This window comes from Mchenga conophoros, linkage group LG2 (assembly GCF_057382185.1).
Source record: "Mchenga conophoros isolate Kocher_MC1m ecotype Shallow Benthic linkage group LG2, M_conophoros_male_GT1.1, whole genome shotgun sequence".
NCBI classification, from domain to species: Eukaryota; Metazoa; Chordata; class Actinopteri; order Cichliformes; family Cichlidae; genus Mchenga; species Mchenga conophoros.
This window is the reverse complement of record NC_140527.1, coordinates 28,942,001-29,063,896: the sequence shown is the minus strand read 5'-3', so window position 1 is coordinate 29,063,896 and position 121,896 is coordinate 28,942,001. Positions and strand designations below refer to the sequence as shown.

General features: G+C 41.0%; 9 protein-coding genes, 1 long non-coding RNA gene and 1 pseudogene across 17 annotated transcripts; 8 read left to right on the top strand and 3 right to left on the bottom strand.

Annotated features, from left to right (window-relative positions):
- Nucleotides 1–1,383: 1,383 nt before the first annotated feature.
- On the top strand, nt 1,384–5,288 carry rack1 (receptor for activated C kinase 1). The gene is made up of 8 exons (XM_085292739.1): nt 1,384–1,599; nt 2,067–2,238; nt 3,323–3,470; nt 3,841–3,936; nt 4,114–4,224; nt 4,494–4,634; nt 4,854–4,964; nt 5,176–5,288. Exons 1-8 carry the CDS (start codon nt 1,491–1,493, stop codon nt 5,239–5,241), a joined length of 954 nt encoding a protein of 317 aa, XP_085148865.1. The 5' UTR covers nt 1,384–1,490; the 3' UTR covers nt 5,242–5,288.
- Nucleotides 5,289–6,594: 1,306 nt separating this feature from the next.
- On the top strand, nt 6,595–9,285 carry nme5 (NME/NM23 family member 5). Its single transcript, XM_085292751.1, has 6 exons — nt 6,595–6,643; nt 6,807–6,945; nt 8,038–8,243; nt 8,673–8,773; nt 8,881–8,999; nt 9,087–9,285. Exons 2-6 carry the CDS (start codon nt 6,820–6,822, stop codon nt 9,168–9,170), a joined length of 636 nt encoding a protein of 211 aa, XP_085148877.1. The 5' UTR covers nt 6,595–6,643; nt 6,807–6,819; the 3' UTR covers nt 9,171–9,285.
- A 2,940-nt stretch (nt 9,286–12,225) lies between these two features.
- On the top strand, nt 12,226–16,083 carry hnrnpaba (heterogeneous nuclear ribonucleoprotein A/Ba). Its single transcript, XM_085292726.1, has 9 exons — nt 12,226–12,374; nt 12,898–13,136; nt 13,576–13,744; nt 13,832–13,990; nt 14,080–14,211; nt 14,308–14,398; nt 14,504–14,659; nt 14,769–14,854; nt 15,312–16,083. Exons 2-8 carry the CDS (start codon nt 12,913–12,915, stop codon nt 14,837–14,839), a joined length of 1,002 nt encoding a protein of 333 aa, XP_085148852.1. The 5' UTR covers nt 12,226–12,374; nt 12,898–12,912; the 3' UTR covers nt 14,840–14,854; nt 15,312–16,083.
- Nucleotides 15,462–20,437, bottom strand: phykpl (5-phosphohydroxy-L-lysine phospho-lyase). Its single transcript, XM_085292671.1, has 13 exons — nt 19,827–20,437; nt 19,613–19,731; nt 19,319–19,478; nt 19,165–19,239; nt 18,993–19,080; nt 18,784–18,900; nt 18,582–18,664; nt 18,267–18,492; nt 17,868–18,022; nt 17,355–17,444; nt 17,103–17,236; nt 16,961–17,005; nt 15,462–16,617 (listed from the first exon to the last, which is right to left on the bottom strand). The coding sequence occupies exons 1-12, from the start codon at nt 19,883–19,885 to the stop codon at nt 16,962–16,964; spliced, it is 1,350 nt and encodes a 449-aa protein (XP_085148797.1). The 5' UTR covers nt 19,886–20,437; the 3' UTR covers nt 15,462–16,617; nt 16,961.
- Nucleotides 20,418–25,318, top strand: LOC146582187 (protein FAM53C-like). Of its 2 annotated transcripts, none has more exons than XM_085292705.1 (5): nt 20,418–20,510; nt 22,307–22,555; nt 22,668–22,728; nt 22,807–23,633; nt 23,918–25,318. In XM_085292705.1, exons 2-5 carry the CDS (start codon nt 22,472–22,474, stop codon nt 24,152–24,154), a joined length of 1,209 nt encoding a protein of 402 aa, XP_085148831.1. In that variant the 5' UTR covers nt 20,418–20,510; nt 22,307–22,471; the 3' UTR covers nt 24,155–25,318. The 2 variants fall into 2 exon arrangements, with proteins under 2 accessions (XP_085148831.1, XP_085148841.1); XM_085292715.1 differs by lacking the exon at nt 20,418–20,510 and adding an exon at nt 20,517–20,850.
- Nucleotides 25,319–25,732: 414 nt separating this feature from the next.
- On the top strand, nt 25,733–39,471 carry ctbp1l (C-terminal binding protein 1-like). 3 transcript variants are annotated; one of them, XM_085292679.1, is made up of 11 exons: nt 25,733–25,909; nt 26,956–27,004; nt 27,380–27,526; nt 31,244–31,398; nt 32,281–32,425; nt 32,542–32,748; nt 32,867–33,081; nt 33,750–33,880; nt 33,985–34,112; nt 35,332–35,449; nt 35,533–39,471. In XM_085292679.1, exons 3-11 carry the CDS (start codon nt 27,466–27,468, stop codon nt 35,717–35,719), a joined length of 1,347 nt encoding a protein of 448 aa, XP_085148805.1. In that variant the 5' UTR covers nt 25,733–25,909; nt 26,956–27,004; nt 27,380–27,465; the 3' UTR covers nt 35,720–39,471. The 3 variants fall into 3 exon arrangements, with proteins under 3 accessions (XP_085148805.1, XP_085148813.1, XP_085148820.1); XM_085292687.1 differs by lacking the exon at nt 25,733–25,909 and adding an exon at nt 26,124–26,226; XM_085292694.1 differs by lacking the exons at nt 25,733–25,909; nt 26,956–27,004; nt 27,380–27,526 and adding an exon at nt 28,234–28,365.
- A 6,104-nt stretch (nt 39,472–45,575) lies between these two features.
- spon2a (spondin 2a, extracellular matrix protein) lies at nt 45,576–59,054 on the top strand. Of its 2 annotated transcripts, none has more exons than XM_085248214.1 (6): nt 45,576–45,637; nt 50,246–50,474; nt 52,424–52,644; nt 57,059–57,250; nt 57,585–57,756; nt 58,127–59,054. In XM_085248214.1, the coding sequence occupies exons 2-6, from the start codon at nt 50,246–50,248 to the stop codon at nt 58,312–58,314; spliced, it is 1,002 nt and encodes a 333-aa protein (XP_085104340.1). In that variant the 5' UTR covers nt 45,576–45,637; the 3' UTR covers nt 58,315–59,054. The 2 variants fall into 2 exon arrangements, with proteins under 2 accessions (XP_085104340.1, XP_085104333.1); XM_085248207.1 differs by having other exon boundaries at nt 45,597–45,682.
- A 974-nt stretch (nt 59,055–60,028) lies between these two features.
- On the top strand, nt 60,029–87,006 carry kdm3b (lysine (K)-specific demethylase 3B). Of its 3 annotated transcripts, none has more exons than XM_085292658.1 (25): nt 60,029–60,559; nt 69,906–70,064; nt 73,120–73,233; nt 73,546–73,651; nt 74,431–74,555; nt 74,653–74,712; nt 74,834–75,529; nt 75,644–76,841; nt 76,924–77,140; nt 77,254–77,468; nt 77,562–77,714; nt 77,830–77,937; nt 78,049–78,176; nt 78,276–78,573; nt 78,683–78,936; nt 79,305–79,577; nt 79,740–79,911; nt 80,047–80,137; nt 80,335–80,465; nt 80,567–80,686; nt 81,501–81,524; nt 83,958–84,097; nt 84,332–84,508; nt 84,631–84,765; nt 86,039–87,006. In XM_085292658.1, the coding sequence occupies exons 1-25, from the start codon at nt 60,353–60,355 to the stop codon at nt 86,144–86,146; spliced, it is 5,409 nt and encodes a 1,802-aa protein (XP_085148784.1). In that variant the 5' UTR covers nt 60,029–60,352; the 3' UTR covers nt 86,147–87,006. The 3 variants fall into 3 exon arrangements, with proteins under 3 accessions (XP_085148784.1, XP_085148791.1, XP_085148776.1); XM_085292650.1 differs by having other exon boundaries at nt 60,030–60,559; nt 78,273–78,573; XM_085292665.1 differs by lacking the exon at nt 81,501–81,524 and having other exon boundaries at nt 78,273–78,573.
- A 1,156-nt stretch (nt 87,007–88,162) lies between these two features.
- Nucleotides 88,163–100,276, top strand: reep2 (receptor accessory protein 2). The gene is made up of 8 exons (XM_085292638.1): nt 88,163–88,427; nt 90,348–90,420; nt 93,543–93,619; nt 93,882–94,002; nt 94,106–94,219; nt 95,439–95,619; nt 96,843–97,003; nt 98,344–100,276. Exons 1-8 carry the CDS (start codon nt 88,396–88,398, stop codon nt 98,413–98,415), a joined length of 831 nt encoding a protein of 276 aa, XP_085148764.1. The 5' UTR covers nt 88,163–88,395; the 3' UTR covers nt 98,416–100,276.
- A 798-nt stretch (nt 100,277–101,074) lies between these two features.
- LOC146582182 (uncharacterized) lies at nt 101,075–103,823 on the bottom strand (annotated as a pseudogene). The gene is made up of 5 exons (XR_014888479.1): nt 103,625–103,823; nt 103,356–103,384; nt 102,667–102,762; nt 102,197–102,482; nt 101,075–102,025 (listed from the first exon to the last, which is right to left on the bottom strand). The product of XR_014888479.1 is annotated as an uncharacterized LOC146582182 (transcript).
- Nucleotides 103,824–115,647: 11,824 nt separating this feature from the next.
- LOC146582181 (uncharacterized) lies at nt 115,648–118,114 on the bottom strand. The gene is made up of 4 exons (XR_014894444.1): nt 118,008–118,114; nt 117,046–117,204; nt 116,911–116,967; nt 115,648–116,478 (listed from the first exon to the last, which is right to left on the bottom strand). It is a non-coding gene; the product is annotated as an uncharacterized LOC146582181 (long non-coding RNA).
- Nucleotides 118,115–121,896: the final 3,782 nt, after the last annotated feature.

The following is a 121,896-nucleotide window of genomic DNA, read 5'->3' as shown; positions in this document are numbered from 1 at the left end:
TTTAAGCATGGAAAGATGTGATATTGTTATTTCTATGTCAAATCATCTAAGACTACAATTATTTCATTTTTAAATATTTTCTGAGATGCTGTAATGGAGCAGAACCATTAGATCATTCGTTGTGATTACACCAATGTTTACATATGGTACAGTTCACTGATTACTGAGCTCTTGCTGTCTACACTCTTTGACAGCAGGCACTTTGATATGAAATTTGAGTATCAAAGAAGTGTTTCTGAGGAGCTCTGTCTTTTGGTAAAATAAACAGTTTAAAAAAACGTCTTTGATTAGGTCTGTCATGAGCATCTGACATATACACAATCACTCGGGATTAAATACCCGCGCCTGTGACAAAGCATTTCGCCCCTAGAGGGTGCTATAATTAAAAGCAAAGCTTCGCACACGTCTGAACAATTATAAAAAAAACCCTCAACGGGTGTAAAAAAAAAAATTCTGAATGACAATATAAGGTGAAGAAGTGAAGAAGAAAAATACAGATTAGAATCCAGATCAAAATGAAATAATCCATAATTCAATCACTGAAGTGGAAGAATTCACACACTGTATGCAAAAAGAATGAATTCTGCTGCTCATAGTTTCATACCATGAAAAATATACAACACAGACCTGGCTAATACAAAAACTAAACTAAAAAGAGTTAATTGTTTTAAAAAAAAGGTTTGTTTTTATTTGAATACCTGTAGTGAATTGCCTAAACCTTGCATCTGGCATATGTCCTCCATACAACAAGAGACTAAAACTAAATCTATTAAAAACTAAACTAAACATTTGGAAGCAATAAACAAAACCTGAAACTAAACTGAATTAAAAACAATACGTCAATATGAAATAAAAATGAAAACTAATTAGGAAATACATAACTATATTAAGTATTGAAAGCATTTAGAGCCAGGCAACAATTCCTTTTCTTCTTCTTCTTCTTTGATGAGCAATAAAATAGGTTGTACGTAAATACAAGTATTAGACGTTACATGAATTAAGCTCAATTTCTATTTGGGTAGAGAGCATTAACAAAAATGACTATAACTGCGTTTTGTGTTTTATTTATTATTATTATTATTATTGTTATTATTATTATTATTATGAAAAATGTACCTTGATACATTTTTATGATTGTTGTTTTACATGTTTGTTTGTTTGTTTTCGGGGCTTTTTGAGGACCATTTTTATCAAAACTTTTACTAAATATGACGCACATAGAGAGCATGAATTTAACATAATCTGTAGCACATACTAGAGGTAGTAATAGAGGTTTTGTTTTCGTTTCTTTTTACACACGTCGCTGTGTAATGGGCTGAAGTTCACATATCCCAGAATCCTCCGCGGGCCTCTCACCCCCTCTTAGTTTTTGCATCCGGGTCTGAACTTCCTTTTCCTCTGTGCCTAGATGCGATGAGGACCTAGGTTTTCCCGGACCTCTGAAAAATCCGAATCCATCCTTGCAAAAGGCACCACCGAACCTCGCCAAAATGACCGAGCAGATGACAGTGAGGGGGACCCTGAAGGGGCACAGTGGATGGGTCACCCAGATCGCCACTACGCCCCAGTACCCCGATATGATCCTGTCGGCGTCCCGAGGTGAGGCTTCCCCCGCCGGTTGCGCCAACATGGCTCAGATAGCATTATTAAGCTAGCTGCTGCCGCTGTAATGTGAGGCAGATACTTAAACTGGTGTGTAAGGAGCAGATAAAACATGAGTAACCACGTAATATTAGATAAAGAGGGCTCAAACTTTTACATAAAAAAGGTCCTAACTAGCTGGAAAGAAGCAGGTTAGCTAAGCTCACTAGCGCTATCTGTCGTCATCTGTAACAGACCCGTTGATGTCCATACTTGTTAGGAGGGTTATAGCACGTTTAGTTACCTGAATAAATGTAATTATTTAGCAACAAAACCCTCCTAACCTTCGTAGACTGAGCCCGTGGATCCGAAGTTTAACAGGTGTGCATGTAGTGCTAGCAATCGATGCATGCTGATGCTTAAATTATTCGTTTCCTGAATGAATATTGGACGTTGAGACATGAAAACGTGTTGCTTTTTTTCAGACAAGTCCATCATCATGTGGAAACTGACCCGTGATGAAACCAACTACGGTATCCCCCAGCGTTCCCTGAAGGGTCACTCTCACTTTGTGAGTGATGTTGTGATCTCCTCTGATGGACAGTTTGCCCTGTCCGGAGCCTGGGACGGGACCCTCCGCCTGTGGGATCTCACCACGTAAGTGCAGGGAGTCTTTACCCCTGGGCAGATGTTTAGAAGTACAGGTGAAAAGCCAAGTCTTCTAAATGACATTTGATTTTTTATGAATCACTTGAGTTTGAAGAGGCCTAGTTTCTCAGATCTGTTATATGCCAAAAATAGTCTTACAAATGAAGTGTTTTCTTAGTTAGTTTCAGAATATCAAATTGTTCTCTATGCCATCAGTACATGAGATCTGATACCAACAAAGCCTAAGTTGTCTAGATCAGGTCACACTGACTTTTCAGCAGTCTGATCGACCTCACGCAGACAGAACCACCACAAAGGTAATGGGGTGAAGGTCTGTACTCAGACAGGCACAGGTTCTGTCAAACCCATCACCTACCCTCTACCCTTAGTATGAGCTCAGAAAATCACACATCCATCAGCTGCTGTTACTGTATTTGCACACTGGACTCACAAAATCAAGGGGAAATGGAAGTTTGAACATAATTTAGCTGATTTTTGTTACTGTGTGGGAGCAAAGTCAGAAAACGAGAGGGTTTTTTTGCTTAACTGATTAAGGGCAAGTAGTATGGAAGAAACTGTAAGTGTAGCTGCATTCTTTGGTGATTTCACAGACTACTTGTGAACCCAAACCACATAGTTTGTCCTTTTCTTCACCTCTGGCCGTTGTGTTTTCCTTGATTTTTTTCATTTCTTTTATCACTGAAAACTCAGTTGAGCAGCAACATTGGTGTTTCTTGAATGGCCTCAAATAGCTGGCTTTTGGGTGTGTGCACCATTTCACTGCCTAAGATCTATGCTGAAAACAGTGATGGTAATAAATGTGCAGATGGGCCAGTTTTGCTGGATTGTGCATCCACAGCTTTAAAATCTTGAGTTGTATTTTTTATTTTTCAGTGTCAGTGTTCGCATTGTAAAACAAAGACACAAGAAAAACTGGTGTAGTAATTTTTTTTTCTGGCTCTTAAATTAATGTCTAGGCCTTGGACTCGTCAGTAGTATTTGGATGCAGTGGCAGCAGGCATGCATTGATTGGTTATGCTAAGGTGTGCAGTAATTTAGTTGATCTGAAATGCCTGCATATTTTTCTTCCTAGTGGTCTCACCACCCGCCGATTCGTTGGACACACAAAGGATGTTTTGAGCGTGGCTTTCTCTGCTGATAACCGCCAGATCGTGTCTGGCTCCCGGGACAAGACCATCAAGCTGTGGAACACTCTTGGAGTCTGCAAGTACACCATCCAGGTGAACTTCCATCTAATGCTCTCCTGCAGCTATCAGCCACTTCTTAATGCCTTAATATTATTTTGAACGAGACACTTAACAGTTAAAGATGCTAGCTTTAATGTAAAGCAACTAGATGGCACTTTATTGTTGACATCTACATTTTCCCCACATTGTTTGCCTGATTGTGATAAAATGATCTGGCAGATAATAAAACTTTGTTATATGGTTTGTCTGCTCGATGATTATTACAAATTTTGCATGTATTACCTGATCTCGTTGATGAGTACTATTGATGAGGGCACAAACCAAATAGCATCACGTGACGTTTTTAATACCAGCATAACTCATAATCTGGCTTTGAGAATTCACAAAGCTCTTTATTTTGCAGGATGAGGGCCACACTGAGTGGGTGTCTTGTGTTCGCTTCTCCCCCAACAGCAGCAACCCCATCATCGTCTCCTGTGGCTGGGACAAGATGGTTAAGGTATGTTACCTTTGTGGAAACTTTGTGTTGTGTGGTTTGCTCAGTGATTTAAAAACTTTTCGCATGGCTTAACTGAACTCAGTGATGAGAATTATTTATGAGAGCAAAGCTCAGATAGGCTGACACGATGGCGCTTATAACAGTGGAGGCCTAACATAGTGTGCCCCTTGCTCATAGGTGTGGAACCTGGCCAACTGCAAGCTGAAGACCAACCACATTGGTCACACTGGCTACCTGAACACAGTGACCGTGTCTCCTGATGGCTCCCTGTGTGCATCTGGTGGAAAGGTAAGGCAGAGTTTAACTGAATGTCTTTTTTTTTTTAAATCATTTTTACTCCACTTAATAGGAGTAAATTAAAGCCTGCAGGTTTCAACTATGATGTATTCTTTACATGCATCTGTTTTAATATTGATGACACCAGAGGCTGTTACTGAGTGATTCCTGCACCTTAAAGAGATCATCATTAGTGCTGAAGATTTTTAAAAGTGACTGTTTGCTTTAAATGTTACACAAAGATGTTTGAACTGAAGGATGTCTTCTGTCTTCCACATTAGGATGGCCAGGCCATGCTGTGGGACCTGAATGAAGGCAAGCACCTCTACACCCTGGACAGCGGTGATGTGATCAACGCCCTTTGCTTCAGCCCCAACCGTTACTGGCTCTGTGCTGCCACTGGACCCAGCATTAAGATCTGGGTAAGGCTTCACACTCTGGTCTGTGTGTTTAAAAATTAAAGTTGTAAAGGGCAGTGATGTAACCTAACATGCCAGCTGTATTCTATGATGAAAACCAGAGGCTGTTTCTGAGCTCTAACCTCGTTTGTTAGTTTAATAATAAATTTTGGTGCTCAACTTCAGTCACTGTTTTATACCTGTTAGTGATCACACCACCTCTTGGTTCTTCTTTTCTTGTAGGATCTGGAGGGCAAGATCATTGTGGACGAGCTGAGACAGGAAGTGATCAGCACAAACAGCAAGGCCGAACCCCCACAGTGTACTTCCCTGGCATGGTCTGCTGATGGACAGGTAAGAAAAACATATATTAAGCATGTCTGTCAGAAGAGGTGATTTTAGTGTTTAACCCCCTTGATTATTCCCATTCACTTTTACCTCTGATGTCCACTGGTGACAGTCCTGCAAATATGAGGGGCACTAAAAACAGTTATCTGAATATGATCGGACTATAAAACGGCAGAAATTGATGAGCGTTGACTTTATGTTCTCGGTTTCTTTACAGACCCTGTTTGCTGGCTACACTGACAACCTGATCAGAGTGTGGCAGGTCACCATTGGAACTCGATAAGAAATCCTCATTGAAGCAACTTTAAATAAAAGACTGTTTGGAAAGAATGTGTCCCGTCTTGCTCTGAACATTGTATAATATTGGTGGTTCTCATATAAGTTGGTTAATGTAAAATTTATTCATATAGCACATTTAAAACAACTGTTGATCAAAGGGCTGTACATTTAAGATGATCAAAGGAGATGAAATTGACAAAATTTAAGAAAAGAAGCATAAAATGAGAAAATTTGAGTAAGAAATAAAACAAAATGGAATTCATTCTGGTTTAAAAGCCAACGAATAAAAGTGGGTTTTTAAACTGGTTATGAAAGTGTCTAATGTTGGGGAGGTCCTGATGTGAAGAGGGAGTTTGTTGCACATTTCAGGAGCAATCACAGCAAAGGCCAATCTCCTCTGTGCTTTAATCTGGACATATGGACAGCTAGGAGCATTTGGTCCCCAGACCTCAATGATCTTGAAGGAATTTACCAGTTGAAAAGATAAAAAAGGTACAAGGGTGCTGACCTGTGCAATCCCTTGAAAAGTTAATAGTATTAAGTCTGATTTAAGAAGGAAAAATTAGATCTAGTATAATATTTAAGTGCAAGTTTGTGGATCTCAGATCTTGTACCTTTTACTCAATTGATATCTTTAGTTAATGGTTACTTTTCAGATCATGTTACAGATGCTCCCTGAATGATAAAAGCCTCTTATCTCTGTATCTGTTTTACGAATAAGATTTCAAATATATGAAGGGTCAGGTCTACTGTTCCTACTCCCTGAGTCAAGAGAGAGAAGCAGGTCACAGAGCAGCAATGCTACAGAGTATGAAGGTTTGATGTGATCTGTATACAAAGAGGCTCAACTTTAAATATGTGCAGTAAAAGTCCTCAAATAGTCAATTAAATGCCCTTTGAAAAGCATTAATGTCTACTTTAGTAATATTTAAGTGTTGCTTTAAAGTATTTTCACTGTCATCCTGGTAGTTAAACCAGGGTGGTAAGGTGCCCCCTTATACTGTGTACCCCAATGTGACAGTCCTCCATATTTAAATTACTTTGGTTTGCAAAATCTTCGAGTCACGAAAAAAGTCTGATTATCAGATCTGCTGCTGGAATAACACTGTTAATAGTTATTGCCACGCAAAAAGGGGGCATACAAGTACAGCTATCCACGAAAAGGTTTCTTCACTGAGCTATAACATAATCTCCCACATCATGTTTATTGTGATTCTTACTATACCCTGAGATATTTGGCAAGATTTTATGTAACTAAACAGATTTAAGAGAAGCTGATACATTTTTGACGAAGGGGGACAAATATTTATTGAACCTTTGAATTCGCGAGTTTTTACATCGTAAGAATTGTCCTGCATGCGGTGCCGTACACGTGCATCCTAGCAACAGACATACACATCCAGAAGGTGGGTCAGTGGTTTAATTGAACGAGTAATCGCAGTTTCGCTTTAAAAAAAAAATTTTTTATAATGAGGCTACTCAAACTCTTCATTGCCAGCTGTTATTAATATTAAGTAAATTAATATCATAAAGATAAACGTTACAAGCGTCTGTCTGATTTGATGTTAGCGAGCGAGAGGAGATGGATGAAAGTTCACCTCTTCGTATTTATGTGGAAAGAACACTGGCCATTATTAAACCAGATGCCATCGACAAAGCTGCGGAGATAGAGAATATTATCCTCAAGTCGGGCTTCACCATCCTGCAGGTATGTTAAAGTTTCTTACGTTGGTAAATTACAAGATGAGAACTGTGGGGTGCACTTTGTTGTGTCAGGGACGAGGCTATCCAGCTGAGGATTTTTGAGGAAATAATTTATCTATTTTCTATTATAAGAAGTGTGATATCTTCGTTCATATAAATGCCCCTTTTAAAAGTAATAGATTTTCTTCCTTTGCAGATATCAGTAGCGCAAAGGTTTTCCACTAAAGGGCGTTAATATCCAATGCAATTCAATTTTATACAGCGTCAAATCTCAACAGCAGTAACCTCAAGGTGTTATATTCTCTATGGTAAAGACCCTACAATCAAACGTCCTTCTTTGAGCAAGCATTTGGCAACAGTGGGAGGGAAAACTACCTTTTAACAGGAAGAAGCCTGTAGCAGAATCAGACTCAGGCAGGGGTAGACATCTGATGCAACTGGCTGGGGGTGATGGGACGAAGACAATAACTTAACAACAATAATAACAAACAATAGTTGATAATACAATCACTGGGCACTTTATTTCTAGTAAACCTGGATCCCCTTTTCCCTCAGAACCACCTGAATGTTTCATAGCATGGTTGTCGGAAACATTCCAGTTTGAGATGATTTTAGCTTTGTGACATGGCGCGTTGTCTTGCTGGAAGCAGCCATCAGAAGATGGGTATACTGTGTCATAAATCGATCGTACATCTGGTACCTGAAGTGTGCCAAGAAAATGTACCCCACACTATTACACCACCACCACCATCCTGAACCATAGATACAAAGCAGGATGGATCCATGCTTTCGTGTTGTTTATGCCAAATTATGATGCTCAGTTTATACTTCAGAAGATCTATGACTATGCATACATGCCTAAATGCATTGAGCTGCTGTGACGTGATTGGCTGATTAAATATGACAGGACAAACTATTTTTGCACATGGTAAAAGCAATTGAAGTATGCATATGCAAATAGCAAATAGCCTCAGAATACCAGCCTACTGAAATTAAACTGATCTACTGTATCTGATGTGGTTAGAGATAAATCATGACTGTGTTCACCACCATATGTGCTTTCTCTGTCATATCCAATATTTAATCCCTGCATTAGAAGCGGAAGCTGCTGCTAAGTCCAGAGCAATGCAGTGATTTCTACGCAGAGGAGTATGGAAAGCATTTCTTCCCCAGCTTGACGGCCTTCATGAGCTCTGGCCCCATCGTTGCCTTGATGCTAGCATGCGACAATGCTATCGCCCACTGGAAGTCCATCATAGGACCTGTCAACAGTGCCAAGGCCAGAGAAACCCATCCAGAGTGGTCAGTGTCATTGCTTGGGATAATGAAAAGTGGGGTGTAATTAGATTTTGAATAGAATAGAAGAAAATCAAAGACTGACATTATTACACAATATACAGTATACTGTGCAGCATGCTCACACTTTGGTGTAAAAGCACTTGAATATTTCTCTGCAAACCTGCCCCATCCTTGGACTCAGACAAATGAATAACAGTAATAATGTGTATTATTTACATGGCATTTTTTTAATATAAATTTGACTTGTATATAACTTACAGTGTTTGATTGTAATTCTGGATCTCAGCCTCAGAATTTTAGTTCACCGTGTCCTTTGACTGACCCATCATCAAGGCTTGGTATATTACTTTTATCAAAGGTATGGGTTAAAGGTCAGCTCTGTTAAAACTCATACGCAGATGTACAAATAAAGAATGCTGTACTTTTCTTCAGCCTTAGAGCAAAATATGGCACTTCTGAGCTACAAAATGCCCTTCATGGAAGCGATTCATTTCAAGCAGCTGTAAGGGAGATCAAATTCATGTTCCCAAACTGTAAGTAATTTGCACACCCACACATAATCTTCTATACATAGAGATCTTGTGCATATGCAAGTGTTTTGAATGCTTTTCATTCTTTGACCTGTGTGTTTTTTATGCAGCTATAATTGAACCCTTACCCTCAAGAGAAGAAAATGAAGAATACCTGAGCAGGTATATAAACCCAGTTCTGCTACGCGGGCTCACTGAGCTCTGCATGAACAAGCCACTCAACCCCATTGTAAGTATTAGAAGCTATACGTGTTCAGTCATTAGCCAGCTGTTTAGAGCTTTGTGAACATGGGGATTGTATGTTTGCTCCTGATAGATTTGGCTTGCAGACTGGCTCATCCAAAACAACCCAGACCAACCTCAAATATGTGAAGCAGTCGTTGTGGAAGAGGAGCAATGAGAGGCAAACAGTGGGGAAAAAGGAGCAATGAGCACAGAGTTTAATGTCTTTCTTTTTGACTGAGAAATGAATCTGTTCAACGCTATAATGAAATAAATCATATTTTCAGTCGTAAGCATCTGTTTGCTTTCTGGCATAAATCAGCAATAGACTGGTGATCTGACTAGGTTGTACTTCACCTCTTACCTAAGCCCCAGAATTTGGGTTAGAAAAATGGATGGATGGATGAAAGTTAAAAGTCTTCTTATCACTTAAATATAGACACAACTTCTTAACCTTTAACTAAATGCATCAAAAATGGCTGTGGCTCAGGAGGTAGAGTAGGTTATTTTCTCATTAAAGGCAAACAAAAGTGTTTGGTTGAATTAAGCTTTCATAAAAGAAAGAAAGCACTTTCTTACTGCTTGTAGTAAGGTTTGAACTCTCAAAGCACTTTCTAAGCATTAAGAACAATTCAATGTAAAGTTGTGTTAGTTTGTCCATTTACCTTTGAGCCTCTGAAAATGGGGGACTGCGTGTACAATTGGCTGTCATTCCTGAAGGGTCATGCAACACTTTTGCCTAACTCCCTGAAATAAAGTTGCACTGTAATTTGAATCTTGTGTGTCTGTGTTTTTAAATCTATGGTGGCGATTACTTATGAACCTAACTTTATCACGCTGGGATGAAAGGTCTGGAAATATTCTCTGTAATTTAATCTTTGAATAATTTGATTTGGGCAGCTCCTTAAACTATTTTACAGCAGGTTTGGCACTAATTGAACATACAGTGTTGTGACAAAGTATATTTTTCAAACTTATGTCCCATATATCCTCTGATAATTGTTAACCTAGGTCTACTTCCCATTGAGTTGCAGTGGTTTTAGCCCTAGCTGGGAAAATACGTGTGTCTGGTGCTGCACTTTCAAAGTCACTCGTGTGTGATCTTATGTCATTTTTTACCTTGAGATATTTAAAGAAGTCTCATTGTGAGTGAACTTGACTTTGTTGGAAGGATATGAAAGTTACTTTTAGGTAAAAGTGGCCATGTTAAATATTTCTTTTATCCTCCGTACAAAACAGTGCACCATCTGACTTGGAAGGGGGAAAGAAAGTATTCAGTATTATTGGCAATAATACTATTGGTGACTGTTTAATGTCGAAGAGCCACTCCATCTCCAACCCAGCAGGTAACACTGCTGGTCGACAAGGCAGTAGACAGCAGAGTAAATATTTGGCAGCACCAAATAACAGGACAAACAATTTTATAGGGTCTGCAAATGACGCTGTTTAAAAAGAGTGCATTTTGAAGTAGTGAACATGGTTGCACTGAATCCATCCGATAACCTGGGTCGACTGTATGAACCCAGCTGAGATCAGAATGTTACTTGTTGACAAAACACTCAATAACTTTATTTGATTTTGATGATGATGAGATGAGATAACCTTTATTTGTCAGTTGCAGGTCTTTTGCTCACAACCGAGATGACAGACCTTGCCGACCGTACATACAATACAAACATCACATTGGGGAGACAGGTCAGGCTAGGTAGCGAAGAAAAAAACATCGAAATGTGCAACACAAAAGGATAATACAGGAATGCACAGGTATCAACACACCATAACACAATAAACACAGTCAAGCAATATTTGATTTTGAGTCAGTTCTGTTGCTGTTGCTCCACTCAGATTGATTCACTATTAGTGAAAATAATAACTTATTTGTGCATTTGGGTCTGCTTATTCAGTAAGAGGGTACTTCCAATACCATTTCCTACATTTATATGCTAAGATTGTTGGAAACGGATGATTGCAGTTACCCAGCTGTGAACATTTTGTTCTGCAGTGTGTGACTCTGTTTGTTCCTAACTCACCAGGTATACAGAAAGCTGCTTATACTGTAAACACAAGTGCTTATGACTAGCTCAGGATATATTTTTTTCTTAAATAAATGGACTGAAGCATTATAACCCAAGTGTATATCCTTTTATCACACACATATTTCTGGTAAAAGGATTTAGAAAAAGAATGACAGAAAATTATGAGTTCTGTCAACACACTTCAATGCTTTTGTATCTGATTATACATATACAATTGTGTGTATTACAACCTCAAGCCAATCAATTAGCTTTTACTGTGCACTGAAGACATTTGAGTGTGAAACCAAAAGATGAATTTGAGAAGAGAGATCAGTTTCATTTTTTTTTATTGCCGTTACTGGCATCTAAATGTGTTTTTTTTAAAACATAGAATATATATAACTACATCAATTCTATGACCCATAGACTTCATCATATTTCTTATTTCTTCATTAGTTCATTAGTAGTCTCTTCATTAGTTATGTCTCTCCAGGGTTCTTTTTCAGCACCTTTTTCAGGGTTTGTCCTTTCAGTCTTTTCTTCATGAGTTGAAATGTTCAGCTGGGTAAAGATCTGGTGATGGCCAAAACCTCTCATGCCACAACCGCCACTGTGCTTCACAGATAAGCAGATCCCTTCTTTCTCCGTATATTGGGCTTTCCATCACTCCGGTGGAGGTTAATCCTTCTCTCATCATCAAACTGTTTAAGAACAGCGGTGGTTCATCTTTTTACTTTTCTTTTAACTTCAGTTTGACCTTCTAATTTTTTACCGCTGGTCAGTGGTTTGGATTTTGTAGTTTGGGCCCTGTTGTGTTTTCTAAGCCTCCTTCACAAGTCTTCACAGGTGAGAGCAAAAGAATTAAACTGAGTGAAGGTTCAGGGCTACTTCCCTATTTAAATAATCAATAAGGAAAAAATAGATTATTAATGGATTACTGTGCCAGTGTGTTTTGTTACTTTATCTGAGCTGTTTTACCTATATCTCGCACTCTATGAATATGGATATAACTTGATGACGTCACTTTATGATTTTTTTTTTTTATTAATAATGAAAACTTCACTGGTAATTTTCAGACCAAGTTCCTTGAGTGGAGCTGAAATTACCGAGCAGTGAACACACCATTCTGAAAGTACTCTGAGTTCCTTCCTGAGTTCTCGAGGCGTGAACATCTTTTGTAGAAAAACAGAAAAAAACTGTCTTACATGCCATTGGTCGGTGCCGTGAATGGCAGCAGAGATTTTCCAATCAGAGGGCTTCTGCGCAAAAAGGTCGTTTTTTTCTCCTGCTGGTTCTAGAAAACCAACCACGAGTTGCCGTCGTGTGGGAGAATCCATCTTGAAGAGAGCTCTCCGGTTGTGTGATTAGTAAGTACGTTTCTGTATTTCATTAGCCTGATTAGTTTTTTTCTCATTATATTGTCACGTAAGTAATGCGATTCTTGTAATCTATCTATTTTTTAAACAGTTGTTTTTTGGGGTACGTGCAGGTAATTTTTGTAGTTATTAAAACTGTAGACTGATATTGCGGCCGTATCGGCCTCGGCATTACGTAACTGCGAATTTGAGTTGCATAGTCCCGGCTCGGTTTATCAGCGCGATACATATGTGTACAACTTTTCTAATATTTGCCCTTGGCAGTAATGCGCTAAAGATGCAGTTTGGTTACTGTGATGTGTAAGTGAACGTAACTCTGTGGCCATTTCCCGGCACTCGGTAATAAGCGGGGCTCTCTGAATGCAGGGAACGCGATCGCGCCGGCCAAAATGGTGGGAAAAGCACGTATTGGCACCATGGAAATGGCGAGGCATGCACGGCATGACACATTATATAACCCCCACAACTGTATCACTAATTCCTTACTCTATCTTGTTTGTGTTGGGGGACTTAGGTATAATTGTGCAAAATGTCTGAGTCAGAGCAACAGTACATGGAAACATCGGAAAACGGCCACGAAGTCGACGATGATTTTAACGGAGCCGGCCTCACTGAGGAGGGGAACGACGACGACGACGGCGCCGCCGCGAATGACTGCGGAGAGGACGCAGGGCCCGAGGACGACGACAATTCGCAAAACGGCGGCACGGAAGGAGGCCAGATCGACGCCAGCAAGGGCGAGGAGGATGCCGGGTGAGTTTAAGAGGCCTGCTGTGAATCTGTGAAGGAAGCAGGCGTCCCTAATGAGCGCTAGCGGTTTGCCACGGCTCTTTGTTCAACCGGCCTTTTGTTGGCGCCATGTGCAGCGCGGAGAGGGGGGGGATGGGCGCCACTGTAAAGATTAAATCTAATATATAGTTGCTTAGAAAAGCAGCAGATACGGGGTGGGTGCTGTGCCTCTACCATGGGGATTTCTCACTTTATTAAACCGGCCTTGAAAGATGGCTAACGGCTAAAAGCTAAAGCAAGTGCTACCTACCTACCCCCCTACATTACTGGGTCACCAGATGTTTTGGGACAGCCTGTATATCTACACCCCTGGTTCTACCCACTACCACTACTGTGTGAAGCTTGTTAGTGGGGGGGTGCCTGCAGCTGCTGCTGCTAACAGTGTCCCTTCTCCTGTGCTCAGGAAAATGTTTGTTGGCGGTCTCAGCTGGGACACAAGCAAGAAGGATCTTAAAGACTACTTCTCTAAATTTGGCGAAGTGACAGACTGCACCATCAAAATGGACCAGCAGACAGGCCGGTCAAGAGGCTTTGGTTTCATTCTGTTTAAAGACGCAGCCAGCGTAGAAAAGGTAAGTTATGTAATTATGTGGACACGTGAGGCATATTTTCACAATGTGGGCAATTTTACATGTGTTTGTTTTTTCTTTGTCTAATAGGTTCTTGAACAGAAGGAGCACAGGCTAGATGGGAGACAGATTGACCCCAAGAAAGCCATGGCCATGAAGAAGGATCCAGTAAAGAAAATCTTTGTGGGCGGACTCAACCCTGATACTTCAAAGGAGGTCATTGAGGAGTACTTTGGGACCTTTGGAGAGGTACATTAGAAGCACCTGTCAGCATCTAATGGAATTAAGTGGGTATATTGGAGGTGGCTGCTACAAAACTCTGATTTCTTTGTTTGTAGATTGACACCATAGAGCTTCCGCAGGACCCAAAGACAGAGAAGAGGAGGGGATTCGTATTCATCACGTACAAAGAAGAGGCTTCGGTGAAGAAAGTCATGGAGAAGAAGTACCACAATGTCGGTGGTAGCAAGGTAATGGCACAGCAAGCTTGCCGGCTGAAATTTAGTTAGCCAGATTTATAAGTCTTTGCAAACGTTTAACACGATGCTCTTTGTGTGACATTGTAGTGTGAAATTAAAATCGCGCAGCCCAAAGAGGTCTACCTGCAGCAGCAGTACGGTGCCCGTGGATACGGTGGACGTGGGCGAGGACGTGGAGGTAAGCACGAAATCTGTGTGCACTTCAGAAGACTCTTGATTTCAATCATGGCCTAAATTTGTTTCTGGAGACTTGTGACAAAAGCTTTCTACTTGTTATTTCTAGGCCAGGGCCAGAACTGGAATCAAGGCTACAACAACTACTGGAACCAGGGATACAACCAGGGCTATGGTTATGGACAGCAAGGCTACGGATATGGTGGCTATGGTGGCTATGACTACTCTGCTGGTTATTACGGCTATGGGGGTGGCTACGATTACAGTAAGCGATAAGTGGCCCCAGGGAAAAGAAACAGAATGAGAGAAACTTTATTTTCTTGGTCCTCCTTTTTGTACAGAAGAACTCAGTCCCTTTTTCTCTTGTCCTCCAGACCAGGGCAATACAAGCTATGGGAAAACTCCAAGACGTGGAGGGCACCAGAGTAGCTACAAGCCATACTGATCACACATAGTGCAGGTATGCATTTCTGCATCATCCGTGGTAGTATGAGAACATAGCTGTAACCATTAGTGCCTTCTGACCCCAGAGATCTCCATCTACTCTAAGTCCATTCCAGCATTGTTGTGGGGTTAGGGTAGGCCGCCTTGTGGGGTCTGTGATCATTAGAGATGGATTCATTCCACCTGTCGGCCATCTTTAGATGAACCTGTACTGCGACTGTTTGATCAGTACGCGTCGAGTTTGTGGTGGTTGAAAGCGGGAATAAAGGACTGTTTCACCTTTCACCAAAGTGCTAGGTGTAACAGCTAGAGGTCGTGTCCCCCTCCCTTCCCAGCCCCTGCCCCCGTCCAAAAAGTGTGTCTGTCCATCACTGACCAGTCAAACTCATTCATGCACCTGTCTGTCTTTGTGTAACTGCATGCCGCATTTGGTTTATTCTCAGTAACGTTAAGCACCGTGTTTTTCTCTCAAGGTCTAAAGTAAATAAGAAAAAGAGATCCATGGTCTGACTACAGCGAACATGGGCTCTGGCTTTTCCTTTGGAGTTGGCAGAAAATTTGGACTCATGCTCCATTTGTACAGATCAAGTGAGGAACTGGGGAAGCAAATGTCACTTTTCCACTTTTTATTTTATATTGTTTTTTGTTTTGTTTTTTTTTGTGTCCATTTACATTTCCAGTGATGGAAGTGTTATTTTTACTGTACTTTTTGGTACCTTTTTGAATCTAATGTATTGTATGGTTGTATTTTTACATGTCTACTGGATTTACAGATGAGCAAGAGCTTTTAAAGCTCGCGAATAAAACAATTTTTTTTTTTTTTTTTTTTTGTTTCTTCATTTTGTTTTGGTGTTTATAGATTTTGTTGTTCTCCCATGCTGAGTGTTGGATGTGAGTTGCATGGCTTCAGATGTGGGGTGAGGTTTAAAAAAAAAAAAAGGGATTTATACTAATCAAAGGGTTCTTTGTAAGAGTGTCAAATAAATATTTGCAGAAGGCCTTGTAGACAAAGACAACCAGCAATTATTTGGTTTTGTTTTTTTTTTGTTGTTGTTGTTTTTGTTATTTTGGCTTTTAAGGAGATTCTTCCCCCATCATGTCTGCAATTTTTAAGTGGCTTTACTAGTGTTATTCAACTGAACGCAAGCCTGTTAAATGTAAGAGGGTATTCCCTCTCTCACTGGAAATTCATTCCTCTAGTGTCTTTGGCAAATTGGTAGAAATAAACTTTTGGTTTATATTACACATGGATCTTTCTGTTATTATTTGTAAAGTTAACGTTAAATGTTTTTGTACTGTTAACTGGCTTGCTTGTTTCGTCTCAAGTAATGTTAACATCTCCATGGGAAGCTGTGGGAGAGGGCTTCACTACCTGCAGGATAACTTGCTGAGTGTAACACCCACCCCACTAGATGTTAAACTGCAATACTTGAGCAATTTTTGTGAATGTGTCCGGGAGTTATAGTTGTCTGGTAAGTGCTTCACTCTACCATGCTGTGTATTAAGAACATGTTGCCAATCAGTGTTAAGTCACAGCTGATTATGTGAACTGCTGTCAGCAGAAAAATGATACAAGAACCAGGATTACAGTTAAAAAAAAAAAAAAAAAAAAAAGTTGTCAATATTTTCTTTAATTTATTTATTTTGTATTATAAAAGTGTGGAATTTCAAAATGTCATCTTCTGGTAGACTACATTTCCCAGGTGGCAATGATATGTTGTGGCTTGTAGTGTTTACCTCCAGTCTGTGGGGTGTCATCAGAGAGGTGACTGGTATGATCTGTTGAAAATGAGAATGACTAAAACATTTGCATTGATATTTCACTTTAAATGGGCATAGTTTGAAACGAATGACGACGCTGATCCAGCAGTACCGTTATTTAAAATTCACTGTCACCGCTTTGATATTCTCTGAATTATTAATTTCCAGATAGAAGTCCAACTTCTCTAAAGTGAACCCCCACAGTAGTCTGTGTTGAGTGGAAGAGGCAACATGTTCTGTGAAGCTGTTTGGTCTACTGGAGCCTCAAGAACAGATTTTAATCTCTACCTCTAAATATTATGAATGTGACCACCTGACTCTGTCTGATGCAATTAAAATGTTTTCTACAGGTTTGACAAACCTTAGATGTCTTCCTTTTCCAGTTTGAGGTCACTGGCTTTCATGTCTGAAAAAAATGAAATGGTTATATTTTGGTGTTGAGGTTTTTATGGACTGAGTAGATAGCATGCATATAACCTTGTTTACAATGTTAGTCAGCTAACCTGTAAGGATGCGATCAATACATTGCACCACCAGCTCTGCATTCTCCATGCCGAAGCACATGGGAGGCTTAAACTTCAAGACGTTCTCCCATGGGCCATCAGTACTGACACATATTTGATCCTCCTCCTTCAACCTGATATAAAGAGGACAAACTCCAATCACAGAACAGCACTGGGGAGTAAGCTTTTTTTTAAAAAACATAAAATGTAAAAACTAACTGATAACTAATATGTTGCACTGCAGTCCCTCACCTCTTGACCACATGCGCTGCAGCTTCTGTGGCAGGAGTCTTCTTCTCTCTGTCAATCACCAACTCAATTCCCAAAAATAGTCCAACACCTCTACAGAAATAAAGACATGGCCTTTTATTGGAATTATGAAAGAATTAGCATACTTGTCAAATATATTTACATGTTAAGTATTCACGTTAGCAGCGGTTTGCAGTCCATGTCTGAAAATCTGAGATTTTTGTCATTCATATCTAGCTTTTTATACTGCAAAGGGTAAACACTACCAAATATATGTATAATAGGGTATGGAGGACAATTTCTATACATTTGAATAATTGAACATTTTTAGATTAAGTAAGATCAAAACACCACACCTGCAAATAAAAGTGAGATGTCAACGAGGCACTGTAAACATGGACATGTCTGTAGGCAAGCTTTAATTAGTAGAGTCACTGGACTTCATTATACGGCAGCTCAATTAGTTATTTTTTAAGTGCTATGAACTGCAGGATACCGCTGACATAGCATCCTTACCTGACATCTCCAATTATTTCATGTCGTGCTTTCAGTTTTGTGAGCAAATCTTTTAGGTGGGCTCCGACCCTCACAGCATTTCCTCTTAAGTCTTCCTCCACGATCACATCAAGGACTGCTAGGCCAACTGCACATGAAACTGGAGTCCCGCCGAACTGCATGAAGTTGGAGAGTAAAATGAGTGATTTATCTTTAGAATATGCATAAAAGCATTATATTTAAAAGTAACACAGGAACTGTGAGTGAAATGTACGTTTTAAGTCTTAAAATGACATTTCTCTCTTAATGTCATTTTAATATTAATGGTAAAATGGTAAAATAGCTATTATTATCAAATACCTGGTTGTGTGTGGAGATCGGGCATTAATTTATGCTACATTAAGGTTTCTGTATAGTCACCGTATTGAAGTACTCCACTCCGTTGGCTGTAAAAGCTCCAGCTATCTCTGCAGTGGTTGCTACGCATGCCAGGGGATGCCCATTGCCCATCGGTTTGCCCATGGTCACAATGTCTGGGCAGAAATCGTCTCCCTGAAGCTGAAAAGCCCAGAAATGATGTCCCACACGCCCAAAACCTGTCTGGACTTCATCTGCCACAAACACGCCACCAGCTGAGCGCACATATCTGTGGAGAATACGACGAGGAGGCACCACACTTTCATTGTTGTACAACCAGCTGAGCAAAAACAACCAGATAACTGAAGAATTACTCACTCTGCAACTTTAGGAAAGTATCCTTGGGGCAAGATTATTTGTCCACCAACACTGGGCAGGGATTCAGCAAAGAAGGCTGAGATCTAAAGAAAAACAGATAATAAATATGCACTATAAGTGTAATGTGCTTATTATTAGCACTGTTCTGAGCGTGTGTAGTAGAGATTTTATTGAGCCTGCATGGAACTGGGTTATAGTGTACCTTACGGCCTTTTTTGTGAACATCCTCTATAAGGTCTTTTACTGTATCAGCATATGCTTGGCCTGGGTTGGGGTGATCTTCTCTGTATATGCCTCTGTAAGTGTCTGGTAGAGGTGCCTGGGAGGATGAAAGAACATGTTCTTTGAGATCAGCAGGAGTCTATTGCTGGGTAGCAGTTTTTGTGATAATAGGTTTCTAAATTTACACACCACATGAACCCATTCTTTCTGTCCCGCCAGTTTCCGGAACTTGTAAGGGCTAATGTCGATGAGAGACATTAGATGCCCATGGTATGCACTAGTGTAGAAGGAGAGCTCATTATAACTGAAAAGCATGTGTAATTGCAGGGGTGAAAGGGCTGCAATGGAGCAAAATACTTACTGGTCAAGAACTACGACATCTTCATGTTGGGTGTACTGACGTGCCAAGCGTAGGGCAAGATCATTGGCCTCTGAACTATCAGGAAAAAAAAGATGTAATTGTACTTTAGAGAATGCTTTTTTTAAGGAGTATGAGCGTGCAACAGAATACTCACCCAGAGTTAACAAAGTAGAAGACACACAGTTTCTGGGGGAGGGTAGCAGCCAGGCGGTCAGCATACAGGACTATGTTGTCATGCAGGAATCTTGAATTTGTGTTCAGGACGTCCATTTGAGCTGCTGCAGCCTTTGTGATGGCGGGGTGACAATGACCCACTTAGAAAAACATACATACAACATGTCAGTAAGGGCGTTAAAACGTCCTGCCACTAGGTGGCAGAAGTGTAATACACTGTATTTTTTTAATTGGTTAGAAAAAACGGACTTGAGACTGGATGATAATGTTTTACCATGTTGGACGTTACTGATACAGTCCAAATAGCGTTTGCCATTTTCGTCAAATAGATACTGTCCTCGTGCTCTTACTATTTTCACCGGGTCTTCTGAATAAAACAGTTTACATGACTGTCTGTAATCAAAGAAATCAATACGTGTCATTTGCACTATATGCACAATAAGCCTGTGAGCAAGCACCAAGAAAACACCAAGTTTCATCTTACATACCCGATTAGCCTATTCCTCATTGCAAGAGTTTCTTCTTTCCGAAGTTCTTCTTGCGCCATGACAACTTAATCTCTGGCTCTTTTAATTTCACGTATACCAAATACAGATACAAATACAATGCCATAAACTATAACAGCTATTGACTAGAAACTTATGGAAAACTGTTTCGCTAACTGACCCAATACGCATGCGTCGGTGGCAGAGCTGAGTTCACTTCCCACTAAGTTCAAACACTTTGTAGTTTTAACTTTTCTTTTCCCCTGTCACAGGTAAGGTAGGGTATCTAAATTTAATAAATATTTTATTATTCGACCTATATTATAAAATACATTTGCCTTTATTGTTAGACAGGAAGATTTGAAATTACGCTCTCGCTTTAACCAGAACGGTGTCACTGTGGGACGGTCAAAGTGACAGAAGCTCGTAAAATAATTGCAATGTGTTTTGCTGTGAGTTCAGTTTAATTTCCTCCAAAACAACAGAAAAAAACAATAGTAAACGTTATACATTTCTGGTATGTCTAAACCTCATTTAAGCATCTCTTGAATCACCAGTTGTAAAGGCATGTGACAAAAACACCCTCTCAATTGGTATCGTCCAGAAGCTATAAATACTCAGTTAATCTGCTCGCCACCCGGTGCACTCGCTGCGCAGCTTTGGTTGCTTAGGAACGCCTGAAAGCAGGTAATACATCAAGACAGCTGTAGCATGCTAGCTTGCAACCAAGCTGCCTGACCAAGCTAACGCTACAAGTGATTTAGACATAGACTGTTGGGTTAGCGTTAAATTTAGGAACGCAAATTTTCATACTGGCCTTACAAAACGTAGCTATAACCGACTGGAATGACAAGCCTCTAACCGGTCGCAATCAGATCTATTGTAATAAACTGACGCTAGTAATTTTAGTGCATTTATCCTATGAGCTAGCTGACAACTTGGTGCTTCACTGGCTGCATCGTGTTCGTGAGCTAGCTTACCACATACCACCTTGCTCACCGGCTATAATCGGAATCCTATCGATCCTGTAAGTTTAGCATTATTTTAATGTGTTACATTGTAACGAACAACAGCTGGATTGCAGTTCATGAATTTTAGCTGATGGGCAGAAACGTGGTTTGAGTAAGCTGCGCAACACTGTGTTAAACTCGCTTGTTTTCCATTTTTTAAATATTTTTTTTTAATTTTGTTTTTTTAAATACAGTGTCCTTAAGTCAAAGCTATTTTATCAAGGTGGCTGTGCTAGAGGTTTCTTGTCATTTCGACAGCGTCCTATATTTTTTTTCTTATGCTGATCGAATGTATGTTTGCTAGTCACACTGAAAAGTGATGCTAAAGTTTTATACTAGTTACTTGACAGCTCTTGATTGTGTTCAGGACATGACAGTGGAAAAAGCTTGGTCTTGTGCCCCTTAAATAATGTCTTGTGGCATGTGGAACTAGGCTAGCAAATGCACTGTTTGCCACAAGGAGGAGGAAGGCCCTGGAGGCCACATCTTGACTCAACAGTGATTGAACGAAAGTCTCTTAAGTGAGCTGAAATATAAATGCCATCAAAGGGCCTCAAAGTTGCTAGATTAATATTTGGTTTTTTTGAAGGGGGGTTTTCCACCCTACATGTGCTCTACACATTCTTTTAAACAGAAGTCCAAAGGCTAATGGGTCATGTTACATTTTAATGCAACGGTCATTCTGTGTCTTTTACTTTCAATTTGAGATGTACAGCACTGAGTAATAGACTTCCTGGGATTCCATACATGGGCTACTGCAGGGGAATCTTCAGGTGTTTGTGCATTCAGTAACTAATGTTTTTGTTTTTTTTTGTTTTTTAAGTTTTTGATTACAAGTAGAGTAGTTCAGGACTGTATTTGGTTTGGCCTCAAGTAAGTCCTTGAGACCTGGTCACTATTCTTTTGTCCCCTTTACAAAGATACTATGGTATGCTTCCAGCCCCTGTCCCATTCATTTTTCACACACTTCCCCCTCCATCCTTTCCCTTTTAGTCTTTCCCTCCCCCTTCCATTCTTTACTACTCACAACTTTTGTCATTTCAGTTTATTGGACCCTACTGACTTGATTGCAAAAGTTTTCACTTGAGTTGTAGTCTGCATCTCCTTCGAAATAAAATTTTCTTTGGAGTCCCATTTGGAATGACAATATGAACTTAATTTGATGAAATGTGACGTGCTGCTTTGTTCAGGGTCACCTCATGTCCATGTGTGATTCTCGCCTTAGTGAGCATAAACTTCTGCTCCTGCATGAATGAAAGGGCAACTTATAAGCCCTAGCTTGGTTCACATAGACCTGTGGTCAGTGTTTGGTGTGCAGCTTTTCTGTTCCTCTTGCTGTGGGCTTTCCCAAACAGAAAAACAAACATTAGAAAGTACCCTCTGCCCCACAATGACTAAACTAGTTTGATTTCTCTGCAGTTTGTCTAACCACTTATTTAATTTGTTTCAATCTATTCTCACCTGCCTCTCTAGGTTGCATAAAGATGTTGGTGGCAAAGTGAGGAACCTGGTCAGTCTGGCTGGTTGAGGTGTAGAGGGGACGCCACAAACCACGCCAGAACTCTGACTAATGACACTTTCACTGCCCTTGGTAAATCTCCTCATCTCCATGTCTCTCCCTGGATCATAGCTACAAATATGGTGACTCTTATAACAGAGCAACTTCGTAAGCAGAGTTTAGAAGAACCCTATCACAAGGCCTTCTCATTCAGTGTGAATGTGGTGAGTTGGATGGTTTAGATGGAACAAAGTCTTGTCCTTCAAACTGATTTTGTTTCATTGACTTGGTTTTCTCACTTCTGATTTTGAAAACAAGTCATTCTGTTTGTTACAGTCATTACCTACAGTGGGCTCCAGTCCCACTGTCTCGTGGAGTGCTCATAAAACAACACAAGGCAAGTTTAGTGAGTTAAGAGCAACATTTGTGACCAGTGGGGAAATTGGCCTCATGTTTATCTTTTTGGCATTTTCAGAGAGCTACACCTCAACTACACATCCATCATCTGTTGCCAGTGTTTTGGATGACTCCTGTGGACTTGATTCACTATGGCCTACTTCTCAATCTGGAGAATCACTCCAGAGACCAGAACGTCCCTTCAAGGCTTTCCAAAGTTCACCTCCGCCACCTCCAAAACGCCACTGCCGGTCCCTCTCTGTTCCAGAGGATCTGTCTCAGTGCCGCACCACCTGGCATCCCAGCGCATCAAGGGTTTGGACCCCGGTGAAACGTAGCTGTCACAGTGGTGGAGCATCTAGTTCAGGCTCTGGAGCCAGCTCTTTGCCACTTTGTGGTCCTAGTTCCTCCTTCCCCTCTTCCTCCGTACACTCATCTGCTAGTCCTACCTTCTTTAGCTTAGCGCTATCGTCTGACTCCCTGATATCATGGGGCTTCCCATGGGACCCCTGCGATACACTGAAAGGAGCGTGTTCTGCATCCTTTGCTACGCCTTCTTCGTGCTCTTCTTCACCGGCCCCGCTGACCTCACACTATGTGCTGCAGCGTCGCTTCTCCCTCTCCCCTGTACACATTCAGAAATCTCCTACGGTGCCCTTGCCCCCCCAACCCTGTGCAGGTTCAGCCTTGAAATATGGCCGTTCTGACTTGGAGCACCCAGCGCTGTCTCCGTCTCCTACTTCAGCCTGCAGCACACCATCCTCATCTAGGCGTGGCCTCCACCCTGCTTTGCCACGTTGCCACTCGCAGCCCTGTGACATGCGCAAACCTCGCTTAAAGAGGCGCCATGACCCAGATGTTCTGCCCTACCCAAGGCCAGTCCTCGACTTCAGCAAGATGACACAGGTGAGCAAGGAAGGTGGTCCATCAGTGTTACAGTACCTCTGTGACGGAGGCTAATAGTATTGGTGAGCAATCAAGTTCACTACTTTCCTTAAATGTAGCCTTCTCTTTGAGACCTTTTGTGATCTTTTTTTTTTTTTTCTTTTTTTGCTTTTATCTCATCACTTATGTTTTACCACTTTATCTTTATCACTTATTATTTGATGCAAGGACGCAAGACAGTAATTATTTTTGTCTATAAAAATAGTAACATGATGATCATGATGCACATGGTTTTTCCTGCTTAGATTGGTAATCGTGAGAGCCCTGCATATGGACCAGGTAGCGGTTTGATTCCAGTGACCTCACAGGTGGAACGACGTTCGGCTTTCTCTCCGGCAGAGTTTCTGGGAAGAGCCAGCATCGGGCCGCTCAGTGAAAGTGAGGAAGAGGAAGACGAAAGGAGGCCTGCAGATGGAGGACAAAAGATTGTTTTTGAAAGAGACTGTACAGAATTGGATCTGAACCTTATAGAAGAAAACTGATCGCTCCTTGGTGCTCTCAGTGTTATAACTGCATCAATATCCATGTTAAGCACACCTGCAGGCTTATATTTTCTTTTTAATATAACGTGCTCTTCTGGCAGTTGGTGGAAACCTGCTGCCCTCTCTATACAAATGTCCAGAGTTTAAAAGTAAGATCCAAGGACCCCATGTGGGAGGCTAATATCCAATGACATTGCTGCGATCATAACACTTGAGCTTGCTCACTATTCAAAATTGCACAAATTTTGTTAGCGCTGGCCTGTTGAAGCACTCCTTAAGGAAATGTGCATGAGCGAATAAGCAAGATTTAATGCGCACAGATTTTTGACTAATATTTGATATTAAGACAAGTCTTAATTAGCATAAGCCACTGGTTTGCATCTTGATGGCCTTACATATCCTTATCAAAGAACTTTATTGCCAGAGGTTGACAGAATGTTTCTATTACATGACGCACACTAAATGCCAGTAACTGAATGAGACCGATTGTTGTTCAGTGCTGCTTCTGATACTCGAGTAGACTACTTTTGTATTTGGCTGACTGAATTAAATGTGAGCTGTTTAACAGTAGCTAAAATGTTGCTGTGTGTAAGATTAAAAAAAAAAAAGCCCATACAATAAGTATCCATATTTAATTGTTCTGTGTATTTAACAGGATACATTCCACTTTTTAAAAATCTCGCCTAAAGCCTCTTCACTTTTACTGCTGTTCTAACTTTTCAGATATATTCTGCTTTTCTTCTGGCACAAACGACATAACACACCCTCTACGTTACATTATCTTTTTGGAGTTTGTGTAATTGCTTTGACATTGACACATCTTGTTAACAGTGACACGGCTTACATAAACTGACCATGCCTTAAGCTTAAAATACAGAGTTCTTGGTGCTGTGCTCTTGTTTTTCACAGCCAGGCTCCTGTTTGCACTGATTGAGATATTTCTGAATTCGAGGCACATACACTTCAGTGGTCAGTCGTATGAGTGCTGCAGCTGGTCTTCACAGGGCACAATGTAACGGGCTGTACAGTGGTTTGAGTGAGTACATGCGTCCAGCCATTTCTGAGAGTGTATGTAACGAAAGAGTGAGGCTTTTAAGAAATGATTTCTTTGGCTGGAAATATACTTGTTGCACAATTTATGTACAAATAAATTTAATAGAATTATTTTTTTTTTCCCAAAAAGTGTCTTGTCCTTCTTTTCTTCTTCTTAAATGAATATGAATGTTGTTTCATGCTTGGACCCAACATAAAGGAAGTCAGGGGGCAGTAGATAATTGGATTATTGTGACACCTAGTGGCTGATCTCAGTATAATAGTCGTGCTGTATGGATATACTGTATAGTCCAGTTTGGGTTAGTTAACATAGATATTGACACACATACACCTACATTTCGCGCTCGGGGAGAAAATGTTTTTCTTGTAAACTATATTGTAGCTAGCTGTAACCGAATTACAAATTGAGCAGAATCGGGTCTGCGGGTGTATGTGTAAGAACGCTGCACACGAAGTTAAAGTTTAAGCAGAAAGTTTTGATAGCTGCCTGCAGACTTGTTGCACTAGAGTTTGCGCGTCTTTGTCGTTCCGCCTTGAAAGGTGAGGGCGCTCCTTCCAGTCCAAGGATGCTTTCTCGCACACTGTCTGACCCCCACATCGACAAGCCACTTCCTCTTTGTCTAATTTCATGGCGATCGGGAGAGAGGGAACACCGCCGACGCACGCACACTGTCTGAGCACTCCTCAAAGAGTTTATTCGGGGTAAATAATTATCATTTCTCCTCACAAGATTCGCTTTTTAGTTCACAAAGTAGATGTGGTTCAAATCAAGCATACGGGCGATTGTTCCTTCCCCGAAGAATTAATGATTTTAAAGCTTCTGGGTCAGATATTTCACATTGTAGCGCTCTTCGCTGATAACAGATCGGACGAAATGGGCTCCCCCTCCGTTCTCATCTCCCACACACTCAGCTGCACGCTAGTTATCGGCGATAGCTAGCTAACGTTAGCAACGCTTCAAACGCCTCATGTAATTGTGGACGTGGGTTGTAGCAACACTATTCACGAGTTAATGAGAAGTAAATAACATCAAAAACAACGTGTACTCGAAAGTTGGCGGGAGTTTGAACTTGCCACTAAAATGTTAGAGAGTCCTCAAGTGTTTGTGTTTGGGTTAGCTAGCCACCGTCGCGCAGCTAGCTGCTGTGCTATGTGTTTAGTTAGCGATAGCTCGGATTGCGATTCAAAAGTTAATGCTAGCTGAACTAACTCGGAGTGGACTTTAGTGAATGTCATCTGCGTATATGAGTCAATAAATGTAACGTTTGCATTTAACGGATGAATGTTATCCTTCATTGTAAGCGTTCCGGTGTTTCTGGATAGAGTAGAAACGAGTGAGCTAGCACTGTAAGCTAACTAGTTCATTAACGGTAATTTGGGAGCTAACCGTTGGGGATATTATAACCAAAAAGTTATCAAGAGTGTCCTTTCGTACTGTTTATTCGTACTGTGTGCCTAGGTTGTTGTAGTAAAGTTAAGGAGAAAGTTGGGGAACACGAACGAGTGTAACTGTGAAAAAGAAGGGGGGGAAAAAACTATGCGAGTTGTACAGCGCAAGTTACTTCTCTCAAAATACTTTTGCCACTAGATGATGGCCATATCATTTTAATTGCTGTGCATGCGATGTTATAAGTGTCGAGTTTTATTCAGTTATTATTATTATTTTTATTATTTTAATGAGCCACCTGCAGCGTCACTGTTTCGCATTATTATCACCTAAAGTAATTTTATCTCTGCTTTGTTTACAGTGTAAACTAAGTTGTGAAGCTGACTGGTGCAACAGACGCTATTCTCCAGGTGAGTGTCTGTCTAAACCCTGCAGCTGTACTAATAAATCCTTATAATAAGTTTCTGGGGGTAAATATACAGTATATTTCCCCCAACGCCCCCAAAACCGTAGTCCTGTAACTTTTTAGCTTTAGTTATCACTTGATCTTGTGAAAAAAAAAGTTTCACTTGAGAGTGTTTTCATTCCTGGCAAGTTTGATTATGGCTAACTTCTAATACTCCAAATTCTATGTGTTTAAAAAGAAAGTGACTCTTTTTTTGAATTCTAAAATCCTCATTACTTTTCATTTGCAAGTTGGGTTTAATGCAGGTGTCAACATAAGGATGCATTTAAAATTTCAATTTTTTTCATCTTTTCATTTTTGGCTGGATTCTTGTACGCAGGTGAAAATACGTGGACGTCATTAAAGGGACCCTGCCACCACTTGGATCTGTTCTTTCTGTGTCCCTGGGTATAGACTGCTTGGTGTATGGCTCTGATGGACAAGCACAAACAAATCAAGCGGCAGAGACTCGACCGCATTTGTGAGGGTGAGACTATAAGCATTACAGTCATATATATGTAGGATTCTCAAAAAAAAAATATATATATATATATAAGTGTTTTGAGGAAGTATAATAACATTTGTTTGTAATGTTCCTGTGCCATTGCACATAATGATAGTTTCTTATGAAATAATCTTTAATACTTGGTTGCAGAAGAGATTTACTACATGCTGTGTCCTCATGAGAAAACCACCTTTTAAGCCACAACTCACAAGGGTTTTAACTCCGAAGGCGGACAGTAGTAAAGAATTTGAAATATCCATCAGAATGGGCAGATGCACACAGTCACGGTGAAATTAATTGTTTCGATTTTTAGGTGAGAAAAATAGGTGAACTTGGATCTTTTTAGCAAAATGCATTTGAAGATGTTGCACTGCAGATTTCTAGAGATACAGTGGTTGGAGAGTGGAGAGTTGATGATAGTGATGAGACATAACGGTGCGCTAAAATGGAGGGAAGCGTCTGGAAGAGTCTCAGGAGACGGGTGAAAGGGAGAGAGGACAAGGTGAAGGGTCGTGGCCGCAGCTACAGGGAAACGGGCCAGCTGTCTCTTTAAAAAACGACAACAGCCCCCCAAACCGCTCTCAGCCTCAGCTTGGGCTATGCTAATGAGGTTAGTGCTGGTTGGCTGGCTCTCAATAGAGTCGCCCGGTGATTGGAGGCAGGCTGTGGGGGAGGGGCTGGGCGTGGATGACAGCTGGGATCCAGTCAGCCAAGAGCAGGCTAACAGAGAGAGAGGGAGGAAAAAAAAAACGAGCAATAGAGGGAGAGCAAGGCGAGGGTAGAGAGAGAGGAAGACAGGCTGACAGACTTCATAATGCAAGGTTAGCCCCGGTGCTCATGTGTTTTCTATATCGGCATGTGTTTTTGAAATTTGTGAACTGTGGAAGGGGGGAAGGGATCTAGGCTCTGGGTGTGGTGCCGGCTATGTGTGTGCAGTTTCCCTTTTTTCTTTTTTTTCCTTTTTTGTCTTTAGTGTGTGTTGGTGTCGCAGGCGTAAGAAGGAACTGAATAATCGCATGTGTGTGTATGTGGGTCTCACTGTGTCTGGGTGGAGTACTGCTGCTTGCTGCATTATCATCGCTTGCTGCCCCTCCCCCCTCACCTCTTACTCTAACTACAGAAGGGGGGGGGGGGGGGGAGGAGGAGGAGGGAGTAAGGGGAAAGAAAGGGAGAGGGAGGGAGAATGAATGAATCACTGAATGAATTGCATTGTGTGTGCGGCCATGCTCGCTGGTTGTAGGCCTCGGGTATACCGATGTCCTTTGCTCAGATTGCTCTCTGTGTAGGCCTACTTGGATATATATTTTTACACAGGGAGTCTTTGTGACGCACCCATTTGGGTTTTTCTGCATAGTAAGAGTCTTTGTTTTTTGTCTTTTTTTTTCTCTAGCCTGTTTGCAGTCAGCATGACGGCATTCTTGAACCTTCTGCCGCAAATGTGAATCACACTGCTAAATGGTGTGCATCAGATTGAGTGTACCAGGCTTTATAAATACCTTTTTCCCCTCAGCTTGTGTGCATTTTATTCATGAATTGAGATATGCTCAGGCGTCAGAGGAAGCTTTTGCAAATATTTGTTTTCCACCCCCCTTCCAGCTACCAGCGCCTTTTCTTCCTCAACAGTCTCACCATTACGTCCTGTCTTCTGTCCAAGTAAATGTTCCTGCTTGTCACACTCCCCACCATGGGGGCAGGCGCACACACACCTGTCACCCAACAGGACTGAGATAGTGAGTGCTGGCGCATGTGTGGAGTCAGTCCAAGCCTGAAGACGTTAAAGTCGCCTTCACGCGTCCCTAGAGATTATTTGGGCAGGTTATCCAGCTCTCAATCCAGGTGTTAAGTGGACTTTAGCTGGCTTAAATGCAGCAAAATGTGTGAGTAGCACAGGTAATTGTCTAGAGAATCCACAGCGAGTGAGTGGGCGTCATGTGTCCTGCCTCCAGCAGGCTCTACCCAAGTGGACAGTCTCCTGTTGTCTTCTAGTCCTGAGAAATAAGTGTTGGATCTGATTCTCCTGAAAGATTTATCCAGATTTCATGTGAGAAAACTACAGTGAGCAAGAGTAAAACACACTTTACTGATGTAGCTGTTTTTGCAAAGATGTGGCGTTTATAATTTAATTGAATAGTCTGTACCAGTAAAAATATGATTTTTATATACCAAAAACAAAAATATTATCCAACATACTTAAATGTTGTGTTAAAACACTGACATGGCAGATCATTTATTTAAGATGTTAATATTATAATTTCTTTTTTGAGAAGACACAGACTGAAGTGTTAGGGTGTTTGCTGAGTGGCTTACTAATGTTACAGTTACATTATGTTGGCATAAGCATTTAGTGTTAGCCACTGCAAACATTTCAGCCTATAAAACAAAGTTAATTTCACAACAGCAGTGCCAGCTGTCTCAAACAAAACGCTAACGTGTATTTCAGGATAACCTAAGAAGGACCATACTTTGTTTGCTGATACTATGAAGTGAAACCCACTCAACTTGAATTCCGTGAACCGATCTGGATGCTGGTCTTTCAGGTGCTTTGCTCAACTGGAAGTATTTCCTCCCTTTCTCTAAAAAATATCATTTAATTTGCAGGGGGCATGTTGCACTTATCATCCCTTGCTTGCCCACCTTTGAATGCAAAGTACTTCCTGTTTTTCTTAGCTACCATATCGGTTCTCGCGGCATCCCTATTGATCCCTCTGATTTGTGGTAATCGTGCAATATTGACCGTAGTGCACATGAGCCAGTTGTGCAGATGTTTGCTGCTGAGGTGTTTGTGAGTGTGCGATTGGGGAAATAAAAGGGTACAACAGGAAAAATAAGAAGTAGGGACTCTTCCAGACGGGAGAATTTAGGTCATGACTCAGGCCCCCCCTCCTCTCCAATCCCCACAACCTCCTCCCAGAGACCCCACAGTTTTCTCCGCCCCTCCCCCAGTCATCATACACCCATCACCTCACCCCCGTTGTCCCTACCCCCACCCGTCTGCTCATACAGTAGGCAGGCCAAGTTCCCAGAATTAACACTTAACTAAAAGCCTCTCTTTCATTAACCAGTGTCCGAGCTTCCCCTTTATGAGTAGTAGATTTGAACAGGACGCGATGGATCTGTGAAGTCTTGACGGTGTATAATGGTTACATGCCATCCTAAACAGAGCTGGAGTTCAATGCCAACTAGGCCAGATGGCTGGACACTGTCCATGCCCCATCATAGATATGGTTACACATTGCTTTTGTAACCTTAAAACACTTGGTATAAACACACACACACTTAAACACACCATTTTGATAGTTCCCTTAAGGTTCTGGTGTAAGTGTTGGAAAAATACAGTCATAAAAGTCTTGAGTTATTATTGTCTAGCTCTGTTTAGCCATGTGCGCAGGGTTTTTTTTGTGAGGGTATGATGACTTGTATCACGTCGGATAGTCCAGACATGGGAAATGCAGACTGTTGAGTCACAAACCTTCAGCTGAAATTTACTGGTTCTGAAATGCAAGTAGCTGGTAGCTCTTTACGTCAAACGTCATGTGGAAGCTACATTTGAAAGGGGGCAAAAAAGCAGAAAGGCTGTGTAACAAAATCTGTTTGAAAACAAGTGCTCACATGCGTCTGTGGCAATTTGATACTTTTACCTGGTTCTTGCTTCAGATTGATTTGATGCACATTTGTCCCTTTTCTCCCCGGCGGACTCAGGTATCCGACCCCCAATCCTGAATGGGCCAATGCACCCTCGGCCTCTGGTGGCCCTGCTGGACGGGCGTGACTGCACTGTGGAGATGCCCATCCTGAAAGATGTGGCCACAGTGGCTTTCTGTGATGCCCAGTCTACACAAGAGATTCATGAAAAGGTAGAGGAGACACAAGCACACACGTTAAAAAGGCACGACATTCTGATGTCACATGAAACATTCTTCTAAAACCTTCTAAATGTCAAAAAAGGCTGCATTCCCTTTTCCTAGAGCTGTAAACTTCAGACAGCGTCTAAGCTGTCTACACAAAAGAAACCTGCGGAGAAAAAAATTCCCCCCCACACAGATTTGGCTGTGACAGATGGCTCAGACATATTAACAAGCACATTTTATGTTATGTTATGTTACATAGTCTCTCAGAGAGAACCCTCTCACTTCTTTTTTTCCTTACTTAGAAGGCTCAGTTACTAACTATCTCTGACCTTCCTGTCTCATGTTTTTCTTGCTGGCTGCCTTGCTGGCCAGGATGCTATTGTAGCGGTCCTCACTATCATTCACCTGCTTCCTAAGAGAGGATCTGTCCCATGGTTGGAAAGATTCCATCTACACCATCCTGGGCTGCAGCTGGAGATTGTTAGTCCTTGCTTTGCTTTGAAACTCCATTATGAGCTGGAGAATCGCTCTTAACAGAACCTGCAGCAGATGGAAAAGTGTTTCATGTACAAACAACGTGAAGTCACTCAGGATTAGCACCGCTAGCTGCAGCCCAAGACAGTGGAGATGAATGCAGTTGATTAGTTTAGTTTATTATTTCTTTCTTTATTTCCTCACTTCATTATTCATTTATCATAATGCACTTAGCAATAGATTTGTAAAGAAGCAGCTGTATTATTTGATGATTTATTTAAGAGAGCATGCATGCACCTCCTTCACAAGTGGAATCGAAATCTGTGCACAACACTGCAGCCTTGTAACAGAATGATAAGTGCAGTCCACTGAGATGAACACCGAGGTGTTAAAATTTCCATCCGTCTCCAACAGGTGCTAAACGAGGCAGTGGCCGCTCTGCTGTACCACACTATCACTCTATCCAGAGATGACTTGGAAAAGTTTAAAGGCCTACGAGTAATTGTCAGGATCGGCTCCGGCTTCGACAACGTTGATGTCAAAGCAGCCGCTGAGCTGGGTGAGAGGATCAAATTTGTACTGTATTTTCAGAGACTTGTACAGCCATGCTGTGACACACAGTAAAACAGAACGGTTTAGTTAGTGTTTCTTTCTTCTTTTCTACCTGTTATTTAGGCATCGCTGTCTGTAACGTGCCAGCAGCCTCAGTGGAAGAGACAGCGGACACTTCGCTATGTCTGATTCTCAACCTGTACAGGCGAGTAACCTGGATGCACCAAGCTCTAAGGGAGGGGACCCGTGCTTCTAGCGTGGAGCAGATCAGAGAGGTGGCTGGTGGCGCCGCTCGTATCCGGGGGGAAACGCTGGGCATTATTGGTCTAGGTGAGTAAAAAGCGTAGTGAGGGGTGGCATCAAAGTAAGGAAATGTGACGAATTTTAAAATAAGCCTGTGCACCACTAATGGCTTCTTATACCCCTAACCTCCCCTTCCTCCTTCCAGGACGTGTTGGTCAAGCAGTAGCTCTGCGGGCAAAGGCCTTTGGTTTTGGCGTGATCTTTTATGACCCTTACCTGCCCGATGGCGTGGAGCGCTCACTCGGCCTGCAGAGAATGGCCACTCTGCAGGACTTGCTAATCCACTCTGACTGTGTGTCCCTGCACTGCAGCCTCAATGAGCACAACCACCATCTCATTAATGACTTCACCATCAAACAGGTGTGTGAACATACTCCAAATATCCAAAACAATGTTGGTTTCAGAAAGGGTAGCATTACTTCCACCTCAGCTATGTTTTGTTTAGAATAGATTGTCTAGTGACAACATACCTCTGCTATCTGTTTAAACCCTGTGAGTAGCTTGCGTTGTTTATTTTAGATGAGATTAGATACGACTGCATTCTGCCGTACTACTCTAAATATTATCTTGCATCAGCTGATAATTTGGTTCAGTTAGGTTATTAATTTTAGATGTATTTGTCACATCCATATGATTAGAAGTTTATTATCAAAATGACTTCAGTAACATCTGAGGACTCGTTCCTGCCTAATTCTGCCTTATTGCTCTTTGTGAGGATGAAAAATATTTTTCTGCATTAATTGTAGTTTTTTGGTGGGATTAATTCAACATAATCATTATCTAGAATCAGCTAAGTAAATAATCGACAGGACTTTAAATGAGAGTGACAATTTCTATGTGCCAGACATTTCAAACATTTGCAGCTTTTCCTGAGCCAAACCTTGTAATTGTGTGACTGTGTGTGTTAATCAGAGTTTAATAGTGCTCATTTGTTTCAGTTTGTACTGCATTTCGCTGGAAATTGAAATTCTTAGCCTTTCCTCGCAAGCTCTCATCCACATTGTTGAATGATATTGTTAATGACACAGATGCGCCAAGGAGCCTTCCTGGTGAACACATCTAGAGGCGGTCTGGTGGATGAGAAAGCACTGGCTCAGGCCCTAAAGGAAGGCCGGATACGAGGTGCCGCCCTGGACGTCCATGAGACAGAACCCTTCAGGTAACCCTAGTGAATTGGGCTCTAACTGGCCCGCTACATTCATACATAAGTGTGGTGCAAACCCTCAGTGCTCTCTCTGTATCAGCCTGTACTTTCTTCTCCAGTTTTTCAACAGGCCCTCTGAAGGATGCCCCCAACCTGATCTGTACCCCGCACACATCTTGGTACAGTGAGCAGGCATCTGTCGAGGCTCGTGAAGAGGCAGCCAGAGAGGTGCGCCGGGCCATCACTGGTAAGACGTGTACACTCATGAGATCAAGCCATTTCTTTCGCTGCAGTGAACGCATTATCATGTGACACTCCTCACTTTTTGGCAACTATCACTTTTCTAATGGCAGTTTGGGTTCTGTGAATCGCCCAGTGTTTGTATCTCTAAGCATGCATACAGGTTTTTTGTGGTTAGGACAAGTGCAGAATTAGTGGATCAGAGCTGGAGTCTGACTAATTCTGGATTTTCTTAAGATGCGTGATAGAGTTTTAGAGTGCTACCAGGAGTACCCCTTGTTTCTCTTTTTTGAACTGAGCAGTTACTGTCATATTTCAGACCGGCTTTCAGGACAAAGTTACTCAGTTTGGATCAGATGTTAGTGAAGGGGAACTCTGCCTTTACACTTTACTAGCACTACCCTTGGAAAAACCTAGAAACTCTTCTAATGATCATAAAACCAAGTTTTTATTACCGAGGTCTCAAAACTCATTAAGGGTCCATGGGATGTCCTCAAATATTGTCTTTATGGGAGAAGAGGTTAAAGAGTAAAATTCCAAAAACACAAATTTTTAAATTCTTGATTATATTTCCACACATAAAAATTTAAAATGAAATGCCTACCACCAAACACAGAGCATGTATGATGAATCAATCAATCAAAGCTTTATTCGCGACATGCAGGTTGCCCTGCAGTGAAATGGGACCCCCCCAACCCCCCCAACCTTACAGACACAACACAGACATTACATGGGGATACAAGTCGAAGATCGGTAGCGTTACAGAAAAACACTGAAATATACACAACAATGGGAAAGTACAAGAGGGAAAAAAGAGACCTCTACTCATGCTGTGCTTCCATGGTAGGACAGCATGAGAACAAGAAACAGAAAAACTCCTCTGCACAAAAAGCACATAAATGTCCACATCACACTTTGTGAAAGACATGACAAGCCACAGGATTGGGTGGGGGGTGAGGAGTAATACGAAGCGAACACAGCAGCCGCCCTGCACAGCGCTACCATTCCAGCGCGGCACATAGACCTGCTGTGTTCCCCCGCAGGAAACAAGCATCGAAGGCGTTTGGAATACACAGGCTTCATTGGAGTAACGTGTTCCCTGTTGCCATGCTGAGACTGTTTTGACTCATATTGCTAGAACATTAAACCAGAAATGTATCCGGTAGCTGAATAAGGAGGTTGTCGGTCATATCTGACAGCGAAACTTTGTGGTTTGTTTACTGCAGGGCGTATCCCCGACAGTCTGAAGAACTGTGTTAATAAGGAGTATCTGATGGCAGCCTCTCAGTGGCCCGGCATTGAGGCCGCTACTGTTCACCCAGAACTAAATGGAGCCGCCTACAGGTGAGCGGAGAATTGACCGAGATTGCCTCATTGGTGATAAGGTTGAATTTAACCTGATCTGATTTTGTTTGGCTCTGTGTCAGATTTCCTCCGGGGCTGATCAACGTTGCAGCAGCAGGCGGTCTCCCAGGAGCTGCCGCAGGCGTTGAAAGTTTGGTTCCAGGAACCCTGGCACATGGCATCGCCCCCGTCTCCCACCCCCCTCACGCCCCATCCCCAGGGCAACCTACTAAGGCCGAAGCCGACAGAGACATCCCTTCCGACCAATAGCCCCCCCCCACCGCCGTCAGCACATTCCGTCATCTCTGGAAACCAACCCCCACCTCCCAGGATCAGACACAACCCTACCCTCCAGTACATCGGCAGCACTAGTTTGACCTGACGTGGCTCTACAGTCTTTTCTCAGATCACATAACCAGCCCAGGAGTGACCTGTCCACACCACAACAATCCACCCCCCCAACCACCACCACCCAGAATACACCCTTGCCTCCATCATCCACCTGCTCACCCACCATCCCCTCATCTCCTTCACTCCCCCACTACGTCAGCAATAACTGTGTTCTCAAGGATTCAGTGATTGGATTGGTTTATTTCCTTAGTTGGTTGTTGTTTTAATGAAAAGTTGATCTGCTCTGGTTCTAGATGTTAATGTTTGTTTGTTTAAAAAAGAAGAAAACAAGAAAAAAAGCATTTCTGACACGAGGCTTTACAGTCTGCCTCCTGCAGTCCTCCTCTGACCACTAGAGGCACAGACACAGAATGGTTGAAGCCCCACTTTTGTACATTAATGGCTCATGTTACTGCTCTCTTCCTCTTTTCTTTTTCTTACCCTTTCCATCTTTCTCATGATGGGGGGTGAAGTTTGTACTGAAGTAAAAGAAGAAAACAGGACAGAATCACAAACAGTACATCCTCTTCTCCCTGCCAAGTATCTAGCTAACCCTTTAGCCCACTTTGGCCCTTGTCTCTCCTCTGCGCTGTCATCAGTTTGCTCAGCAGAGGGATCCATAATGCTGTCAGTGTGGAGCTCTCTGACTGTCACAGTGTGTTTTTTATCTGCTAAACTCGTCTGTGAGTATTAAACCCATTATTCTTTGTCAACTTTCACTGCTGCGATTGTCTAGTTTTAGGACAGTCATCCCTGTATTTACACACGCTTTTCCCCTTTTGGATTGTGATGTCATGAGATAAAAGCTCTGAGCGTCATATCAGAGATGTACCTGCATGTCCTGGTATGAATTTCTATCTCTTGCCAGCAGTCTTGAGTGATGTGCGTTTGAGTGTGCGAGTGAGCGTGTGAGGTCCTGTGCACCTGGTGCCCACAGGGACTCGATTGCAGCAGCTTTTCTGTTTTTCATTTTCTTCCCAGTTGGAAACCCAGCAGCATTTCAGCAGAGGGCGCTGTCTGGCTGCTCAGAGCAGAGGAAGCTGCCTGCAGCTTCTCTCAGTCACAGTTACAGGTAACCTTTAGTGACGAAGAACACGATGACACACTGCCGACGTTCAAACCACAGGAGGGGTGACCAGGGATAGATTACCGCCTTATTGTTAAGCTCGCGCCACAACCACCAACACACCCACTCTGTCACCCACCCTCCACTATTCTCCCACTGTGATGCTCCAACCCTATACATCTGCTCATGAATCCATCAATTCCTTCAAAGTGCGAGGGGACGATAGAGATTAGATTCTCCGTAGGAGCAAATGGGACGGTGTTCTTGCATGCTGGCTCATTAATGACCGTGGCATGCGTGTGTGTGTGCGCGTGATAGTGTGGGTTTGCGTGCGAGTGTGTGTTTGTATGTTCCCTCACCCTTATAACAAGCTGTTGTCGTTCCAAAGGAATAGCCCCTAGGAGTAACTCTTAAACGCTGTTGCCCTGGTGTCATGGGAACACCACTTCTAGTACCTCAGTAACAGATATTGAATGTACCGTGCATACCCTTTTATTTTTTTGTACAGATTTTCTAGATGCATCTTTACTATTCTTTACTAGAAGGGTTGTAAAATGGTAGCAGTAATGATACAATTTAAAAACAAAAAAAAGCCCCATAAAATAATTTGACAATATCTTTGTAGGTTCGATAAGATCAATGAATACTCAGGCATTAAATCCAATGCGTATCTGTTTGCCTTTACCTTTTTATTTCCTCATAGTGTAAGAATTCGGCACAGATTCAGACTGTAGTCGATGTGTTTCAGTCCCAATCTTACTGGCTGATGGAAAAATGAGAGGAAAAAAAGGAGGAAAAAAACAAAACAAAAGGCGATCGTTGTGATCTGCTAGTTTTCTTTTACTAGAACAGTAGTAGTAGTAGTAGGTGCTGTTTTGTTATTCATTTAATCCACCTTCGTCAAGCTGCTCTATCTATAGTGCATGTGAGGTCATTTTTAAGGGGAAATACTATTGCCCCCCCCCCACTCCCTCCTACCAGACCCCACCGAGTGTTTCCAACCCGAGTTGCCATGTTTGTCGTGGTCAGTTTCCAGTGATGTACAGTTTCCCCCCTCAGAGTCTATGACAGACGTGGAGCGCGTCTGTCCTGAGATGTTAGGCTCCTCTGTCATGTGATGAGTATATATTTTTAATAAATAACCCCCATAGTTTGGATTATGAGCATAATAGTAATCTTAAAATTTTTTTTTTTGCTGTTGTTGATGATGATGATGATGATTATATATATATATTTTTTTCAGTTCATCAGTGCACTGTTATGAAAACCGATCTGTTTTATTTTAATGGATATGCTGTCTGTGTTCTACATGTTGTACTGAAACATTTCAGAGATCAAGAGTTCCCTCTTTCCCCCGCAGCCCCAATTTTTATTTTTTTTCTTCTTAAAAGAAATTTGTCTGATCCCACCACCTTTTCTCTCCAACTGATATCCTGTGGGCCTTACTTACTCTCTCCCCATAATAGTAGCTGTTAGTGAAATTTGCCATGGAACCACTCACTGCCTTAATACAGTTGACCACAGCAGGTGAAGTCAGGAGACACACACCCAGCCAAAAGGAAAAAAGAAGATTGGGCCACATTCAAGGCCTCTCCGCAAAAAGCTCCTCACACCCCAGCAGGCCTAAATCTACCGCACCTTGTTTCTTTATCAGTGACGAACCACATTTAGCCTTGTGTGAACTCTTTTAGCTCATTCTGCAGCACATCAATCCTGTGCTGTACAGCGTTATTTTAAATGTCTTTTTCATTACTCCCTGGTTTAATAGTTCAAATCAGCCGGGCAGAGAGTATATGTGTGTTGGCTAACAGATAAGCACAGTGTGAGTATGCTCATAGCTGATATTTCACTCTTGGGTGTGAGACTGCCCCGCCACCGTTACCATCACCGCTCTGCTGCTCTTAAAAGTCTCCGAGCCGGAGCCACAGGGGTGACTGGTAGGGGGAGGACAAAGCGGACTCTGGTGTGGTCTGTTGGCAAAAAGCAAAAGGAGAAAATTATGGTGAGAGCTGGTCACTTTTTCTCTCTCAGGGTTCAAAATGCACACATATCCTCCAGCAGTCGCCCTCTGTCTCTTGTCCCTCATCCCAAGTTTTCCGCCCTGACAATGTAGAACAGCCTCCTGCATTTTTTTTTTCTTTCTTGTTTTTGGAAACCGCTCTCCCCTTCGATCCGTTTGTGCACAGGTCTGAACTTTTTCCTTTACTCTTTCATTTTTGCTTTCTTTTAGCACTGACATCTAACCATCTAACAAGGAATGAATGAATGAATGCTTGGAAGTGACTGTGTGTAATGTTAAAATTGGGAAATGTATTTTTACAACATGTGAACATTTTTTTTTTTTCCACACACTCTCATTGTGAATTGATTTTTGTTTTGTTTTTTTGTTTTTTCTTTCACCAGACTGCAAAAACAAAACAAATTAAAAAAAATTCTCCTGTAACTAGACTCTTAAGCTTTATTTTTTTGTTTTGTTTACTTTTTTATTAGAAACAATCATGTTTGTGATGGTAACTTCCAATGGTAAACTCCACACCGTATTTTAATAAAATCTTAAAAAATGAAATTTCTCTCACTTCTTTCTTTGCGTTTGTAAGCTGGTACCAGGCGTCCTGCTGTGTACTGAACCTTTAACACTGCCTTTGGTAATTTCTTCGGGGGGAAAAAAGGGGGTCTGTGCTTCATTATTAGTGGTTAGTTAGATGGTGACAGTTAATTGCCAGCTGTGATATGTTGACAGTCAGCATGTTGAGAACATGGAGCTGTGTTTACAGAACGTCTGCCATAAACAAAATTGTTTACTAGCAGGCTTAAGCTGCTCTTTTATACGCCAACTGTAGCTTAGGCACTGCCAGCATGACCACAGGTTTACAAGTGGGCAAAGTAGGTGGGGAATACAAGGAAGGGGGGCTCAGGAGGGTGGAGGGATTATTGGCTCCAAAATTGCTTCCACATGCACACAACCAGGAACTTTTAAAATGGAGCAGAGATCGCTCTTGACCCTGTTTTCATTTTACTGTACTGTGCACAAGTCTAGAGCCACCCCTCATTTCTCTGCATTTGATTTCAAAGGAGCCAGACCTTGTATCTTTTTTTTTTTTTTTTTTTAAATGGTCTTGAGCACTAGTTCTCCAGGCTTTCTAAAGGTCTTTCAAAGTCTTTCTCTGGATATTTTGTTTCACTCATCTCAGCCCAGTGCTTGTACCTGGCTGTTTTAGATGAATATATCTTTTTGTTAAGCCACGTAATGCTGACTTGTGAAACACTTATTCAAGTAAAAGAATGGCATCTAATTCAAGGGATGAAGCAGAGTTGCCTACATATAACGACTCAAAAAAAGAACCAGTTTTAAATTGGATTTAAAACTAGGATAGAGACTGTAACTACCAGCCTGTCACAAAACCACATCATTTGTTCCCATTTTTTCAGCTGAATGTGTGAACAGTTCAAACGATAACAGTTTGACAGGAATAAGGTAGTATTTTTTTTGCACCAACAAGGTGGTTCCTAAAGAGCTAGTAGCTCTTCCCATGGTGTGCAGTATGCCCTGAACAAATTTGAGGAAACTGGACAAGTAGAGGACAAAAAATGCAGGTAAAACTACAGCAGATTAACACTACCTAGAAGTCTTGTCCATAAGAAATAGGAAAAATTGCAATATAGATCTGACATATGACATGAAAGATTCATTTGGCCCTTCAGCTGATCCATCTACTGTTCACAGAAGGAAAATAAGCAGGGAGAAAAGGCTGAGCTGTGCCGAATTACACAAGAACTGCACTAAAAATCAGTGCCAACAGGTCTTGTGGAGTAATGAATCCAGATTTAAAATTCTTGGTTCACTGTCAGAGGATGCCAAAAAAGAGGCGCACCAGTGAGTGTCAACAGCCATCTTGAAAACGTGGTGGAGGCACAGAGGTTTAGAGCTGCATTTCAGCCAATAGCATTGGAGAACGTTAAAATAAACACATAAAATTACGGTCATATTTGATCCACTATGCAATGCCATCTGGCAAGCATCAGACTGTTAACAGCTTCATTTTTTAGCAATGATCACAGATACTCTGCCGATGCAATTAAAACATACTTAGATGGAAAAACAGTGAAACACCGTCAGTCATGGACTGGCCTCCCCAGAGCCCGGGTCTCAACATTATTGAGCACTATGGGTTCATCTCGACAGAAAACAGAGCAAAAGGCAGTCAATATCCAAAAAAGAGAAGAGCTGGAGAGCTTCGAAGCAGCCTAAAAAATTTCAGACTGTATTGAAGAATTAAGTCACCAAATACTGACTTTGAGTGTTCAAACTGCACAAACTCTGTGTTTGTCTTACATACTGATGTATTTCCATGTAAGTTTACACATATTTTAATAACTGCATGCATTTTCCTGGCACCCACACTACCAACAAAGCAGCTACTATGCTAGTAGCGGCTAATGTAGCTCTGAGCATCTTGCCTCAATAATCAAAAGTGACTCAATTTCAGCTGTTTATGTGCTTTTTAGAATTGTTTTACTGTATAGCTATGTTGGGTCTTGGCTTTTTTTTCTTAAAAGGTTAGTTTTCAAGGTTTAATAGTAACCATATGTACCACTTTAGCTCAATAATGGTATTGAGGTATATGCTAGCAGCTATACCTGAATGTTGTTGTGTTTGGAAGATAGATGTATAAAGAAAAAGAGATTTTAGTCTATTTTCTAAAATTTCTTGGTTAAATTATGGTTCAAATAAAATTAACCAAATTTAATTGCAGTTCATACAAACTACAAAATTATTATCAGTCATCAGAGGTAGTATCAGCCCTACTTACTGTTTTTGTTTAAGAGAGTGACAAGCATATACTGTGTTATGTAACCATGTGTGCAGATGAAGCAGGCCCAGGGTGCCAACGGTATTATTTACCAGACCTGATTCACACACACTTCAAACACACCATTGCGACATCTGTCAGTTCCCATGCTGTGCCAACACATTTTTTTTTATTTGTTTGTTTAGTTCAGAGGAGGAGGGAGTCCTTCAGGTCAGGCCAGTAAAATGTGAGAACTGGTTCCTGCCCTGCTTCTGCAAGGTCAGTAATTTCATTTAACTACTCTTTAAAACGAGTCGTCTGCAGGTTTGAGTGGAAAAGAAAACAACACAGAGGTCTTAGATACAGAGTTGAAAACGTTAAGAAATAAAACTGTTTGGAGTCTTTCTGGTTATACAGGGGAGCGGTTTGACGGACCCACATGTGTCTCATATTGGTTGCGTGCTTGCCCTTATGATAAATTAGTCTGGCAGATTGATGTCCCCCCATGTGGAGGGATCCTATCTTCAAAGCTGTTTGGCATCTTTGGAGTAATTTCATTCTTTTCTAGTAACCGAATCAGTAAGATACCAGTTTTGCTTTCAATTTAAAATGAATGAATCCGGTACTCTGATACTCTGAGATAGTTAATTTATCTTCGACTTCAACTTTGTTAAAAAAAAACATCACTTTGGTAATACAGGGGACTTTATCACAGATAACATAACTTAAATATTTGAGATAATGTGCAAAACGTAAGTAAAAACAACAAAACAATGTGAAGCATACAGAATTTAGAAAATACAGCTGTATTAAATTCTAAATGAGAAAAAGAAATGTCTTCAGCATGTCCTGGTTCTGCACCAGGGCCTCCTCCTGATGGGACGTGCCGGGAACACCTCACCCAGGAGGCGCCAGAGCAGCGGCTCTACTCTGAGCCCCTCCCAGATGGCCGAACTTCTCACCCTATCTGTAAGGGAGAGGCCAGCCAACCTTCGGAGGAAGTCCATTTCACCCGCTTCTATCCGGGATCTTGTTCTTATTACTAAACAATTAAATTAACTTACTAAACAATTTAATGAATGCTACACATGTGATATATCTATGTAAATAAAAAAAATATACTGAAAATAATGGCAAGTATAGTAAAATGGGTTTCAAAAGCACAAATAACGATTTACAAATTCAAAGACAAGACGTAAAAAAACAAGATGCTCTGCTTCAGTTCATCATTTACGGTACTCTGAGGTAATTATGGGTCACTCCATCTCAAATCAGCACAAATCATGCAGATCTACGATTTGTATTAAAAAATCGAGGTCCAAAGGTTGGACATACATAATGGCTGTTGTGAAAATTTTGGTTCTTTGGAGTACTTTTCAAAATTTTCACTGGTCTTTCTTACCATTGCAGCGAATCAGGGTCTGTTTGGGGACAGATGAAATGAGCTGTATGTGTCTTTATAAATGAGTAATACATTTTAACAAAGGCCCTGAATCCCCCTGTTGAGAACCTAACATCTTCTGTCAAGCAAGACTGGGAAATACATTTCTTGCAAAGCTAGTGCAGTCGCTCTGCTCGGTTCACGAACTCTTATAGACTGTTGTTAAAAGATGAGCTGATGTAACACAGGGGTAAACATGACCCTGTCACATCCTCTTCAAATAGTGTTTTTTGGGTCAAAGAAATAAACAAATTTCTCAGTTTTCACATTTCAATTATTTACAGTATTTTAGATGATTTAAAAATTATTGGATTCTGTTTTTATTTTCATTTTGCAAAACATCGAAACCTATACCAAAATGTTCTGTTCTGTCGTGCCAACTCCTCTTTCATCGGTAACATCTCCACACCCATGTGTTTTAGGGAACGAGTATATATTTGTGACTTGTTTTTAAATATTTATCTCTTGCAGGGATAAATGAGTTTAAGCTGCGTGGCAGAGGGAGGGTAAAGATGTGCTGAGGAGTTGAGAGATGGATGAACACATTGTTGGTTTTGGTCTCATGCACCGTGTATCGGTGTAATCCATCTGTTCTCCCTGCTGTTCTTTCCTGTTATAGGGGTGCAGACTGTTCATGGCAGTGAGGCTGACATAGTGGATCTAGTATGTCCCACGCACAACGCTCTGTGATTAGCTCACGGTTTTCCTTTCATTGCCCTACTCGCTTGGCTCGTGTAGCACTGACGTGAGCACGTGATCGACAGGAAGAAAACCTCCAGCTATCTTGCCGATTTGCGTCAGTCAGGCAAATCCGCTGCTGTATCCGGTGTCCTAAAGCGAGACTTTTTGAGTGTGTGTGTGCGCTGGAGAGCGCAGCTTAACCGTGAGCTCTGCATGTGTTATGGTAATGTAAGCATTCATCAATTCCCACATAGGTTTGCAGGCACACGTGTGTCAGTGTCCACCGGCATACCTCCCAATGTGGGGTCAAAACTGAGGTCGTTTTGTGGGTGCAGTGTGTTTGATTGCATGCACGTATGCACACCTGTGCAGCTGATAGAGTGTCACTGACATTTCACATTAACGCGGTAAGTCAGTCTGGATGCTAAGCTCACTGTCATTAATCAGCAGGCAGCAGCAAGGGAGTCATGCTTATTTCCCGTAACCTACTTTCAACAGCATCAGCATGAACAGATAGATAGATAGATAGATAGATAGATAGATAGATAGATAGATAGATAGATAGATAGATAGATAGATAGATAGATAGATAGATAGATAGATAGATAGATAGATAGATAGATAGATAGATAGATAGAGCTGGTGAGGAAGTAGTAGTGGAAACAGATGTGTTTGATGGTGTTTGCATGATTGTTTATAACTGCAGGACACAAAGTCCAAATTGTTACCCGATCCACATCTAACCCCACTCTTCCTCTGCCCTCGCCTCTTCATCCCTTCTTATTCCAGGAAGGTTTAGGGCTATATAGTGACATGGCTGCCTGTTTTCTTCTTGCTCTGGCTGATGTTTGCCAGGTCAAGCTGATAGCACATGTCTTGAGAGTGGCAAGGCTCGGTCCACACTGAGCCCAAGCAGGGTGTGTGTTTTGATGACACGCAGGCTGCTTTGTTGCACCGCGTACAAACAGTCTTATTTAGTTTCAGCCTCTGACACGTTGATAAGTTTGTGGCGGCCGGCAACAGAAACCTCCCTGGTCGTCCATGTGTCTACCAGCTGTGGGACCTGGTGGCCACACGTCTCTTTCACTCTCTCATATACACACACATACTTAGACACTCTGACCTGAGGAAATGGGGTTCCTCAACTGAGATCACAGATGGATAGGCCACAGGACAGGAGAACTATTTGAAAGGGGTGGGAAAAAAAGTAGACAGGAACCACTTTAAACTCTTTGGTTATCTGCGGTGTCCAATCAGTGCATTCACTGCAGAAATAAAAGCCCATGTTTCTGTCCAGACTGAGCTCATCTGTTATCCAGGTTGCATGTCTGTGCATGAAGCCCCGCTTCTTTCTCTTTCTAATTTACTGCCATTATTCAGCAACTCTACACCTCTCAAGTCTGACAGCTTGAGCTGAAAAACGGGGGCAAGATAATACATAGAGCTGAACGGGGTATGACGAGAGAGAGAGAGGCCAAGGTGGTGTTGATTACCTTGTCAGCAATGTGCCTGTTGAATTTACACAGCCACTGAAAGAATAGAGAGAGAGGCTAAGAGGGAGAAAAGAGGGGAGAGGAGTGAGGCTGTTAACTGCCTTTCCATACAAGGAGAAGTAGGGGGAGGAAAAGGGAAAAAAAACGAGGAGGGGGAGGAGAAAGCAGGAGAAAGGAAGAGAGAAAGGGTAACATGAGGAGATACGGAGAAGGGAGGAGGAGAGAAATTTGGAAAGAGATAAAGACGGGCAACCGAGGGATAAAGGTTGATAAGGCTGCACCAGAAAACCGGTTACAATAGGGAGCAAGTGGAGCTGTACCCTCTCTGTGAGTCTGCTGCAGCTTCTCTCTGTCACTGATAATCCAGCACAGGTAGGGAACACACACTTCATTCATTCACTGCACAGAAAGCCTGGGTGAGTTTAACCCAAATACCCACTTTAATGGAAAATCTTGCTTAAGTAAATGTATAATTTTAACCTTGTCAGTATTGCCTCTGAAATATAATGTAATATAATCATATGACACATCAAATTTCAATTGAAAGTATCTAATTCTGCAAATTCAGCGTTATGTTATACTGCATGCATTTAAAAAGCCCAGACTGAAGGTTGGTTGTACACAAAACTAATTTGTGATCTTGCTACTAGCTAGTAAAGTATCTAATAATTACACTATTCTCTCTGAAATGTAGCAGATTTGTGTTAAGTGGCAGTGATTGAAATATTCAAGTAAATAAAGAGATGAATCAATTTCCCATCACTGAACTCTTCCCTTGCAGGAATGATTCGACTAGATTTTTCTGTTTCACAGCTGATTTTTAGTTCTTCTTTTTTCATATTATAAATCCATATCGTCAGGAAAGCCAAACTCAGGCAGTGCCTCCTCACTTTTCTTTTGTACCAGGTATCATAATTTCCCTTCCAGCTACACGAGAAGCAGTTAAAGTTTCAGACCTGCCGTCGATGTGATGCACATCTCGCTGCGTTTTCTCTTTGTATGCACGAATGAATGAAATGGTTGCGTAGAAGTAGGCTAATTTAAGACAGACTGATGTGTCTCCCTTCTCGACACAAACTCCTAAACCGGCCGTTGCCCCGTAAAAGATTTTCATGAAAAATCTTGGCCACAAAAGCAAATTATCCCCTTTCCATTTTCTTGTTAAAAACAAACGTACCTCTGGCTGCGTGAACAAATCTGTGCTTTTGTGTTCATAACCGAATGCCTTTGTGTATGAGCTGAGGTGAATGTGTGTATTATCTCTGCTTGAAGCCACTTTAATTGCACAGTAAATGTGCCCGGAGGGCGGCAGCCGCTTAAGTTTGGCTCTGCGCCACATCCCCTTGTTTTATTGTGTCTCGTGCCTGACAGAAACACCGCTGTGTTTGTCTGTCTGTGCCGACTGGTGAGTGCACATCTAAATTGTGTGCGTGCATGTAACTGCGTGTTTGACAGTTTTTGTGTCTTTTATGTGTATTTTTTAAAAAAAAGAAGCTATTATCTCTGCGTGTGTTGCAGCAGCACGCATCAGCTGGTAGTGTGTCTGCGTGCTAACCGATAAAGCTCACCGTGTCCATGTGGGAATTCAAGAAATGTCTCTTTAGTGTGTTACGGGGTCAATGGGATGAATTCAAAAGGAGCGTAAGAGGGTCAAATAAACCAGTCTCACTGTAGAGCAGGTCAGAGTTGATCAGAAACAAATAATTTCAGAATAAAAGATCATATATGTCCAGAGTGTTTAAGTAAGTGTTTGCATCACCCTGTCACAGCGTTGACCTCCTTTTCTCTAATAAACATAGTGGAGAGAGCAGACAGGACAGTCACAGTTACCAAGTTCACATGGTGATGTTAAAGCCTGCAGGGTCCAGGTCATGAATTTCCACACACAAGCTTCAGTCACAAAGATAAGATAAGAAGCTGAAGTTACTCTCTGGAAGGAGACCCATACTTCTCATCCTGAAGCTTCATCTGACTCCAGCCAAGCTGCAGCAGTCAGTGAGGTGATCTGATGACTGAGCTGCACGATCAATTGGGACCTCTGTGTGTCACCATATGTGGGGTATTTTTTACAGCTGGCAGTTAAACAGTGCAGTGGAGACATTTAATGGAGACGGGGAATGGATAAAACACGCTGCGAGGACGCGGTCAGAAAAGTGTCAGAGTTGGAGTTTTGCAGCTATATTGGAGGAGTAATACTATCTGACCCCTGAAAATAGACTTCACTGACAATGTGGACATGAGTGTTGTGTGTGTGTGTGTGTGTGTGTGTGTGTGTGTGTGTGTGTGGGGGGGGTGTTACATACACACGTGTGTGCTTTTGACTTGCCCAAATTTAACTGTCTGCATTCTGCAGCTGCTTGGAGTTTTAGTTATACTGTAGTAACTCACACAAATGCCACTCTCCCTTTCTGTATCACACAAACGGAAAAAAAGATCTGCCTCGAAGTTACAGACTGGAGACGGAGCTAAAGGATCTGCAAATAAAACACAATAAGTGAGGTGATGTCATTTTGTGTATTTTCCCTTGAAATGCTCGACTCAGCGAAGCATGTCGATGACTTTGGGCCCATCTAATCTAGGTGCCAGTTTGGATTAGGACGGTATTTGGGAATAATTGTAAGATCACATTTTGAAAGTGGAATCAAAAAGCCAGATCTGGAACAAATTTAGATGTAAATTGGTACGTGCACACTATGACACACAGCACTGCAGGGTTGTTCTTTCATTTAGGAGAAATAATGCTAGCTAATAATTGCTTTTGAATCCTCTTGGGTCCCGAGGCTGTGAATTTCCTTCTGAATCCAACTACTGATTTTCTGCCGCTCTTCTTGCTCGTCTTCTTTAACTCTTCTGACAGTGGGACTCTTTCTTTGCCATTAAGAGTTCAACAGTAAGGCTATGCCAGTTGCTCAAAGTTCTGTCATTACAGCTACCCTTGAAAGCTGGCAGCAAACACAAATGCTGTCCTCTTCACTGTGAGAATCCGCTTCCTAATCCTCCGCTTCCTGCCCTTGTGTGTTTCCCACCTTTGCAATTGCTCAAGTTTTTAATGCACTGCCCCTGTGTGTCTTTCCTTTTTGTGTACTGGCTACTTTATTACTTGCTAGTACCTGGTTGGACTCTGTTTTGCCCCCAGAAGTACCTTAATTCTTCATGGCACAAATACAACAAGGTGCTGGTAACGTTCCTCAGAGATTTTGATCCATGTTGACACAACAGCATCACAGAGTTGCTGCAGATTTGTTGGCTGTACATCTCCTGTTGCACCACATCCCACAGTTTCTCTATTGAATTGAGAACTGGTGACTGTGGAGGCCATTTGAATACAGTGAACTCATTGTCATGTTCAAGAAACCATCTGGAGATGATTTGAGCTTTGTGACATGGCTGGAAGCATCCAGATGGACATGATCAACAGCAATGCTCAGTTGGTATGAAGGAGCCCAAACTGTTGATACAGAGCAGGATGGTTCCATGCTTTCGTGTTATTTACACCAGATTCTGACTCTACCTTTTGAAAGCTGCAGCAGAAATTGGGACATTTTTCCAGTTTGCTGTTGTTCAGTATTGGTGAGCTCTATGAATTTTATCCTCGACTTCCTGTTCTTAGTTGACAAAATCGGCACCCAATTTGGTTTTCTGCTGCTGTAGCCTTTCAGCTTCAAGGTTCAGAGTTGCTCTTCTGCATACCTTGGTTGTAACAAGTAGTTATTAAAGTCAATTTTAATTTTGCCTTTCTATTTTATGTCTGCACAGAAATGCACAGAATTCTTGCCCTGTGATTGGCCGATTCTGTACTTCTGCTAATGAACAGCTGTCCCAGCAGTTTATCTGGTTTTTATAGTTGGTTTGATTGCAAAGTTGCAAGTTGAGCTGAGATTTTTTGTAATAATCTTAAAAAACAAAGTAAAAACAACACTACTTGTTTACCCTCAGTATGCAACATAGAAGTAGTTGTGGTGGAGAGAGTTTATAATTCACAGCCATCCATTTTCTTCTGCTCGTCCAATGACAGTAAATACCAGGCCAACACTCCAACAAAGTGAATAATGTTATTGTTGCTATAAAACAGAAAATTGAGAGGACGGATGTAGTGACTACTTTGTTGGCTACTTTGTTAGAGATAACAGATTATCTCTCCACAACGGTAGACTCATTAAAAAAACAGAAAAACAAAACACCACAAATTTAAAAATAAATTCAACTAAAAGCATTTTCACCAGAATTTCTGTGGATTTCCCAATAATATTGTTCTCATGAATGTAAAAATCACAAAGAGTTCAAAACAAATGGGGGTTTCTAGACTGTGACCTATGGAGCTGAAATGCATTTTGAGCAATTGTCATGCCCCCGTCGCCCCTCTGCCTCTTAATAGAGTGTGAGTCTGAGTCAGCAGCTGGTGGTCAGTGGATGGTCAGCCGGTGAGATCAGTAGAGCAGACAGAAATTTGTATCCATCCTCAGAGATGTTGTTTTATTTAAAGGCGGCGTCTACAGCAGACATTATAACGTGATGTTTTCCCTGTAGCCAGAAATTGGCTTTTTGTCAGAAGTCTCTTGGCCCGACCAAATAAATGGGAGAGTTTCTTTAATAGGAAGCCTAAGGGTCAGGGAGTTCATCGGGCTTTGGTCTTTGATAAAAAGGCTGTGTTTTGATATCAGGGCTGGGATATGGAATTTCCCCACTCATACTGATTTTCCGGGATTGTCTGGGTTTGGTTTCCTAAATGTTCGTCTTGCGATCTTTTCATTTACTTGCCCACGTACAAAGATTATATGTCACAGAGTTTATGGTAGACTTGTTCAGCAGCTTTTTGTTCATGCCATTTGCCACAGTGATTTATTTATTTCTTTTTACAATGATTGTGCACAGAGTAAGGAGAAAGACTTTAATGTTTTTTTGTTTTTTTGTTTTTCATTTCTCCATTTCTTGCAGATGATGTCATCAGAGCACCTGACCTGTGGCTGGCTGCAGCAGCTCCTTCTCGTACTTGTGAAGCTTGGCTTCACATTTGCTGGGCCTTTGCGACCGCTCATTGGGACAGAATGCACAGCCAAGAGTCCTGCTTCCTACATCCTGGTCTTTACTGGTCACTGGAGCCCTCAGGCTTTCCCAAAGCAGTATCCACTGTTCCGACCCCCTGCACAGTGGTCCAAACTCATAGGTGAGAAAGACCCATGGGGGTGGAAACACAGGTTACTGGAAAATCATCCATGTTAAATGGAAATTTTTACTGTGACACCTGATAATCCATTGCATGTGCACTATTACTTCAGATTCGCAACAGCAGCAAAGAGTCACAGTATTTTTTTTTCATTTATTTTCAGCAGTTAAGAGTTTACCGATGTAAAGCTTTTGTGTAACAGGTGAGCCAATCAAAATGCACAAATCACATTCACAGTGAGACTTAAGGACATTTTGGACGAGCAGTCACACTGAAGCAACTTCTGCTTCACCCAAGGGCAGTTTATTTATTTTTTGTTCCTCATCAAGGAGCTTCATGCACAACTGCATACAAAAAGAGGTTAGAGATGTTAATGAGCAAAACAGCAAAAAGTTGAGAGCAACAAGAAAAACAACCTAAACGCTCCCAGATGGTAGCGTTTCTCTTTGTTTCTCTAACTTCTCTTCAGCTGTATCTTTAATATTTCTCTATTTCTTCGAGTCAGTCCTACTCTCCTTCCCACATTTCCGCTGGTTTACCACAGTGTTGGCGGTAAAGACTGGAGTGGTGAGTTTGGGGCTGCTGAAGGTGGGTGATGATAGTTGGGGTGTGGTGGGGTCAGACCACTCACCTCGGAGCCAGGCGGAGGAGAAGCAGAACCAGATACAACCTTATATTCTCCCTCTTTTAAAAAAAGCAAAAAACAAACATTGTGGATGGATGGATGGCAGATGTCTGCACATCTGTGTGTGCGGCGTCTTGGACTGCTGTGTGGTGGCTGCAGCTTTGTCTGGTTTCTAGGTCTCCCATTGGTGCTTGACTGCTTTGCCAGAGGATGATGTCCTACTTACTCCATATAGACAGAGGCATCAGAGATTCTGACACACCCATAATGGCTTTTAATGTTCTAGGGTGCTGGGCACCGGGGATTGGACTTTGTCACAAGAAAAGAAAAACAAAGGCTTCAGTAGCCTCAGAGTCTGCAGCAGGGGGACACAAAGAAAACTGGGTATGAAATCTGTCACCGCACAAAAAAACAACCTGAAGAAGGTCTGACGGCCAACAGAATAAAGGAGGAATGGAGTTTGTCATAGCCAAAAACAAATACTCAAGAGAATTAGAGGGAAATGGGATTTAATGTCTTGATAGGGCTCAAACGTGATGGGTTATCAAGTTTCAATGATGCTTGTGGGAAGTTTGTTAGGATGGTAATGTAATTAAGCATGAAGTAATCGCAGTTTGGAAAGAAACAAGATAGTGTGTGAAGTGTGCTGGGCAGATCATGTGTGTGTGTGGTTCGGCGTTTTAACTTAAATGCGTTGGCGTGCGTGCGTCTGTACGCGGGTCTGAAAAGTGAGGTAAGGCAGAACCATCAGAGCATTTGTCAACGTGTTTCTGGCTAACCTTACTTTGCCCTTAAAACCACCGGCCCAGGCCAGTAGCTCTGTGGGATTCAACAACGTAGCTCCAGAAGCTGTGGTACAAACAGTTCAGCCTAAATCAGTGTCTCCATTCAAAGCGATTTCATAGATAGCCACAACAAAACATAGGAATGTGAGGCAAATGCTCACGGACCCGACGTATCAGAAAAAGCAAGAGTAAAAGTTATGAATTTATTATTTTATCCACCATCTGGCTGCCAATCCGAGTTCCTGACCTACCTCCTGGCAGCAGTGTTGTGGTTTCTTCAGTGATAGATGGAGAAAAGACGTAACTGTAACCTTGCAATATTGCCAAAGACATGCATGTGGGCAATTCCTTTAGAATTAAATGCTTAAGTGCAGGAAGGAGGAGAGAGCCATAGAAATACATGCAGGCTCCACTGGTGGAAATGATCTCATCGTCTGGCTGAGGCTCTGTGGTGCTTCGCTGACATTGATATGCATTCCAGTGAATAAGCATCTTACTCCTGTCATCTCCTCTTTCTTCAATTTCTTTTCTCTCTTTAGCGGTCAGCCATAATCGTCATTTTCGGCTATGGGAGGAGGGCGCTCCAGCCAGCGCAGGGGTTCAGAGCTTCGCTGAACTCGGAGTGACGGTGGAGCTGATGAAGACAGCCAAGGAGGCCAGGAAGAAGCGCGTGGTCGGCGCCATGTACCGAACGGCTGGCATCCCCAACGGCATCGGGCACAGCTCCACAGAGATGCTTATTCATCCCCGGAGTTCACTGGTAGGCACAAATTTACCTTCATAAATACTCAGACGCAGTAAGTCACACAAACCATCTGCTGGGCTAAACCTATTCCGTCATCTGGTGACCAGCCTCCCCATAACATCCACGTTCATCTGCTCTGATTAAACACTTCACCACTTCTTTCCACTATCCAATCAGCCTATGTTTAGCTGAAGTGCTTCAGCTCTGCAGCCACAAACGCCCACATCCATCCTGCAAGGTCTGTGCTCTGTCTGCTGCGGACCCATGATGACGCGCAGCACAGGGAGCTGTTTCTGGAAACACATTTGCCTGTTTTCTTAGCGTTAGATAAGAAGTTTGATAAATTGGTACAGCAAACGTTACGATATAGCGAGTGGAATCTGGAATCTGTCTTCATGTGATGATGAAATTAAATATATAACAACTAGATGACACCCACTATATAAAGAGCAGCACACTGTTTTTACACTTCGCCCATGGTCCAATAAAGACAAGAAAATGTCAGCTGCTTTTGTAGATAACTTTTGCTAACAGTTTACCTGCTTTAAGCCTTCAACTGGCTCCATATTTTGGAAGCAGACAAGAATAATAACATATGCTCCCATGCCTCTTCTACACCAACATTTAATGGTTGCTTTGATCATTTTACCCGTGTGCTCAACCTTAAAGTGATCCCAGGTGATCAGAACATCTTCATGTGACTTCAGCTACCCGAGTGAACCAAATTAAGTAAATGTTTACCAAGATTTTTTTTTTGCAAACTTTTCTTTTCTTCTGTGTCAGATTTCCTGTACTGCAGCTTAGCAGGGAAAATCCTTTTCTAAGGAAACACAATGTGAAACTGTTGCACTAAAGAACCAGCTGTGGAGGATAACCGCTGTGGTCCCACATGAGCCATATTTAAGGTTGTGGCTTTACTCATTGCTGGATAGCGCTGCGTATCTTGAATGGTGACCGAGTGCGGGAGCAAAAGTCACGGTTGGACTCTTTGTTGAGGCTCGGGTTAAATTTAGGAGCCGGGCCTTAAACAAAGGCAAAGGATTTGAGGCATGGCCATGTGGAAAAGTTACAACTCGAAATAAAATAACCCCTTTATGAGTCAGGCATACGCAGCTGATGAACAAGAAGGAAAAAGGTGTATAGAGGAGAGGGTGGACATTTTACTGGAGCTTGTAGGAATAGGTGTGTGTCTGCCTGAAAGTCTGGTGACCTACATTTGTTTATTGCCTGTCGCACTGCTTGAACCCGAGGACCTTAAAAAAATCATAAACAACCTGGTCGGAGGGCATCGTTGGTAAGTACGAGTCATGGACAGCAGCTTAGCAGCTTGTCATCTAGGTATATGATGCCTGTGGCTGCTTTCAAATGGTCTGTTTTTAGACCTGTGGGCAGAACAGCAAAGGAAAGCGTGACATCGGCGGTTTTGTGCTGAGCACACGTGAATGATGTGAAGCTGTCGTCTGCTCAGTCTGCTATTGTGCTTCTCTGTCTGTTTCTCCCGCACGCTCATTTATAAATACCATCCTTTCTCTTCCAAACAACCAAAACACTCATGCTCAGTGACCTAAAAAGCAAAAAAATCCCAAACACATATGATTTCCATCTCCACTGCTCATGACTCTTCTGCTCTTGGTGTGTAATTTAAAACAGACAGATTACAACGAATAAGCCCCGTTGGGAAATCCAGGGCTTTTTGAGAGCAAGAATTCAGGTGACAGAGTCGCATGCTTTCAGGGATGACTATGCTGTTTGTTTTGATGGGTTGGGGAAAAAAGTGAGAGGGGTCATGGGAGATTTGAAACCGTCTATGCGTTGGAGACACTTCCTGGCCCGTGCGTTGCAAAACATCCGCGGACTGATCAAGCTGCTGACGAGGAATACCCCTGAGAAGACATCCTTGCTGAGTGGCCCGATGGATATAGCGGAATGATTTCTTGGAAAAGCCGCTGTTTCAGAGGAGGCTGAAAAAAGAGGACAATGAAGGAGCGGTGTTTGCAGAATAAAGGGAGGAAGAAAGGAAAGAGTGAATGAGTAGATTCATAAAAGCAAGAGTGCGACCTCTGATTTGTTTTTTTCTGTTCTCTGGCATGAATTACAGCCAAGAAACAGACCTCATGTGTCATTCTGACTCTAGCTACTCTCCTGTCTGAGTCTCTTTTGACTAGTTTGATTTCTGTTCCAGCTCTTTCCCCCCCATCCTCCAGGCCACCCTTTCCTATCCATCAAAAGCCAGCCAAGCCCAGCAATCCCTCCCTGAGACTGAGCAGCTTAGCCAAGGTCCTCAAATATCGGCCCTTGAGTGAGAAGGCGTTTTCAGATGTGCTTTTTTCTGGTCATCTGTGAACTCGGTGTGTGCTGACCTCCAGGCCACTTCCTGTATGAGGTCACTGGCACTCAGGAAACATCCATCACAGAGAACACACAATCTAAACCTGTACAGGAAACTGAGTGAGCTCATGAGCTCACATGCATTTATAAGTTTTAGAGCTATAAATCCTGAGATCAGCTGTGTTTTTGAGCGTGATGTCATTCTTAATGCATTTATAGTTCTGCAGAATGATTCCTGTAATATAGTTCACGCAGTGAGCATTTGGACAGTCACATGTATCCACTTTAACACAGAGAGCCCAAGTTTAGGTTTTACAAGTTTAGGTGTTAGTGTGTGGTGAAGAAGGACCCAACATGCAGACACGGGGGGGCAGGAGCAAAAGGCAAGCCCTTTGTTAAGCTGATGATGTTTGTGAGGCAAAACACAAAAGAGAAACAAAGTCAATGAATAGTAAAAACTCCCTGGGGCTAGAAGACACTAAAAACCAGAGAACAGAAACTTGTATTGTGTAAAGTTAACAGTGACATTGACAGTAGAGGGAAGGCAGCACTATAAATACACAGACGGAAGATTGAAGCAGAGTCACAGGTGAACATAATCTAATTGATTACATTAAAGGACTTGGATACTAAAGAAACTGAACATAATCTGCCTCACAAACCCTAAAAGTGAAAATATGTACTCTCTTTGGCCCCTGAAAAGCTGCCTTAAGGTCCAGTAATGTTGCTTAGGCGATAACTTCGTGTAGATAATACCTATCAGGACAAAAATGGGCTTATACTGTAAGCTTATTTCTGAGAGTGTTACTGCGTGCATGCCTGTCTGTTGATCTGTCAAGCCAACTATCTCTGATCCCTCTGGAAGACCACGTTGTTTACTTATATTGACAAGCACTTTTTGTCAGTCTAAACTCTTTAGTACATATTCTAATGTTTAAATGTAACACACTTGGTAGCCAAATGTCCAACTGCTGTTGAACCCCCGAAAATCTGGGCCCTGTAATTTGGAAATATAAGTATATCACGTCTATTACATATTAAAGCTGGGATGTTTTTAGCATTACTTTAGAACAAAGTGGATGCTCTAAAGCACAGAGCCTGATGAACAAAAAGAGCTTGGCTGTCCACATAATTACGGTTTAGACTATACTAAAAGACAAGAAGCATTATAACAAAATATTGCTGTGCTGATGGGATCAGATTTATTGTTTTTTATGGATTGTTTGTCTTTTCTTCCCCAAACAGCCTTCGGTCAGCCTTTTCTCATCCAAAATTCCACAGTTAGACTTTTGATTGTAACCACAGAAATAATAACAGAGGATTGAGTGTAACATTTGTGCTATAGTGAGTTAGACTACTAATTAATGATTAATGTGACTGCATTTTCATCATCGCTGATGTTAAAAGGAAAATGCTCACCGTCATAGTCTGACATCTGAGAATAGTGACTGAACACAAAATGCTGCTGATGCTTTGCAGGGTGAAAATAAATCAAAATAATGAACAATTCATTCAAACGTATCTGGCCCCTTCCTGATTTCTTTCTTTTTTCTTTTTTTTTGCATATTTGTTGCACTTACATGTTTTAGATCATCATGCACATTTCATTAGTCAAACCCAAGTACAATGATTTTGTTTATGAACGAAGTGAAAAATGCTATCCAAACTGACCTCTGAATGACTGAAAAATGAACAGAAAGGTTTTGGAGTGGCCTAATCAAAGTCTGGAGTTAAATCTGATGGAGATGCTTTGGGATGACCATAAGCAGACCACTTACTAGGGTTGTATTAAAACAATTCTGCAAAGTTGGTGAGCCCCAGTAATCTGAAAGACCTATTGCCAATTATTACAAATGCTTGATTGCAGTTCTTGCTGCCACTTTTTAGGTTTAGGTGGCATTTATTTTTTCCCACAGGGCCCTGTAAGTTAGCTTTTCCACCCTGACACCGACACAAAGACATCCATGCTGTCAACATTAAAGCACTTTATAGCTTTGCCACTCAGTTTAAATCTGCTTATGAACCGATGACTTGACCGATTAAGACTAGTTCTGGCCTATAAGCTTAAATATTCACTTAACAGTGTCTCTTGTATCAACAGCTGTCCCTGATGGTGAAGGTGATCCCCAGCCCTGACTGGTTTGTTGGTGTGGACAGCCTAAATCTTTGTGAGGGCAACCAGTGGAAACAGGAAGTGACGGTTGACCTCCACCCTTATGATGCCGGCACAGACAGTGGATTCACTTTCTCCTCTCCCAACTTCCCCACCAGCCCTCCAGAAAACATCACAAAGGTAGGAATGCTTCCAGTGTGGACTAGTACATCATGTGCTCATAACCTGACACTTCTCTACGTTCTAGGTACATTTTTGTATAGTCTTATTTTTATTTTTAGAACTTTGCAGGATGCTTAAGGGATATCATTCCTTCACTTAAGTTATTGCTTGGCAGGCCTCACGTCTGACATGAAGTTGTTTTTTCAGTTAAGAAGGCTCTCTTGCGTAACGGACCATCTATCTTTTCCCAGCATGTGTCTGAAAGTGGGCTATTGTCCATTCAAAGTTGTCTTGAGAATCTGCTGGCTCTCCTGATGAGATATGCCTCACCGCTCTTTGTTGACTTCTCCAGATCACCTCTCAGTTTCCAAACCACCCGGCCAACTCCTTCTACTATCCACGCTTGAAGGATCTTCCACCGATTGCCAGCATAAGGATCACGCGACAGAGCAGATCACGTGACCATCAAACCGCGATGTCCAACCACATTCTGCCCAACTCTATCAGTCCCCGCCGCTTCTCAGGTATGACCACTGGACACATTTAATGCTGAAAGGCCAAATATCGATGCGAATGATTGGATAGGAGAGCACAGGTAATCAAAGAGACACATAATGTGGTTTTATTGTGTTTTTCATTGCATTGAAGTCACATTATGGTTCATTTAGTCACATCTAATGATGATTTAAGTAGGTTAGCAGTCTATGTCTCTACTGAATAAATAGAAATGTGATTTAATGAGTATTTGGTTGGTTAAATCATAGTATAAAATGGGAATGCACTCAGTCCCTTTAAATGCTACAGGAAACTCACAGCATAGTTGCGTCTTTGGTAAATCGCAGTACTTCTACACCTTTTTGGCTGTCTCTTATATTTTCCTCATCTCTTTCTCAGCAACGCCATTGGACTGTGAAGTGTCGCTCTGGTCATCTTGGGGTTTGTGTCTGGGTCCCTGCTCCAGGGGCGGCGTCCGCCACCGCACACGTTACATCCTCTTACGACCAGCCAACGCTGGAACCCCCTGCCCTGAGCTGGAGGAACAGGCTGAATGTGTACCGCACAGCTGCATGCAACTCCAGTAGCTGCAGAGTGCATGAGCACGCATGCTGCCGGTATGCAACACACTGGGATTTTGTGTCATTACTGCCGGACTTTAAAAGGTTTCTGCATCTTGATCGGCGCGTTTATGAAGCGAGGGGTTCAATTGTCTTTGTTACAGCTCAGTTTTGTAAGTTTAAGATGTGGCGCGATAACAGCGAAGGCCGTCAGATTTAGGGCGAACGCTCCTCTGGAACTGAAGTTTATGAGTCTGATTGTAACTGCATGCTGAACGGGTATTAAAGCTTGAGACAGCAGTTTAAATGTTTTGAGTGCAAAGTGATATTTTTGGTTTTTGGAACTGTTGTAGATGCAGAAGAGAAAAACTGATTATGGTCTGTTCATTGTCAGCAACGTATGCATTCAAACTGTATGTCGATAGCTGCACACTGGCACAGAGTGCTCACAAATGTCCTTGCACATACTGCATACCTCTACAGGCATGCTGGCATTACTTCTCTTAGATAACCTATACATGCTTGCCGGATTTCAAAATAACCTCACACCACATTTTATAAATATGACCTTTCATAAGAGACACCCAGTGGCTGACTTGAAGCGTAATGCCAGTCTGAAGAAGCTGGCTTGCAATAAGACACGATGCAGGTTTTTATTGGAAGAAAGATTAAAATATTTGTATTATTTTCTCTTTTGATATTTCATTGTTGAGACTTTTGTACATACTCTAATGTATCGTATCTTGTATAACTCATGAATAAACATGGAGGTGTGTTTTTCAAATTAATTTCTGTGTTGTTCTTCAGTGTGGTTTTCCAGCTGTATGGTGTTTATGTGTGAAAATTATATATTTTAATAAATGTTTACTAAATGCATGGGGTCAGGACCAGGCATTTATCTGAATATCGTCAGATTTTCATTGGGGGACATTAGGGACAGCACAAATTGAGCAGTTTGGAGACAAAGAGAGGCAAAGGTGAGATCGTTTGGACACATGCAGAGGTGGGATATATGATACAAAATTATGTTCATATGGATGCAGTGAAGGAGTAACTTCTCTTTTACACCAGTGTAATAGAGAAGGATGCTGGGGGACAAGGTGAGATGGTCTCCTGTGGTGACCCCTAAAGGAAGCAGCCAAAAGAAGAAGATTGCTGCAAAGATACACAGCCATAAATATCCCAAAAATATAGCTCACAGTTATATTTGTTTATAGATAGAAAGGCACATTTATTAAATTTCTTTTAAACTGTTTTAAAGCCTCACTTGGAAGTCTCGTCATTGCCCTTTAATGATGGCTTTGTGGCGATGTAGCACCTCCTAGTGGTCACAATCAACAACAATAACCACAGTGATCCTCATGAAAAAATAATTTCAATCACAGAAATACATGTATTCATTAGATGACACGTTGTGCGCTTACTCCAAGCTTATTTTCCTGTTTACTGGCAGTATTTTTGTACAATTGAAGACTTAAATTTTAACAACAAATGTATATATGTTATTTTTTGTGATCTTTGTAACAAGCGAATATCCCTGTAAAATAAATCAATAGGTTGTTGAATCAAATTAAATACAAATAATGTAAATAATCGTTTTGATAAAAGTATTTTAACCATTTGCAGTGTAGTTGGGCTGGTCCAGCTATCTCTGGTTAACACTGCGGAAAATCCTGAAAAATAAAGCAGCTATCGTTGAGGTGCTCTGCGGTCCTGTCGCTAGAGGTCGCCGTTTGCGCACACTTTCTCCGTGTCTCCGCAGTGCTGCCGGAATACGAGGAGTGCGTTTGATTGTTGCAGGGCTAAATGGCGGACAGAGCTGGATAGTCGCGTTAACACCGAGGACAAAAACGTTTCGACTGGGTGAATTCCTGGCGTGACCCGGTCCTCAGCCGCGTGTCCCCGGGGTGCAGCGCAATCGTCGAATCGAGCCGTATTGGGCATCGAGCTTAAAGCTGTTTTCCGATCGTACCCTAACCTTAGCTTTCTTGAGTTCCCATCCCAAGCGGAGAAGTTAACACTGTTTATGGTGGCTTACTAGAGGCAGCTAGCCTGTGAGCAAACCATGGAGGACTCTCTTGAATTGATAGGGAAGCGTTTGCTTTTGCTCCTCGACGACGGCAGGTCCGCGAATGGATCCGAGTCGGAGCAGGCTGCCTGGGCCCGGGACTGGCTTCGGGGAACTGTGCGGGCAGTGAGTGTCATCGGCCTGGCCGCCCCGGAGGTTAGCGTCGGGGAGGCGACAACAACAACCACTGCAGCGGGGCTAACGGTCAGTGTTTACATTCAGCTGATGCCGTCCTGCATAGCTAAATACACAACAGTTAACATACATGCACAGCGTACCAGCTGTTTATTATGTGCTCTACATTAGCGAACACATTTTTACCTAGCACCGATGCTACATTTGCTAGTATTTTATGTTAGCTTTTGGACATACTGGTTAGCTCCAAGTCGCAGCCACTGGGGCGCAGCTAAACTCGAGGCCGGGGATTTTTTTTGGCCTTTGCTTTGTTCGCTTTTCAGCTCTCTGACACCCAGCTCCAGTGTTATTCGTTAACTATTTAGCACGAATTTCGAAAGCATCGATACGTTAGAGCTAACTAAGGGTTCATTTCACTGAAACAAATCGCCGGCAGTCACAGAGTAACCGTAAAGGTTGATGAGCTTCCACAGTTGGCTGAGGCATGTCTTGTTAAAGGCCTTACAAGTTCATAAAGGGGCGAACCAGGAATCCCTGCGAGCGTACTCTGCGTCCAGATTATTAAGTATTCACACTGTTGCTCGGGGTGGTAATTAGAATGAATGAATGAAAGTGTAGTGTTGCCGAGCCCAAAAATTGGGAGAGTTTTTGAAAACTGGGTGGCGGTGGTTGACCTACATGACAGCTGCACTTTGTAGTCCAAATGCGGGTTATTACAGTAGCATGCATTTGAATTGACATTAATAGATGTTTATCAAGTAAAGTAAAAATGTAGTTTTAAGAAAAAAAATGTAATCGCTTCCGATGTTTTATCTTTTTGTTTATTAGAAAAAGCAAGCTACAACAAAAAATGTAGCCCTTAGTCCTCTTTTTTTGTTTGCTTTTATCTAAAGAGTAGCAATACTACTTATTGACCTCAGGTGTGCATTTCCTAATTGTGTATTGTTGTTTTTTTTCTTGGGAAATAAATCTTAAACTGAGGAATTTACTTCTTGTGTGAGAACTTGTTCCTGTGCTCTGCCCTTATCGTGCATGTCGATGCATAATTATAAAAACATAATGAAAAACATCTTCTATCCATGTTCGTCTCCTGCTCTGATAACCTGCTCCATCAGTGATAAACAAAACAAAAGGACTTGGACATGTGGTACTGCACACCCTTTTATGCTTTTAAACCTTGCTGTATGTGTCAGGGGTCTGTCCAGCTTGGAGGGTTTATGCCACCGGTGTTTACTTCTCAGAGCCCCACCATCCAGTGAACATGTAAGGACATGTCAGGAAATCTGAGCTTTGAAAAAATAGGTGGGCTAACTGATCAGTCCAAAAACGTGAAAAGCTTGTTTATGTGCTAACCTTTTTAAAGACGTGTAGCTGGCAGGTGTGAGTCAGGGGTCTAGTGAAGAAGATGGAGGATAGATTGGTAGTTGTAATGTTTTTTCTTCTTTGTAGGGCAGCGCTCATCCATGATCTGAAAAAAATCCCACTACAATGATTTTTGGTCAATATTAAGTTAACTTTCCAAAGAGCACAGTGTCTTTTAAACATTGAATTTATCTAAACTTTGAGTGTATTTGAACTAGGGCTACCACGATTAGTCAACTAGTCACGATTATGTCGACTATTGAAATCGTCGACGACTAATTTAATAGTCGACGCATCGTTTGAAGCTTTGTAAGATCACAAAGGACGCAGGAATGAGTAGTAGGATTTAAGAGTGTAATAACGGACTGAAACAGAAGATGGCAGCACTGCATGTACAAGGATGCCAGCTGCCGTTAAACCCCGAAGAAGAAGAAGAAGCTGTGTCCCAGAATTCATAGCGCAGCCCAGCGCAGTTGTCGACAATGGCGGCAGCTAGTTAGTTTTAACTTTACTCTTATTATTCTTTCTAGGTCACAAAATAAACGTTTAACATATTTTCAGGCGAGAATGTAGCTGTGTAAACCTCAAATATCTGCTCAGTTTATCAAGACACCACATATTTTCAAAAGCGCTCCGACGTTTTCGGAGACGTCTGTTACCCACTAGCTCGTTAGCTAGGCGGGGGCAAGGCTAACTAGAGCCGTGAGAACACCGGACTCCCGGCAAATCGTTTTCAAACCCACCGCCGTCTTTCGCTAGTCAGGTTAAACATATATATAAGTCACTTAGATAACTTAAAAATGTTAGTTTGGCTTTCTTTAGTATTTTATTTGTTCCTGAGTAAATCGGTTTGGCTGAGATTAAAGTTATAGTTTTTGCACAGCTAAAACTGTCAAGCAGACAGCTGATTATCAGAAGTGTGAGACGCTGGAGAATATACTCCGGTGTCCTGTTATATTTTAGAAAGCAAGGAGTTTATTAAACTTCACCGAAACAATCTGCAAATTTCATTAAAAATTAATAAACTACCATCTTGTCTTTATTTTTAGTTAGCACAAACACTTCAAGCTGTAAGCTAATGATAGTTATATAAGACCAGATGCTGCTGGTGCAATAAGCTGTACGCTGTACGTCCAATGGATGATGATCTGATTAGTCGACTAATCGCAAAAATAATCGGTGACTAGTCGACTATCAAAATAATCGTTTGTGGCAGCCCTAATTTGAACTGAAACCCAAATAAATAAATTAAAACGTGCTGTGAAGGGACACATTTTATCAGTTAGATCCACACTAGACCATATATGCCCTGTAGCCCTGAACCTTTCTACATATTTCCCACAAGATATGGATATGAGAACATGTTCAATCAGAAGTGTGATCGGACATAAACGTTCTCTTCCTTTTACAAGGTCTGAGCTAAGTCCGATTGAGCCCATTTGCGAATACAGGTAAGGGTCCAGTGACTTCAATATAGGGTCATATGGGCTAGTTGGGGTCATATTTCAACTAACAACTCAAAAACCATTGCCTCCACTGCAGGTGTTCTCTGGGCGTAGACAGCTGACGAGAGGCCCTAGTTGCACCACACAGCTGGAAAACCTGCAAGGAAGTCACTAGTAAAGTAACAGAGAGTCAAGCCTTCCTCAGTTGCAGACAGGGGGTTAGGCCAAGAGCCATCCAACACCTTTAGTGTGTGCTGCTGATGACAGACTGGACCAGGCACCCTGGTAACGTGGAGACAAAGACAGCCGGAGGCAATCGTTAATGATCCTTCCCCAGGTGAACCTGCAGAAACCTTAGTATGGCTTCTCTTTGTTGATCATAGGTACTCTTCCTGTCGTCCCAGCTTGATCTGGACTTGAAGGTACACAAGATTTATTAAATAGGCAGGCAAATGAAATTACAATAATGATCCAGCCACTAAGATGACTGATAGTCGTAGATGCCATACAGAAATTTATGAATTTTTGCTTCTTATCATCTTTAACCGTCTGATATGTTTTATCACACGTGCTTTCTGATTATCTTATCTCATAGATGTCAGTGCAGGCTGTCAGGACCAGATCCTAACAACAAAGAAAGAAGAACGTATGCTCTGGATTCATAAAAAGCAACACCAAATTTAGATTAAGAAGGTTTTGCACCAAGCGGCATTTGGTAGGGTACTCAAAGCTCACTTTGTGGTTGTTCCTTCTTCATTAAATGACATTAGATCCCCTAGGAGCATGGTACTTATATGTGCAGACTTAAAAAGCTAAAACAGTACTAACCACGTTGTTGCAGCTGGTGTTGTGACAAAAGCAGATTGTCAGAATAGTGACAAAAGTGACTAAAATCAAGCAATAAACTAATTTTAGTAAAGTTTCTGCATTCCTGCATTTTAGACCTTTGGCAGTTCATGATTTTAACATATGGCGCTTATTGTATAAATGGAAACAGATGGCCTTTTTGTTGTATCTGGCAGTTTTTCAAAGTCTGTCTGAGAGACTGAGTCTCTTTGCAGTCAGTTTACAAGTGGACAGACTCCTCGCAGTTACCATGAAACTCCAGTGGCTGCGAACCTGCTAGTCCTGGCTGTCCTGTCTTCTGTTTTCCCTACGCACCGGATCGCTTTCCAGGTTGCTGTTGCAGGGGCCCTCTGTCATTCAGATAATTCTCCAGAGAGGATGCTTCTTTTGTCACATGTACTCCAACATCACTGTCTTGGACGGCAGGTGGTGATGCTAGACCTTCAGCTGTGTTGGATGCACTACAAGCTCCAGGGCCACAGTAGTTTGGAGTTGCAGTCTAACACTATGGAGGTGGAGTATAGGTATTTAGTCATTAATGCATATGCACCTGTCTATACAGAGAAACACCAGATTGTGAAGATATCTGATGAAGTTGAGAAGAGACTGGTTTTGGTTGATTTAAATTTTAATTTTTTTAAAGTCATTAATCCTTGACATGTTGGTGATTTTTATTCCTTGTTACCTTTGGAAAAGTAAAACTGAAGAACCATGGAAATCATGGATCACTTACTTGGCACAAATGCTCTCCATATGTGCTGCAGACAAGCGGTTATTACCTGTGATTTATTTGGACCAGTGAAAGCTTTTGACACCGAGATCTGTGGATTTCATAGAGTACTGTATTTGGAAGGCTGCAGATGCATGAGACGAGTGCAGCAAAACCTTAAAATCTGAACAATTACCGTAATTGTCGGGCTATAAGCCGCTACTTTTTGCACAAGCTTTGAACCCTGCGGCTTTTAGTCAGGTGCGGCTTTTCTATGGATTGTCCATGAGCGGATTTGTTTTGTTTGTTCCGCTGTTGTACGGCACTACGTTGCCTGGCGGAAGGATCGGAGTTCAAGAGTGGTATGTTAGTCACATGTCCATCCGCCAGGCAACGTAGTGCCGTACGAAGTAGCGCGAAAAACAAACTTCAAAGTAGCACTACGCGTTCAGCTGGAGGCGTGGATGATGAGTGGCGATAAACTTGCAAAAAGCAAGTTATGCCCAACTCCACCACTGGATTCTGACAGCGTGGGAAAGTGTGAAAACATCCACGATCACCAACGGATTTCGAAGCGCTGGACTGCTGCCTGATGGAGAGGAGGCTCTTCAGAAGGTGTTCGACTCTGACACTGACAATGAGGATTTCTTTGGTTTTGAAAGTGACAACGAAAGAAAGGAGCAGAGAGTGGATGATGAAGCCACCCTGAGCCTGTTCGTTTCCGACACTGGAGGAGAGGACTTTGGTGGTTTTAGTGCGCAGGAAGAAGAGAAAGATGGTGGTGAATGACTGACTTTTCTTCTTGTTAAAGCCGTGTCACTGCACCTGAGCCTAAAAGGTAGTCTGAATCTATTTTTCTGGTGTGCTGTAGGTTATTGTTATGTACTACATTTGTTACTCATTTATGAAGCACAGTACATGTTTTGTACTTGTAATTACCACTACTTGTACACATACCCTAAAAGGTTATGCAAATATGTACCCATAACTTGTTTTTCAAAATATTAATAAAAGTGGTGTGTCTCCAAACAGCCATCTCTTTCCTGACAATTCGATTTGTGCATATTCTCTTACATATGATAAGTCAACATTGAAACACCTGCGGCTTTTAGTCAGGTGCGGCTAATGTATGTACAAAACAGGATTTTCCCCTGCTTTTAGCTTGTGCGGCTAATATTCAGGTGCGCTCTGTAGTCCGGGAAATACGGTACTGTAAAGCTTGATGCCACATGGACAAAGTTAGCAAATCTGTTGCCTTTTGCGTGGGATGTACCAAGGTTTTGGAACGTTTTTCCTTGTTGTTTGAGAATGAATTGTCTTGCACAGTGGCAAACCATCACTACCTGGAGGTTAAGCAGTTTGCTTGGTATTGTCTCTGCAAGTTTGCTGCCTTCAGAGTATATGTCCAGGCATCCAAATAAGTACGGCTACATTTCACCTATAAAATTATAGTTCCCTTTCAGCTGATTCACTCGGTACAACACATAAAGTACGGGATTTCCCTCCGCGTATATTAGAAGAGGAAACCTCTGTTTACGTCTTGACTTGTGATGATATGTGCATGATGACAGGGCTGAGTATTTGCTGCCGAGTTATTTGGGCAATCAATCAAAGCCATTAAGGCTTTGATCTGTGGAAGAAGCAAACAGAGGCACTGCGTGACATCATCGCCAGACGTCATACCAAGCCCAAACTAACTAGATCTCACAGTCCTACTGCTCCTCTGCCGCCGGGCAAGAGCAGCATCCACTGCTGCTGTGGGTGAACCTTCAGTGAGAGCGCAGCCTCCAGCTCGAGTTCCACGCCAGTCGGCTTGGAGCAAAGGTCCACATTCAAGCTCCCGGTGGGACCCAACGCCAAGGATGAAAAAGCCTTAGTAGTTCTAGGTGTGGGATTGAGCGGAGAGGGGCTCCAGTGGCAAAGATACAATAAGAGGCGCAGTCCTAGCATCAGTCCTTGAAGGCGTTGTACTTTCCCAGCACCGTCTCCCAAGCACAAAGCCCCTGCACACAAAATGTCTCAGGTTGTAACTCCCAGTTTGGGTGTGTTAAAACATCAGGTGCCGATGTCACATCAATCTGTCACATCAGTCTAACAGATGCTTATTTTCATGATGCTATACAAATGAACAACAGGCAGTTTTTGAGGTTTGTATTCGAGGGGGCAGCTTACAAGTACCTGGTGCTGCCATTCGGGCTCTTTCATTCTCTCTTGCAAATTAATGATCAAGAAACTGACCTCACAGCCCACTGTTTATCACTGGTGCTAGTTTCAGTCATTATGCAAATGCACTGCTTAAAAGGTTAGGGGAAACCTTTCCTATTAAAACTAAGTCGTTGCCGATCAGTTTCATAGATAGTGTTAATCAATAACATGATGTAATATTCCCACCTCAAGTGTAAACAAATGTGACTAGAAGAAGAGACGGTGGGAGTCTGGAAGACTGGAATCTCCATTAAACAGCTGTAGTCCTTTGTGAGAAGTGGGAGCTCGGGTGTTCTTATGTTTACTTTGTCACTTTGTGTAGCCGATCATTTGAATGTGAACTTTGGCAACGATCAACCATTGTGCATATTTGCGTAAAGTAACAGATGACGGAATAATCATGTCTCTATGAAAATGTTCTTTTTACATTTGTAAAAAAGGTTTTCATTCAAAATCTTTATGTATCCTTCTTTCTTCACTATTCTGTGGGACGAGATTCCTAGTTCCAGAAGCACTGAAGCGTCATCTCAGCATAATACTCCCACCACCATGTTTCACTGGGAGCTTGATGTTCTTTCTCCAAACATAAGCTGAGTGTCTGTGATCAAAAAGCTCTAGTTTCATCTCATGTGGCCAAAGGTCACGCTTCCAGTGTGCATAATGTTTCACCAGGTTGTCCTTGTTCTGTACTGTGTGGCAATCTTTGAATTTCTTGATGACACTTCTCACTCCAGTTCTTGACTCTTGGAGCAGCTTTAATAACTTTGTATATCCAGCTCGTGTTTTGTGAGCATCTACAATTCTTTTTCTCCAAAGAAAAATAGTATGACTACTAGGGCTGCCACAAACTATTATTTTGATAGTCGACTAGTCACCGATTATTTTTGCGATTAGTCGACTAATCAGATCATGCATCAGTTGGACGTAAAACGTACAGCTTATTGCACCAGAATATCTGCTCTTATATAACTATCCTTAGCTTACAGCTTAAAGTGTTTAAGATATGTGCTAACTAAAAATGAAGACAAGATGATAGTTTATTAAATTTTATTTAAATATATTGTTTCGGTGGAGTTTAATGAACTCAGCCATCTGCTCATTGCTATCTTAAATATAACAGGACACCGGAGTATATTCTCCAGCATCTGACACTTCTGATAATCAGCTGTCTGCTTGAACTTTATTCAGCTGTGTAAAAACTATAACTTTAATCTCAGCCTAACCGATTTACTCAGGAACAAATAAAACACTGAAAAAAGCCAAACAATAACATTTTAAGTTATCTAAGTGACTTATATATCATGTTTAACCTGAGTAGCGAAAGACGGAGGTGGGTTCGAAAACTATTTGCTGGGAGTCTCACCGTCTCTAGTGAGCCTTGAACCCCGGCTAGCTATCGAGCTGGTGGGTAACAGACATCTCCAAAAACGTCAGAGTGCTTTTGAAAATATGTGATGTCTTGATAAACCGAGCAGATATTTGAAGTTTGCACAGCTACATTCTCGCCTGAAAATATGTTAAAAGTTTACTTTTTGACCCAGAAAGAATAATAACAGAAATATTAAAACTAAGTAGCTGCCGCCATTGTAGAAAACTGAGCAGGGCCGCGCTATGAATTCTGGGATAGGTTGGGCCACGAAAGATACATCCGACCCATCCTTCAAATCTGGGGAAATGAAGGGCGGATTTGGAGGAGTCTTCGAATTTGAACAGCCTTCGTCGTGTTGCTGTAACGTAATTGGCCTACAAATGCAGGCTCAGGAGTTTGCGGTTCCTGAATTTGAACACAGCCACGATACCAGACACTGCTTCTTCTTCTTCGGGGTTTAACGGCAGCTGGAATCCTTGTACGTGCAGTGCTGCCATCTTCTATTTCAGTTCGTTATTACACTCTTAAATCCTACTACTTATTTCTGCGTCTTTTGGGATCTTAAAAAGCTTCAAACGACACGTCGACTATTAAATTAGTCGTTGACAATTTTGATAGTTGACGTAATCCTGACTAGTCGACTAATCGTGGCAGCCATAATGACTACTATTAAGGCTAATTGTGATGGTAATATCCCGTGTCTGGTTCTGTTTTTGTTTTTCAGAACTAGCAAATACAGTTATGGTTACTGGGGAAAAAGACAAATGAAATTAATACCATTTGGACAGATATGACAGTTTTATTAATCTTGTTCTTGGTATCCACAGCCAGTGCTATTTTTCAAGCAGGGCACATTCATAGTAGAGTAGTACCCAGAACTGCAAGAACTAAAGTGGACTTACCATTTGGTGTTCTTCACTTCTATAGCGAGTGTTGACTGACTCATACTTGTATGGCTGTTATTTACTCTCCAAATCACACATCTTTTTTCAGATTTCTCACTGGGCTGGGCAGCATGGTTTCCACAGATGATGCATAAAGGAGCAGTTACTGAGTAAATGTGCAGATGTTTTTTCACTTAGAGAATCCAAACAGCAGCCCGGGGTTTTGAGGGCTAACCTGAAAACATAACAAAAGATATCTCAAGTTTTCCTCTAGCAGTACTCAGCCTCCTTGAAGTTTAAGTTCAATTAAATGTGGATTTTACATATTTTACACATATTATACATATAGGTTATATAAACCTGTTGGAGCATGCAGTTCACTTAATTCACAAAACCAAAATACAGTTTAACATCCTGTGATGGTAATATATTAATTAACTTTGTATCAAATTTGATATTTTAATACCTTTTTAAGGAATCAGATTTGCTTTGTTTGTTTAGACTTGCGATTTCCTGAAAGTGTTAGAGTCTGCAGTAATTTCACTTGCTTCATCACTTCACAGTCCTTGTGTGTATGTTCTGGTTGATTTTGCAGGTATTTGTGGAGTTTGAGAATGCTTCGCAGCGCTGTTCTTGGGTGCAGGTGTATGACGAGGGGGTGAAAGCTGTGCTGGTAGAAGACTCCATTGTTTGGGCCCGTCGTAGCGACGTTACCGACACAAGCGGAGCCTCGGCACCAGCCTGGCCTGCTCTGGTGAGTGCTCAGCTGGAAACAAGCAAAACCATTAACCACCCAAATAGTCTGGGCTCCAACTGTGAATGAGGAGTAGAGTGAGCTGTACTTAGATCAGATTTATGTTTGGAATGTAAAGTGAATGGAAGTTGGATAACTCTTTTGGTCATTGAAATTCATTTGAAAATAAAGTGTGCACCTGATCCCACACTGGTGTCTCCCGACTCATTGAGAGGAGACAAAGAAAAATTAAAGCGCCATTTACATGTTGCTCACCTTCCACATCCACACTTGGAGTTATTTTAGTCATTGTTGTACGCTCTGCAGTGCACATTTGCATATAAGTATAATAATGTCCAATCTGAAGGTTACCATCACCTCGTACGTGTTTTGAACAGCTAACACTTGCAGCTGGATATTGGCAATGATAGCTTAATTTCAACAATAAAATGAGTCAATTACTATGGAGTTTGATTCAGTGCTTGATGTTTTACTTGCATAAGATCAAAGCATCCATGTTTAATGTAAATGCATAAAGCATGTTATAATTGTATTATTTGTTTCTATATTTCTTTGTGTAATCAGTGTGAGAGTGCTGTTTTCTTATTTATATGAAAATGACTCTGGTCCCAAAATGTTGATGTAATGTATGACAAAGAATTAACAAAAAATGATCTGCACGGTTTGAGTGCAATTGCAAAACATTGTCTACATGCACATTTAAAAAAAAAACAAAAAAACAAGCAAAATGCTTGCATGTGTTCACGCATGGACTCTTAGTACATACGTATACAACTGGCTTAATGATCACCTTGAGGGCAGACAGGAAAGTCAGCACATCATTAACTGCTTATGTTACTTATCTTCCAGATAGTAAACAGAAGTCAACCGAGGCCAGGTCAATGTGCAGTCTGTTTTACCCTTTCATAGACGTTTTGGTTTTGAATTGGCCAGTTTACTTTACTTACTCGCCATTTCATTAGTTACACCTTCTCCAGTGCCTCCAGAACTGTCCCTAATATTTCATGGCATAGATTCAACAAAGTAATGGTGTCATTCCTGAAATATTCTGGTTCCTATTGGTAGTTGCTATAGATGTGTTGGTTACACATTAGAGCTGCATTAAATCATTCTTCAATAATCTTAAAAAATGGTTGATGCATTTTTTTGGTTCAATGCTTTGGGTTAATCCAACAACTTGGTAGCGCTCACTTGTCACCCTGTAAATCACAAATGTGTCACCCACATTTGTGATTTAAAATATTTAAAATGTTTTTACTGCAGGCCAGTAAAAATATACATGGGCCTGTAAAACTCTAGGCTGCTGACATGGACACTGAATTATTGACATCAACTATTACCATTAATTATTACATCTACACCGTTAGAACGTCTGTTTTCTGCAGTAGAAAATATTGCATTTAAAAGCCCAGTTTCAGTTTTAAAAATGTGGACATGCTTGCTTTTCTTCATTGCAGTCATCATTTACAGACACACGAGCACACACACAGAAAACACATACGCCTGAACACCCACCAGATCTACTACGTCCAGGTGATGCAGTACAGTCAGAACTCTTTTTGCCTCCTATTAATGGAAGAACACATTGAAAGAAAGAGTAAAGGCTGTTTTATTCTGTGCCTCAGCTTAGGTCGTGTATATACCTTTTTTTCTTTTTTTAAATTACTGTTACTTTGGATTTAAGAAATATTTTTCTTTAAAATATGATTTTAATATGATATTTAAATACAATGAGAGGTTTGAATTGTTTTGGCAGACGTTGTATTCAGTTAAACTATTAAAACATTGGTTTCCATTTTAGAAATTGCAATTAGTAGTGCAGTTTGAAAGATCAGTTTCCTCTCTTTTGAATATTTATCGTTGCTCATTAATATGACAAAGTAATATTCAGTTAATCAGATAATTGATCGAACACTCGATAACTAAAATAATTGATAGCTGCAGAACTAATGCATACATCTAATGCATCCGTGATGTAAATCTCCTGTTTCACCACATCCCAAAGGTGCTCTATCGGATTGAGATTTGGTGTCTGTCGAGGCCATTTCAATACAGTGAACTCATTGTCATGTTCAGGAAACCAGTTAGACGTGACTTGAGATTTTTTGACATGGTGTGTTATCCTGCTTGAAGCAGCCATCAGAAGATGGTCACACCGTGGGCATAAAAGGAGCTGGTCAGCAACAGTACTCAGGCAGGCTGTGGCATTTAAACGATACTCTGTTACTATAAGATGATTAGAGTATGCCTAGAAAATATCCCCACACCATTAAACCCAACCCAATAGCCTGCAAGGCAGGAATGATCAATGTCTTCATGCTGTTTATGCCAAGTTCTGACCCTGCCGATTGATTTTCCAGCAGAAATTGAGACTCATCAGACCAGGCAACATATTTCCAATCCTTTGGTGAGCCTATGTCAATCGTAGACTCTGTTTCCTGTTCTTAGCTGACAGAAATAAGACCCAAGGGCCTTCTGATGTTGCCCATCTGCGTCAAGGTTCAATGTGTTCTGCATTCAGAGATGCTCTTCTGCATATCTTGGTTCATCAAGTGGGTGTTCAAGTTACTGTTGCCGTTCTATCAAGCAGTCTACAACAGCATGGCGTTTTTACCCAAAGAACTACTGCTCACTGGCAACTTTCTTTTTCAGACCGTTCTCCGTAAGTGCTAGAGATGGTCCTGTGGGTAAATCCCAGTAGATCAGCACTGTCTGAAATACCCAGTCCAGCCTGTCTGACACCAACAACCAATAACCATGCCTTATTCAGTCAGTTGAATGACCATTTTTCCTCCATTCTGATGCTCAGTTTGAACTTAAGGAGGTTGTATTAACCATGTCTGCACACCTAAATGCACAGAGGTGCTGATTATACCAAATATAGTGGCAAGTAACTGGTGGTGGACTATTAGACTGATCTACAAAATTGTATAACATACAAAAAAAATGCATAAATGCATACTTTTGTTACTCCTTTTGGTTGTTGAACTGAATAAACCTAATGTAAGTTCTCGCCCTGTATTTATCTCATTACATGCTCTCGCCTTTTCCACAGACTTTCCGCTCTCTGGTGGACAGAGTTGGTTTAGGATCCTTGGTTCCTGTAGAGTACTTTGGAAACAAGAATTTTGAGTTCCTGCCCGACAACAAAACTGTCCAAAGGTTTGAGGTATACAAAAATTCTAGCGTTTGTTAAAGAAGTTTGTGAACTTGTATATCAAACAGTACCAACAACATTTTGTGATTTAGCGTCTGGTGTTTTCTATTTCATGCAATCATTAAACAGATTGACTATTTATCACTCAGGATACATGTTAATGTCACTGACATGTTTAAATGTAAAACAATTGAATTATTTTCTGTTTTCATTAAGTGCTTCTTACTTAATAATCTAGGGTGAAGCTGCATACATGTTTTGTTCTACATTTCAGCTCTACTGCGAGCGCTGCTTCAGATCAGTTTGGTTTCTGTCCTTTTGCAGGTTGATAAAGATGTTAGACACCCTCTGCTGTTGGAGCAGCCATCTCTGCAGGCTGCCATCTCCAGCTGGCGTACTGACTTTGAACTGCAGGAGATATTCAGGAAGGGTAAGTTTCAACCTTCACCAGTTTCCTTTATCTCGATTTCACATCTGGGACGTGGTACATACCAAAACAATTAAGGGTGTTTGTCACATAATTAAAATTGAAAGGAGTCCTAATCAGTGGCACTTACTTAAGTTAAGCCTATTAATTTCTGGTTATGATTTATTTGATGTTCTTAAACGTGGCGTTTGGGTGGCTTTGTAGTTTAGTGATTTACACAACAGCAACTCAGACAAGCACATTGGCACACAGCTGCTTGGGTTAATTAGCTTCCCACTGACTAGCTAATCGGTGGCATGCAGTCTGTTTTCAGATGACCTCAGATCAGTTTGAACCTCGGCTGAGTAGGTACTAAAAAAGTACCAGGTACCACCACCTACTGGAAAATCCTTAAAGTTGAGTCAAGCCCATCTGACCTCAGTAGGTACTAGTGGAAATGGGCTATAACAGTGCAGACAACTATTCCTATGAAGCGATACCTTTGCTGCAATTTGTTTAGTGCAAATTATAGTGGAAGACCTAAATATTATGCCGCCCTCCTCTGTATTTTTCACATTTTACAAAGTCCTCTATTGGGCTGGTCTCTTTCACAGAGCCGATCTGGCCCTCAGGTTGGACACTGTCACCCGTATTGTTAGAGAAATGAAGGAATTTGAGTTCAGAATAAAAACCATCTGTGTTTTATTTAAAAGCAACATATCTGTCTGGCAGATTTAAATGACATGTGAGGGATGTAGATTTAATTCTCTCAAGTCCTGTTTTCCCATTGTACCTGTCCTCAGGTTCATACACCATTCAAGGACGCAAAGTTCGTGTGTACCAGCCGGAGTTTGAAGAGTGCTGGGCCACTGGACTGGTCTCACAGCACGACCCTATCTCTCACATTATGGAGATTACCTTGGATAAGGTAATGTTTATGTTTTGCCTAAATAAATTCTACTGTTCATGGTGTAAATAAATGTTACTTAATGACTACACTTTTTTTTCTTTTTTTTGCGCTGCAGGGAGAAGAAAATCAGATGGTTGATCCTCGTGTGATACACGTCATGCTGACAGAGGAGGAGGTAGGGTTGTTTCAGTAGTCGATATCCATCAAACTCTCCTCATGCTGTGTGCTGTATGTTTAGTTAATAAGTCATTTGAGATTTAGATTTTTAATTATTTCTGGATATTTTCTGCCTTTAGCTTGGCAAGAATGGGCGGCGAAGGAAGGACAGCGAAACAATGAAAGGAGACAGCGGACGCAGACGCAGGACTGCCTCAGAAGGTGAGGATGACTTGAACTTGAAACGGTTTAAAGGAGCAGCAGATACCGGAGCGGACGCACAAAACTGCGGCGACACCAGCAAAACTGCAGTGGACGCGATGGGGATTTGGGCTGGAGACTCTGGTGAAAGAGTCAGCAGCACAACCAAAAATGGAAGCTCTTCAGATGGAACCTTTCCTCAGGGCCGAGGTTCGCCCCCAACAATTAATTCCTCGCTCCAGATGGACCAGTCAAACGCTAGTTCTCCTCGCTATCCCGGCCACATCAAAGAAAACGGTCGCGCAGTCGCCACGCAGGGAGCAGCAGACTCGACCACCACCATTACACCCACTCCTCCTCCCCTCAAACCAGCCCCTTCCCCCTTTTCCACTGCGTCTTTTCCCTCACTAGGCCAGATGCCAGTCTTGGTTCCTGGAGCACCAGCCCCCAAGGCCTCCTCATCCCCCCAGCTCGAACGAGAGGAGGGCAACCAGGCAGCTTATTCCAAAACAGCTGCTCTTGTTTCCCCAGGACCTGTCACCATTTCTTGGTCACAAGACAGCATTCCCAGTGTTTCGCTTTCAGCTTCTGTGGGTTTTAGCTCTAAAACTTCTAACTGGGGAAGCCAGACGGAGGTAAAACCAATGATGTAACAAGTACCATTAATACTGTACATTTCCAACAAATTGCTCTTTGCAATCTGTTATCTCTATTATTTGACTTAACCGTGTTGTGTTTCTGTTCCTCAGGGATCTAAAACGGCATCAGGCTTTCGTTTGTCCCAAGCTGGACCTACTGCTCCTGTATTTGGAGATGTTACCTCGCAGACCAACGGAGCTCCTACCACTACCACAGCCTCTCAGGATGCTCCCAAGCCTTTTGGCTTCAGTTTTGGTGGAGCAAAGACTGAGGCTCAGCCTAAGCCAGACCAGAACCTGTTTTTCCAGTGCATGTCGCAGAAGTCTGTCACCAGCCTAAATCTAACTGCTGATCAGACCCAATCCAAGGACACCAATTACTTTACTGCAGTGTCTGAGAGCCTGAGTAAAGAGCCTCCAAGCCTTTTCAAGCCAGCAGCCCCCGCTGAAGGGCTGAAAAAGCCTGAGCAGCCTAAAGTGCCTGAGGTCCAGCAAACAGGAAATGGTGTGTTCAACAAATCATCTTCACCCTTTCAGGGCATGGGGGGCTCTCCAGGAGGACGGAGCTCTGGCTTAAATGTGGGTGGTCCAGCAGTGTCCTCTGGAGCCCAAAGTGCTTCTAAAAAGAACAGTAATAATGGAAGTTCAGTAGTTGGCTTAGGGCTGCAGTCTGGTTTTAATTCTGCAGAGAGTCACCAGAACCTTTTTCTACAGAACTCCAAGGAGTCTGCTAATCCATTTTTGGCATACGGGGAAAAATCCTCCCTCACAGCTTTCGTTGGCCTAACTGGGTCCGAGCCACAGTCCATGGGTCCTGCGCTGGACAGCAAGCCGAACCTGTTCACTATGGCAGAGCCACCTAAGGGGATTCTGTCTTCTCCTTTCCCAGCATCGTCAGCAGCTGCTTCAACCAGCACTTCCCCCTCTCCGGCACCAGCCTCATCTCAGACGTTACAAAGTGAAGGGACTGAGACAAAGGAGGTGCAAGATGTTAGCGAGATTTCATCATCCACCTCAGACTGCCCGATGTTTGGAAACGCTGGCCCTGGCGGAATGGAGGAGGTGCCCGTGCCCTTCGACCAGAGTCAGTCTCAGAAGTTTAGCTTGGAAGACAGAGGCCAGTCATCTAAACATGACTCTGAGTCCAGCAGCAACAGTGACCTCTCAGATCTGAGTGATAATGAAGAGGGCCTGGAGAAAGGTCAAATCCCAGGAGGACCTTCTGTTTCTGCCAAGGATGGAGCCATCATGCAGAAAAATAAGGTCCAGGGGGCCGCTAAGAGCCGTCCACGTAACAAGCCTTTCAAAGGTAAGACTTGTCCACTTCTCACTTTTTAAAATGGTGATAAACAAGCTTACCAAGAGAGGTAACACTAAACTCTCTTTTCCAGTGGGTCAGTCTGTACTTAAAGATCAGAGCAAGGTGCGTCGTCTAAAGCAGTCTGGTGAGTCCTTTCTTCAAGATGGCTCCTGCATCAATGTGGCCCCTCACTTGCACAAGTGCCGCGAATGCCGCCTGGAGCGTTATCGGAAATATCGGAATACGGGCGAAGAGAGCGACGACGATGATGATCCGAATGTAGCCTGTCGTTTTTTCCACTTCAGAAGGTATGGATCACGCAGCTTTGTCTTTCTTTATTATTTTATTTATGTATTTCTTTATTTTGAAAAAAAAATGTGTGTTTTGACCTTAATGTTTTACTCTTTTTGCTCGTGACTAGGCTGGCTTTCACTCGTAAAGGTGTGCTGCGTGTGGAAGGTTTCTTAAGTCCCCAGCAGAGTGATTCTATGGCCATGGGACTGTGGCTACCTGTGCCCGCTGTCCATGAGGGCCTCGACCTCGACACATCCAAGTACATCCTGGCCAATGTGGGAGATCAGTTTTGTCAGTTGGTGATGTCTGAGAAGGAGGCCATGATGATGGTGGAGCCTCACCGTAAGTATAAAGACATCTCTCCAAGCTCATGTTTTCGCATTAGAGTTTTGTTTGCCACGAGTCTAATCCGCTTATTTTTTGATTGTCCTGCAGAGAAAGTGGCCTGGAAACGTGCCGTGCGAGGCGTCAGAGAAATGTGCGATGTGTGTGAGACCACCCTGTTCAACATCCACTGGGTCTGTCGTAAATGTGGGTTTGGAGTGTGTCTGGACTGCTACCGGCTTCGCAGGAACAGGCCAAGGGAGGGTGAGTCACTGGAGTGATATTAGAGTAACTTTAGGGCTGTTTAGTGTGTCTTATTTTATTCCTTATTTAGCTTATTGTGTTGGAAATACATGGTTGACTTTATTCTTTCCTTCAGATGTAGACGAAACTCCGGAGGATGAAGTTTTCTCTTGGTTGAAGTGTGCCAAAGGCCAACCTCACGAGCCACAAAACCTCATGCCTACACAAATTATACCTGGAACAGGTAACATGTACATTATGATCAACTCCCCCATCGCAGGAACATTAAATGTTACCCGTGATCAAATATTGCTACAGTAAAAGGTGTGATGATCGTACTGTCCTTCTCTTCCAGCTCTTTACAATATAGGAGACATGGTGCACTCAGCAAGAGGCAAGTGGGGTATTAAAGCCAACTGTCCCTGTGCCAATCGACACACTAAGCCTCTAGTGCGCCCTACTGCCCCAAATGGGATTTCACAGGTACAGTTTTACAACTTTACGAGCTTTCTTTTCTCATGTCTACACTTTGAAAGCTCCTAAACTGACGACTCTGCTATCTTGTTATGTGTGTCTCAGCAGTCCACACCGGGCAGTGGGGGTGTCCTCGCAGGTGCAACCTCTGGTACTGGCATCACTCCAAAATCAGAGGGAGAAACATCAGCAATCAAAACAGAAACCACACAGACACCAGTATCGTCAGACAGTGGGGGTGGAGAAAGTGTGGGCAGTACCAGTACCTCCACCAGTGGTACGTCCTCCCCCTGTAACCTCACACAGTCCTCTGTCAAGGAGTCGCGCTCATCAGGAGAAGGCAACAGCTCTGCTCTGCACTGGCTGGCAGACTTGGCCACACAGAAAGCCAAGGATGACACAAAGGGTAAGTAAGAAGTGGGTTACAAGTGTTGAGTGTGTAAAATCTTAGTGCATGAAAAAGATTACATCAACTGATCTGAATAACATCGTTCCTTCCTCCCATCTTTCTCCAGAATCCGGTTCGCTTCGCTCCATAATGAGTCGAGACAGTCGACCTCCCTTCGGCCTGGACTCCCTCAGTGCTCTTTCAAAGCCTTCTGCTTCTAGCCCTAAGCTATTTAACAGCCTTTTACTGGGCTCCAGCATGGCCCAGTCTAAACCTGAGGGATCCAGTCTCCGGGACCTGCTCAACTCCGGACCAGGAAAACTGCCCCAAGGCCCTGGAGAGAGTGGGGTACCATTCCCCTCTGTTTTTACCTCAGCAGGCGTAAGTAAAATGTTTTCATTTTTCCATATGATGATACAGTATTGATCAATTTTTTTCAAACGCATGTATCAACACAAAAACTTCAGCTAAGTTTCTGAACTTGAAATTATACTTCAAGTCCATTTAAATATGGAAATTTAGATGCTGAAAACAGGAATACTATTTGTTGTATTTCAAGCAAGCAAGCAACAGATTTCTGAAGTGCACAAGTTGTGGAGTAAATCATTAAAAAATTACCACCATCTACTGATTCTTTGTAAGTTTTAGTGTATAAACTACTGAGACTGTACTCCTTCAACAATAGTATCGGCTAGCTACGAATAAAACTACATTGTTGGGTAACCCAAAATCTTTATGTGACCTGACAGAGTGACAAGCTGAAGAGCAGCCTTCCAAACTTCCTGGATCACATCATCGCCTCAGTTGTGGAGACCAAGAAGGCCGAGGGCCGTCGCACCGGGGCCTCTGAAGGCGGAGAACTCGGAGCGCTAGGGTCTCGCAAAGACGGCGTAATGGGCCTTAGCGTTTTGGAGCCACATACCTCACACTCCTGGCTCTGTGATGGCCGACTCCTTTGCCTACAGGATCCCAGCAACAGCAACAACTGGAAGATCTTCAGAGAGTGCTGGAAGCAGGGACAGGTAGGAATTATGATTAGCATAACTTCATCTTTCATCCAATTCTTTGATTTTTGTGTTAAAATTATGCGGAGATGGATGTTACTGAGCTATGGGTTGAAATTTTATTGCATTGATTAATGTAACTCACCCACTACTGTCTGATTACCTCTGCTTTGTGGCCAGCCTGTGTTGGTGTCAGGGATACATAAACGTCTGAAGACTGAGTTGTGGCGGCCTGATGCTTTCAGCGAGGAGTTTGGAGACCAGGACGTAGACCTGGTCAATTGTAGAAATTGTGCTATTATCTCTGATGTAAAGGTGCGAGAGTTCTGGGATGGCTTTGAGGTTATTTCCAGTGAGTATCCAAACTCTCTTTTTCCTCAATTATTTTATTTGTTACTTGGATCCATGAGATCACCAATTATTGTATCTAGCATGTTTTTCTCTGATGCTGGACAGATGTCACTAAATGTGTTTTTTATGAATGCAGAGCGACTGCAAGATGCCGATGGCCTGCCCATGGTGTTAAAATTAAAGGACTGGCCTCCAGGTGAAGACTTCAGGGACATGATGCCCACAAGGTGAGGAACACAAACATTTCCAGAGAAAGCGTTTCAGTGATGTTCTGCGGTTGTTCGCTCATACACATAGAGGACATAGAGGAGCTAACTGATTTTATCTCTTCTTTGTATTTTCATGCTTTGCAGCTGTAAATTCTGCCTGTTTGTATTTATGTAAGGTCTGTTATTGATGGGAATGTCTCTTGTACCTTTCCCAGGTTCGACAATTTAATGGACAACCTCCCTTTGCCCGAGTACACAAAAAGAGACGGTCGTCTAAATCTCGCTTCGCGCCTCCCTAACTTTTTTGTGCGTCCTGACCTTGGACCGAAGATGTACAACGCTTATGGTAAGAACAACATCTGATGGAATTATTTTGTCTTTCTCTCCTTATGTGCGATATAATTTATTCATCTCGCTTCACTCTTTTCCCTCTATTTTAACCTGCAGGCTTAATATCGACTGAAGACCGGAAGGTGGGAACCACTAACCTCCACCTGGATGTGTCTGATGCGGTCAACGTCATGGTCTATGTTGGCATCCCTCACGGAGAAAACAACCAGGAGGAAGGTTGGTAGACTTAAACACACTTTGTCTCCTTTTTTTACGGTCTTGCTTTCTGTCTTCAACAAACTCATTGAATATCAGGATTGTTTAATTTAACCGATTTCCAATAAAATGAACCAAATAGGAGCTAAAAATTTTACCTCTGTGGTCTCTCCGTAAATGGAAGAGAGTCACATTGGTGCTCCGACGCTGTTGCCTCTGCTGCTCATTTGATTTAAGAAGGGACAGTGTACATTAGCTGGTATGACTCCATCATGTAAATAACCCCGAACATCCAGATTTAACACTACAGGTCAGATATCTGGAGTCTCTGTCAGATTTATGGCTTAAAAGTAAACGTGCAAAACCATATAAGCAAAGAGAAACTTAATCAGCTATAATAATAAGTGGGAATAAGCTTTGAATGTCAGGGTTTTGTTTTATTTTCCAGGCTTGTGACAGTGAGATTTACACGTATATCTGTTCCTGATAGTAAAAATGTGTTACTGTAATATATGAATGTTTTTGAAATCCATCCTGACTTCCAAAAACACAAATTTTTGTAATGTGAGAGTATTTCTGTAACATTATTACACACCTTGCACACTAAAGCCATATTATCCTGTGAAGCATTAAGTGGAGTACAAGTTAACGAACTTTCTTCTTGAAACACTTCATCACTCATTCCTCACTTTATCGCTCTTGAACAACCCAGTTTTTCCACAAGCTCATCCTAAACATTATAGCTACACTGTTTTAGTTGTCTTGGCTTGGACTCTGATAAGACCCTTCAGTGGGTCTTGCTCATTTACATTGTGGCAAAATTTCTCATTCACAGAGGCAGAAATCTCTGGACGCAAAGGTCTGTAGACTTTCAGTTGTATAAATTGAGTAGCATGCCCTTCTTCTTGACTAACTCCCCTTCTTCACTCCTCCACTCCATCCTTCTGTTATCTGTGCAGTAGGGGCCAGAGCACTGGGAACCGTCTGCTAGTTTCTGCTGCTGCATTTTTGTACGCTTTTTTCCAGATTTCTGTGTAAATACACGCTTTATTAAACTAAGTAACCACATATGGCATTTAAATTTTCCGCATTGCTGCTCTCTGGAGATCCGTGTTTTTTGTTTTATTTTCCTTCTGTGTATTTTCAGTGTTGGGTTAGATAAATGTGACACATTTGGTTGGAGATTTGGTAGTTTTGGGTGCACTGTGCTCTGGTCCTTACCCTGTGGGAGAAAAGTTTGAATGAAGGGCATCTAGATTTGGCATTACCTGTTCCCCTCTGCAGGCTTCTTTTCACTCATCTGAGTGACTCTCATGCTCCTGCACACACGCAATTAGGGATAAGTAGGAAATGTAGGAAACTACATTTTCCTGTAGTGTGCTTATCTAATATTCTTAATTAGTTAATGAGGTTTTAAACTTATACAAAGACATAAGTGAGTAGTAGAGGGAAGAGATTTGTTATGCTTTATTGAGCAAAGTTAGCAAAAAAGAACATTAGGAATAGAACCTCCACATCCAGCTGGTGATTTATCTTTCAAAAGTTAATTATGCTGAAATTACTACTTTCTTTTTAAGTTGTATATATTTTTCACCCTTTCCACTTCCTGGGTCACCACCAGGAAGTGGAAAGGGTGCAGTCAGGAAAGCCACTCTGTGCAGGATAAAACTGGATGGGTTATTGTGCTTTAGTTTCCCAGCTTTTTCAATGTTCAGTGGAAAAGTTTAGGAAGAATCAGCCGGATGTTTCTTTTCATTTTGAAGCATTAAACCACCTAAAACCTTTATTAGGATTTATTTTATTGCACTGTGATTACAGTCCAAAGAATATTACTCTAATGAGCACATCATTATTAGTAAGTCGGTTTAAGACAAATCCTTAGTATCCTTCCTTTTATACATAAAGACCCCAACAACATAAACATAAAAGGACTGTTGTAGCCTAGGAGCTGAACTTATAGCTGTAAAGAAGTTATTTATGATGGACTAGAGAAAAAAACTGCAGTCGTACACGGGCACGTTTATTACAGCTGAATGCAAACACGTTTAGATTTCAATGAGGAACTTTGACCACAGCCAGGTTTTTGGTGAGGGAAAGATGAAAGTCCACTGACGTGACGGATTTTATTACACGCGTTTGTTTCGATTTGTGTTAATGAATCAAAGGTCTGTCAGTATTATGGCGAGAGTCCAGTGGACTCTTATTAAGGCAGTAGTTTTAGCTGCTGTGTAAGTCAGCAGTAGGCTGTGAATGTTTATGTGTCATAAATGTGATTGTGTAGTCTGCAGCTTGTCCTGTCCTGTGCCCCAGTAGTTCTCAGCTGGTCTGACCATAGGATCTACATTTTCAGTAGCGACATATTTCCAAAAAAAGTAGTTAGGAAATGTACAAGGCTTTCATGCATTAGAAACATAGTTTATTAAATATAATAATAATAAAGATTTGGATCTCAATAATATGAATGCTTAAGCCGCATTTATATTAATTACCGTATTTTCTCAAGTGAAAACCTTTATTCAGCTAAAAGGAGCGCCTCCAATAATGCCTGGGGGACGTGATCAGCATGAAGAAATTAGCCTGTCTGGGTTCTCTTGTATTATTGTATGCCTTTAGAATCAAAGTGTTTTTGTGCACTGCAACACTAAAGGGCTTTTAATTAGAAGTACAATAATGCACTAACTTTAAAAAAGTATTCCTACTGAGACAAGACCAAAAATATCTTTTTAAAAAAACAAACAAGACATTAGAAAGTAAACCTGCCTCTTGATACAGACCTGCTTCAGCAGTTGAGGTACATAAAAGTCATGGTCAGTATTTGAGGAAATACGGTGGTTACAGTTCATTGAAAACCCATGAGCACACAGGCCTGCTGCTTGGCATGCTTGTGTCATGGAAGATGCAGATTCTGAGCTTTTAGTGCACTTCAGAATAAAACTCTTACAGCATTGATGTCCTCTTAGGTCATTTGTCACCAGTTGAGAACTACATCCCTGCACCGTTTCTGCCAAGAAAAAGTCTGTGATGGATGTATATGAATGAAATTGTTCTATTTAAAGAAAAAATATGTAAATTTAGCACTTCCAATCACTGTCCCAGCACTTAGCTTAGTCATTCATGGAAATGGAATAGAGTAAAACACGGTAGTGTTTAAAGTGCTGTGGAAAAATTTAACAATCACAGTGCAAAAGCTAATTTAAAAAGGCCACTAAAAGTCAAATAAACTAACTTCTCTTACAGCTGTTATAGAGACAGTGCTGATTACAACTGTTGTTTGTTTATGTTTGGTCTCCAGAGGTCTTGACCACCATTGAGGAAGGCGATGTGGATGAAATGACGAAGAGGAGGGTGCACGAGGGAAAGGAGAAGCCTGGAGCTCTCTGGCACATCTATGCTGCCAAGGACGCAGAGAAAATCAGGGAGCTGCTTCGCAAGGTCAGCAAGCCGGCAGATCTGTTTCAGGCTGGCTTGTCACTAGCTGTAGCCGTAACATTTTGTAACCATAAACTGTGAGGACAGGATTGTCATTGGATAAATAAAATTGGGGTAGAACGATAGCTTGATTTCTGCAGAAGATGATTAAAGTTCACAAACAAAAATTAGCCAGTCGGGGAACTTTACTTAAAAGCTCATTCTTTCTAAGCAATGGCTTGTCCTGACCTTTCGCAGGTGGGAGAAGAACAAGGTCAAGAGAACCCGCCAGATCACGACCCGATTCATGACCAGAGCTGGTACCTGGACCAGGTGCTCCGCCGCAGGCTCTACGAAGAATATGGCGTCCAGGGTTGGGCCATTGTACAGTTCTTAGGAGATGCTGTATTTATCCCTGCTGGAGCTCCCCACCAGGTCAGACTGTTTTTATATGAAAAGTGGAGCTGTACACATACCCTGTGATTCAACAGACCTGCCTGTTTTTTGTGATTTTTCTCACACCTCCATGAACACATTTGTCCTTTCTGCACACTCAGGTGCACAACCTGTACAGCTGTATCAAGGTGGCGGAGGACTTTGTGTCTCCCGAGCATGTGAGGCACTGTTTCAGGCTGACCCAGGAGTTCAGACACCTGTCCACTACTCACACAAACCATGAAGATAAACTCCAGGTGGGTGTGTTTTTCCTCTCAGTGTGTAGTTTTATGTCTTATTTGGATGGTTTATACTAGAGGACGATGTTTGCTTGTGTCGCTTGAAGCTGTAGGCTATAGTTTACTTAACTCTGTGTTCACAGTTTTATGATCTTTTTATTGGAACAAAGAGTTTATTAGTTGCTGACAGTTATTTAAAAACTATAAAATTAAGATTGGTTACCAGTATGTCATCTATAAACTGGGGCTGAAGCCTGAGAAGCATTATAAAGTGTTAAAAATTGAAGGGTTTAAAGAAACAGGCACAATTTATATTGTTCACCTTTCATACACTCTTGTGTCTGTTTTGTTAACCCTTGTGTATATATATACACACTCAGCAGACACTTCATTAGTTACACCTGGCTGGTAATGGGGTTGTCTTTAGATTAGTTTTAATTTTTCATGGCATAGATTCAACAAGGTGCTGGAAACATTCCTCAGATTTTCATTCACATTGACATGACAGCATCACACAGTTTCTACATCCATGATGGGAATCTTCTGTTCTACCACATCAGGTGCTCTATTGGATTGGGATCTGTTAACTGTGGAGGTTGTTTGAGTGCAGTGAACTCTTGGTCATGTTTGAAAAACCTGTTTGAGATGATTAGTGCTTTGTGAGATTGTTTCAGTGTTGCTCACCTAGTACTGAGTGGCTTAAAGTTGGATGGATCCATGTTTTCATGCTCTTTGAAATTCTGACTTTTTCAGACCCGTTCCCTGTAAGCTCAGGAGATTGTTGTGTGGGAAAATCCCAGCAGATAAATGTTTAAAGTCACCTAAATCACCTTTCTTGCCCATTCAGATACTCAGTTTGACCATGTCTACACACGTAGCTCCACTGAATTACTGCCATGTAATTGGCTGATTGGATATTTGCATAAACCAGCAGCTGAACAGGTGTAACAAAGTGATCAGTGAGTGTATACACTGTTACAAAGGTGGATGTTTATATTAGAGGCCATTCTTCACTATAACGCAGCAGCATGTTTATAGAGTTCTCACTGGGAAAAGCTGATTGTTCTGTCTCTGTTTTATAGTCAAACACAGCACAGCGTGTGTTTACATATAACAATGCTATGTTTTTGTTAAATAAAAGGAAAAGCACGATGATACTGTTCAAAGTAAGATAATAAAAACTTTTTTTTTTCTCACAGCAGCATTGAAAAGTTATCATTTCTTATCGGTGTGAGGTGTTTTGTGTCTGGTGTTGTCTCACCACTGTTTTGTTGTATTTTTTTACCCTCAGGTGAAGAACATCATCTATCACGCAGTGAAGGACGCCATTGGGACGCTGAAGGCCCACGAATCCAAACTAACGCGCCCTTACTCGTCTCCTCAAACCGCTGGCCTCTGAAGACCACTCCACTACATGCACACAGCGCATACATTTCATACCTACATAAACAAGTACCAGCTGCACAGCGCAGAGTACAGAGATAGTGTAGGTTGTTTTGAGGGCAGTGAAGGTTTGAGTGTGGGAAGACTGTACATTTGATTAGATGGGGAGGGATGAATCAGCGCTTCGATGAAGGAAGTCCTTTATCGCTGTTACACAGTACGCTCAAACTTGTCTAGTTGTTTTCCTTTTTTTTTTTTTTTTTTCTGATTTTGGTTAACTCTGTATTTAAGGTCAGTGTGTTTGTTCTGTTTTCATTGTACATGTAAGATGTGAGAGTAAGGGAGGTAAAAGCTGACGTGCCTTTGAAGCAGAGGTTCAGCTACAATATAAGCAACTGACAAAAATGTGAGTACTGGGCTAACTTTCCTATTTTGATGACATTGATATTATCTTTCTTCAATAGGAGCGAGGTTAACCTGTTTTTTGTAGATTTTTTTTTTTCTGTTTAAGTTTTTAAACAGCTGATTGTTTCTGCCCTCTGTGGCTGAAATGAATTTGTGAAAACAGCCAGTCAAGGGAAGCAGACCAAAGTTTTGTATTTTTAGTTTTCTTATTTCACTTTTAGAGTAAGAAGTCTTTTTTTTTTTTTTTTTTTATATACACCACAAGGTAATAATTGGTTGGGTGGGGCTTCAAAGGAGGGCAGTTTTTTTTCACTTGTCTTTGTCATGTGGGCTGAATGAACTGCAGACTTCCAACATGGTTCAAGAATCACAATTGCAGCTGAACAGAACTACTGGCCATTAACATTGTATCAATATATATATTGATCTAGCAGTCTGTTTGATTTTTCACAATAAAATTTACAAAAACTGCTGCTTCTCTGATCTTTTTTTTTTTTTTTTTTTTTTTTTAACCCATAAAGCCTCTACCCATGCACCGCTAAGATGTAGATGGTATTAAAATACAAGTTTGCTGGTATCTGATTGCCTGTTTGGTCAAACATCCCAAAACAGAGATGCAGTTCGCAGTTATGTTGTGCTCTGCAAAAGTCTTGAGTCACCCATTTCTTTATAATTTGCTGGGAAAATGTAAATTGGGTGCAGTGATACTAAGTATTCTTCAGGAATACTTCTCCAGGCTTCTTAAACAACATTCAGAGATGCCTTTTTTTTCGTTCTCTGTCATGATGATCCCACACTGCTTCAATAATGTTGAGGTTTAGGGCTTTGGGGAGGCCAATCCATGACTGATAGTTCTATTGTATGTCTTTACTGCATTGGCAGTATGTTTGCATTGGCTGAAGTGCAGTCCCAAACCAGTCCTTGTTTGACTTGAAAGATGCAACATTGGTAGATCCCTTGTAAATTTTTTCATATGTTAGTTTTAAGTGGCTTAATTGAAAACAACACAAACATTCCTCTGACAATGGTCGGGTACAAGGACTGGATTGAAAATCGCTAAAGAAGCAGCCACTTTCAAAAGAAAAACCTTGAAAGACCCACGGGAAGTCTGGTTCCTTAGAGACAAAATATAAAGTAATCAGTGGTACTCTACAGGCTACTTACTTTTTGATAAGTTAACCACTCAGTTTTTTGCTTAACTGAGTAACTGTTATCAAATGTTTAAACTCAGTATCTTGTGGGACTGTGTTTAGTGTGTTTACATCTTTAAGTCTTCAGAGAAATGTTGAATCCCTCTCTTATGAGCCTAAATCATTTATCCACAGATCGGTCTCATGGACATAAAAAATAATGATCATAAAAAGGAGACCAGCACTGTGTGGGTTTTCACTAGGATAAACCTGGTATGACTGTGCTCGGCTTTGGTCCTTGTCAGTGAGCAGACTGTGATTGCACAGCAAAATTATGAAAGAAACGGATGAAATCAGTTCTTTAGTAGTTTAATAACCTAATGTAGATGACTAAAGTTGTATTGTGCGCCACTGTTGGTTAACTAGGAGGAGCACCATGGGCCACATTTTGAAGCTAAAACTACAGATTTATCAGAGTGAGTCTGGCCCTTTAAGAGCCAGTCGTGTTCATCAGCGGTGGTGTTGGTGGTGATAGAGAGCAGAGCAGTCTAGAGCTACACACTGCAGAGCACATCTCCAGCTGCTGTTAGCCTACCTGACGGCACAGCAGCCTTCTGGCTCTCATCACAGCTCGTCCTGGAGGGGAATGGGGGCCACCTAGCCCGCTTACTAGCCGACTAGATTTCCTAGAAGCTGGGGGGAAAGCCTCGAAGGCTGGCGGTCCAGCAAGATGGTATCCTGGATTATCTCGAGGATAGTTGTGTGAGTATGGGCAGGGTTGAATCTGTTTTTTTTTATTCTTAAACACCATAACGGCTCCTTTCATCAGCTGTGTGATGCTGAACGCCGACTAGCTAGGCTGTCCGTTTCTTGTCCTTTTTATACATACACTTCACGTGTAGGGGAAAAATAAATACATTAGATATCCTGGCATTCAGACAGGGGCGTTTAAAGCTCCTGTGTTCAATAACCACAGCCGTTTCTTTAATCAGCACAATGATGCAGCACAATCTGCATCCAGCGCTTGCTAGCCGCTCGTAGCTAACGCGGGCTGGCTAGTCAGTAACTGTAACCACCTGACAGATAATGTGTTGGCAGGGAAAGTGCAGCCTGTTTAACATGCCAGCCTCGCTGCACACAAGTAAACAGACTCCGAGCTGCCAGCCACTGCTTTTTACTTTTAAATAGCCCTCTGTGAATGTAACTAGGCGCCGTACCAACACGAGTTGGTAAAATGTGGTGCAAGGCTAAAGAAGCCCAACAGCCCAGCCAGGGATGTGTGTCCATCCATTCATATGCCACTAGCAGTGGGGCTTAATAAGACGGACAAGCGGTATCAGCAGATCACTTCTAGGCCTCCACCTGAACACGCCACATCCACACTGTGTGGATGACTCAACTAAAGCCAGCTGTCGTTATCTTGATCCATTATGCAGACACTTCACAGTGCTGCACCGGTGCTGTCCCATCTCTAGTGAAATGTCCAGATACTGTGTGCTCATCAACTGCTAACCTTAAAGTCGAACATCATGATGCCTTTGGAAGGCCCAGGTGTAGAAATGATGCTTCATCCCTATAAATGTTCTGCTTTTCCTTGATTACATAAGCAAACTGTTACTGTTATTGGCTTCCAGCTGCCTGCATCTTCCACTTCACTACACCTCAGGTAGTCATGTGTCTACTGAAGGCAAACAATGTGACTTGAATATGCATCATAATGCCCGCTGATTATCCAGCACACAAGATTAGTCATTTCTTGTCTTTGTGCTTTAAATGTGCATCTGGCCCAGTTTTTAAAGGGTGGTCAGCCTGTTTCTTTTCTCCTGTTTTTACAGCTAGTTTATTAGTCTAACCTAAAGAAGTGAACACTAAAATATTTCCTAGACTGAACAAGAGGACAGAGTGACTGTAAGGTCAGTAGTGTGCTTTCAATGAGGACACAAAGAGGCACAGGGCGTCTGCTCTGGGAGCCCGCTGGCTTGGAGGCCTGCTACGAGTCATGTCGGCTCACTGTACGGAGCAGCACACATCACTGAGCAGCGTAGTCGAACACTGGGACAGAAGACCTACTTAAGGAAGGGGGGGAAAAAATAATGCTAGGCTACCTCTGTAATTGGCATTCAACCTTTATTTACATTAAGGGTTTAAATCCAGCTATTGGTTTGCACTGTAGGCAAACTTGCATGGCCCTTCTGATCTGAGCTCTCCCTGCTGTCGCCTCACTCAGCGTTCAGTATCCTGTCAAATCAGCACATATCAGCACAGTGGCAGAGGATGCGATCAAATGCACATCAAAAACAAGGCTGTGTTTGCACAATGTCCCAGTGTGCACGTGTTCTAACACATGGTGACCCACCCCTGGTGGAAACTGTGTGTTTTTTCCATTTTAGCTCACTGCAGTCTTCCTGACTCCATTACATTGTTTCTACTCATTATCAGGCCACTTTGTTTTGACAAGTCACTGCCCAGCACTTCTTTCGTGGCATCACCATGCGGATTAAAACCACATAGACACTCGCTCTGCTCAAGTACATGTCGTCCTTTTGTGTTTCACAGAAGCTCAGAGCAGATGTGGCTGCTGTGTGGGAGTGCGTTTGTGAGGTGTCAGAGTCAACACCCAGAGGCCATGTTCTCTAGCTGAAGCCCCTTCCTCTGACCCAGTCTTGTCTGCTTTTTTTGCAGCCTTGCCTTTGGGACGCTCTACCCGGCGTACTCCTCGTATAAGGCCGTCAAAACGAAGAATGTGAAGGAATATGTGAGTATAACCCCTGGTTACTAAACTTCAGCAAACAATTTTTGAGCTCTGTCTGCTCTGTTTGACCTTTAGGGTGTTTTGCCCTGAGCGCCTGCCAGCTATTTCTCCTCTAATGTGTTGAGAATCAACATGAGGCAGAGAAATGCTCTGTTTCATCAGAGCAAGCTTATTAATTTCTGTTGTCATGTTTTCTGCAATGCCCGTTCCGTTTCTTTGGCCGTTATCATTTGAAGACTAACAAAAATAGGAATCATGATCGGGGTGTTCCAGACAAGGCTAGAGGCATGGGATTGCAGTTTAACTAGGACACACCAGCCTTCATAAAAGAAGGGCGTTTATGCACCATAAAAACACTAAAAGACGGAACAAATCCTGCACTTTGGATTCTTCCTGATTCTTTTTCCGTTCTGCGTAGATCTTTATGAAGTTCTGATTTATAAACCTGAAGCATTTATTGTGACAGGACCTTAAAATGTGGGACTTAGTTCAGGGTATTTTAACGCTACCCTTGCTAACATTATATGAATTTACATGCAGCTCCTGATAATTGCAGGGTCATGTTGTGCACTGTATTGTGAGAGCCTATCGGGATGAATTGGACTGAGCACTAGACAAGTAGCTGGTTGTTAAAGACAATAAAAGGTTGTCTGTAAAGGTTAAAGCAAATCCTATAATTCGTGTTAGGATGATTAGATGATGTCCCAAAGAGCTTCTTTGGCTATCTGCAATGTTTGGCTTCCTCATTTTTCAAGTGCTTTCAAGTTGAGATCTGGTGACTGTGGATGAAAGTCCGTGACAGTCGACACTCTTCAGTCTTCTTTTTGGTCTAGTCGTAGTTCTTGCAAAGAGATGTGGTTGGGTGATTTATTCAGCTGCTGTAGGAGTCTTTCTAAAAAAAGGGCACCAACTGAAGGGTTTAGCATGTTAAGCACAGAGTGCACTTGGGTAAAGTTGATGCAGTGGAGGCAAAACCGTCCCACAAACATGTTTCCGTGTCGGTTTGATCTACATCTACAAATCTTATCTTTTGTAATCTATGAGCTAGGGCAACAGTGACAGAAAAGAAAGGGGGGGTGCAAATGCACAGGAGTTAACTGGAGAAACAAGAGGAAGACTAGATCACAGCCTAACAAAGATGCAGAGAGGAAATCCGGATTAGGAAAATACTCAAATCTCCAAGCAGTCTCTCTCATGGATGCTGAAGGGTCTCTTCAAGGGTTGGATAGAAATACATTAGCAAGCTTTGCTCTGACCTCACGTCTCTCCGATGGAAACAGGAACACAATCTTCGGCAGTTTCATACCCCTATCAGATGGATGCATTATGATCGTGTTCATCACTTGCTGGAAAATACAAATCAAAACAAAACAGGTGCTGCAGCTTCAGAGTGTGGTTGGAAAATCTGCGCCAGTGCAGAGTTAGTGCTGGAGAGCTTTACACTTTCACAGCACTCGACATAGTGGACTCTCCATGCAAACACAAGAGGAGTGAGCGGTGTGTGTGAGTAGAGGTGTTATTGGGGTTGTTGGAATTTGTCCTAAATTCACACTAGGAAGAGGGGAAATAAGGCGCAGGGGAACTCAGTCGAGACAGAGAATGAAATGCAGAAAGCCCTGAAAACATTCAGAATGAAGTGGGGGCGGGGGCGGTGGGGAGACTAAGATTACAACAATAAACCAGGAAGAAACACTGGAGCATGAAACTGTTTTTACTTTTCAAAATGACTCAAAATTTCAAATCCTCAAACATTCAAAAAAAATTTTTCATTTTTTTCTTTGTCATTTTAGACCCCAAAATGTATTTTGTTTTAATAGTTAAACATTATTTATTTATTTATTTATTTCACAATTGCAAATGATTCAGACCTGTAAAAATTGTCATATTTTTAAATGGATGTCTGTGCTGGATCCAGCACTGAATAACAGACTGTATTGCATTGCTCAAAAATAATTCAGGGGCACAAGTTTAACTCATAAACATGATGTGCCCTCCTGGAGGAGCTTTGAACATGAATGTACCTTTTCATGCTATAATTGGTTACAATGAGTGTAGCAAAAAGCAAAGCTGGACACTGATCAGTCAGGAGAGGATGCTAGACTGTTGTCTGTATCCAGGTGGTCTTGTTGTTGCCTCTCCTGTGGGCCCGTTGAAAGCACCTGCACCTGACTCACAATGGTTTAAGCTTCCTAAATGGACAGATTGATATCCCTGAAGTTTAACTGACTTTTTTTTAAAAGAAACATATATGATGAGATTCCACATGAATGATTTGCTTTGGTTTAAAGTGAAATAAAGGTTCCCTGTAAAGGGCTCAGTCAGTCTATTGGATGTTTGGACTAAAATCCAAAGGATGAAGATTGTATGAAACTGCCCGACCCTTTAATACAATAATGTTTCATCGTTCGGAAAGTGCCTGGGTTTTTGATCACTGTGGATATTTTTAAACACAGCTGATTGGGGCTCTTCCTGATTACTTCATCACTGCATGAGAGAGAGGTGGGGAGATGGCAGCACTCTGGCCCTCAGCCTAGATTTGCACTGGAGAACAGTCTCCTCCTGGCTGGTTACTATGGCAACCCACCCTCTCAGTCGCTGCTCAGGCAGACGGCCACAGAAGGAGCGAATATGGGGCGGGGAAGTGTGAGAGGGGGAGAGAAGGGAGACGCCATTTTTAGAGCTGCTCTCATCCCCGTTCTTCTCTTGTTTGGCTCATTTCTAACGAGCCAAATGATCCACCGTTTGGTGCATTCTCGCGGCTGCGTCCCCGTGGCTTGTTAATGTCTTTAAATGCACCATTACCACTCAGAGCTGTTCTTATGTTGAATGTATCAGTGTATTTGATAACTGATGATTTATCTGATATTAGCAACGAAGTTAATTTGCCTGTAAATGACCAGTTTAGAAGATGACTCGCATCTCTCTTTGTCTCAGATGTGCCCATGCATAGTGATGTGATGCGAATGGACTGAAGCATGTGTCCGATTTCTGTGTAGGGATGTCTGTGTGCGTAACCTCTGTTTAGTGCCACGTGTCTCAGCACATGCGAACTGGATGCTGTGGGTTTTCGTGTACTATTTTTAATCATGTTCTCTCCCTCCGCGTGTGTGTGTGTGTGTGTCCAGGTGAAGTGGATGATGTACTGGATAGTGTTTGCATTGTTCAGCACAGCAGAAACAGTCACAGACCTGCTCCTATCATGGTGAGTCGGGAGCTGCTTGTGATTGTAACCCTCTTTCTTCACGCGCTTATAATAAATGAACCACTTGTAAAATTAAAAAAAATCAATAGATGCTTTAATGTTCTGCTGCTGATTTTTAATACAATAATCTCTTGAAGGATCTTTTTTGTTTTTTTCCTACTTTAGCATCCTAATCTATACACCACTCATGCATACCTTTTGCTCAGTGTGTTGTTTCCTTTACGTCTCTGCCGATTGATTAACTCTGTGTTTAATTATCCAGGTTTCCATTTTACTTTGAGCTAAAGATTGCGTTTGTGATCTGGCTGCTGTCTCCGTACACCAAGGGCTCCAGTGTCCTCTACCGCAAGTTTGTCCACCCCACCCTGTCAAATAAAGAGAAGGTAAAAAGAAAAAGCCCATCAAAATCTGATGTGAAGTCCACACTGAAATGATATGACAGTGTCGTCTCTAACTCCTCCCTGTGTACTGTCCTTTGTGCTGCAGGAGATAGATGAGTACATCGCACAGGCCAAAGACAGAAGTTATGAGACCATGATGAAGTTTGGAAAACGGGGTCTCAACCTGGCTGCTAACGCTGCCGTCACTGCAGCCACCAAGGTGACTGTGTTTAAATGTACCCACATAGATGCCTCTGCTTTTCTGTTTGCATGTGAAATACGAACTTCGGCCAAATGGTAAATAATGTTGTTATTAACTCACTTGTACAGCTAGAAAAGAGGACTGAGATGACTGTCAGTAGTTGAGCTTCCTCTAACAATTAGTCTAATAATTAAGTGGGCTCCGAATTTATTTTCTAAATGAGTTTTTTGTTCTATTCACGGAAGAACATTAACAAACGTCCACCAAGCCAGCTCACTCTGTGGGCAGTATTTACTTTAATGGGACCTCTTACTGTAATGTACATAATAAAGTGACAGGTCTATATATATAATCTCTACATCCCCAGATGTGTATGCTTTCAGATAAGAGTTTTAAATAGCTCTACATATCATTATTAGCACTTTGACCTTCAGATCAATGTATAGATCTTGAAGGAGAGGTCAGAGTTTGACATGATATTTGAAATCTTTTTATTTGTTGACTATACACAACACATTTGTAAGAATCACAGTTTCTAAGGTTTAAGGCTTTTTTTTTTTTTTTTTGTTGGTTTTCAACCAATAAATAACTAGGATGACCTTTCATGGTGGATGTGCATTTTATGTGACCAGGTGACTGGACTAAATAACTTTTTCTGACTTTCGTCAGATTAGCTGTGCAACTGTAATAGTGAAGCGTGCTATTAGATACTGTACAGTTGTTCTTGTAAGCTGCGAAACAGGAAGTTGGCGCTACTAAATCATTCTGTACTAAAGGCTTATAGCTGCTGCAGACACTTGTTCTATATTTATAGTAAAGCTTGTTGTTTGTTCCTTAATACAAAATTCCATATTAGTTAAACATGCACTCTCTAACATTTGTCATTTGTCCCAAACACAGGATCACAGATTGCATTTATCAATGTCCTCAAGTATTCACACACATTTGTTTGTAAAGGCAAATATTGTCCGTGCAGCTGCTTTTTTATTAGAGCTCCACTTGGAATTTATTTTCATATTGATTACCCTGTTGATGATTCTGTTTAGTGAGTTAAATAATTGTAGCCAAAATTCCCAGAATCCAAAGTGGGGTCTTCCAAATATTAATCAGCTTCACCACATAATCATTGGCAGATTTTTAAAAAATGAACTTTTGAAAACTGTTTTCTTCTGAGCTCTAAGTAATGGTGGTTTTGCATATCTAATATGCCTGTTTTTGTTCCTGCTGTGACGCCCAGGGGCAGGGCGTGTTGTCAGACAAGCTGCGGAGTTTCAGCATGCAGGACCTCACTCTCATCAACGCTGACGACGAGCTGGCTCTGCACACTCCCGATGCCCGCATGAGACGGGACCCCATGGATGAGATGAGCTCGGGCGCGAGCACCCTGCCCCGGGCCAAGAGCACCTCTGCACGGCAGAGTAAGGCCGCACAACACGCATCTCCCACACGACATCAGCAGCAGCTTCACGTAGAGAAACACGGAGTCGTACACAAGTGCATGAATACACACAAGCTGTGTTTGCAGCTTGCTGACTGACCCAGAGCGTGACGACGAAGACTTCCTTTATTTAACTTCAGAGCAGGACTGGGACTACTTCGGCCAAGTGGAGTCATGTGATTTAAAGCACTGCAGGGTGGGAAGAAAGGGTGGGGAAAGAAGGGTGGCTGAGGGAGGCAGTGCAAAGAGGATCGAGCCAGGGTGAAAACATGTGATTCCAGTGGGAGGGGAGGCTTGGAAGGAGGTCTCTTTGTGTCTCGCTGCACTGCCGGCTGGCTAACTGTGTGGGTACAAGCTGTGAGCTGAATACAGAGAGACACTGAAACAATGAAGTCACGGGGCCGAGTGGTGCATTTTAATATGTACAATGCATTTTTTTTTTTTTTTCTTTTTGTTCATTTACACATGACTTCTAAAACCAGACTGAAAACAGCTGAAACAAAACACTGAAGTCAGAGTTCAACTGAAATCTGCAGTGGCGTTAGTAAATGAGTAGACCCTAACTTTTATGAACTAGCAAGTTCAAAATTATTTATTTTGGAATACTTTTCTTTTCTTTTTTATTCTAAATGATCTGCAGATCATCACTAAAGTAACGAGTTGTAGCTTTGCAGCTCCTAAAGTTGCTGTTTGGGATTTTTCTAATTTTATTTAATAAAACACTTTTTCTATTCTAGATGTCACACAAACAGTTTAGTTTCCTTCCTAATTTAACATTTGCAAAGAAAACTTTGTAATCTAATGGACCAGTTCTTCTGATTTTATGTCTCCCAAAAGCAAAGGATAAAAATGATTTCACAAGCTAATTTGAGTCTCTGGAAAATGGGTAAATGAAAACAAAAAAACAAACACATAAAAAGATGGAAGTGACTCCTTTTTTTTCTCTTTATTTTAAAACTGGTGGCTGTATGTTATTAAAAAAATAGATAAATGGAAGTCTCCACTAGGTGGCGTCAAAGGCTCTGTCTGTGATGATGCACTGGTTCAAGGCTACACCAAATAAATCTGTAAATTAAGCAGTTCTGTGGCAGCAGTAAAATGCAGAAGTGTGATGTTTGGTGTCTCTCAGATCATGTGGTGATGTCACTCTGAACACTCAGCTTCTCTCACTGACTGTCCATCAATCTCTGTCCTGTCCTGCAGCTCGCTCTGTGGCAGCCCTTATTGATGACACATCGTCCCAACACAGCTCTGACCTGTCAGACACAAGGACCGAACACTCTGATGAGGATGTGGGAGATAAAGGGCACAAACGCAGTACCAGTGTGAAGGCAACCAAGAAGCCTGCTGCTGCTAAGACAGAGGTAGGGCATACACGCTTTGTAGATTTGTCAATCACAGGGCAATTTTCTTAAATTGTATATTACAACAGTCACTAGCCACTTTAAGTACAACTTCAAATGCTCATTACCCAGCAACTGCATTTAGCCATGTAGACATGGTCAAGATGACCTGCTGAAGTTCAAACTGAGCATCAGAATGAGGGAAAATGTTGTTTAAGTGACTTTGAAAGTGATTTGTTTGTTTTGTGGTGCCAGATGGGTTGGTCAGAGTATTTCGGAAACTAAGGTTTTCCCACACATTCATCTCTAAGGTTTACAGAGACTGGTCTGAAACAGAGAAAATATCCAGGGGCTCTACAGTCACCCGATCTCAGTCATATAGAGCAGCGGTACCCAACCCCCGGGCCACGGACCGGTACTGGTCCGTGAGTTATTTGGTACTGGGCCGTGAGAGTGAGACTCGGGTGTGAAATGTTTGGTTTTCAGGGTTTTTATCGTTTTTTTATCGTTATTTTGTTATCGTTTTTTTTTTTCGTTAACTCTGTTTTCCTGGGTCTTTTCACGTGTGTTATGAATAAATCTTTTTTTTCGGTACCGGTACTAGTTTTATTTTGTTGTATTTATGCGTGACACCTTAAAGGCCGGTCCGTGAAAATATTGTTGGGCACAAACCGGTCCGTGGCGCAAAAAAGGTTGGGGACCGCTGCTATAGAGCATCTTTGGGATGTGGGAGAATGGGTGTGGACAGAAATCTTCCAGCACCTTGTTGAATCTGTGCCTTGAAGAATTCTGAAGGCAGACGAGGCCCCAGCCCTGTACTAGCAAGGTGTACCTAATAATCTGACCAATAAGTGTAGCATTGTCAGTATTTCCTAATATTTTTTTCTTCCTCAACAATTAACCTACTTTAATTTGGTAATAGTAATATATGTATTTCGTTACTAATAACACAGTTCATTTCCAATAAAACGGTGATAAATGATTTCATGTTGCACACATTACCTCTTGACCTACATTTAGTTCTGACCCACAGATTACATGTATGCTTTCACAAGCAATTAAGTGGCCTGTGAGTTCATATAATCATACCTGTAATTACACAGGCAAGTGATACTACCTGCACCAACTGTATATACATCAGATGTTCCTGTGGTGTTTTGCAGCATCAACAGTTCACTCAGAAATCACACGCTGCTCTTTATGGAGACTTTGTTTTCACTGTTTACACAGATGAAACATGCTTTGAGCAGAAGTTACAATGCAACTAATACTTGTACTCTTGTTAGTGAAACCACTCATTTTACCAGTCTTTGATTGATCAGCTTTAGTAATCTCTCTTTATTTTCTTCTTCTGCGGCCAGACTCAAACCAAGACAGTGAAGAAGCCAGTGAAGAAGAAGACGACAACTAATAACGCAGAGACGCCACCATGAGTCCTGCAGCCCACACATGCACTGGCCTCCGCTCGCTCCACCCACAGCCTGCAGTCCCTTCCTCCTGTTTGGTGTCCACACAAGCGCACATATACACTTTACATACATACATTCATTTTAAATACAGTTCTGTTAAAGTTACAGGCCCTTGTTTATGTCTCGTTCTCTTTAAGGAGAATTTAGCTGAGATTTAACTGAGACTTTTTTTTTTTCTTTTTAATTTCACACAGGCCACAGTCTTCAGCTAATCTTGACCTGACCGTGTGATAGAAATCGTCCAAAGTTTGTCTTTTGAAGCACTAAAAACTGGAACTCTGGGCTCTCAGTATTTTGCCATCATTTTAAACTAAGGAGAAAAAGGCAAAATCTCCTTTGAGGCCTACATTAATTAATGAGTGGATGAGTGTGTCCATCCTTACTGCTGTTAAGCTCAGCACACCTGTCACTCAGGACCAGCCTGTCTTCACTCTTTTACAGCAGTGTATCCTGTCTTTGTTTAATGTTGAACTAATTCTTTTTTCTTTTTTGCGTCCAAAGTTTCATTGTTAGCTTGTCCTCAGCCTGTTTCCTCTGAGTGAGTCTGGCTCTGCCACGTTCAGGTCTCACTCTTTCACGTCAAACACAGTGCTGATGATGAATTATTTGTTCAGTGCTGGTTTTGTGATCCTCGGTCTGGACGCTACTCTGAGGTCATATGTAACTATGATCTGTGATGTTAGTAATTAATATGATCAGCTGTGCTCAGCTGGATCTGTGAAGGCAATGCTGCCAATGAGTGATGACTTTCATGCTGGTGTTTTTGAGCTAACTTATCCACTTTCACTACAGAAGTGATGTTTGTATATCATTTCCTTTCAACATTACACAGTGACTCAGCACCTCTGCATTTTCTTTTACTCCTATCCAGCTGTGTGGTGACACTTGACCTGATTATTAGCATTTCTGCACATTGGAAGCTTGGATGGACTACAGAAATATGTGAATAGTGACACAAATAAAACTACTGCGAGTGATTATTTTAGTCTCAGATATGGAGGGAGAGTGAGAGCAGGCTGTGGGTGTTTCTAAAGTTACTGGACTTCTGGTTGTCAGCCACTGCGTTAGGTATACTGAGTACACGAGAGCATGAGAGGAGGTCAGTGCTCATTACTGCTGTCAGCAGTGTGACTCTTGAACCAGTAGGGGGAGCCAAAGCACACCTCCACTGTTAGCTGAAGTTGCTGAACCACATGTAAACACCAACATGTAAATAGTAACCTTGACTGTATATACAGTATGAGCTTGCTTGCCTTATTCATTCTTTGGGCTTAAATCAGTTTTTAATCATTTCTGTGTATTTTTCATTCTTAGTCTTGACAAATCACATGCTCTGACTGAGACCAGAGGAACCTCAGACTTCAGTAAAGACTTCTGGTAGTAGAAGTGATTATTGAATTTTAAATTAACATGTTTACTTTTCTCCTTGAGACATTTAACTCCATCTCAGTGTAGGGAATCAGCTTGTAAATTTACATTTTATCTTTGGTATTTTAGGGCCAAAACTTGGAAACAAAACTTTTTTTTTTTTCCTCTTTTCCTTAATTTAATGTTTACACTGAATAAAAACACATCACATACTGAAAAGACATTTTGTGTTATGAAGAGAACATTCTTCATTTTTATCTTGTGTCATTTTGAGATATTTATTGCTGATTATTTTGAGTTTAGAATCAGTATTGTATACAGGGACGTTCATTTGTACCTTGTTTGTGTCAGTTATCAAAGCTTCACATCAAAGAGGATAATTTCATGTGCCGGCACAGTGGTACCTAACAAGGTCATGTAATGGTCAATAAAATACTAATAAAGAACATTAAATTTTTGTGTTTCTGTGGATTGTCCAGCTAAATGATAATGGTATACACAGCACTATGTGGCATTAGCTCAGTTGTTTCTATTGGTGGCCTCTCACACCTCACTGAAGAAAGACACTAATTTTAACTTCCTAAAACCCGAACTTTTCCATGGCATGCATTTTTAATGTCTCTTTGCTATTTGGGCTGATTGGGACCTGATGAACGTAAAAAAAACAAAGAATCGCCTAATATTTTTTTTTTTAATTCTTTTTCAAACCTGACTTTTGTTTCTGAGAAAAATGAGATCCACATATGAGGACATTTGTTTTCAATTTCCATAGGACAGTGGCAGTATAATGTTCTTGTAAGTAGATATCAGGCACTTGTAGAGCAGAATTTAGTATTTTGGTCTAGACAACCCAAAATGTGATGTCCATATATGTGGACGCCAGGTCCTAGGAGGATAATGTTTTGGCTGAAACTTTGACAACAAACTATTTAAACTGTTTTTTAACAACTTTTTAAAATTTGTATTTTATTTATTTGCTTTTATTTATACATCGAAGACTGCAATCTCTGGTAGCTCACTGTGGAAGCTCACCCTCTCTCTTAGTTTAGTTAATTGGTGGGTTTGGGTTTGAATTCTAACCATGACTTTGATCTTTGTCACTGTTTTGATTCTGTAAACAGACAGATGATGAACACTTTGAAGAGGAAACAAATATCAGTACTAAATTGTATTCTTACAGTGTCCAACAGTCTTTATCTTATGGTGCCCTCAATCCAAAGCTCAAAAGAAAACAACATAAGATGCCAAAAAGTGGTTGTTTTACAGGAAAGTTTTAATAAAGCAAAGGGGGACTGAATACAAGGAGATAGAAGGATGACAGTAAAACAACTGGATAGCTGTGAAATTACATAACATGCTAATTATTCCTCCAAATACATCCAAATAGCAGTGAGTATTCTGTAAATGCATTTGTTGTATTGGTTATTCAATTAACAGAGAAAACTGTGAGGAATGTGGTGAAGGCGGAAGAAGCCTCTGCTTCCTAGAATTGACTCCAATTTCTTTCTAAAAACAAAAGAGATCGCATTATTTAAATCTTCTCTAATGCACTTTTTCATTGATCCCATAAAAGTGTTGTTCTCCTTCAGTATTTTATAGATTTCTGCCTGTACTTTTGGTGGCGATTTGAAGGAAACGTGATGAGTTTCCTGTCCACTGACCAAGAACTTTTTAAGCAGATCAAATGAACTTTCTGCCTCCTTTAAAAAATTGGATGCGGTTTGAATATCATCATTTTTAAGTGTCTTTATATCAATTTTCTCTTTATCCAATGCCTTGAGGAGCTTCCTTTTGGTAAGTTTTGATTTTCCAATTCACTTTTAGTGTTTTTACATTTTTCAATATAAGAATTAAAACCACTGTTGGGAGATGAGATTTCGTCAAATGTAAGATAATTAAAATAGTTTGGACCACATATGCCATAGGAATGTGTGAATGCCACATCAGTGAAGATTTGATACTTCTCGTACCATTCACAAGCTTTGCGCAAAAGCTGAAACATACAAGGGTTTTTTTTTTTTTGTCAGTCCTTTTTAAACACGGGCTATTATATGAATATATAAAAAATTTTTTTTACCTTGTTTCCATTTTTTGATAGAAATTCAACCAATTTTTTAATTATAAATTCTTCAGTATGGGTTTTGTTTTTTGAATCTTGGGGAATTTTTTCAGAAATAATTAGGGTACCATCTTTCATCAAGATCAAATAATTTTATTTGATCTTGATGAAAGATGGTACCCTAAAACTGGTTTATTTTATTTTTTTCAAGACAAATTGGAATTTTACTATTTATTGCTCCTTGAGGCCAAATCAAGTTCCGTACTAGCATTATTATTATAGATGTCTTTAATTTGGGAATCCTTTTTAAACATCGACACAAAAACGTACAAATGGGGTTTTCTGCTTCCTGTAATTTTTCCAGTCATCCATCACGCGTTTAAAGATGTTTGATTTGTCGGAATATTTTAATTTGTCAGGATTTATTAAATTAGATATTTCTTCTATGAAACTGTCGATTTTCTCTTTTATTTCATTATAATTATTCACATTTATTTCATTTAAAAAATTAGGATACTTATTTTGCATAACATGTTTGATTATTTCATATAATTCCATATTATTCTCCGGACTTCCAGGCTCCTCCTGCTGCTGGCCTTCGTTCCTGAATAATAAAAAAATGTTTAAATTAATCATGAAAGAAAAATGGTGAAAAATTATGTAAACCTATAACTGTTTGGCTGCCCATAACACAAAAAAACATGTAGCTGCAAACTGCTAAAGTACCATTAGTCTGTTTCTTTTTATTCGATAAATCCTTTAAAACGTACACAGATTTGAATACTTACTGAATAGTTACGCCATCACCAACAGATAAACAAGAACTCGAGCCAGGGTTGGGGGAGGGATCTTTGTTATTTATTGGGGTCCCAGATTTTACCAAACTGAATTGAATAACATGTAAAATACAACCATTAGGTATTTAATTTAATTGTTGTATTTTGCAATGTGTTTAACCTCCTAGGACCTGGCGTCCACATATGTGGACATCACATTTTGGGTTATTTAGACTAAAATACTCAATTTTGTTCTACAAGGGCCTGATATCCACTTACGAGGACGTTATACTGCCACTGTTCTATCAAAATTTTAAACGAATATCCTCATATGTGGCTCTCATTTTTCTTAGAAAAAAAAATAAGGTTAAAAAAAAATCTGGTAATTCTTTGTTTTTACATTTATCAGGTCCCAGTGTGACCAAATATCAAAGAGAAATTAAAAATGCATGTCGTGAAAGAGTTCGAGTCTTAGGAGGTTAAAACAACTTGAATTCAGAGCAAGTTGGAACACAGAATTCAATTTGAGTTAAAGTACGAGTTAAAGTATTACTGTTAAATAATCAAGATAAAACAACATGAATAATAAACACTGATAAATTCAAAGATATTTATCCCACAGTTACCCCACAATCTTATTACTTGTACTTTTCCAAGTTCACGAGCTGTTTTGACTATAACACTTTGTTTCATAGGCTTACCTTTGTTGATCATGTTCATGAAGATCCTCCTTTGTGGGAAAAAAAGGTTGATATATAACAAATTGTTCTGTGTAATCTGCCGTTTTGATCGCACAATTATTGTTAACCAAGAAGATTTGCAAAATTTGGCTGAGTCAGCAATTACATATCAAGGAGAGACGACACCAGAGATGTACATTTACATGGGTCAAAATAATAAATAATATCTGACAACATTACGTAGAAAAACATGAATTTTGAAAAGCAAGAAGATTTATTGCTGCACTTACCAGAGGTATTCCTCCACCAGCTTCTTGGATACAAGGTTTACTTTCTGAAGTGAGCTTGTGTTTTTTACTCATTATAAATTTTGAAATTTTGCTGATAGATCCCTCCCCCGCGCGTCGACTTTGTGAAGGACTTTTACTACTGTTTAGTTTTTTTTTTATCTAAACCAAATTTAATCATTTGGTTTAGATAAATGGGTGTTCTTTAGCCCAGGCTTTATATACTCTATCGTCCCTTCCCTTGGCCAATCAATTTGGAGAATCTGCTGCTGGAATGCTGTTTGTCAAGGCTGAAGGGTTGGGGCAACCAAGCAAGCACCAGTTTCTTGTCGCTCTTTGCTAGGAAGTATTTATAGTGAAAATTAAGTAATTAACACTGCATCTATGCCTCCTTATTCTGTATTGTTTCTTAAAATAGTTATTGTCACTGCACAACACTTCTTGTCCAGGTTCCCTCTGTGTTGCTGAGGGCATCTTTTATTTGTGCGCGTGCTAAGTACATTTGTTAACCAGTGTGGGAAGACCAGTATAAGTAAAGGTGGCAAAGCCGCTTAGAGCAGCATACAAACTGCCATAGATTCTGGTGCTTTTGGAAAGCAAGAGAAAGTGCACACCTCAATATCTGTCTGTCACCTCAAAGACACAGACAACAGCTCCACTTTTAAGATCAGACTTTACATTTTTGTTTTTAATAAAGCATGTAGTTAGATCAGCTGGATAAGGTGACCATGAATCCTCCCTTAGCTATGCTGCAAAATGCTTAGGCTGCAGGAGGCTTCCCATGATGATTTTCTTCTTTACTGTTCTTTTACACTCACTGTGTGTCTATACACCATTCGGCATTTCATCATAAGTCAATATTAATCTCTGGTTCTCTTCCACAGTGTGTCATTTGTGCTGTCTTTCTCCCCTAAGCCACATTTGCAGCAGGTGGCTTCTTCTCCGTCAGCTCTGTTCTGCTGGAGGTTTCTTCTTGTTAAAAGGGAGTTTTTCATTCCCGCTGTTGCCAAGTGTCATTCTCTCCATTATTGTCCGGTCTTTACTTTAGAGTATAAAATGCCTTGAAGCAACTGATTTAGCACTACATACTGTAAAAAAGGTAATTGAATATTTTCTTGTAATAGATTACCAAATAATCTGAACATTTATTTTAAACTAAAACTGCCTGTTATTATTGTATTGCTTTATTTTTCATTCCAGTTTTACTTTTGATTTCTATTATTGTACACCCTGAGAGTCACACACACGAAAGCATACAAAGTCATGTTTGTAATATCTTTGCAGGCTTGACGCATTCATCAGGGATCTAACAATAGGTGGGTGTGCCAGGCTGAAGTGCAGAAATGCAGTCACTCCTGAAGTTGAGTATCATGTTTTTGTTTCTCTAACGTCAATAACAGTGTTCACATGCACATTTTCAAAACAATCATAGGAGATACTGGGTGCAGCTGTAGCTCACTGACCAGCCTTTAAGACCATTTAACAATTTAACTGAATGTTTTTGTTTTTTTCAGATAACATTCAAGACTCTGACACCAAAGACAAAACAAGCTCTGTAAAAGCAGCTGGAAATGAAATCCAGTGTGCCTCCGACATGACAGACACTGGTGTCTTTTTGTGGACAGCTTCAGTTTGTTTCAAAGTTCAGTATACACAATCATTGTTCCAAGATATTTGTAAGACTGAACATATTTCACTGTCTGAGTCTTATTTTTGTGACATCTTGTTTACGAGTTACATTTTATAAGCCAGTGATCAGATCATTTGTGCTAGAAATGTTTAGTTGAAATCAATGCTCATCACACCATCTAACACTGGGTTGGTCTCATTGTCCTGGAGCTGAATGGCAATAACAAAGTCATCTGCATACTTTGTAATGGCCCACTGCTTCGCTCTGACACTTATTTGTGTACAGGATAAAAAAGTATGAGAGCACAGATCCTTGCAGAAATAATTTACATTAGGAGCAGTAGGACACCCCTGGAAAACGAAACCAACATTTAAATGCATAGTATTTGTCCATACACAATTTAGCTAAACATTGGAGGCAAACATTTATGACAAATAACTTCAATTCCTCAAAGTTTTAGCACGATGTAAGTGGTAGCTCCGGAGTGTATTTCCCTAATTGTTTTTTTTTTAGAATAGAATTTTTATTTGGAATATTTGGTTGTTTTAAATAGTAAGCAAAGAAAAAGAAAACAAACAAACAAAAGAAACCAACAAACTGAACAGTTGGACAAGTGGAAACCCAATCTTGATGGAATTTCCACCTTAGACTTGTTTTACTAGGTAAGATAAGTTATTTAGACAAAATAGCTTCTTAACTCTTTAATTGTACTGGGCCCATTTGAATACAGTTTATTACATTTATCTCTTTGAAGCTCAATATGCGGCTGGTTTTTGTTGAAGGATGAAGAAAAATCAACAAATAATAATTGAATACAAGTTTTTCCATAAGAGCTCTGTGACACCCTACCCTCCACCATGTGGTGTACAAACTGCAGGGATTCCAAAAAATTTGCAATGGAATTTACACACGATATAAAAATTTTTGCATGTCGTAATTAGTAGATTTAAGAAAAAATGTATTTTAGGCACCAAAATTCAATTTTAAATATGACCTGTTTCATCGTGTCTAATAAGCTTCATGCAGTTAAGCACCAACATTCACTACCGAAACTAAAACTATGCCTGAAACACAGACTTTATCTCTTTTAAAATATAATACAGTTATCTGCATAAATATTTGGATGGAGAAAACTTTATTCTAATACTGATTCTGTACATTACTGCAAAGAAACAGCTCAAATGCAGTTGAAGTGCAGATTTAAGCTCTGATTTGTATATGGGGATGTTCATTTGTATCTTGTTTGTGCCAAGTTCAAGTTCAAATTTTATTCACCACATGGAGGTTGCCCTGCAGTGGAATGAACCCGACCCCTGACCTTACACACACGACACAGGCATCACATGGGGATACAAGTCAGAGAACGGTTGCATTAAATTCAAATTCAAATTTTTATTTGTCACGTACACAGTCATACACAGTACGATATGCAGTGAAATGCTTAGACAACTGCTCGTGACCTAAAGAAGAAAAAAAAGGAAATAAATATGAAAAATTAAAGTGTAAATTTAACTAGGAAGGAATAAAATATAAAAAAATTAAGGTTAAAAATGAAATAACCGTACAACACAAATTAGAATGAAGGGTAAATTTAACTGGAAAAGAATAAGATAAAATATATAAATTAAAGTTGAAAATAAAATAACTGTACAACAAAATACACAATACACAGTATAGAACTATATAAGAATGTATGAAGAAATGTAAATAAATAAATAAATATATATATACACACACACACACAATAACAGCAGCTGTACAAGTATTAACTGGAAATGAAGAATATAGAGAATCAGAATCAGAATCAGAAAGGGGTTTATTGCCAAATGTTGAGCAGGTTTACAACATTAGGAAATTGCTGCGGTGCTTCAGTGCAAACATAGTGTCATAAAAATATAAAAATAAGAATAAGAATTAAAAGTGCTACGTAGAAAGATATGTGCATGAGATATACATGAGATATATACATGAGAATAAGAATTAAGAGTGCTACGTAGAAAGATATATACATTAGTGCAGGTGGTGATCAGTGCCAAACATGGAATGATGCAGTGACACAGCGTAGGGTCATGTGTTAGTGGCGGGGACACTAACACATTATTGTTCATGTGTCCAACAGCAGAGGGGAAGAAACTGTTCTTATGGCGAGAGGTTCTGGTGCGAATGGACCGGAGCCTCCTGCCTGAGGGGAGCAGGTCAAACAGACTGTGTCCAGAGTGAGAAGGGTCAGCTGAGATCCGAGCTGCACGCCGCAATGTCCTGGAGGTGTACAGGTCCTGCAGAGATGGGAGTCTGCAGCCAATCACCTTCTCAGCAGAGCGCACAACACGCTGCAGTCTCTGTTTGTCCCTGATAGTGGCTCCAGCGTACCACACGGTGATGGAGGAGGTGAGGATGGACTCGATGATTGCAGTGTAGAACTGCATCATCGTCCGTGTTGGCAGGTTGAATTTGTCTTGAAATGTGCTGCCTCTTGGCCAGGACTCCCTTGAAAAAGAGGTCTTTGATCTCAATGGGACATTCCTGGTTAAATAAAGGTTAAATAAAAAATAAAATAAGTCAATATTAATCTCTGGTTCTCTTCCACAGTGTGTATTTTGTGCTGTCTTCCTCCCCTAAGCCACATTTGCAGCAGGTAGCTTCTTCTCCGTGAGCTCGGTTCTGCTGGAGGTTTCTTCTTGTTAAAAGGGAGTTTTTCATTCCCACTGTTGCCAAGTGTCATTCTCTCCATTATTGTCCGGTCTTTACTTTAGAGTATAAAATGCCTTGAAGCAACTGATTTAGCACTACATAGTGTAAAAAGGTAATTAAAAACATTTATTTTAAACTAAAACTGCCTGTTATTATTATTTTGCTTTATTTTTCATTCCAGTTTTACTTTTGATTTCTATTATTGTACACCCTGAGAGTCACACACATGAAAGCATACAAAATCATGTTTGTAATCTGTTTGCAGGCTTGACGCATTCATCAGGGATCTAACAATAGGTGGGTGTGCCAGGCTGAAGTGCAGAAATGCAGTCACTCCTGAAATTGAGTATCATGTTTTTGTTTCTCTAACGTCAATAACAGTGTTCACATGCACATTTTCAAAACAATCATAGGAGATACTGGGTGCAGCTGTAGCTCACTGACCAGCCTTTAAGACCAACAATTTAACTTAATGTTTTTGTTTTTTTTCAGGTAACATTCAAGACTCTGACACCAAAGACAAAACAAGCTCTGTAAAAGCAGCTGGAAATGAAATCCAGTGTGCCTCCGACATGACAGACACTGGTGTCTTTTTGTGGACAGCTTCAGTTTGTTTCAAAGTTCAGTATACACAATCATTGTTCCAAGATATTTGTAAGACTGAACATATTTCACTGTCTGAGTCTTATTTTTGTGACATCTTGTTTACGAGTTACATTTTATAAGCCAGTGATCAGATCATTTGTGCTAGAAATGTTTAGTTGAAATCAGTGCTCATCACACCATCTAACACTGGGTTGGTCTCATTGTCCTGGAGCTGAATGGCAATAACAAAGTCATCTGCATCCTTTATAATGGCCCACTGCTTCGCTCTGACACTTATTTGTGTACAGGATAAATAAGTATGAGAGCATAGATCCTTGTAGGGAGCTGCCGATGATCAAACTTGATCGGACATGAGTCCATTTATCCAGACTGTTTGAGTCCTCTTAGGTAAAAGTCGAGAGTCCAGAACACCACATTGTTCTTCGTGTCAGATTGTCCTTTAAAAAAATAAATAAAATTTTTTAGTTTCTATTGATGATCTTGCAGAAATAATTTACATTAGGAGCAGTAGGACACCCCTGGAAAACATAACCAACATTTAAATGCATAGTATTTGTCCATACACAATTTAGCTAAACATTGGAGGCAAACATTTATGACAAATAACTTCAATTCCTCAAAGTTTTAGCACGATGTAAGTGGTAGCTCCGGAGTGTATTTCCCTAATTGTTTTTTTTTTTAGAATAGAATTTTTATTTGGAATATTTGGTTGTTTTAAATAGTAAGCAAAGAAAAAGAAAACAAACAAACAAAAGAAACCAACAAACTGAACAGTTGGACAAGTGGAAACAGTTGATCCAATCTTGATGGAATTTCCACCTTAGACTTGTTTTACTAGGTAAGATAAGTTATTTAGACAAAATAGCTTCTTAACTCTTTAATTGTACTGGGCCCATTTGAATAGAGTTTATTAAATTTATCTCTTTGAAGCTCAATATGCGGCTGGTTTTTGTTGAAGGATGAAGAAAAATCAACAAATAATAATTGAATACAAGTTTTTCCATAAGAGCTCTGTGGCACCCTACCCTCCACCATGTGGTGTACAAACTGCAGGGATTCCAAAAAATTTGCAATGGAATTTACACACGATATAAAATTTTTTGCATGTAGTAATTAGTAGATTTAAGAAAAAATGTATTTTAGGCACCAAAATTCAATTTTAAATATGACCTGTTTCATCGTCTCTAATAAGCTTCATGCAGTTAAGCACCAACATTCACTACCGAAACTAAAACTATGACTGAAACACAGACTTTATCTCTTCTAAAATATAATACAGTTATCTGCATAAATATTTGGATGGAGAAAACTTTATTCTAATACTGATTCTGTACATTACTGCAAAGAAACAGCTCAAATGCAGTTGAAGTGCAGATTTAAGCTCTGATTTGTATATGGGGATGTTCATTTGTATCTTGTCTGTGCCAAGTTCAAGTTCAAATTTTATTCGCCACATGCAGGTTGCCCTGCAGTGGAATGAACCCGACCCCTGACCTTACACACACGACACAGGCATCACATGGGGATACAAGTCAGAGAACGGTTGCATTACAGAAAACCACTGAAATATACACTACAATGGGAAAGTACAAGAGGAAAAAAAGAGACCTCTACTCATGCTGGGCTCCCATGGGAGGACAGCATGAGAACAGGAAACAAAAAAACTCCTCTGCACAGAAAGCACATAAATGTCCACAGTACAACATTATGGAGCACGTGACCAGCAACAGGGTTGGGTAGGGGGTGAGGAGTTATCCTAGACAAACACAGCAGCCATCCTGCCACTGTGCCGTCTCTCCAGCGCGGGCACAGACCCGCCGTGTTCTCCAGGAGAGAACAAGCATCGAAGGCGTTTGGAGGGGGGGGGGGGGTCTTGCATGGAGTGGGAAGAACAGTCTAAACACAGTTGTTATCAGGGCGCCGAAGGGATAGCCGCATTATGATGGTGGTTTTGCGGCTATCCCAGTTCTCAAAGCTCCACATCAAAGAGGATAATTTCATGTGCCGGCACAGTGGTACTTAACAAGGTCATGTAATGGTCAATAAAATACTAATAAAGAACATTAAATTTGTGTGTTTCTGTGGATTGTACAGTTGAAAGCAGATTGGTTTTACACACCACTCCTCACGCTCCTCTTCACACTCCAATCACTCAAATAACACAGGGGTTGTTCCAGGGAATCTACACAGAGACCGGGCGACCGTGGCTCAGCAAAGTTGATGTTTGCAGGGTTACTCGGGCATCCATGGGGCCAGCCTCAGGTGAAACTTGACTTGACTTTTCACTTCCTGATCATTATTCTGTTTGCAGGTTTAATCAGTTACTTGTCTCATAGATAAACACACGAAAACAATCCCAATTGTGTGAGAGTTCACTGAAATCCTCACTCCTCCTCTCATGACACACCAATTGGCTCATTCAGGATAAACAGAGATGTTTTTTCATACACTTCTCTCTGTAAGGGGGACCTGATCTGAAATCAGTTTTGGGATAGATAGAATAAAATGCCATGAAATACAGGACTCAGATTTGAGTAAATGACCATAAATATTGTGAGGTCAGTACGATTTGATAATGCTACGTGATAAACCACCAGACTATGTGAGTTCTGCCAGCTTGTTTTAATGTTTATCCAAGAAGCTTTTAAGCAGAGACATTGCAGAAAAATGTCAATGTCCCCCTCATCCTTTTAACACAGACACTGCGAATGTCCCTGCACAACTCAAGAAGAAAACACCACAGACTGCAGGCTTTAAAGGACATGCAGCCACTAGTTTATGCACTGTGGCTTCAAGGCTTTCATCCTGTGTTTGCTTTTTTGGTACCAAAATTGGACATATGAAGATGACAAGGCATATTTCACACCGATAGAATTATTTGCAGCATTAAGAGAAACTGATTTTCATCAAGTGCTTGAACCTACAATCATGATAATAATAATTCTAAAAACGCTACGTCCACATGAACAGAATTAACTTTTTTGGGATCATTTTATATCATGTTGTAGAGGATTACAGCCCCGTGAACACCAGCTATGAGATTTAGAATCACTTGCTAAATGATTTTTTGGTGAATTGCCATGAAATACATTACCACATAAACCGAACATTCAACTCATACTTTGGCTGCATTTTATTTTTTCCAAAATTTTAAAAATAACTTGTAATTATTGTATTTTTGTTTTAAAATTTCAGGTTTTTTATTTTAGGTTTTGCTTTTGTGCATCCTGAGAGTCAGACATGAGCACAGAAAACCTGTGCAAAATAAATCTTTATAAGATGGTTGTAGGCTTAAACAGGCATCTATGGCTCCAGCCTCAGGTTAGACGAGAGGAATACTTTCGTTTCTGCTAATGTACATCATGTCAATCACACACACACACACACACACACACACACACACACACACACACACACACACACACACACACACACACACACACACACACTCAACAAAGCAAATCGAGGGCTAATCAGGTACAGCCACGGGTTGAACAGCAGGAATGCTTTTGTTTCTGTAATGTCAGTAACTGAAATGTCAGTCACACACACAGACAGACGTGCATGTGTAACAATGGGTTCCGCCTCAGGTGAAACTGCAGGAATGCAGTGAGTCCTGAATGAAGCTGGTTCAGGACTTTGTTTGTACCTGCAGGTAGAAATGGTCTGCCATAGATAAGTTTTACAACCTCATATGCATTTTCAAAACCAACACTGACAACAGATAAGTGTATAAATTAACTGAATAACTGAATAAATTAATAAATAAATGATCCACAGAGCATCATGTATGAAGTACAACTGTCATTTATTTATCTGAGTTATCCCATATGGAAAAGAAATAGTAAAAACTTATAAAAGACTTGCATAAGATGTGGCCTACTTCACATAGTGAATCATATAAGGCTTATATGATTTACTCATGAAAATGGCCACTTTCTCATTACTTTCGTATATTGTTTTAGTAAGTATCCAAAACATACAAGTTTCATTTATATGATTTTTCAAGGGATCTTATATCTGTTTTCACTCTTGTATGCTTTTCATACAAGTTTCACACAAGACAGATACAAACTTTATAAGATTGATGTATATCTTTTCCAAATAGGATGGCTGCTGGAACAAAGCTGTTTCTAAACTTGGGATAGAAGCTTTCTTCCAGAAGGAAAAAACTGATACTGGTGAACGAGGATGTGGGAAGAAGTGGTGCTCACATTTTGTTGGCAAATGTTTATGGTAATGTTGATTAAATAGTAATAACATGTTTTATCATATACCTTTTTCACATTTTCATTGCCTAACTGTAATATCTAGTCTTACTAGTGGACATTTATATAGAGAGACGAAATTGATATCGAATTTACTGATGCAGCCCTCCACAAACCTCTCTCATGTGGCCCCATTAATTGTCCGCCCATGGTTTCGGGGTTTCCCATTTGGTCTTCCATTTCTTTATTTTGCCAATTAGATGTTAAGCTAATCTTGCATCTTTAATTTTGCAAACTATTTTATCTATAGTAGTTTGTGATTTTTCATGTACTTATTTTAAGTATACAAACTGCACTCCTAATAGTCCTGAACTTGAAACTTAATTTCCATGTTGCAGTATAGTTAACAATTTTTGACTCACTTTTGAAGTTGTGACTGAACTTCACCCGGCTCAGAACTACTGGAGCCTCACCCTGGGGGCCAGGCTTGGGAGAGGGACACATCGAAGAGTGCCTACCCCCTGGTAACCCATGAGTCCTGAATGAAGCTGGTACATCATCATGTTTGAGCCAGAAAGAAAATCAGGGTGACGTTCAAATGACTTTATTAGAAATGGTGGACATGGTCTGCCAAAGACTAGTCTTCCATCCCAACATGCACATGTTCATTATAAACACAGACAAAAGATCAGGATAACAAACATGCAGAATAAATTAATAAGTAACTAGAAAAATTTGCATTTCCTGCGAAAATGCAGTGTGGATGCTTTAAAGCTGAAGCTGTATGCAAAAAGTAGCTGAAAAAGCTGAAAAGTTGCAGAAATTGTAAAAACTTTGCAGAAGCAAAAGAACTTTGCTAAAATGGAATAACTTAGCAGAACTGCAATATCTTAGAGGAAACATAATACTTGGCAGAAATACAATAGCATAGCAAAACTTAGCAGAAATATTGTAACTTACCAGAAACATAACTTCTCAAAAATACAAGAATTTAGGAGAAATAGTATAAGATAACAGAAAGAATATATTTAGGCAAAAATACTTAAACATTACAGAAACACTATGATTTAGAAAAATAGTACAACATAGCAGAAATATTGTGATTTACCAGAGACACTGTGTTGAACTGTGAATATTGTAATTTTAAATTAAGACTATGTTTTAGCACAAATATTATAACATAGCAGAAATACAATTATATAGCAGAAATGCTATATTTAGAAAGAAAAATATAATATAGTAGAAATACTATGATTTAGCAGAAATACTACAATATAGCATAATAACAATGATTTAGAACAAATACTATGATTGAGCAGAATAGCAATAACTGAAGTAGAAATATTGGAAAAGTAAAATGACAAGATGACAAAAAAAACAGAACATGGTTAAGTTCCCTCAAAACTAATTGTTGTTCACCTGTGAAAAAAAAAATAAAGAAATAAAAATAAATTAAAAAACAAGAAGGAACAGCCAACAATTACACATAAAATCAAATATGTATACACAAATGCACAGAGAGAGAGACACACAGAGGGTCTATGCCAGTCAACCAGTCTGAATATATTATATGTTTTTCCAACAATGAGATGCTGCACTAAAGTGGGTCTCTCTCTCTCTCTCTCTCTCTCTCTCTCTGTCTCACACACACACACACACACACACACACACACACACACACACACACACACACACACACACACAGGGAGAGAGAAGTAAGTAAGGTCAGCCTGGGAGCTGCTGAATTTGAATCCACCAATCAGAGAGGCTGTGCACTTTTTCCCGCCAAAACAGGTGCACGCAGCACAGAGAGACACAGGATTTTTGCAGTCTATTTCTCATAATGACGATTCCCCTCAAACAAATGACCATAATTTCCTAACCGTAGGGGCTAGAACGGTCATTCTTACACTGTTTTGTTCAGAAGAGATTGGGGAATCTTCAAGTGTTGACAATTTATCATTAAAATATGAATTTTTAGAGATATATGACATGGATGACTTGTTGACTTAGAAGCCACAAATTCCCCAATATGCAAATTTGAATGCCTCAGACCACATATATGATTGGCTGGCTGGGAAGCCGTGCAGGCCCTGATTTGTGGATTTGAATTCCTCAGCCCTCAGATATGATTGGCTGGCTTAGAAGCCATGAAGGCCCCAATATGCAAATTTGAATGCCTCAGTCCACATATATGATTGGCTGGGAAGCCGTGCAGTCCCTTATTTGAAAATTTGAATGTCTCAGTCCTCACAGAGGATTGGCTGCCTGGGGACCTGGCAGAAATATATAGAAATACTATGATACAGCATAAATACTACATTTAGTAGAAATACTATGTTTTAGCACAAATACTATAAAAAGCAGAAATACTATAATTTAGCAGAAATACTATATTAAGCACAAATCCTATAAAAAGCAGAAATACTATATTAGGCACAAATCCTATAAAAAGCAGAAATACTAAAATTTAGCAGAAATACTATATTAAGCACAAATCTTATAAAAAGCAGAAATAGTATGATTTAGCACAATAGTAATAACTTAAACAGAAAAATTGGAAAAGCAAAATGGACAGCTGAAAAAATGCTGAACATGCTGAGGGTCCCTCAAATATACTTGTTAAATGAAAAAAATCAGCAAAAAAAATATATAACAGCAACACAATCACAAATATGGACACATAAGGAAACACACACACACACACACACACACACACACACACACACACACACACACACACACATACGGGTCTATGTGGTATGGCGGGACTATACTACGTCAATCCGCCCGGTGGTGGTTTAAGTGGACTACCCTTTTGAAAGGACTTAGAGCCAAGGGAGCGAGGTTAAAGTGTTCGAAAAAATCTGAAAAAAATTTGGGTCACTTCAGACCTCATACACTCCCTATAGAAGTCTAGATACACTGATACACACCAACCAGACTCTATTGTGTTTTCTGGAGACATTGTCCACTTGACAACAATGTGTTTTATGAGGTCCAAAAAAAGCAATATTGGGTCTTTAAAGGGACAATGATGTAATATTTAAATAGCTCATCATTACCATGAATACACATCTGACAGGACACAGGATTACTGGAACATCATTTTATTAGTGTTCTTGGATCTGAACATTAATTTTAACCATAAATAAAAAAAGAAATCTATGGACAAAAATGCCCACGCTTCCCACAGAAATATAAAAATATAGAAAACAGAAAAATTAAAAACATTTAAAATGAATTTTAATAGTTTAAAGGTAAATATTAAGGGGAGAAAATATGCATTTATAATTTTTTATTTTAAATATAACCCGTCAAAAAAAACCCTAAATAAATTAAATGTAAAAATTATGAAATACAAACTACTTCTGTATTTAACAAGAACTTTTTTTTCTTTAAACAGAACATCAGTGTTAACAACAATTGGCAATCTGACCAAGATGTAAAACCACAGCTCTCTAAACAGTTATTTTAGTTCATTTTTTTCTGCCTTTTTGCAGTTAATCCTCTGTTTCTTACAAAATCTCTTATGTTTTGAACTGTTCTTCCTGCCAACACCGGATCTTCTACCAATTTGCAATGACTGCATTCATTTTTGGTGGCTAGTTTCCCTTCGTTTATGTGGTCTTTCAAATGCCTCATCACTGCAGCAACCTCAGCCTTGGACCACATGTTTTTGGGAGCTCTTCGGGAATTGTGGGATTGAGCAGCATTTTTCTCTGGAAGATATATAAAGTAGTAGTAGTTAAAACAAACAAAAAACCAAACAAAAAAAACAAAAAACATTTGCTTGTTAAAAGAATGGATGCTACCCTGTACTAACTTCTGAAATGTGTTGCTACCATCAATATCAAAACGAGCTAAAATTCTGTTTGAAAATTTATCAAATTTCTAAAATGAGACAACATTTAGTGTTCCGCTGTGAATAAAAGACTGAATAAAAAGTTGAATAAAAGTCTCTTGATGCATGCTCAATCATCCAGGTAAGTAAATCCCAAAACGTTGATTCTGTTAATCTGGACGTAGCGTTTTCAGTGGGAGAAACATTTTGTCACTCATCCAAGTGACTTTTTGCCACCACTCTGCAGTTTGCCATATGTTGCAAAGTGATGAAACAATAATAAGCTTCGAGAACCAACTGCACCCCTTACCTTCAGAGGGAGCAGCAGTCTCACTTGCTGCAGGCATTGTGAGTAGTCCTTCATCTGCTGATTACACAATTTGATTAAGTTTTAATATTTGTAACAAACATTTTATCCACAGAAACCAAGCTAGTGGTAACTTACCACAATCTACAGTGTCTTGGGGCTGCGCTGTGTTTGTGGAATCAGCTACTGCATGTACAGGCTCACTGGTGCCACACGCCGACATTGTGAGTGATGTGTCATCATCATCTGATTCACTCTCACTGTCCTTTGTTTCAGCATCACTTAATGCAATTTCATCTGAGAAATTGTGGGGGAAAAAAACCAAAAAAACCAAACACATACAACCCCCCCAAAAACCTCACATTAACAACGAGATATGACAAAAAACAGAGCAAATACTGGAAATTATAGTACATAGTTTTACTATTTAAGGCCTGCTGCTGGGTTGTTGCCCTCCTATGGCCTACTCCACATCCAGGTAGCACCTCCATGCTCTGGACACTACACTAACAGACACAGCAAACCTTCTTGCCACAGCTCACATTGATGTGCTACGCTAGATGAGCTGCACTACCTGAGCCACTTGTGTGGGTTGTAGACTGTCTCATGCTACCACTAAAATGAAATCACCGCCAGCATTCAAAAGTGACCATAACATCAGCCAGAAAGAATAAGTGCTGAGAAGTGGTCTGTGGTCACCACCTGCAGAACCAGTCCTTTATTATGGTGAATTGACTATAATTTCCACTTGTTGTCTACTCTATTTGCAAAACAGCATGTGAAACTGGTTGTCAGTGTTACTTCCTAAGTGAACAGTTTGATATAACAGAAGTGTGACTGACTTGGAGTAACATCGCATTGTTTAAGTGTTCCCTTTATTATTTTGAGCAGTTTATGTTATGGAATGGGGAATTGAGGACAATCCCAAGTATACCATTTTTACAAGGTCCTGCACCAATGAGGTAATACTACATTTCTTTAATTAGACGTGACCACCCATTAATTAAAAAGGGAGCAGTGTTCATTTCAGCTAGTCTTAACTTGTTGAACTCCATTAATGCTTTTTACTATATAATGTACCTATTCACTAAATGTCTCACCTTTGCACTTATAGCCAAGCCACTTGAGGGAGGAAACCAGTCCCACACACTGAATGCACTTGTCCAAAGATGATATTGTTGTGCACACCAGACGATGATTGTGACACTGTTAGCAAAATATTGCAACATTTATTTGTTTTGGACAGTTGGAAAGGTGAGGTGTTTTCAATTCAGTTGCAGATATCAACTAATAAACTTCGTCCATGTAAATCACATCACACCCAGGTGACTGCCAAACACACACACACACACACACAGCATCCATAAAGAATGATGATAGATTAAATTATTAGTTCATTAAGTGGTACACTGGATTATATTTACCCTTTCAGGCTCTGGATGTTTCAGGTCCAGATCATTGTTTGGAAAGCTGTTTGGTTGCGGCTTTAGGCAGCTCACAGTCTTCTGAATCTGGCTGGTCTCAGTCTTCGTGTGTAACAGATAGAGAATGAAGACAAAAGAACAGTAATCTGACAGTTACTAAAAATGCATCACTCAAGAGGATGAATAAACCATTTCACTATCGGCAAATAGCGTAAGGTACACATCGTGCATGAGAAACATTCATTAAAATCTGTCCTAGGTCAATGTTACCTCTTCAAAATCTTGCACTGAAGAAGAATGCATGGCTTCTGAGCCTTGCTGAGGCATTTCTTCATCAAGATCCTGCAACAAAGAAAAGATGGCACAAAGATTAGACCAAGTGCTCTTCTTGCAACTGTACTGGGCAGGCCTGTGCTTCTGTTTTTAATTTGCATGTGTGTGTGTGTGTGTGTGTGTGGGGGGGGGGGGGGGGGGGGGGGGCTTTCCACTCAAGAAATGTTTTCTTCTGAAAAAAATACTGGCTACAATAATTAACAACTGATTCCTTTGCAATCATCCATCCTCTTCCACTTATCCTTATCAGGATTGTGGGGTAGCAGTTTTGGGGCCTATACCAGCTACCATAGGGCAGTACAACCTGGACAGATCACCAGTCTAACATGGAAGGACAAGCATTTGCATTCACACCAAAGGGCAGTTTTGAATCACCAGTTAACCTAACCCCATAAGCTACATCTTTGGACTGTGGGAAGAAGCCAGAGTACACAGCCAGAGAGAGCCCATGCACTAAAGCAGTAAAAAGTGCCTAAAACAAGTTAAGAAGTTGTATAGTACTATCTATCTTAATGTTCAAGCCTGAGTTTCAAAAAATTTCAACATAGAAACAAAGCACATGCAGTCAGTTCTGCATGCTGTAGGTCAAACTGTCAAGACATACGAGAAGACCCCTCCTAAAACCAGAGTGATGTCACCATGAAGCAAACTTTGACGGAGTCCCCCAATAACAGTGTGGTCCTCCTAAGTCACATTTGGGTGGTTAACACACACACACACACTCAGATGTTATCCAGACTTGCACTTTGAAACAATGAAAAGGACCTACAAGCCACGGTCCATGTAAATCACATCACACCCAGGTGACAGCCAAACACACACACACACAGCATCCATAAAGAATGATGATAGATTAAATTATTAGTTCATTAAGTGGTACACTGGATTATATTTACCCTTTCAGGCTCTGGATGTTTCAGGTCCAGATCATTGTTTGGAAAGCTGTTTGGTTGCGGCTTTAGGCAGCTCACAGTCTTCTGAATCTGGCTGGTCTCAGTCTTCGTGTGTAACAGATAGAGAATGAAGACAAAAGAACAGTAATCTGACAGTTACTAAAAATGCATCACTCAAGAGGATGAATAAACCATTTCACTATCGGCAAATAGCGTAAGGTACACATCGTGCATGAGAAACATTCATTAAAATCTGTCCTAGGTCAATGTTACCTCTTCAAAATCTTGCACTGAAGAAGAATGCATGGCTTCTGAGCCTTGCTGAGGCATTTCTTCATCAAGATCCTGCAACAAAGAAAAGATGGCACAAAGATTAGACCAAGTGCTCTTCTTGCAACTGTACTGGGCAGGCCTGTGCTTCTGTTTTTAATTTGCATGTGTGTGTGTGTGTGTGTGGGGGGGGGGGGGGGGGGGGGGGGCTTTCCACTCAAGAAATGTTTTCTTCTGAAAAAAATACTGGCTACAATAATTAACAACTGATTCCTTTGCAATCATCCATCCTCTTCCACTTATCCTTATCAGGATTGTGGGGTAGCAGTTTTGGGGCCTATACCAGCTACCATAGGGCAGTACAACCTGGACAGATCACCAGTCTAACATGGAAGGACAAGCATTTGCATTCACACCAAAGGGCAGTTTTGAATCACCAGTTAACCTAACCCCATAAGCTACATCTTTGGACTGTGGGAAGAAGCCAGAGTACACAGCCAGAGAGAGCCTATGCACTAAAGCAGTAAAAAGTGCCTAAAACAAGTTAAGAAGTTGTATAGTACTATCTATCTTAATGTTCAAGCCTGAGTTTCAAAAAATTTCAACATAGAAACAAAGCACATGCAGTCAGTTCTGCATGCTGTAGGTCAAACTGTCAAGACATACGAGAAGACCCCTCCTAAAACCAGAGTGATGTCACCATGAAGCAAACTTTGACGGAGTCCCCCAATAACAGTGTGGTCCTCCTAAGTCACATTTGGGTGGTTAACACACACACACACACTCAGATGTTATCCAGACTTGCACTTTGAAACAATGAAAAGGACCTACAAGCCACGGTCCATGTAAATCACATCACACCCAGGTGACAGCCAAACACACACACACACAGCATCCATAAAGAATGATGATAGATTAAATTATTAGTTCATTAAGTGGTACACTGGATTATATTTACCCTTTCAGGCTCTGGATGTTTCAGGTCCAGATCATTGTTTGGAAAGCTGTTTGGTTGCGGCTTTAGGCAGCTCACAGTCTTCTGAATCTGGCTGGTCTCAGTCTTCGTGTGTAACAGATAGAGAATGAAGACAAAAGAACAGTAATCTGACAGTTACTAAAAATGCATCACTCAAGAGGATGAATAAACCATTTCACTATCGGCAAATAGCGTAAGGTACACATCGTGCATGAGAAACATTCATTAAAATCTGTCCTAGGTCAATGTTACCTCTTCAAAATCTTGCACTGAAGAAGAATGCATGGCTTCTGAGCCTTGCTGAGGCATTTCTTCATCAAGATCCTGCAACAAAGAAAAGATGGCACAAAGATTAGACCAAGTGCTCTTCTTGCAACTGTACTGGGCAGGCCTGTGCTTCTGTTTTTAATTTGCATGTGTGTGTGTGTGTGTGTGTGGGGGGGGGGGGCTTTCCACTCAAGAAATGTTTTCTTCTGAAAAAAATACTGGCTACAATAATTAACAACTGATTCCTTTGCAATCATCCATCCTCTTCCACTTATCCTTATCAGGATTGTGGGGTAGCAGTTTTGGGGCCTATACCAGCTACCATAGGGCAGTACAACCTGGACAGATCACCAGTCTAACATGGAAGGACAAGCATTTGCATTCACACCAAAGGGCAGTTTTGAATCACCAGTTAACCTAACCCCATAAGCTACATCTTTGGACTGTGGGAAGAAGCCAGAGTACACAGCCAGAGAGAGCCCATGCACTAAAGCAGTAAAAAGTGCCTAAAACAAGTTAAGAAGTTGTATAGTACTATCTATCTTAATGTTCAAGCCTGAGTTTCAAAAAATTTCAACATAGAAACAAAGCACATGCAGTCAGTTCTGCATGCTGTAGGTCAAACTGTCAAGACATACGAGAAGACCCCTCCTAAAACCAGAGTGATGTCACCATGAAGCAAACTTTGACGGAGTCCCCCAATAACAGTGTGGTCCTCCTAAGTCACATTTGGGTGGTTAACACACACACACACACACTCAGATGTTATCCAGACTTGCACTTTGAAACAATGAAAAGGACCTACAAGCCACGGTCCATGTAAATC

Bases quoted from the DNA above. Each gene is read 5' to 3' on its own strand.
- rack1 (XM_085292739.1), top strand. From the start codon at position 1,491: ATGACCGAGCAGATGACAGTGAGGGGGACCCTGAAGGGGCACAGTGGA. The intron at 1,600-2,066 runs GTGAGGCTTCCC...GCTTTTTTTCAG, and splicing joins GATCCTGTCGGCGTCCCGAG to ACAAGTCCATCATCATGTGG. The intron at 4,225-4,493 runs GTAAGGCAGAGT...CTTCCACATTAG, and splicing joins TGTGTGCATCTGGTGGAAAG to GATGGCCAGGCCATGCTGTG.
- nme5 (XM_085292751.1), top strand. From the start codon at position 6,820: ATGGATGAAAGTTCACCTCTTCGTATTTATGTGGAAAGAACACTGGCC. The intron at 8,244-8,672 runs GTCAGTGTCATT...ACTTTTCTTCAG, and splicing joins AGAGAAACCCATCCAGAGTG to CCTTAGAGCAAAATATGGCA. The intron at 9,000-9,086 runs GTAAGTATTAGA...TGCTCCTGATAG, and splicing joins ACAAGCCACTCAACCCCATT to ATTTGGCTTGCAGACTGGCT.
- hnrnpaba (XM_085292726.1), top strand. From the start codon at position 12,913: ATGTCTGAGTCAGAGCAACAGTACATGGAAACATCGGAAAACGGCCAC. The intron at 13,137-13,575 runs GTGAGTTTAAGA...TCCTGTGCTCAG, and splicing joins AAGGGCGAGGAGGATGCCGG to GAAAATGTTTGTTGGCGGTC. The intron at 13,745-13,831 runs GTAAGTTATGTA...TTTGTCTAATAG, and splicing joins ACGCAGCCAGCGTAGAAAAG to GTTCTTGAACAGAAGGAGCA.
- phykpl (XM_085292671.1), bottom strand. From the start codon at position 19,885: ATGGCGCAAGAAGAACTTCGGAAAGAAGAAACTCTTGCAATGAGGAAT. The intron at 18,665-18,783 runs GTACACTATAAC...GTTTTTCTTTAG, and splicing joins TTCACAAAAAAGGCCGTAAG to ATCTCAGCCTTCTTTGCTGA. The intron at 17,006-17,102 runs GTTAGCTGACTA...CATTTTTTTCAG, and splicing joins TATTGATCGCATCCTTACAG to ACATGAAAGCCAGTGACCTC.
- LOC146582187 (XM_085292705.1), top strand. From the start codon at position 22,472: ATGGTGACTCTTATAACAGAGCAACTTCGTAAGCAGAGTTTAGAAGAA. The intron at 22,556-22,667 runs GTGAGTTGGATG...TGTTTGTTACAG, and splicing joins TCTCATTCAGTGTGAATGTG to TCATTACCTACAGTGGGCTC. The intron at 22,729-22,806 runs GCAAGTTTAGTG...TGGCATTTTCAG, and splicing joins TGCTCATAAAACAACACAAG to AGAGCTACACCTCAACTACA.
- ctbp1l (XM_085292679.1), top strand. From the start codon at position 27,466: ATGGCTCTGATGGACAAGCACAAACAAATCAAGCGGCAGAGACTCGAC. The intron at 27,527-31,243 runs GTGAGACTATAA...CGGCGGACTCAG, and splicing joins ACTCGACCGCATTTGTGAGG to GTATCCGACCCCCAATCCTG. The intron at 32,426-32,541 runs GTGAGAGGATCA...CCTGTTATTTAG, and splicing joins CAAAGCAGCCGCTGAGCTGG to GCATCGCTGTCTGTAACGTG.
- spon2a (XM_085248214.1), top strand. From the start codon at position 50,246: ATGATGTCATCAGAGCACCTGACCTGTGGCTGGCTGCAGCAGCTCCTT. The intron at 52,645-57,058 runs GTAGGCACAAAT...TTGTATCAACAG, and splicing joins TTCATCCCCGGAGTTCACTG to CTGTCCCTGATGGTGAAGGT. The intron at 57,251-57,584 runs GTAGGAATGCTT...TGACTTCTCCAG, and splicing joins CTCCAGAAAACATCACAAAG to ATCACCTCTCAGTTTCCAAA.
- kdm3b (XM_085292650.1), top strand. From the start codon at position 60,353: ATGGAGGACTCTCTTGAATTGATAGGGAAGCGTTTGCTTTTGCTCCTC. The intron at 84,098-84,331 runs GTCAGCAAGCCG...GACCTTTCGCAG, and splicing joins TCAGGGAGCTGCTTCGCAAG to GTGGGAGAAGAACAAGGTCA. The intron at 84,509-84,630 runs GTCAGACTGTTT...CTGCACACTCAG, and splicing joins CTGCTGGAGCTCCCCACCAG to GTGCACAACCTGTACAGCTG.
- reep2 (XM_085292638.1), top strand. From the start codon at position 88,396: ATGGTATCCTGGATTATCTCGAGGATAGTTGT. The intron at 94,003-94,105 runs GTAAAAAGAAAA...TTTGTGCTGCAG, and splicing joins CCCTGTCAAATAAAGAGAAG to GAGATAGATGAGTACATCGC. The intron at 94,220-95,438 runs GTGACTGTGTTT...TGTGACGCCCAG, and splicing joins CCGTCACTGCAGCCACCAAG to GGGCAGGGCGTGTTGTCAGA.